The sequence below is a fragment of the Podarcis filfolensis genome, assembly GCF_964270895.1.
Source record: "Podarcis filfolensis genome assembly, chromosome: 1".
Taxonomy (NCBI): Eukaryota; Metazoa; Chordata; class Lepidosauria; order Squamata; family Lacertidae; genus Podarcis; species Podarcis filfolensis.
This window is the reverse complement of record NC_139604.1, coordinates 19738145-19882323: the sequence shown is the minus strand read 5'-3', so window position 1 is coordinate 19882323 and position 144179 is coordinate 19738145. Positions and strand designations below refer to the sequence as shown.

The following is a 144179-nucleotide window of genomic DNA, read 5'->3' as shown; positions in this document are numbered from 1 at the left end:
TGTGGAGGGTGGGAGAAATGATGGAACACTTCCAGTTCAAAGAATTCAGTGCTTTTCATTTATGCTGGAAATAATGTGAATGATGTAACCTTCACCTCCCAGTTGCAAAGTTATCAGGCAAGGCAGACATCACTAGATGCATCACATTTCTGACGTGAAAATGACTAGAAGGCTATTTCCTTCTATTTCTTTCCTCCTGAAAATTGTTCAAGATCTTATTGTAATATATTGGGGCGGGGAGCCTGCATAATGTTGCAGGCGACAAAGAACTCGGCTAGAACCTCTCTGAGAGATTATTGCTATTCTGTCTTTGTGCTGATTGAAATCCAGGATGTTTATATCCAAGCCATTACGAGACACTGGCAAATACCTTTCTGCCCCACTGGAAATGTAATCTTTCTATTGAACATTTTACCCTGGTGAATTTTGTCTGCAATAGGAATGGGCAGTTTTGCATTTGAATCAAATAAGGTCACTGCTTTGCATAAATTGATGTGGAATATACTCTGCTTGCCTTTAGATGAAATTGATCCGTTGTTGGGTTGAACAGAATACATGGCAGTAAATATTTGGACATAATTAGGTTCCTTTTAAGTCTTGGTGAATGCAGAGTAACAGTGAGATGCCCAGCGTCTCTAGGTTGGTTTAGGTATAAAACCCAGATAGTTTCAGTATAGTAATGCTTTCAGAAATGGTCCTGTTATCGCTTAATATTAAATCCACATTGTTGAATATACAGTTACAATGGTGTAATCCTTTGTATCTGAAATAAAATCAAGAGTTTTTGCCAGTGGGTACTTCCAAACAACAATGAAAAGCCATTTTTTTCTGCTAACACTATAATAGTGCTAACTCTATTCAGCAGTGATTGTGCATGTATTTAGTTTTAATTCTAAGGAAAAGGAAATTCTCTGGAAGAGATGAGAATCTTTCTCTAACCCCCACAGCACACACCTATCGCCTACCATGGTTTTTAAAAAACCCTGCTGTAATTCACGGTTTCTTCCTGCATGGCACCTCAGCAACTGTTTTATGGCTATAGTTGAAAGAGGGAGGGAAAGAAATCCCACTTGCTGCTGCCTATGCACTACTCAGGGTGGTTTACAGCAGTTTAAAAATTACGGTGTTGTAAAATACAATTAAACTACAGTGGTACCTCAGGTTAAGTACTTAATTCGTTCCGGAGCTCCGTGCTTAACCTGAAACTGTTCTTAACCTGAAGCACCACTTTAGCTAATGGGGCCTCCTGCTGCTGCCGCGCCGCCGGAGCATGATTTCTGTTCTCATCCTGAAGCAAAGTTCTTAACCTGAAGCACAATTTCTGGGTTGGCGGAGTCTGTAACCTGAAGCGTATGTAACCTGAGGTACCACTGTATATTTAAATACAGTGGGTGGGATTCAGCTAACTAGTCCCGCTAGTGGAAGACCACGCAAGGAATTCTGCTAGTGCAACAGGGCTTTCCCCCTCTCTCCCTGTTACGATAATGAAGCAATGCTGCTGCAAAGTCCTAGCTTGAAAAGTAAACATGATGGGAATGTTGGGACTGTCCGTGGGAAAAAGAGGGACAGTCAATTCACAATGCGAAGCACCGGAATTAGCTCAGAGTGAAATATGAGCTCTTCCGTTTATTCCTGTCCGGGATGTACAGGAAGTGTTTGTCACAACACTGCTGGAGTTTGGAGAGAGCAGTCATGTTTTTTGTAACGCTGCAAAGACAGAAATAAAAGCATGTAAATACGTTTCTGTCTATCTCTTTCCCCTGCCTGGGGGGGCAGGAAAGAGGGGTGTGTTCGGCTTCCGGAGGCGGCGCCAACGGCAATGGCGGTCTCCTTCTAGCTCGGAGGGAGAAGCTCCGCGGAAATCAGGTCTGTCCGCTACGGCGAAGCGGAGACCCTTGTGAAAACCACAGGCAGGAGAAGCCTGTGACCGTGGGACTCGGCGGGCACCTGTAGCGCCCCCCGGACTAGCGAAGGGACCCCGTAAGGGGCTCCGGAGCGCAACGGGAGTTTGGCGCGGTGCTGAGAGTCGATCGCTTTTTCCGTGGGGTGAAGCCGCACAGCTGTTGCCAGAGAGCGCTGACCTTTGTGACAATTCGGCTGCTAAACAACTACCCGTGAGTAGGTGAAGTTTAAGAACTGGGACTTAAAGGAGGAAAAAAAGGATTAATTCGGCACTGAAGCGGGAAGGTGTAAACAGGAAGTCCGCCTTTCCGTTTTCTGTACACAGTTCAAAGCAAAGACTCTTTAAGCTAAAGACCTAGAGAGCGGTGTTATAAAAGCTCCAAATCCGAACATCAAAGTAAAAGAACTCCCCCCCCCCAGGCTGGTGGAGAGGGGAGGGGGAGAGGGAAAAGTGACTTTTTTACTTCTGGAAAAAATAGAGACAATTATCTAACTCCTGGGAACGGACTGCCAGGTCCACTAGAATTGTGGCACTGAGAGTCGCACTATTTATAGACAATGTAACTTTTTAATGGTTAACTCTGCAAAGGAGATACTTGTTGAAGGTCTTCTCTGGACTTGAAACTGTTGCTTGTTTTCCTGAGGGGGACTTAGGAAAGTTGGAAAAGATTATTTATTGTAACTTTAATGACTGCTACAGTGTCCCCCTAGAGGAACATTGAAACTGCACACCCAGCTGGGGGATTTTTCCATTCTTTACTTTGGGGATTTTCCACGGTAAGACTTGACCGTGGGATCGACCTTGATTCATAGACAAAAGTGTGATGACTGATAGGACAACAAGATCGGGCAAGGCTAGAGTGCAGCAGCCCAGCACAGTTTCCCAGCAACGTAGATCATCTGTTCCCGGCCCTCCTGTGACACAGGGGGAAGACTTTGCACAAGCTGGGTCAAAAGGAATGGCTTCAGAAGGGGATTTTACTTCTGTGTTAAATAAAATTTATGAAAAATTGGAAGGCCTAAGCAAACAAGTTACGGAACAATCAACTAAAATAGACAGGAATACTGCCAGCATTAATAATCTGGGACAGAAGGTGAATTCCAATACAGAATCTATTGAAAAATTGCTGGAAGAATCTGCGTCTAATCGAAAAATAGCCGAGGAAGCAAAAGAAAAAGCAGTGGCTGTAGAGGAAGAAATAAAACCTATGCGCAAACAGATTGGGGACCATCAGTCACTTCTGTCTATGATTGAACTGAGGGAGAAACAGACCAATCTGAGGATTAGGGCAGTACCGGAATCTGAAAAAGATAACCTAAGTGACTACCTTACGCAGGAATTTGGAAAATTTTGGAATTTGGAGGTGGAGAAAGACTTTAAGATAGTAAGTGCGTTCAGACTTGGAAGAGGAGGGAGAAAAAACAGGGTGAGAGACTGTTTGGTTACCCTCCGAACGAAAGAAGAGAGAGATAAAATACTGAGTGCGCACTTCCAGAAGACTTTGGAGATCAACGATTCGAGAGTGGAGATTTTTAAGGATATACCGAAACATCTATTGGATCTTAGAACCAACTATGGAGATCTGGTGGCCCTACTGAGAAGAAACAGAATTGTTTTTAGGTGGGAATTCCCCCAGGGACTATCTTTTACCTTTAAAGGGGAAAAGTTCAAAATAAGATCAGTGGAAGATAAGGGAAAATTTTTGAGAGACCACAAAGAAGACCTGCAAAAAGAAGTACTAGAAGAGCTAAGAGCTTTAAGATCAGGAGTACTAGACATAGTACCACCACCTTTGGGACTGGACAAACTAAAAAAGGCGATACCACCGTCAGAACAAGAAGAACTTTTGGGAGCAGTTGGAGGAGAATAGAATAACCACACCATGTCTCTGCAATTATTAAGTTGGAACATTAATGGATTTAATTCCCCGGAGAAGAGGAAGAAAGTCTTTCATTTATTGAAAAAGGAACAATTGGACTTAATTTGTTTACAGGAAACTCATGTGATAAGGCTTCACAGGAAAGTACTGATTAATAAAAGATTGGGTCAAGAGTTTATTTCATCGGACAAGGTTAAAAAGAGAGGAGTTGTTATTTATGCCAAAGAGAGCCTATCACCGAAATTTGTTTTTAAAGATGAGCAAGGAAGATTTGTGGCAATTGAGATTCAATCACAAGGAGAAAAATTTTTGATTGTAGGAGTTTATGCACCAAATGAGGGGAAATCTGAATTCTTCAAGAAATTGCATGAGACATTGCTTGACTATATGGACTACAACATTATTATGATGGGAGATATGAATGGAGTGGTATCTACAAATATGGACAAGTCGCAGAGACAGGTTGTAACTAAAGATGGCAGACTACCAAAAACTTTTTTTGAACTGACTGACAATATGGACTTGATTGACATTTGGAGAACTAAGAACCCCCTTGGAAGAGAGGGAACATTCTTCTCTGAAGCCAAAATGACATGGACAAGAATTGACCAAATATGGATAACTAGAGGACTGGCACCTAAGACTCGAAAAGTGGAAATTTGCCCAAAAACTTGCTTCGACCATAATGCGGTGAAGATGGAGATGAAACTAACACCAATCGGTTCCTTCAGATGGAGGATGAATGACACCTTATTTAGAGATCAAGAGGTTACCAAGAAGGCCCAAAAAATCTTGAGAGATTATTTTGAGATAAATTTGAATACCACGGTTGAAAAAAGAGTAATCTGGGACGCAAGCAAAGCGGTCATGAGAGGGTTTCTGATTCAACAGAACGCAATAAAGAAGAGAATCCAAAATGAGAAAAAAGATAAAATCTTGGAAAAAATGAAAGAAGGAGAGAAGAAATTAAGAGCGAAACCAAAGTCGCAAGAGATTCTGAGAGAAATAAAGTTATATCAAGTACAATATATGAAAATGATAAATCAGGAAGTAGAATGGAAAATTAAGCAAATGAGACAAAAGACATTTGAATCGGCTAATAAATGCGGGAAACTGCTAGCTTGGCAGATGAAAAAAAGACAAAAATTAAACACTATCACAAATCTGGATGTGGAAGGAAAGAACATACAGAATCCATTGGAGATTAGAAAGTGCTTCCAGAGATATTTTAAACAACTATATACACAAGGGCCACAGAAAGAGACTGATTTAGACCAATTTTTAAGAACAAATGGATTACAAAAAATCTTTCAAGAAAATAAGATAATGTTGAATTACAAAATTACAGAACAGGAGGTAGAAGGTGCCATTCAGAACATGCAGTTGGGTAAATCTCCAGGGCCGGATGGTCTAACCTCCAAATACAATAGATCTTTGAAAGACTGGTTAATTCAGCCACTAAAGGAGGTCTGTAATGAAATTTTGGAGGGGAAAAAGGCGCCAGAGTCGTGGAAGGAAGTTTACATTACACTTATACCGAAAACTGAATCTGAAAAGACACAACTCAAGAACTACTGCCCCATATCCCTGCTTAATGTGGATTACAAAATTTTTGCTGATATCTTGGCTAATAGATTAAAAAAGGTTATTAGTTGAAGAGATACATAAAGATCAAGCCGGCTTTCTCCCAGGTAGACATCTGTCTGACAATACGAGGAATATAATTAACATTTTGGAGAAGCTGCAAGTGAACATCAATACCAAAGCAGTTTTAATTTTTATAGATGCGGCAAAAGCTTTTGATAATATTTATTGGAATTTTATGAAGAAAAATCTTCAGGGAATGGGGGTGGGCCAAGGGTTTGAAAATGGTATAAGTGCAATTTACTCAGAACAAAAGGCTAAGTTAATAGTCAATAATGTGATGACAGAGGAATTTAAGATAGAGAAAGGGACATGACAAGGCTGCCCAATTTCCCCATTGCTTTTTATTTCGGTTCTGGAGGTTTTGCTGAATATGATTAGAAGTGACCGTCTGATTAAAGGTATTCAGGTTGGAGCCAAACAATACAAATTGAAAGCTTTTGCAGATGACCTAGTTTTGACGTTACAGGAGCCAGAATCTAGTACGAAAAGAGTATTAGAACTGATTCAAGAATTTGGTCATGTGGCAGGATTTAAGCTGAACAAGTCAAAAACTAAAGTGCTTGAGAAAATTTTTACACCAATTGAGAAAGAGAGGTTTCAGAAGGAGACAGGTTTAACATTAGTTAAGAAAGTAAAATATTTGGGGGTTAATATGACTGCTAAGAATTTAAATTTATTTAAAGATAACTATGAGAAATGTTGAATAGAAGTGAAAAAAGATTTGGAAATATGGTCAAATTTGAAGCTTTCCTTGTTGGGTCGAATTGCAGCTATAAAGATGAATGTATTGCCAAAAATGTTATTTTTGTTTCAATCATTGCAAATATTGGACAAGATGGACTGTTTCAAGAAGTGGCAGAGAGACATTTCCAGATTTGTCTGGCAGGGCAAGAAGCCTAGAATAAAATTTAAAATATTAACTGACGCAAAGGAAAGAGGTGGATTTGCCCTGCCAGACCTTAAACTTTACTATGAATCAGCAGTATTCTGCTGGTTGAAAGATTGGCTGCTTCTTGAGAACACAGACATTTTGGACCTAGAAGGTTTTAACAACGTTTTTGGATGGCATGCATATTTGTGGTACGACAAGGTTAAAGCACATAAAGCATTTAAAAACCATATTGTCAGGAAAGCATTGTTCAATGTCTGGATAAGATACAAAGATTTACTGGAAAATAAAACCCCAAGGTGGTTGTTACCAATGGAAGCGAAGGCTCAGAAAAAGCTCAATATGGAGGCCAAATGGCCGAAATATTGGGAAATATTGGAACAAGAAGGAGACAAATTGAAATTGCAGAGTTTTGAGAAATTAAAAGATAAAGTGCGAGACTGGCTTCATTATTATCAAATAAGAGAGGCCTATAATTTGGACAAAAAAATTGGCTTCCAGGTGGAAAAATCAAAATAGGAAACCGAACTGTTAGATCCCAAAACTAAGATACTTTCAAGAATGTATAACTTGCTGTTAAAATGGAATATGCAGGATGAAACGGTTAAATCTGTTATGATCAAATGGGCACAAGATATTGGTCACAACATTATGTTTGCTGACTGGGAACAGTTGTGGACCACCGGTATGAAATTTACGGCATGTAATGCCTTAAGAGAGAATATTATGAAAATGATATACAGGTGGTACATGACACCAGTCAAGCTTGCAAAAATATATCATTTGCCCGATAATAAATGTTGGAAATGTAAAGAAAATGAAGGTACATTCTTTCACCTTTGGTGGACGTGCCCAAAGACTAAGGCTTTCTGGGAGATGATATATAATGAAATGAAAAAGGTATTTAAATATACCTTCCTGAAGAAACCAGAGGCCTTTCTCCTGGGCATAGTCGGCCAATTGGTGCCAAAGAAGGATAGAACTTTCTTTATGTATGCAACAACAGCAGCAAGAATACTTATTGCAAAGTATTGGAAGACACAAGAGTTACCCACCCTGGAAGAGTGGCAGATGAAGGTGATGGACTATATGGAATTGGCAGAAATGACTGGCAGAATCCGAGACCTGGGAGAAGAGTTGGTGGAAGAAGACTGGAAGAAATTTAAAGACTATCTGCAGAAACACTGTAAAATTAATTAATGTTAAAATAATGTTGGATTGAAAATAAGTGGCATTAGCAACAAAGTTAATAAGAATATGCAAAAATGAATTGATAATGGATGAAAATATAGAGTTATAATATGTTAAGATATAGAGTTAAGATAAACGAAAGAGGGTAAGGATTTGCTGATTTGATTATTTAAATGGGAATACAAAAAGGGGAGGTGTGAGGAGGCCAAGGAAACAAGCTAATGAGTTTAAAGTTACAAATAACAGATTTGTTTTTAATTCGTTTTTATCTATTTGTTTTTTGTATTTTGTATTTTTATTCTTCTTTTTTCTTTTTTATGTAATTTTGTATGTTCTCTTTTTTTATCTTTTTCTTTCTATATGACTTTTTTCTATTTTGTAAACTTATGTTTTTGTAAAATCTCAATAAATATCTTTTAAAAAAAGGAAAGAGGGGCGTGTTCTTCTCACGTTTGAGAAGAATCGCCGATCGAGACCTTGCCTGCGCTTGCTGGGGAATGCAGCCAGGGAGGTCAACAGGGAATCAAGCCGGGTGCCTGGGACTGCTGCCAGCTTCTCCTGAGAAGGGCTTGAATTTCCCAACACCCATGTACCCCTATGCCCCCCCAATTGGCTCTGGTGTGTGTGTCGGAATAATCCCCAGAACAACCCACAGGGAGAGGGGGGTTCCATTTGGCAAGCTGAAAAGCTTTGAGCAGCAAATATGTCCTTGTTTTGCATATTGTAAGAGAGGATACTTCAATGAACCCAAACTTTCCTTTGGTCTTTCAACCCCCGTCTTCTTCCTGATAGAAGAGTGAGGTTTTATTTGAAGTATGTGCGGATAGGACTGCAATCTTCATATAGTAAATATATGTAGGGAAGTGATATTTTGACTATATAGCTACAGTCAAATCAGCTAATGCACAAGAGCATTCAGCAAGATTAAATAAAAACCGCAAACAGCATATGGAAAGGTATCTAAGTAAGTAAACATCAAACAAGAGATTATTCTTCTTTGTGAGGAATCCGTTCCAGCAAAAAATTGAACCAGGGCCCTTGGCATCTCGAATCAGTAGGGCTCCCTGTTGAGCTAAAAGAAAATTGGTGGCTCTGGCAGTAGCAGGAATACTTGACACTTTGGCAAGCATGTTTATAATCTCTGATATAGTTCTTTCATCAAAGGCCTCGCTTCAATCCACTTTTCACTGGGTTTTTCAGCTCACATGCCAGATCCTGTGAGCTCCTGCTACTGAGTTTGTTTTTTATTAAGCTGGCGCCAAATTTTCATTCTCAAAACTTTCTGAGTGGAGAGTTTTGGTGGATATGAGGCTTTTAACGAGTAACCTCTAAGGAGGACTTCCCTCACATCCCTGCAGTTTGAAGTAGTTCCCAACTCTTGCTTCTCCATCTATTATTCCTTTTGAAATATACTCGGAGTCGAGAGTGGATTTCATGCTCTTTATTCAGCTCATAGTGGTGTGGAAGAATGGAAGTTCCCCCAGAATGTCTGCTTTATATACATTATTTACACAATGGCCCCATGTGATTGGCTAATTCCGGGGTTCTCCTGTAGGCCAATCAGGTTGTGGATACCCTTCCACTTGGAGCTGGATTGGGTGGCTCCTGTGAACCAATCAAACTGCTGCATTTTGGATCCTATTGTTCTAGGACCAATCAGACTGCTGCATTCTGAATCCTATTGTTCTAGGACCAATCAGACTGCTGCCTTTTGGATCCTATTCAACTCAGTACATAACACCTTTGCTGCCATTTTTCTCACCTGGCCTTTCTGATTTGTGTATTCCTAGCAAATCCACCATTGCACGCGGAACGCAAGGATGTCACAATACTGCATAACCAATCACAATTGGTTATGCTGTCATGGGAGGGAAATGAAACCACATTGCCTTTAGGGAAATGGAGGGAATACATTCCTGTTTCAAGGCAGTCGCAACAACACTCCCTGTTCTCTTGTACTGAAATGAAACTGCCTTGATGGGACCTGAGTCTGTTTGACCATCTCACTGTCCAACTCAGGCTCACATGCCTCTTCGGTTGGAGGGGCAAACATGCTATCCTGAAGTGGGGCGATAGAGGCCTCATTTGATGTTCCCACCTTAGCTGGGACATCTGGAAGTAGCTGGGAAGAAGGGTTGCCATACATCCAGAATTTCCCAGACATAGCCAGAATACTGCAGTTGGAAGCAATGTCCAGGCGGAAATCGCTAAAAATGTCTGGGGAAATCCGGATGTATTCAGTGTCGCTTTGGGTGATTGTCCTTAAAAGTAGCTCCAAAATGTTAATTTTTAAGGAAGTCTTTTAATCACATTGGCCTGAGATTCTTTGGGGCTTTATATACTAATAGTTCCAAGCTGAATCCCAGAATGTTCAGATTACCACTGGGTTTTGGATGTTTGCTTTGTTTCCACCCCAGCCAATTTCCCTCACAACACAGTACAGCTGCATGGTACCATCATTCTCTGTGATGAAAGCTCCTCCTGTTGTAATTTTGGCTGCTTTTATTGTGTGGCTGCTTTTAGAAATCTACTTGTGGAGCTTTCTTTATACAGGACAGCCTCTTAACTTGTGTCCGGCACCTTTTCCATCTTCCTCTCCTGGCATATCCTGCCAAGATTTCCCCAGGTCTTCTTCTTCTTCTTCTTCTTCTTCTTCTTCTTCTTCTTCTTCTTCTTCTTCTTCTTCTTCTTCTTCTTCTTCTTCTCTCCATCTTCTTAAATTCAGTGGGGCTTATTTCATAGTAAGTACACCAGGCTTGGTTGAATGTAGCTTGCTGATAATTTAAATGTAAGCCATCACCAATATTTCATTTTCAATCCAAACTGATTTGCTTAAATAAGCAATCACGGCCCAAACATTTGCTTCTCATCGAGTGAGGCTGATCTGTTGTAATCTAATTACTGTGTCAGAAAACTGACAAGCAATTTAACCAACAATGAAAATACACTGTAAATAACACACATATGGAATGCATCCAGGATGTTTGATATCAGATCAGTAATTCATACTACATAAACCGCATCTTAACAAATAATATTTGAAAATGAGTGGTTTCGACGTGGTAATAGTAACAGCCTGATGGCGAGGACCTGTTCCACTAGCATGTATGTGCCAGGACAGATTGTGTTGGCCATTGCAAATTGAAAATGTAGTCACTATTTCACTAGTTTTACAGAAAATGGACTCTCCAAATAAAGCCAATATACAAATATTCCTGCACAATTATTTAGGTTTAGGGTTACATATTAGACCTTTGTATGCATTACTTGCATAGAAGGGACGCGGGTGGCCCTGTGGGTAAAACCTCAGCGCCTAGGACTTGCCGATCGCATGGTCAGTGGTTCGAATCTCTGTAGCGGGGTGCGCTCCCGTCGTTCGGTCCCAGCGCCTGCCAACCTAGCAGTTCGAAAGCACCCCCAGGTGCAAGTAGATAAATAGGGACCGCTTACCAGCGGGAAGGTAAACGGCGTTCCGTGCGCTGCGCTGGCTCGCCAGATGCAGCTTGTCACGCTGACCACGTGACCCGGAAGTGTCTGCGGACAGCGCTGGCTCCCGGCCTATAGAGTGAGATGAGCGCACAACCCTAGAGTCTGGCAAGACTGGCCCGTACGGGCAGGGGTACCTTTACCTTTACCTTTTTATGCATTACTTGCATGTAGGGAGTAAATATGTAGGGTGAGGAGTGGGGCTGGTGCTTTTGGTCCAGTCCCCAATTTCATGTATTTTTCTCTCACCATCTGCACATTGCGCTTGGTTGCATGAGAAGAAAGGTACCTTCCAGCTTAATCAGATACCGCAGTCATACACACTTTATTGGGGTTGCCATCTTTTGAAAAGTTGTGCTGAGGTGTTGTGTTTTTGTTGTTGTTTTTACAACGTTGTTGAGCTTTTTTTTTAATGGCAAATTCGCCAAGAAAAAGAAAACGTTTTTGAGCTATTTTTCAGGAAAATCGGCAAAAACAATATGGCCGACATGGGTTGACATTTTTTGTGTGTGTGGATTTCCACCTGGACACTGATTCCGTGTATGTCCGGGAAATTCCAAATCTACGGCAACCCTAGTTTTCTTTTCTTTTCACGCAGCAGCGTACATCAAGTGGTTCGTGGAAGAAAAATATGCAGGGCAGAGTCTGAATACCAGTTGCAGGGAATCACAAAGGGGAGGGTGCTGTTGCCCCAATATCCTGCATGTTCTTCTGTTTTTATGTTCTACAAGCATGACCCTTCTCAGTCTGCTCAAAAGCTCTGGAGCCAACTGAGGATTCCCAGGTAAGATCCTCCCTCTATTGTGTGGGCAGATAGTCCCTCCCCCTACCTGGCCTGGTCACCTTGGCAACGCTTCCCCAGGCGGGATTGGGCAAGTGACTGAGGTAGGCGGAGACCTTCAGGTATCCCACCTGGGGGAAGGTGAAGCCAAGCCTGTGCTAATGGGGCCGCATAGGGTCCAAGGGCTACACGCAACCACGCAAAGGGCGCCCCCCATTTAATGTGGGGAGCGGTCATTATGTTCTACAAGTATGACCCTACTCAGTCTGCTCAAAAAGGGCCTCTCTTGTACGTGTATATAATAGAGGGGAGGGGGAATAAGAACAGCAGTGCAGCTAGAGATGGACCTCTCCCACAGATCAGGCCTCCCCAAATAACCACTCAGAGAGTGGCAGATGATGATTGGAGCACGGCAGACAGGTCTCCGGACCTGGGCCAGCATGGAAGCGATGCCACGGGACAGTCTAGATCACAAACACATAGCTCCTAAAACTCTTTTTTATTATTTCTTTAGCCCTCAGACTTCTTTTTTAGCAGTTTACAGTGGTACCTCAGGTTAAGTATTTAATTCGTTCCGGAGGTCTGTTCTTAACCTGAAACTGTTCTTAACCTGAAGCACCACTTTAGCTAATGGGGACTCCTGCTGCTGCTGCTGCACCGCCGGAGCCCGATTTCTGTTCTTATCCTGAAGCAAAGTTCTTAACCTGAAGCACTATTTCAGGGTTAGCGGAGTGTGTAACCTGAAGCGTATGTAACCTGAAGCATGTGTAACCCGAGGTACCACTGTACTGTAACTCCTGAAACGCATTCCATTCTGCACATGGATAACTCCGGTGGTTAGCTGTAGTTACTGGTTAGCTAGCTCCTCACTCACTTGTTGATTTTTTTTATGGCCGCATTACACCCATGGACCTGAGGCTTTCCCCCACCCTAGACCATATTCCCTGCCCCACACCAGCTCATTGCCCACCCTAACTGGCTTAATTGTGCTCCCTCCACTATTCTTCCAGCAGTCGTGGTTGGTTGTCATAACCCGAATTCACCATTCCTACTTCATCAATCTACTTTCCTTCTGTGGTGGCTATGGAAGAAGTGAAGATGCTTCTTCAGCGGCCATAGCAAGAGTCAGTCAGGCTGGCAAAGTAGTGACAAAGTGTTTTGCTTTGGCAGCCTTCTTGCCTAACATGAGAGAGCCCCTTTCTCACTATGCAGGATGAAAATGAAGTGAGGTTTGTGTGTGTTTATGAGGTTTATGAGGAGAGTCTGCAAAGCATGCTATGGCATGACTCATTTGCATCATATTGTGCTGGTGGGTGAATTCTGTCACCCTGCAGTGTGGACAGCAATAGGTAAAGGGACCCCTGACCATTAGGCCCAGTCGTGACCGACCCTGAGGTTGCAGCGCTCGTCTTGCTTTACTGGCCGAGGGAGCCGGCGTACAGCTTCCGGGTCATGTGGCCAGCATGACTAAGCCACTTCTGGCGAACCAGAGCAGCTCACAGAAACGCCATTTACCTTCCCGCCAGAGCGGTACCTATTTATCTACTTGCACTTTGACATGCTTTCGAACTGCTAGGTTGGCAGGAGCAGGGACCGAGCAATGAGAGCTCACTCCGTCACAGGGATTCGAACCGCCGACCTTTTGATCGGCAAGCCCTAGGCTCTGTGGTTTAACTCACAGCACCACCCGCGTCCCTATGTGGACAGGAATAGCCAGAGCATATTTCATGTATGCCATCATGTGTATGAGACATTTCCCCTACAAGTCAAGGGACAACGGGCCTTGCGAGTGGATTATGCAAGGGGAACATCTTAAATTGGTCAGACAAATCTCTTTCTAAACTACATGAATAGATAGAATCTGCAGGTCCCTTATATGCGTGTGTTAAATGTAACTTATTTCACGCATTCCAATTTAAGAGCACATTCTTTGATATGCTAATGTGGATTTGAAAGTGTCATAACTTCCCTTTTAATAATACGTTCCGTGATAGTGATGCAAACTGTAATTATATATCATGGGCTCAAGCCTAGCATCTACTTATATGTGTGTCAAGTGCATTTATTTCTAAATATATAATTGTGTCAAGTACTTAGAATAGTAGGCAAAAATAAGGGGGAAAGCAAGGGGAAATCTCCTAAGGCAAACTGCGATCTACTCCTACTATTAACAAACTGGCAGGGATCTACCCACTGGATTGACCAAAGTTGTTGATCAGTGGTTAGCCCCGCGATTGACCAGAGTAGATTGCTGTTATGTACTGAGTTGAATAGGATCCAAAATGCAGCAGTCTGATTGGTCCTAGAACAATAGGATCCAAAATGCAGCAATCTGATTGGTCCTAGAACAATAGGATCCAAAATGCAGCAGTCTGATTGGTCTGCAGGAGCCACCCAATCCAGCTCCAGATGGAAGTGAATCCACAACCTGTTTGGCCTACAGGAGAGTTCTGGAATTAGCCAATCATGTGCAGCCCATTGTGTAAATAATGTATATAAAGCAGATACTTTGGGGAAACTTTCATTCCTCCTCACCACTATGAACTGAATAAAGAGCATGAAATCCACTCTCGACTCCAAGTATATTTCAGTTGCGATCGACCAGTTGGACATGCCTGCCCTAAGGCGTATGAGAATGCAAGGAAAACCCCAGGAAAGAACATCTGGACTAGAGAGTTTGATGATGAAATGGCATGCAATATAATAGCTTTTAAAGAGGGGGGCATTGCAATGACCTCAGTGGGGTGAATGAAGAGGTTGCAGAGAATTACAGCCATCGACTGCATTCAGACATCACAGATCATGGGCGTAGCCAGGATTTATTTTAGGGGGGCAGGCTTTATGATGGGGGGGCAGAACCAAGTTATCTGCAGTGCAATTGGTCAGTTAATTAAGAATCCACCCCATTTATTTATTTATTTATTTATTATTAATGTTGCAATACATATATGAAATCTTTACATACATTACTTTTCTGTGGCGATCACACAGGGTCCCTGGACGTTTCACCGTCTGTTGATCCCTGTGCCACCACTTTATTTCTCGCTGCCACCACCCAGGCCCTACCTGGTACAATACTGAGTCCAGTCAGGGTTAAATTGGAACATAAACTTCTGTTTATTTATTGCAGTTTAACAAGCGTGTGGTTTCATAAACAGTATCGGTCCATTACAATCATGGGGTGCCTATCCAGTCCTATAACTTCTGCTAAATCACTCACTAAACCACCTCTCAGAATTTTTACTTGTGTTCTTGACTCAGCTTATTTTGCTACACTAACTCAACCTACCTACAGAATACGTTATATTCATAAATTCACATTTTCACATTTCATTATGTACCAACATTTATCCATTTCTTATTTCTTGCCCTGTGTCTTCCCTCCACCCATGCGTGACTTCCTTGTTATTATTTTGTTAAGAATTTTTATTAATTTTATTAATTTACTTGACTGGGGGGGCAGCTAAGCCCATGTCACAAGCCATAGTTTATCATGACAAAAATGAGCCTGGGGTTGTGCTCATCAGACATGATGAGGCGTTTACATGTTTTTGCTTCCTCCACTTTTGATTAATCTCAGTTTAGCGTGGCATCTGAACCCTAGACCTGGACTTTTTGCTTGCGCTCTGGACACTGTCTGTTTCCCCTGCAGTCCTACAGAACTTGACTGCGGGGAAACGTCTCTTGAGCTAGATGGATGAAAAGGGTGAAAGAGTATTCGGAAATGATATATAATGAATTGGGTAAAAATATTTTAAAAGTATCTTTCAAAAAAATCAAAGTCTTTTTTGTTGGGGATAATTCAGAGGGAAATTCCCAGGTGTCAAAAAATATTATTTATGTATGCTACTATGGCGGCCCATGTTTCGTTAGCCCAAAAATCGAAAACGCGCTGTTATGTACTGAAGTTCTCACCCTGGGCCAGCAGGGGGATACTGTAGATAGTTCAGGTTCACATATGCAAATAAGGGATCAAAATTGAAGTTCAGTGATTGGATAGTTACAGAAAATGGTTACTGTTGCGTTGTAGTGGAGCTCTATATAAGCAGGCTGGCTGAACCCTTCAGTTCAGTTCTGTTCTGGCCTGTGAATAAACAAGAGCTGTTTGAAGAATCGCTGTGTCATCTGATATGTTCACCCACAACTTAAAACGAGCGAGGTCCCAACCAAAGAAGAATGGCAACTTTAACAGATGGAATACGCGCAGCTTGAAGATTTAACATATAGAACAAGAGAACAAGAAGAAAGTGTGTTTAAAGAAGACTGGAAAATGTTTCCTGAATATATAGGTGAAAATAGTGTTCATTTAAAAATGCTGGTAGCATTAAGATAAATTCAACAGTGTAAATAAGTTTTGATGGATGTAATAATGGAACACTGAACGGTGTAAAATAGGCAGGGATGTATGGTATGAAAAATGAACCAAGGAAAAGAGAAGAAGGGAAGTCATTGGTTTAAGGTTGTTTAAATGAGTATTTTGAAATGGAAATGATAAAATTTAATAAAAATTATATATATATGGGATGCGGGTGGCACTGTGGGTTAAACCACAGAGCCTAGGACCTGCTGATCAGAAGGTCGGCGGTTCGAATCCCCACAATGGGGTGAGTTCCCGTTGCTCGGTTCCTGCTCCTGTCAACCTAGCAGTTTGAAAGCATGTCAAAGTGCAAGTAGATAAATAGGTACCGCTCTGGCAGGAAGGTAAACGGCGTTTCCGTGTGCTGCTCTGGTTCGCCAGAAGCGGCTTAGTCATGCTGGCCACATGACCCGGAAGCTCCCTTGGCCAATAAAGCGAGATGAGCACCGCAACTCCAGAGTCGGCCACGACTGGACCTAATGGTCAGGGGTCCCTTCACATAAATATATGATGGTTTGATTAAATATAGGGCAGATTCCTATGTACCTATGATTTTGCGACTCCAAGGGTTTTTGATGGGGGCAGGCATCTCTCCCCCAGCCATTTCCAAGGATGCAGACTCTCCTTTCTTCCAAAGCAACTTCATCGACAGAACAATTGCTCCATTAGCTTGCATAGGAGAAAAGAAGAGGCTGGGAGTGGACAAGGAGAGAGTCTCGTCCCTTTTGCAAGGATGCTTGAGGTAACAGGGTCCTTGCTGTTGGCGGTTGCATTCCAGCCCTACTCATCACTTGGGATCCAACCTATTATTTCCTCCTGTGCACGTTAATGGAGATCTCTCACACTATTAACTTGCATTAACTGTATTCAGACATGTGCAGGCATGTAGTTGAGTAAAAAAAAAAGGGGGGGTGACTGTTCCACCAACTTCCACCTTGTATGATATATAGTAAATGTAAAGGACCTCTGGACAGTTAAGTCTAGTCAAAGGCGACTATGGGGTTGCGGCGCTCATCTTGCTTTCAGGCTGAGGGAGCCGGCGTACAGCTTCCAGGTTATGTGGCCAGAAGGACTAAACTGCTTCTGGCACAACGGAACAGAATGGCGAAAACCAGAGAGCACGGAAACGCCATTTACCTGCCCGCCACAGTGGTACCTATTTATGTACTTGCACTGGCGTGCTTTCGAACTGCTAGGTTGGCTGGAGCTGGGACAGAGCAATGGGAGCATAGCTGTCAACTTTTCCCTTTTCTTGCGAGGAATCCTATTTGGAATAAAGGAATTTCCCTTAAAAAAAAAGGGAAACGTTGACAGCTATGAATGGGAGCGCTCTCCATCATGGGGATTCGAACTGCCGACCTTCCGATCGGCAGGCCCAAGTGGCTCAGTGGTTTAGACCACAGTGCCACCCGTGTCCTGTGCTGGCAACATAGGACTATATGGCGCTACATATGGGGATCACTCTATCTTCTCAGTGTCATCTGCTATCAGGAAGTTCTGGGTTCCCCATCCCTTACTTTGTGTGATAGAGAAAGGTGAGGGCCTAAGACACTCTTTTTATTACACTTAGCAGAGTCATGTATCCCATAATGGTATTATAAAGAAGAGAGATTCAGGAGTGTATTGCATACTTGCCAGTACAGCGACACCTCCCAAATGAAAAAGGCTTCAGTATGTGGAATGTAGCCAGAGCACTACATTCTCCCGAGACAACTAGCAAAGACAGGGTTAACTACTTTTGACAAACTCCGCTGAAAAATACTGGCATGAGACTTGCAAGCAGCTACAAGGAAACGTAAACATAAGCTGAAGATGATGAAAACTAATTAGCTAAGTCTTCTGGAATCAAATCTTAACATGATGTGATTATATATCAAGAGGAAAAACACAATGTTTAGACTGCATGTAATTTCAGTAATATGGTAATGAAGCACAGTGCATAATTTCTGACCCAACTAATCCCGCAGGCTTTTGAAATTTCTGTTTTTGACAACAAATCATTGGTAGCGTTCCAGCAGTCGGTGACAATATTGTAATGGATACCAAGAGACCAGTTAAGTATTGAAATGTGAATGAAAATCTCCAGCATTTGTTAAATAGAAAACAAAAACACTCCGGTTTCTGCCAGCCTGGAGAAATTGCAAGCAGGCTGGCAGTTTCAAAGCTCCCAAGATCAGAGACTCTGAATGCTAGTTGATATGGATCATGAGCAGGAGAGGGCTATTCTGGTCCTATCCTGCTTCTGGGCTTCCCAAAGGAAGCCAGTTGAACACTGGAGAAGAAGTTGCCTCTTGAACTAGTGAAGTTTTCCTGAGCACAATTCAAAATGTTTTTGCTGACCTTTAAAGCCCTAAATGGCTTTGGCCCAGTATACCTGAAGGAGCATCTCCACCCCCATCATTCAGCCCTCAACACTGAGGTCCAGCTCCTAGGGCCTTCTGGTGGTTCCCTCACTGCGAGAAGTGAGGTTACAGGGAACCAGGCAGAGGGCCTTCTTGGTAGAGGCGCCCACCCTGTGGAACGCCCTCCATCAGATGTCAAGGAAATAAACAACTATCTGACTTTTAGAAGACATCTGAAGGCAGCCCTATTTAGGGAAGTTTTTAATGTTTGGTGGTTTATTGCTTTTTTATTAATATTCTGTTGGGGCCACCCAGAGAGGCTGCGGAAACCCAGCCATATGGGTGGGGTATAAATAATAATAATAATAATAATAATAATAATAATAATAATAATAATTCATTGTTCAAACTAATTGTATTGACACAGAACACCTACATGCAAAATATTGTTTTTGAACATTAGGAAGACGTGTGAAAATAAGTACAGGGGAGATATTTTACATCCCATTGGCTTATCTGCTACATTTGCAAAACAAGTGAATAAAATGCTTTAAAACCTGGGGAATAAAGACCTTCAGGAACAAGAATAAAACAAAGTTCTGAGACCCTAGTGGACTTAAGTGGAAAGAGGAAATGATTAGCCATATTTAGATATTTGAAGTCACCTAGATGAAGGAGCAGATCTGTATGCTCGGGGGGTGGGGGGTAGGACCCAAACTAATTGGTTGAAATGATAAGAAAGGGGATTTTGACAACTCTACCATCTGCAGTTTTGCAAGGTAGCATCTCGAAAATCCCAGACAAAACAGGTCGAATCCATCACACATGTCTTATTTTATTGCCCATTTTATGCAAAAAAATATATTATAAATATTTGGTTCCCTCATTGAAGGAGGGGATTTATCACACTGACTCTTTCAGGGTGTCTTATCTGCTGAACAATTGTAGTAATGTAATGACGTTGTGGAGAATGTGGCAAGATTTTTGAGTGGCACCATGAAATTATATCACCATCGGTCCTAAGAGCCATTTTTGTATCTCACGATGTCTGGACAGTTTTATCTTAAAGTATCTCCTACTATGTTTTGTTAACTGTGTTGTGTTCTGATCCATGTATAAGATGGACATTTTTATGCAATAAAGGAGATTGATTGATTGATTGATTGATCGACCGACCGACTACACATAGGAACATCAGAAGCCGCCTTATATCTTCTTCTTCTTTGGCGATCACTCGTAGCCGAGTAAGATTGTCTTCCATAAACACAGTTTTAACAGTGAGTCCGTAAGTGGCTGTGGAGGCCAATTCTGGATCCACACGTCCTTCCACAGTGGGGACATACTTTTCCGGGCGGGAGTTGATCACAGTGAGGGTCTGCCAAAGTGCCTTCCTCTTAGCTCATTTCTCCCTTTCATCCTGAGTTTGCGCTTCTTCAGTAAAGGCTGTTCTCCAATTGGAGCACTCGCAGACCAGTGTTTCCCAATTATCTGTGCTTACACTGCATTTTTAAAGATTTGCCTTGAGAGCGCCTTTAAACCTCTTTTGTCGTCCACCGGCATTTCACTTTCCATTCTTAAGTTAGGAATAGAGTAGTTGCTTTGGAAGACGATAATCAGGCATCTGAAGCACATGGACAGTGCAGTGAAGTTGATGCTGAAGAATCATTGCTTCAAAACTGTCCAGCTAGCTGAGCACTGGTCCAGCTAGCTCAACGCAGCCTACACTGGCTGGCAGTGGACATTGGCGGAGCTTCATGCTCCGGCACTGGGGGGGTGGGTGGGCGGAGAGCAGGCGGGGCTGGTGCGCATCCTGGGGGCGTGACGCGCCACCTTCAGGGATGTGATGCGGGTCCTGGGGGCATGGCACGCCACATACGGGGGCGTGGCGCCCAGCACGGGCTTCCTCCGCCAGTGGCAGTGGTCCTCCTGGGGAGTTTAAGACAGGGAGTTCCTCTCAGTCCTACCTGGAGGTTCCAGGGATTGAATCTTCTACATGCTCTGCCACTGACATGCAGACCTTCCCCTAAACATAAGTGTTGTGACGTGGGGTTTGTGATTTCAGCTCTCTTGACATAATATGCTGGAGACAGTTCTGTAGTAACGCTTCTTTATTACAGCAAACAAGACTGAGAACTGAGGAGGGGAGAGCTACATTTATAGGGACAGGGAACTAGCTAGAAAGGATACATTTTGGAGGGAACAATATCAGGCAATCACACTCCTGCCTTTTGGAGGAAACCAATAAGACAGAGGATCCAAATACAGCAGCTTAAATGAACCAATAGTAGCTGTACCCTCTGGAACCAAAAGGCAGTTACTTTACCCTAATGCAAATACAGACAATAATAATACAGATATAAAATCCTTTGACTCAATACACAACAATAAGGACGAACGTCCTGAGAGTAAAGACCATTTGGGCAGTGAAACAGACTCCCTTGCGAGGTAGTAGACTCTCATTCATTTGAAGTTTCTTAAGCATAGGTTCATCATCATGACCATCTCTCAGCAATGCAGTGGATTTCTTGCACCAGGAGCGGAGGTGGACTAGATAACATTTGTAGGTAAAAGGTAAAGCCCCCCTGGACGGTTAAGTCCAGTCAAAGGCAACTACAGTGGTACTTCGGGTTAGAGACGCTTCAGGTTACAGACTCTGCTAACCCAGAAATAGTACCTCGGGTTAAGAACTTTGCTTCAGGATGAGAACAGAAATTGCGCGGCGGCAGCACGGCAGCAGCAGGAGGCCCCATTAGCTAAAGTGGTACCTCAGGTTAAGATCAGTTGCCGGTTAAGAACGAATTAAGTTCTTAACCCGAGGTACCACTGTACAGTGTTACCTCGGTTTACGAACTTAATCCATTCCGGCAGTCCGTTCTTAAACTGAAACAGTTCTTAAACCGAGGCACACTTTCCCTAATGAGGCCTCCTTCCACCATTCAGATTCCATTCGTAGACCAAGGTAAAGTTCTAAAACCGGGACACTACTTCCAGTTTTGCAGAGTTGTTAAACCAAATAGTTCTTAAACAGGACTGTTCTTAAATCGAGGTACCACTGTATGGGGTTGCGACGCTCATCTCGCTTTCAGGCCGAGGGAGCCGGCGTTTGTCCACAGACAGCTTTCTGGGTCATGTAGCCAGCATGACAAAACCACTTCTGGCACAACGGAACACCTTGACGGAAACCAGAGCTTGAGGAAACACTGTTTACCTTCCCGCCGCAGCAGTACCTATTTATCTACTTGCACTGGTGTAATTTCAAACTGCTAGGTTGGCAGGAGCTGGGACAGAACAACGGGAGCTCACCCCATTGTGGGGATTCGAACCACTGACCTTCTGATTGGCAAGCCCAAGAGGCTCAGTTGTTTAGACCACAGCGCCACCCTTCCAACTGTATGAGTCTATTACTTGACTACAAAGTCATAATTAAATATAAGATCATGTGCTGAAACTCAAGTTCTACTGCATGCCCTGCGATTTCATCACTGAAGTCAGATGCTCCAGATCTACATTTTAAAATAAAATCTTTAAACTAATAATTACCCCACTTCGACACTGACCTGTAAGTTTTCCCTTGTCTTATTTAAGAGAATATAAGTACTTCTCCAGAGTGGCTTAGTTTAATTTGTATGATAATGATTGCTGCAAAATAGGTATCAAATGCAGACCTTACGCCATCTGTAATTAATGGCTTCACGACATGCTTTAACATAAAGGTGAAGTTTAAGAGTCTCGTATCTTACCTTGACCTATTTTGGGCAGGTTTGGAAGCAGGTAATTTGGGGGCCAAATGAATGTATCTCTTATAGCCCTGATGTAGCAAGAGGAATCCATAGCTGGAAGCAGGCTCAACCAGGCAGAACTTTCTCTGGATGTGGAATTTTGTGCACACATTTACACCCCTATTCGAAGAGGAGAATGGGGGGGACTGGATTCAAGCAACAGCCTTGCTCAGTGGTTGCAGTGCTGCTGTTACAATTGGCACTGCCCACAGAAATACAGCTGCAGCCTGCCCAAATGGAAAATGTGCAAAATCCTTATTATTCTCGATTAACTGTCAAAATGCATGCGTCCTAAATTTCTGTGTACTACAGAGATATGCACTCCATCTCTGTGCCCTTGGAATACAATGACACCCCTTTGGATGGCCCCCCCAGACCCGTACAGAGCTTGTTAGAGGCCTGGGGCAGAAGTCTTGTTCAAATAAAGTTCTAAACTCAAAACTGCATAAGTCTGGCAGGTCCTTGATGTGCCCTCCAGCCAACCTAGCCCTCTGAGGCCAGGGTACCTGGCTGCCCAACCCCAGCATGGTCCTGGGTGCCCTTATTAATGAGGCCTTGGTTATCCAGTGTCAAGGGTACAGGGGAGGTTTTGCTCCTGTTGCAGCACTGCATTTAAAGCCCTTCACGGCCTAGGACCCTTGTACCTACGGGACCGCCTCTCCTGGTATGCCCCACAGAGGACCTTAAGGTCCATAAATAGCAACACCCTAAAGGTCCCGGGCCCTAAGGAGGTTAGATTAGCCTCAACCAGAGCCAGGGCCTTTTCAACACTGGCTCTGGCCTGGTGGAACGCTCTGTCTCATGAGACCAGGGCCCTGCGGGATCTGATTTCTTTCCGCAGGGCCTATAAGACAGAGTTGTTCCACCTGGCCTTTGGCTTAGAATCAATTTGATTCCCTCACCCTCTTTCTTTTTTCCTTTCTCCTCCTGTGAAGAGGCTGCATCTTAATGTTTCAATGGTGTATTTTAATCTTGTTTTTTAAATTGTATTTTAATCAACTTGTTTTTATTATTGGTTGTTAGCCGTAGAGCGCATTGCTTGTTAGCGTAGAGTGCATTGCAGTAGTCCAAGTGGGAGATAACTAGAGCATGCACCACTCTGGCGAGACAGTCCACGGGCAGGTAGGGTCTCAGCCTTCGTACCAGATGGAGATGGCAGACAGCTGCCCTAGACACAGAATTTTGCCACTCTAGGCACTGTGGGTTAAACCACAGAGCCTAGGACTTGCTGATCAGAAGGTTGGCGGTTCGAATCCCCGTGACAGCGTGAGCTCCCGTTGCTCGGTCCCTGCTCCTGCCAACCTAGCAGTTCGAAAGCACGTCAAAGTGCAAGTAGATAAATAGGTACCGCTCCAGCGGGAAGGTAAACGGTGTTTCCGTGCGCTGCTCTGGTTCGCCAGAAGCGGCTTAGTCATGCTGGCCACATGACCCGAAGCTCTACACCGGCTCCCTCGGCCAATAAAGCGAGATGAGCGCCGCAAACCCAGAGTCGTCCGTGACTGGACCTAATGGTCAGGGGTCCCTTTACGTTTAGGATGTGCCCAGGTGCTTTAGGTTTGGGATATGGTCTCCCAGTTACTTGATAGTCTACACACTTTCTCTTCCCAGTCTCTCTCCCCCTGCCCCCCATCTCCTTCCCCACCTTGCCCCTTTCTGGAGCATTTCGCTCATTTGGTTCTGCCCTCTTCCTGCAAGGTTTCCTCCAGGTTCCAGACTTCTTTTGTCTGCCAGGTGTTGGCAACCCTGTGGCATCAGCAGGTGTCTAGTCCTGCTTTCGGATGCTGCTGACCCAGCGACCCTAATTGTCATCCCTGCCCATAATCTGGTGTCACCGTTTGTGTGAAGAATACAAAGGACGCTAGAGAGAACCATTTCCTTCTATTTGCAGATCTGAAATGGAGCAACTTCAAATGAAGAGATGGCTTTTTTTCCCCCCAGAGGCACCGGCTTTGCTGAAACCAATTATCAAGGGCACTCTATTCTCAAGAGTATCTAAGTGTTTTCAGTGAATAAGGGCCCCTTTTATCTCTTAAGGAGTTAAAAAAATAAATAAATGGAACACTTTTGAGAGCGATTGTTTGGGGGTTTTCGTCTTCCGCGGCTGCCTGTTGCTCTCATAAGAAACTTCCTGCTGATTTGACTTCTCCTTCTGCTGTGAGACGGTTGCCAGGATTTACATGATTGCCAAAAGGAACAACTGGATTGAGAATAAAGAATAATAAGAGCTTTTCCCCCAGGGAGAGAATAAAAGCAAAGGGGGGAGAGAGAGGTGGCTAAACTATACTATCTTCCTATTCAATTACTTTATTCAGCCTCTATTTTGGATTCTACTGCATCTAATAAAAGCCAGAATAGCCTGTTGGCCTGGAATGGAAGGCTGAGATTAACTAGGGAACAATTTCAATTTCAGCAGAAACCCATTTGTAAAAGCGGCTGTTCTGTTCTGCAAGCATGTTGCTTTTGACTTAAAAGCTGACCAGGTTGTAAGGCATAGGGGCCATTACAGTTTTGTACATTAAGTTTTGCGTTTGGGGGGGGGTAGCGGCAGAGGGGACAAATATGAAAAATGTAAAGGAAGATCTGTGTCAACATCATGGCTACCACTTCTCTGGTTTTTTTAATGTGTTATAACATTTTAGGGTGCACACACATAGCAGACACACACTCTGCAGAAAACCAAACCTTCACCCTTCAAAATTTAGGAAATATTCCCCAATGCATGATGCCTTTTGGGTGGGTCTTTGGCTAAGCAGTAAAGCAATTTCAAGTCTTAAAAAGTTCTTGCACAGCTTTGTTCTTGGTCTCTCACCGGCTTGCAAGTGGGGGTGGGGAGACGACTCTGCTGCAACAGAAAAATAAAGATCTTCCTTGCTTATGCCGGATCTTGCCTCCATCCATTCCTCTCTGACCAAACATGAACTTAGGGCACACCGAGGCCCTTGGGGAGTTGGGCTGCATAAGCAAACCCCAAATTTTTCTAGAACATACTGGTATGTTTCCGTCACTAAAACGGTGTGCTTAAATGCTAGTATTTTTGTACATGGTGCTTGCAACTGTTTAAACCCTTTTAAAATATGTCCAATTTTTTTTTGCATTGTAGATAGTTGGTAGCAGAGGGGTTTTTTTTCTGGGGGTACGCAGGAGTACACATACCCCCTAAACATTTTGTGAATCTAAGTTTGGCCTCATTGAGGAGCAGTATTTCAATATGAGTAAGAAAAAGAGAGGACCCCTAAACATTTTTTAAGAAAAAAGCACTGGCTGGTAGTATTTCAATTTGTATTTAGCATAAAAGCTCTATGGAGCTAAATAAAGGTAAAGGTACCCCTGACCATTAGGTCTAGTCGCGGACGACTCTGGGGTTGCGGCCCTCGTCTCGCTTTATTGGCCGAGGGAGCCGGCGTACAGCTTCCGGGTCATGTGGCCAGCATGACTAAGCCACTTCTGGCGAAACCAGAGCAGCGTATGGAAACGCTGTTTACCTTCCCGCTGGAGCGGTACCTATTTATCTACTTACACTTTGACGTGCTTTTGAACTGCTAGGTGGGCAGGAGCTGGGACCAAGCAATGGGAGCTCACCCCGTTGTGGGGATTCGAACCGCCAACCTTCTGATCAGCAAGCCCTAGGCTCAGTGGAATAGAAGACCCCATAATGATTGTCTGTTGGCAACGTAGGACTGTATGGCGCTACATATGGGAATCGCTTTATTTTCTCAAAACAAAAAAAAAATTTTCCTTCCAGTAGCACCTTAAAGACCAACTAAGTTAGTTCTTGGTATGAGCTTTCGTGTGCATGCACACTTCTTCAGATACCAGTATCTGAATACCAGTATTCAGTATCAGATACCAGTATTCTTCAGATTGGTATCTGAAGAAGTGTGCATGCACACGAAAGCTCATACCAAGAACTAACTTAGTTGGTCTTTAAGGTGCTACTGGAAGGAAAAAAAATTATTTTCTCAGTGTCATTTGCTATCAGGAAGCTCTGGGTTTGTATGTAGTTTTGCAACCAAATTTGTATTCCCATAGCTCAATCAGAGATAAAAGGTTGGTAAATCAGGTAGCGTCAGAAATGACAGGTAAAGGAATTGCACGAAAGCAGTATCCAGGAAGCTACTTCTAATGGGACGTGTTGACTAAATCTACACATTTTTAGCCGATCAACATAAACACAAGAACGATCTTTGAACTGTAAGATGCATCACTGTCCGTCTGGCAATCACAGATTCAGAGAACTGGAAATTGCTGACAAGCAACTTTGGTGATGCTTGCCATCTAGTGGATGCTGCTCATATATATGCACACGTAATGAAAATAGTATTTTATATATAAATTACAGTTAATATTAAATGACAATGGACTGCTGCCTAGACAAGCAGAAAAAAGTGAGTCTGGGTAATAAGACTTAAGCACAGAGCTTAAGTCCAGTTGGGACAGGTATTAGAGATAATGTGATCCCAGAAGTCTCTACACTAGTGCCCAATGTATTATTTCATTTAGTTGAAATGAACTTTGTACATTCTTGCTGCTTGAATAACCTGCTTGGGCACCTTTGTTTAATGATTGGATTGTTGCCTATTATCTTGTAGAAATATTAAGAGAGAGGATGGAAAAACAATTTATATTCACTGTCACAATTCAGTTGGATATGGTTTACCTTTCATCTTTGCCTTTTTCAACCTGTCCTCCCTTCAACCTGCCGTTTCCTCTTAGCTCAGTGTTTTCTAATCAGTATCTGCCAACATGGCTAGATATTTGTTCAGCTACATTTAATGTGCTTTATTCCTGCCTCCGGGAATTAAAGAAAAAAAGACCTTTAAGGCAGTGTTTTTCAACGTTTTTGGGGAAAGGCACACTTGTTTCATGAAAAAAATCACGAGGCACACCACCATTAGAAAATGTTAAAAAATTTAACTCTGTGCCTATATTGACTATATATAAAGTAATTCTCTTGAATAGGAATCAAATAAACACAAATAAAGTATTTTATAATTACTTTATTATGAAATAGTAAGTAAACAGAAATATGAAAAATTATAAAATACTTTATTTTTAAATCTTTCGAATTTTTCAATTTTCCCCACGGCACACCAGGCAACATCTCGTGGCACACTAGTGTGCCATGGAACAGTGGTTGAAAAACACTGCTTTAAGGGGCTTGAAGGGAAGGGATTTGGTCAAGCTTGTTGTTGGTAGCTGTCTGTCTCAAGAGACTTCCAGGGATGAAGTCAAACCACAGCAGCGAAGCCTGGGCAGTGCGTATGTGTCAGGGACTGTGCTGAGGAGGGCTGCACTGAGAAGGAATGGTGGGAGCCACCCCCTCCCCCTGATCCTGATCCTGAATCTCCCCAAGAGCAGTGAGACAGAATAGATTTGGAACAGTGGTTTGCCGAGGGGCATAGTTCAGAAGGCAGAAGCTAGGAAATACTGGATGGGGAACAGCTAGGAGAAGAAACCTGGGAGACAGAGGGTTAACAGATTCACAGTCGTTGGACAGCATTTCTCCACCCTTCCCAAGGTCGAGGAGAGCTCATTAAGTGGCAGAACAGAAAGCGTAGAGGGTACAAGCTCAGATTACAAGACATAGGAGTGATGTAAATTAATAGGGATGGGGGGTGTAAGCCTTAATTGGGAGCACCGCCATTTCTAGGAGACTTGTTATTTGTTTTCTCTCTGTGGTTATTAAGGATTCTAACTGGTAAGACGTTCCTTTCGTTTGATCCTTTGTTTACTGCTGCACTGCCGCAGGGGAAGAAGCCAATTCCTTGCAGCCTGGCAGCATGGAGGTCCTGGGCTGCCCATACAAAAAGACCCCCCTCTCAGCCTCACTGATGTGGTCCAAAGGAAAGCAGAGCAATACGTTTGGCACCAGCTTGGCTGCAGGAGTTGCCGCCGGAAGGAGGCATCCAACCGTCTTAGGGGCTCCACTCTGGATTTGTGTAGGATATATTCCTTAGCCTTTTCTTCTCCTGAAGATATCCTGCAAGGTAGCAGAGATTTAGGACCAGAGTTTTCCTTCTCCTACATGGGCTACCTTCCCAGGTGGACGAGTCCCATCTGGGGCATCCTACAGAACAGAATGGCCAAGGTAGTAGGTAGGAAAGATGAGCAAAACTCAGGTGCTTTCCACTGCAGCAAAGAGACTATTGGATACAGCCCATTTTGTCCAACCATACACATACTGCTAGTGATTCTAGCCAGTGTATTGGGCTTTACCAACATAGATTTCTTTCCTTTGTGTCATACTTATTCCTTAAAATGGACCATAAATAGAAGGACATTATCTGCTGCTAAGCTACCAGAAATTGCTAACAGCAGGGGCCAACGCAAAAAACAAAAACAAAACACTTTCATTAAATATTTAGCAAGCGCTGGTGTTGCAGTGGGAATTCAAAAAATTGAACTGATGTTCTCCATATTGAAATTTGGCTATTACACCAGGTTAACATTCTGCTTTTTGTAGTGTATAGTGTGATCCGTAATGGTTATTACCCTAATCTTACTTCATTTTGGTTGGTAGGAAGCACAAATTCATCTTTTGACCATCTGGAAGATTAAATATACTCAGTGCAAAATAAACCCCATTTCTCTGGTAATATATAATCCCCGGTTAATTTCTGCTATATTACAAAGACTTACAGTAGCATTTTAACCTGTTCGAATTGCGACTGAGAAGATAAATACAGGGAACTGGTGGAAAACAGCATGTTTAATAACTTTTCTACTGACAGTTTAATTATGTTTGTGTGGTGTACAGATGCCAAATGCTGCTGCTGGAATGAAAATCTGTACTGCTTGCTCACTGCAGAGTTGAATTGTTGTATTTCTTTTTCTTTTTATTTATTGCTGTGTGATGGCGAACATTCATTTCAGTGTATGGAAATAATCCAGAATGCGGATCGCAGACAAGGTAGAGCGTTGCAGGAAAAGTAATCAATAAGAAAACTATTACACAGTACAGCATCCCCAAAGCCTCACTTTGCTCTCTTATGCTGAAAAGCAAGCTAATGAGTTCTTCAGCTGATAAGAGGATCATAACATTGGTGCATTGCCTTTCATAGTTCATTCTCATTAATTACAAAACAACACTCAAAGATGTTCGAAGTTAATGTTAAGCTTTGGCACACAGATCTTGGGGCTGGGGTGCATAGCCCAATGAAAACTTTGACCCAGTGTTCAATTACAGTGAGGGGAGTCTAATTCCACGTTGGAGATCATTAGGAAGTTGCCAATATCAGAATGCAGTTATATAAGTTATATACATATAAAGCATGGGACACGGGTGGCGCTGTGGGTTAAACTACAGAGCCAATCAGAAGGTTGGTGGTTCGAATCCCCGCGACGGGGTGAGCTCCCGTTGTTCGGTCCCTGCTCCTGCCAAGCTAGCAGTTCGAAAGCACACCAGTGCAAGTAGATAAATAGGCAGGGAGGTAAATGGTGTTTCCGTGCGCTGTTCTGGTTTGCCAGAAGCGGCTTAGTCATGCTGGCCACATGACCCGGAAGCTGTACGCCAGCTCCCTCGGCCAATAAAGTGAGATGAGCACTGCAACCTGTCGGCCATGACTGGACCTAATGGTCAGGGGTCCCTTTACCATATAAAGCATGGGTCGGCAAATTAAGGTCCGTGGGCTGGATCAGGCCCAATTGCCCTCTGGATCCGACCCACAGATAGTCCTGGAATCGCTGCTTGGATTGGCGTGATCGTTCGGGCTGCACCATTTTTTCCCCAATTTTTTTTTGGGGGGGCGCCTTCCCCCACACACACCATGGCAGCACCTCCTCCCTCCTGGCTTCTCCCTGCCCTGTGGAGGAAGGGAGCTGGGCTTTGATTGGTGCTAGCCAATCTGAAACCTCGCCACCCGCCCACCAGCCTCTCCATCCATGGCTGCGCTATGGGCATCGTGTTGCGGGGCTTCGGCTGGAGCTTGGCGCGCCTGCTGGCCCTGCGCCTGGCGCCCAGGAAAGCTGGCCTGGAAAGGAGAGGCGCCGCCACCACCGCTGGCTCCCAACACTGGCAGAGCGATGGAGGAGGTAGGAAATCATGGGGAGGGGAGGGGCTGGGGTGAGAAGACACCCCCTCCGCCACGCGCGTGTTTGCATGCCGTCTGGCTTGCCACAAGGTCTGAAGGGTAGTGAACAGGCTCCCTCCTTTAAAAGTTTGCTGACCGTGATATAAAGGAAGGAGTCTTGGAGGAGCTATGAAAGATGAATTGACCTATGTGGCTTAAGGTCAGGGCTCTCCACTACAGTCAAACCTCGGTTGCTGGAACACAATCCGTTCTGGAACCCCGTTCGGCTTCCGAAATGTTCGACAACCGAAGTGCAGCTTCTGATTGGTTGCAAGAGCTTCCTGCACTCAAGCGGAACCCGTGTCAGACGTTTGGCTTCCGAAAAGCTTTCGAAAACCAGAGCATTTACTTCTGGGTTTTTGGCGTTCGGGAGCTGAAACATTCCAAAATGGAGCCGTTTGGGAACCGAGGTTTGACTGTATTTGCTTAAGTTCTACACTACCTCAGGGATTTATTTATTTTAAAAAAAAAACATGTTTAGACTTATTTTCCATATTACAAAAACAATGAAAGAACCAATTTTCCAACCACCAGCAACAAATCAATTATCCTGGTATTTGTACAGATGTGTCATATGTACTGTAAATAAATACCTAAGGGGATTTTGAAGCACCTGCGTGCCTCTAGATATCCACCACCTCTATCTACCCTGTCTTAGCAGCTGGCGGACCCTAAAGGCATGCAATGAACATCTTACATACCGTATTTTTTGCTCTATAAGACTCACTTTTTCCCTCCTAAAAAGTAAGGGGTAATGTCTGTGCGTCTTATGGAGCGAATGCAGGCTGCGCAGCTATCCCAGAAGCCAGAACAGCAAGAGGGATAGCTGCGCAGCGATCCCTCTTGCTGTTCTGGCTTCTGGGATTCAGAATATTTTTTTTCCGTTTTCCTCCTCCAAAAACTAGGTGCGTCTTATGGTCTGGTGTGTCTTAATAGAGCGAGAAATACGGTAATTGAGCCATAGTTTACCTGCTGCTATTTACTGGGGCTCTCTATGGGTCAAGAGTGCGGGCATCCCCATGCCTCTCCAGCCCAAGCAATCTCAGAGAGGGAGGCAGGTACAGAAAGCTGTCCTACTTCAAACTCTGCCTTCGGACATTGTGTCCAGAAGGAATACGCCAGCTGAGCTATTCAATCGGGATTTAGCGTTTGCAGTCCTTACATCCATTTGCTTGAGTGCTTATGTACTTTGTGCAGAGGTAGCTCTGAGGGATATCAAAGCAAGCTTCCCCTCGTCATCACCCAAGAACCTGCAAAAAAAACAAAAAAAACCTCCATCTCCTCAGAGTATTGCGAAAGAATGATGTCAATCAACATTTGATGATCTCCTTCACAATAGAAAGTGTCCTTTCAAACTGCATCACGGTGTGGCACGCTGGTTTGACATCAACTGATAGGAAGTGCCTACAGAGGGTGGTGAATACAGCACAAATATTATGGGCTGTCCCGTGAATCCGCTGGATGACATAGCGGAAGAATGTTACCTCAGGAAAGTAAGGAAAATTCTCAGGGATGATTCACACCCTGGCCGGCACTTTCTTGATCTCCTGCGCTCGGGCAGAAGATATAGAAGCATGATTAGTCGCATCAACAGGGTAAAGAACAGCTTCTATATGTGGGCTGTTAGGCTCCTGAATGAAAAGATAACAACAGGGCAATTGACTTTCGGGTTTGGTGGGTGTGCATCAGTAAACGAGGGGAATTAAGACTAAGAGAGCTGAGTGGGGGGTGCTTGTGTAATCTCACTGTATGCAAGTTGTACAAGTGACAATAAAGTATTTCAAATTCCAAATACAGCAGTATGGGCATCACTTTGGGCTGCGTGTCTGACTGAATCCAGCACTCTTTCTCTCTTGCCCTGCTTCCCTGTGGCATTAGAGCCAAAAGCAGTCACCAATTGGCAATATGAACTTATGGCTCCCAAGCCTAGATAATAATAATAATATTTTATTTATATCCCGCCCTCCCCAGCCAAAGCCGGGCTCAGAGCGGCTAACAACAGTAAAACAATACAGCATTCTAAAAATCATTGTAAAATCAGTTCATATCAAATTAATGGCAACCACTGGGCTAGAGTTCTGTGAGGATTGCCAAAGGAGGGGGTCAGACTATGCCTTGGCCAAAGGCCTGGTGGAACAGCTCTGTCTTGTAGGCCCTGTGGAAAGATGTCAAGTCCCGCAGGGCCCTAGTCTCTTGTGACAGAGCGTTCCACCAGAAAAAGCCCTGGCTCTGGTTGAGGCCAGCCTAACCTCCCTGTGGCCCGGGACCTCCAAGATGTTTTTGTCTGAAGACTGTATGGTCCTCCATGGGACCACATGTTTGCTTTTTCACAGCCCACCAATCACTGTGCTGGTTGGAGTGTTGATGCACCTGTGGAAATCTATTTCTGGATGTGGACTGGTTTTGAAATAGGTGCCTGTTGCCATATTCCACTAGCGGAACGGGACAAACAAGCAAGCCTGTTGCAGAAGATTTTCAAGAGAAATCTTTGGAAATAAACATGTAAGAAAGATGAACCTCACACCGCCACCCCCCAGGCAGCATGGAGGATGATTTAGAAAGCTTTTCATTTCCGTTTTAGTCTACCACAGTTTGCCTGTGGTTACCGCTAATTGTTTTGAACAAACCAGCTTCAAACCACGGTTTGAACTGCTGTTAACTGACCATAGTGTTAACAGCAACTGGTCACAGTAGGTGCCAGGACCAACTGTAGCTAACAAAAAATAAAAGTAAAAGCCCCAGTTACTTTTCCTATTGTGTGGAAGGAGCATAGTGTGCGTGCCGGAGACCTGCTGTAGTTCATACACATCACACCAAGCCATGTTACTTGCATGCTATATTTAAAAGCTGCATCAAATATAGCTTGGCGATCCATACCCCCAACATAATGGGACTACATAATACACTGAACATAAGACTTCATAACTTTTATTGCAATATAAAAAAAGGAACGTAACAAAACATTTGCCCCCCTTTTGCTCTGCAAAATAAGCTCTGCAAATGGAATATATTCAAATGGATTTTTTTAAAAACATCTTTGGTAATTAGGAAATTACAAAATATTTCCGTTTCCTTCTATAAAGAGCCGGGTTATCATTACCAATATACACTGCTTATTCTTATTTACAATACCCTATGTATCTTCTTAAATATACTTAATGAGAAGCATACCTTCAGCTACTGATTTTATGAAATAAGGCAGCCATTGATACAATATTGCAGCCATATATGTTTTTCAAAATAACGAGGGCTAGCATAATACAACTTTCAACATTTTTTGACACTGCCAGGGCCAGAGCTTACCAAACTATTGCACAGCTCGCTGAACAGCCATGAGATGGTATTAGGTTGGCCACAAACACCACACCGAACATTAACAGACTGATCTGTTCAGGAAGCTCACTTTTCAAAAGTTGATGATATGGAAGCTCATCATGATAGATGTCCTGGGCTTACATATAAGGCAGGAGAACCAAAGGAAATGAGTGTGTGTGAGAGAAAGAATATGGCCACACCCTCTGTCACGTGACACCCAACCACTGTCACATGCCATGGGGGCAAAGGGATTGTTTATGTATGCTAAGACTTCTCTCAGGCTCGCTTCCCATTGCGTTGCATTGCTTCCCCCAGTAGCCCTGGTCAGAAGATTGGCATGCACGTATCCAGCTTAGCTTCCGATCAGCTCTGTTCATTCACAGACAAGTGCTGATTTTCATTAGAATTCAGTAGAACAGGGTAGTATAAAGTACAGTATAAAAGCCTTTTCTTTACACACTGAAAACCAGCCTGTTTCAGTTTTGAGCCAGAGAATTTTTATAACAAAGAGACACAAACAGCAGATTTGGCCCTGAAGGTCCAGATGCAGTTTTCTGTAAAATCACGTCAGCGGATACAGCGGTACCTCTGGTTGCGAATGGGATCTGTTCCGGAGCCCCGTTCGCAACCTGATCAGGAGACAACCCGCCCCTGTGGGTCACGAATCGCCACTTCTGCGCATGCACGTGACGTCATTTTGAGCGCCTGCGCATGCACGAGCGGCGAAACCCAGAAGTAACCCGTTCCGTTACTTCTGGGTCGCCGCAGGACGCAACCTGAAAAGATTTAACCCGAAGCGTCTTTAACCCGAGGTATGACTGTACTGACAATTTACAACATATATGTACAACAGTCAACAAGCTTCCATAGATTTCCGGTTATATCCCAAGGCCCTAAGAAATCATTCCAGAATCACTACTTCTTTTGGGAAAATCTCAGCATAGTGCTTTCAGAATTGAAGCTAGCCCGAGATCTTAAAAACAACTGCTGAATATACTGCTTAGCATTACCTAGAGTCAAGCTGGCTTCCTTACATTTTACAAAATTATGTAACATTCCCCAATGTGTCCACGATAAAGGTTCCGGTTTCAATTCCAAGGCGTTTTCTTTGTAACCTCCTTCCCTCCCTGGATCTCTTAGAAACTGCAGCTCTTTTAAAGAAGACGCTTTAACAAATGATGCAACTAGAAATAGCAGCCAGCTCCTTAAATAAATAGCATTATGGTTTGTTTATTTGAATGAGGGTACCTTATCGTCAGATTGCCATTTGGCATATAAATGGGAAGTAGTGACTCGTCTGTGTGCTGTGCCAAATGAATTTATTCTGGAGAATTAGAATATGGACTGTAATAATGTGACCGTGGCGAGGGCTTTGTTTTTTTGTAAAGTTACAAAGTGCAGGCTGTAAACTAAAGGTAAAACGCTTTTACATAAAGTTTTCCTATAGCGAAAAGTGTGCAAAGAATGCCATCATTCTTCTTACAGTTATTGAACATTTCTACCAGTGCCTTTAAGAGGTCAATATTCCAAAGTGTTTTGAAGAGGACTGCTTTAGGATGCAATCCACCAACCTCTTAAGGAAACATCCTTCCACTTATATTGGATTTTTGTCCCACTGGAGTCACAGAAACAACGGGACCATTTTAATCCAAACACGGTGGCTGAGCAACCTGTATCAATTTCACACTGTTGTGCAGAAACACTCTTGGTAGCTGTGCTTGATGGACTATGCCCTCCAATACTGTTAGGGTGCCAATTATGTGGTTTCACGTGAGATGAAGTGTGCAATGTAAAAATAAAAACAAAACCTAAACACCAAAGCTTGTGTGAAATCAAGGGATGGAGGAGTTAGATGTTGCCATGCCAGTTGTGTAAGATAACCTAGAATGGCACAAACAGAACTGTGATTGCACTTCTGAGACTATGAGGGCTGATATGAGCAACACTCATAGGAAGATTGTAATCATTTTGGCAAATCTTTATGCAATGTCTGCCCCCCAAAACCTTTCCTCTCTTTCAATACCTGTGCTATTTTTCTCCTAACTGGTTTATAGCCATTTTTCTGGAGACCCTTCCGTTACAAGCACCCTAACCTTTTATTTGTTTTAGTGATAACATTGTCATGGCGATGGTTTTAGGATCTGCTCACCCCCAAAATATGGGAAGGAATGGAGCACCACACTGGCAAGCTGCTCCTCAAAGAGATTTGCCAGCAGCTCAAGACAACAGGCCTTGTACCAGCGGAAAACTGACACGCTTCATTCCAGCCCCATGTCGATGAAAAGTTACATTCAGAACAACTGACCAATAAACACGAGTTCTTCTAGAATCAAAGTCCTTGCCGCCTCGTCATCAATGAATATCCCCATAGCACTAAGCAAGCAATATATATTGTGTTGTTGCACAGCTAAAGAGGCGAGGGAGAAAAATAGCCCTTTTGGTATTGAGAGATGTACGGCTGTAGCATCCAAAACCTTCACATGGTTGACCTCTGACCAGCTTCGTCCAGTTTCAGGTTGCGTTTCCTGGCTGCCTCGCTGTTGAACTCCACGTCAGACTTCTCCGCGTTGCTGCAGTCCGTCATAGTCGATCCCTCATTGTCAAGCGTTCCTCCGTTTCGGTGGGAGATTTTCAAATCTGGCTCCTGTGGGCGCTTCCAGTGGGGCCTTGTTGCCATCCACAAAACAACAGCACCAAAGACCAAGATCAGAACACCAAGAACGTTGACAAAGGTGGCCTCTGGGGGAGAATCTTTATATTGATATCCAGGGCTCGGTCTGGAAAAAGAAAGCTGTTATAAGAGCAGCGCTCGAGACCAAACAAGAAAAACACCAATAACTTTTTTAATTTACGGCGACGTAAATAAAAAATACTTACAAAGCAAAAATAAGTTTTTCTGTGAATCCCATGAGGGCTGTCGCAATCACCGTTCCGAAGATTAGAAGGCCAAAATAAGCATGAATTGGCATCAGGGTTGCCCGAAGAGAACCGGGAGCAAAGGGAAGCAGGAAGACAGCAGCACCTAGAACAAGCTACACAGAAAGAGCAAGTTATTTTACTGGTATATGTTGTTTAAACACAAACACAAGGACTAAAATAACTACTGCACCAGAATGGGAAATGATGTACCTCACTTATGCCTCACTCCCCCCCCCCCGAAATTCTGACTGTGAAAAGTTGAAAGCGTGGCTTAAATTTGTGACATTACAAAAATTGGCTTTTACAATATCGCTGCTGAAACAGACATACGGTAAAACGGAACGGGTGTGAGTGCCTGCAGAATTTTAAGCAAGTGGCTTATATTAGGGCATGGGTAGGCAAACTCAGGCCCGGGGGCCGGATCCGGCCCAATAACCTTCTCAATCCAGCCCGCGGACAGTCCAGGAATCAGCATGTTTTTCCATGAGTGTGTGTCCTTTTATTTAAAATGCATCTCTTGGTTATTTGTGGGGCCTGCCTGGTGTTTTTACATGAGGAGAATGTGTGCTTTTTTTGAAAATGCATCTCTGGGTTATTTGTGGGGCATAGGAATTCATTCATCCCCCCCCCCAAAAAAAAACCAGTCCACCCCCCAAGGTCTGAGGGACAGTGGACCGGCCCCCTGCTGAAAAAGTTTGCTGACCCCTGTATTAGGGCATTGTCTTTCTCTCTCCCCCCCCCTTTAATTTTAAAGGTGCGGCTTATATTTGGATCAATACAGTAATTGTAAAACTGAAAACTAAAAAAAAAAATTTTTAAGGAAAAGGATTGAAGCAGCCATGATGTATTCTCTCGGAGCGCAACCAGTCACATGTTCAATATAAGTCCCGGTTTGGCTTAGCCTTCCATGCTAACTCAGCCAAGGAGTCCTGGGGCGCTTTAAAGAATATCCAATTAATTGCGGCATAAATTTCCGTAGGCCAGAGCCTACTGAGATGCATAAACTGTCAAACACACATGCAATACAGACAGAAGCCAAGAGGAGGATGCTGTTAAAACGTGGAGCCAGAAGTCCAAGCGACGCAAGGCAGAGTTATGCCCTCTTCCCTTGAAGAGCAGAAAAGCAAACGAGAACCAGGTTTATGAATCGCCTTTCATATATATTTTGACAATATTTACAATCATGCAATAGAAACACACACAGCTAAAAGTAGATTTAAACACAATACAAACCATCATCCAAGCAAGAGAGAGACCCAATTCCCAAGCCGGCCAAAAAAGCATGTTTGTTTCTTTAAAAAAACCAAACATTTAAGTTGTTTCTGGAAATTGCTGGTAGTGGAGACCTGCTGTATCTCAACAAGCCTGCTGCTCCACAAATGGGCAGGCAAAAATAGGGGTATTAATTATAACTATTATTTATTATTTATACTCCACCCACCTGGCTGGGTTTCCCCAGCCACTCTGGATGCCTCCCAGCAGAATATTAAAAACACTCTAAAACATCAAACATTAAAAACTTCCCTAAACAGGGCCGCCTTCAGATGTCTTCTAAAAGTCAGGTAGTTGTTTATTTCCTTGACAACTGATGTAAAGGACGATAGGGAAGAAATATTTAATGTAGTTTTCTTAGCTGTACTTTTATGTGGAAGGCACTGAAAACCTCTAGACCAGTGACCATATCCAGAAACAGATTTAACTTATCTAAATAGTGATTAAAGAAAGGCGAAAGTAATGCTTAAGCTCATTAAAACTATATCGTTTAAAACCAGAGCTCTTAACTTGTTGGCAAAATATCGCCATCATGTATGGAGCTAAAGTTGCATATTTCTGAAAATGCTACATGTTCACTTTAAATGCTCATCACCTTACACAACAGAGAAGATGAGGTCATTTCAAGATATTAAAGAAAACAAAAACATATTTATATATTTTTTTAAAGGTAGGGATAAGGATTGTCTGCCTAAGAACCAACTGCTCTGTTGCTTATTATTCTGATACGTTGTTTGGCAAGCATGAAATGAGGGCATGTTATTTGTCGATGGGTTACTTCGCTCGTCCCAGCTGTCTTGAAACGTCTCCCTAAGCAAATAAACGAAGCCCTCGTCAGCTAAAATCCAAGCCGGCGCATTCCTAGTGTGCACCTCCAAACCAAAGAGCCGGCCGCAACACAAGCAAGCTGGGCACTCATCCATGGAGCTGACAGACCAGTTTTGAGTGGGCACGAAGAGCGAGCGCTTTCATCTTCAAAGTAGGTCCCACCACGCAGGTGCTCTGGCGAACAACGTGGGGGGAAAACCACACAAAACGGTGCTACTCGCTGTGTTGCATTCACTCTGTGGATTAGGCTGAGACCCTACCTGCCCGCAGACTGTCTCACCAGAGTGGTGCATGCTCTAGTTATCTCTTGCTTGGACTACTGCAATGCGTTCTATGTGGGGCTACCTTTGAAGGTGACCTGGAAACTACAACTAATCGAGAATGCGGCAGCTAGACTGGTGACTGGGAGCGGCCACCGAGACCATGTAACACCGGTCCTGAAAGACCTACACTGGCTCCCAGTACGTTTCCAAGCACAATTCAAAGTGTTGGTGCTGACCTTTAAAGCTCTAAACAGCCTCAGTCCAGTATACCTGAAGGAGTGTCTCCACCTCCATCGTTCTGCCCGGACACTGAGGTCCAGCGCCGAGGGCCTTCTGGCGGTTCCCTCGCTGCAAAAAGCCAAGTTACAGAGAACCAGGCAGAGGGCCTTCTCGGTAGTGGCACCCGCCCTGTGGAACGCCCTCCCACCAGATGTCAAAGAGAAAAATAACCACCAAACTTTTAGAAGACATCTGAAAGCAGCCCTGTTTAGGGAAGCTTTTAATGTTTAATAGGTTATTGTATTTTAGTGTTTTGTTGGAAGCCGCCCAGAGTGGCTGGGGAAACCCAGCCAGATGGGCGGGGTATAAATAATAAATTATTATTATTATTATTATTATTATTATTATTATTATTATTATTATTATTATCATCATCATCATCCTGCCTTTCTCCCAGAACCAGGACTCAAGGCGGCTTACAAAAATTAAAGCAAACATGAATAAAATGCAGAAAGCTAACAACATATATAAAAGCTGATGCTTAAAAAGGATTTAAAATATAGCAAAGTTAAACGGATATAAAAACAAACCCATTAAAATACGGATAAAAACAGCACAGCACTCTTAAAAGCCCCTTCCTTAAAAGCAGCCAGTTCCCAATACCCTGCAGAAATAAAACAGTCTTCACCTGCAGGTGGAAGGAAAAGGAGCCAGTCTTAAGAAGGGAGTTCCAAAGGATGAGGAAACGCAGTGCTGCTGAGCTCTTATCTTCTGTGAACAGCGGTGTCAGGCAACTTTACCAGAAATCCTAATAGCCGGAATTGATTCAGGCCCCATCGATATTTGAGGCTTACTTCAGAATCTCAGTGGCTATCTTGTGTCCAGGCCCCCACTGCTTTTTAAGCTCCTACCGTTGGGTTTCCCTTCTCACCTTTCAAGTGTTCCTGAAGAATTTCTATTATATGGGAGCTTTAGAATAAGGGTGGGGGTCCTCTGGTAGATCGGCAGGGCATCCAAAGGGCATCTCCTATTATCCCTGAAAATGCTGGCCGAGGCTGAAGGAATCTGTATCCCAACACCGACTAGAGGGCCACAGGCTCCCTGTTCCTGCTGCAGAGCTTCACACTGAATCTAACATTTCTCTTCCTTCGTCTACCATTTTAAAGAACCATTCTGTTATGTACTGGGTTGAATAGTATCCAAAATGCAGCAGTCTGATTGGTCCTAGAACAATAGGATCCAGAATGCAGCAGTCTGATTGGTCCTAGAACAATAGGATCCAGAATGCAGCAGTCTGATTGGTCCTAGAACAATAGGATCCAGAATGCAGCAGTCTGATTGGTCCACAGGAGCCACGCAATCCAGCTCCAGGTAAGTGAATCCGCAACCTGATTGGCCTACAGGAGAGTCCCGGAATTAGCCAATCTCGTGGGGCCCATTGTGTAAATAATGTATATAAAGCAGACATTCTGGGGGAACTTCCATTGCTCCTCACCACTATGAGCTGAATAAAGAGCATGAAATCCACCCTCGACTCAGAGTATATTTCACATTCTAAACCACCTCAGGTACGGTCTTTTATGAAATACACCTAGTGTCATCCATTATGAGGTGGAGGAAGGGGAAACTTTTTGAACCCAGGGCAGATTTTTACTTTTGAAAGGCAAAGGAATCGCGAACGTTTGAACAGGAACCCACACAATGACTTTGCATAAAATCTATTTTTACCCTGCATACAGAATGCTGTTTCCTCTTTAGCATGGTGGCTTAGTACTTGGAAATCATTTTGATGCCCCCCCTCCCCCGAAAAGACTAAAATGGATAGATTTTTTTATCTTGTTTTTCCTATTCAATGGCATCCTGTGGTGTCAATTCCAAGATGCTGGCAAACTATTTCTTTCTCCCACCCCCCCAGCCCAGGTGTTGCTTGATTACCAGGGGAAAAGCATTCTTTTTTAAAAAAAAAAAAGTGCTTGAAATGAATGAATTTGTATACTGAGAATCTAGCCTGCGTAAAGAAAACTTGCACATTTTTACACAATCTATTCTGCTCACAATGAACACATGGAGTTTGGCTTACCTGCCTGCAAACTGTTGCATTTTTGTGGTAAATACAAAGTGCCCAATTAAAGCGATTCAAACAGAGGCCGTGCGGCTGTGCAAACATACTCTTAATAAAGATAAGACAGAACAACTTATTCCACCTCTTTAAGTGCCGTTTATAAACGGTGTCTAACCTGCAGAGCATAACAAATGACAGCAGTCAGCCCGATCCAACTGTGTAGACTGTACATGTTGGGAATACTCTTGGCATTGTGGAAATCCCAAACAGCCACCAGAGCAATAACTGCAAGCACCAGAGCGATGGTATTTAACCCAGCATGGATTAATTTCATCAGGAATTTGCTGCATTTCCAGGTCCACGGTAACCGGTACACAATGATTGCTAGAGGTGGAGAAAGAAAAGGAAGAGTTCAGAATTTTTTAGAAAACTATTTTCTCTCCCCAGAACGTTAAAGGCCATTCTTGTGTTATTCAAATTGTACCTATCAGCTTTTGAGGATTTAGCTAGGGACGCCTGGCTCAAGACGTCACTCCCTCTTCGAAAGCCAAAAACTTGCTCGCTACTGCAGCAGCCAGAATACTTGTGGCCCAAAAATGGAAATTACAGGAGACCCCAACGATAATAGAATGGCAGGCCAAATTTTTTGAGTACACAGAATTAGCTAAAATGACATATAGAATTCGAGGCCAAAAAGGTACAAAGTTCGAAGAAGAGTGGGGTAAATTTGTGGTATATATAAGAAATAACTGTAGAAGTTTAAAAACTACGGCAGGGTTAGCATAAATCCTGTGATGTGTATAGAAGGTCCATAAGAATCTACAAGAGAAGATATGTTTTAAGAAAACCGACGCAGGGAAGGAAGGAAGTCGCGGCGGCGTGAAGATACGCAATGTAAATAAGATGACGCAAAATGTTGATTGCAAAAGATTGTTTTATTTGTTGTTTGTGGAAAATTTAATAAAAAAGCATTAAAAAAAAAGAAAGCCAAAAACTTGCTCAAGAGGAGTACCAGATTTTCATGTGGCACAGTATGAGATTCCTGTGATGCTTCCCGCTAAATAAGCCATGTTATGCAGCAATGGAACATGCCAAGCTGAGACGTCACTTCTCCTTAACTTTGGCCCATTCCTTCCATGATGCCACTAACTCTTTAAACTCCAAAAATGAGGAATTCCCTGATCATTGGGCCACACTGGCCGAGGCTGAAAGAAGCTGGGCGTCCAGCAATATCTGAGAAGCTACCCATCCCTGCTTTATACCTCTGACGGCAACACCTCTGCTGGGAAACTACTTCTTTTTTTTTTTTAAAAAAAAAAAAAGCTGTTTTTCCCTACCATCTTCCCTCAGGACATTTCTCCCAAACATGCATTTGCACCTAGTTTACCAGAGCAGTTGTTAATAATTCCCCCCACATGATTCTGAACGTTGCCAAGGTGAGTCGATTTATATACATGATGGCTTACATCAAATTTCCTCAGAAACCTTATTTTGATTAGTTTCTCTTGTTTCCCTGTGCATTAGATAATAAATAAATAAATAAATAAATAAATAAATAAATAAATAAATAAAAATTATTTATAACCCACCCATCTGGCAGTGTTTCCCCAACCACTCTGGGCGGCTTCCAACAAAATATTAAAATACAATGGTCTGTTAAACATTAAAAGCTTCCCTAAACAGGGCTGCCTTCAGATGTCTCCTAAAAGTCTGGTAGTTGTTTATTTCCTTGACATCTGGTGGGAAGGCGTTCCACAGGGCGGGCGCCACTACCGAGAAGGCCTGCTTCCCTGTAACTTGGCTTCTTGCAGTGAGGGAACCATCAGAAGGCCCTCAGCGCTGGACCTCAGTGTCCGGGCTGAACGATGGGGATGGAGACGCTCCTTCAGGTATACTGAAGATATTAAACAGCACATGGACCTATTTGCAGAAACAACTTGTTCCCTTTGCTTGTCCCTTCTTTTTCCGGGGTTCTAGGCTAGCTTCCCTTCCCCTATTCTTAAATTTCACGTTTGCACAACTTGAGGCAGGGATTACAGATGTCTGCATATACGCCTTTGCCCTGCCACATGATTTCCACCCTCCTCCCCAGGGATGTGCTATAATCATGAAGCAGATTACATCTGTATCAGCATGGCTAATGCTGACCAGATTCCCCCAGAGCCAGAATTTGCATGCCAAAGGCTGATTTCAAAGGCAATCTTGCTTGTTGACAATGTAGACCAAAGCACAAGAAAAGGAAACAGTACATAAACCCAACACTCCTGTTCTCCTAACCATGGTTTGGAGATCAGGAATGTTGCATCTGCATCAAACCGATGCAGATTGTTGTGTCTGCATCATGCAGGGTGGGGTGGGGTATGGTTTTCATTCAATTGTTTCAGCAGTGTTGCTCTTCAACCCCACATCCTATGGTCAGAATTGCTGGACAGGTCGATGCCTTACAGAAGCACTTTCCAAACTGCGTGTCACGACGCGTTGGTGTGTCGGCTGCAGTGTGTAGCACTAATAATAATAATAATAATAATAATAATAATAATAATAATAATAATATATTTATACCCTGCCCATCTGGCTGGGTTTCCCCAGCCACTGTGGGCAGCTCCCAACAAAATATTAAAAACACGATAAAACATTAAAATCTTCCCTAAACAGGGCTGCCTTCAGATTTCTTCCAGCTCCTCCCAGGGCTGGAAAGGCGTTAGTGCAACCTCCGGTTTGCTAGTAAAACTGAATTACAGTGGTACCTCTGGTTACGTACTTAATTTGTTCCGGAGGTCCGTTCTTAACCTGAAACTGTTCTTAACCTGAAGCACCACTTTAGCTAATGGGGCTTCCTGCTGCCACTGCGCCACCAAAGCATGATTTTTGTTCTCATCCTGAAGCAAAGTTCTTAACCCGAGGTACTATTTCTGGGTTAGCGGAGTCTGTAACCTGAAGCGTCAGTAACCTGAAGCGTATGTAACCCGAGGTACCACTGTACTGTGTCGTGAAATGATGCATGTCTAAAAAGTGTGTGCTCAGCATGAAAAGTTGAGAAAGCTCTGCCTTACAGGTTTAGGGCTGATCCCAGGTCCCAGTCATTCAGGCCAGTCAGTTGTTTGATTCAGCTCACAGGTCCTTTGGGGACAGATCCACAGTCCCCAAGCATATTAAAGCATAGTCATAGAATCAAAGAATTGTAGAGTTGGAAGAGATCACAAGGATCCTCTAGTCCAACTCCCTGCAATGCATCTTTTGCCCAATGTAAGGGCTCAAACCCTCAACTCTGAGATTCAGTTTTTCATGCTCTACCGACTGACTGAGCTACTCAATGCATATTGAAAGCACATGTGTTCCCCCAAATAATTCTGGATACTGTCGTTTGTTAAAGGTGTTGGAAATAGCGCTGTGAGGGGGAACCTACAGTTCCTGGAATTTTGGGGGTGAAGACATGCTTCAAATGTGCATAAAAAATGATTTAAATGTGTAGTGTGGATCGTCAAACTAGCAATTGGCTAGCAGTGTGGTAAAGACAAAAAAAACCCCTAACCTTCCTACAACTTTATTATCTATAGTTCCTTGGAGGCAGATGCAACTGAGATTTCCTGAAGTGGCATGTCAGTGTAGAAAGACTAAACCCAATCCATTTTCCCCACTCTTCTCCAGTCACCTGGCCAGGAAAAAGCCAGTTCAGGAAGAAGGGGTGAACACAGCAGTTGCTTGCTATGAACAACATCACCTTTAAGGCTCTATAGCCTTATAAAACATTCTAATTTATGTACAGTGCATGCCAAGGTCTACACATCCACTATATAAGTCATAAAGAAAACTCTGTTCCTAAATGGAATGTCCTGGAACTGGAACCAATGTATATTTCCCTATGCTATAGGAAGCACAATATTGACATTTGAAGACGTCGTCTTTTCAAGTTAACTGTACACAACCTTTCTGCAATTTCACAGCTTTTTCTTCCCCCCCCTCCAAGGAGTTGAAGAAAAGCACATTCAGACTGGAAATATGGTAGCCTTGTTTTCAACAGGTTGAGGGGAAGAGCACCAGTTTAAACACAGAAGAACAAAGAAAGTTCAGCTATTAAGTGCTTACATGCAGCTTCTCGTAGGAATGTTTGTATGCCAACAAGTCCTGTTGAGTCCAATGGGGCTTAATAAGCCTTTGGCAAGCAGGCACAGAGATGCTTAAAAAGTGTATCATAATTTTATTTGGGGGCAGGAAGAAGGCTGCACACAATTCTGTCCACGTAGCTCCCCCCCCCCTTTCTTAGAAGCATTTTGGCTTCCTCTAATAAGAGCGTCAAATGCTAATAAAAACCTAGTCCTGTGACAGATCACATTCTTTTGTTCCTGGCACATCCACTTACAAACCACACAAATGGATTTGCACGTTGCAATTTTACGAGCACACGTATAATATTTTATATGCGTTCGTAAAAAGCTACGTTGTGTGAGCTGTTCCGCATTACTGTGCGTCTAACGCGACAGGTAATTCAGGTGAATGCAACTGCTAAAGCTGAAGAATAATGTGACCTAACTGCAGCAAGCTGGCTGAACTGAAAACAGACTGCTGCCAAAGAATGCACATAGTTAAGTTCTTTCATTTTCCGCATACCCTTCTGCTTTTCTATAACTCAATACTCCCTTTGTCTTCCCGCATTCTTGATAGGCATTCTTAGTCTTCTCAGGCTGTGCAAAGAGTTCTCTCCCTTTACGTTAAGTATTTACTCCGCTTCCGTCACCCTGTCCTCTCATACTGAAGTTATACCTTCTTTATGTCGCATCTTGTCAGTTTGCTTACCAAACTGCCCTCTGCACCTCAACACCATTTTATAGGGACATGGGTGGCACTGTGGGTTAAACCACAGAGCCTAGGACTTGCCGATCAGAAGGTCGGCGGTTTGAATCCCCGCAACGGGGTGAGCTCCCGTTGCTCGGTCCCAGCTCCTGCCAACCTAGCAGTTCGAAAGCACGTCAAAGTGCAAGTAGATAAATAGGTACCACTCCGGCGGGAAGGTAAACGGCGTTTCTGTGCACTGCTCTGGTTCGCCAGAAGTGGCTTAGTCATGCTGGCCACATGACCCGGAAGCTGTACGCTGGCTCCCTCGGGCAGTAAAGTGAGATGAGCGCCGCAACCCCAGAGTCGTCCGTGACTGGGCCTAATGGTCAGGGGTCCCTTTACCTTTACCATGCAGCAATGGGTACCCAAGTAAGAAATTTTAAATCAACATTAGGAAGCCAAGTGTTGCTCCCTTAAAAAGTGGGGGACCAAAATAAAACGCAGTTGAGAAAAAAGAACTAACCATGAATAAGATTATTGTACTTCTTAATATCATCTCTGCTCCTCATCTTACTTGCCACTTCCCTCTCAGCATCAATAGGGGGGTGGGAAAATCTTGGCTTTCCAAATGTTGCTGGATTACAAATCACATCATCTCTCACCAATGACCATGTTGGCTACAGCTGATGGGAACTCTAGTCTAACAAGCTCTAGAGAACCACAAGTTCCCCCACCCCTGTTCTAAATAGTATACTGACATAGGGACGCAGGTGGCGCTATGGTCTAAACCACTGAGCCTCTTGGGCTTGCCAATCAGAAGGTCGGCGGTTCGAATCCCTGTGACGGAGTGAGCTCCTATTGCTCTGTCCCTGCTCCTGCCAACCTAGCAGCTCGAAAGCACACCAGTGCAAGTAGATAAGTAGGTACCGCTGCGGCGGGAAGATAAACAGCGTTTCCGCAAGCTCTGGTTTCTGTCACGGTGTTCCGTTGCGCCAGAAGCAGTTTAGTCCTGCTGGCTACATGATTCAGAAAGCTGTCTGTGGACAAATGCCAGCTCCCTCGGCCTGAAAGCGAGATGAGCGCCACAACCCCAGTCACCTTTGACTGGACCTAACCATCCAGGGGTCCTTTACCTTAGTATACTGACATGCTGCACCATAACATACAGTTTTAAGCTTAAGGTTGTAATTCTATACTGGAAAATGTCAGAAGGAAAATGAACTGATATAGATATACATATACGCAAAATTTTATATGTAACTGTGTATTTTTGTAATATTTTGTTTAAGTTGTTTGATGTTGCTTCAGTTCTCTGTACATCGCTTAAAATATTTTTAATATATTACGTGGTATAGAAATTAAATAAACAATCAACCAAACTCACTGAACTCAGTGGGACTTCTGTACAGGACTGAACTGTAGATGTCTTCTTTTTCCAATTTTCTATCATAACAAATACCGTTGTTTTTAAAGTCGAATTGTAATATTGTCTTTATTCCCAGCTTTAGTGCCTCTTATTACCGGATGCTATGAAAACTAATTGCTTTGAGAATTATGCGAAACCAACCCAGCACTTTAACTGCACTTACAGTGCAATACCATATACAGTGGTACCTCGGCTGTCGAATGTAATCCATTCCAGAAAACCGTTCGAGTTCTGAAACGTTTGACAACCCAGGTGCAAAGGGCGGTTCGCAAAGTAAATGGAGAAAATGGGGGGGGGGGTTGGAAATGCAGCTGAAGCTGTTCAACTTCCGAGGCGCGTTTGAAAATGGAAGTATTTACTTCCTGGTTTTTGGCATTTGAAAACCAAAACGTTTGGCTAGGGCCATCTTTAGCAGATGCGGTGCCGGATGCAAATATCCGCCCAGCACCCCCAAATTACCATGGATAGTGTTGGGGTGGCCGTAGCTGCACACTGCCAACCATCCAGGGGGGCCCGCAACTCTCCCCCATGCCGCAGAGGCTTGGGAGTGAAGTTCCGCCCCTCCCAAGCCTCCTCGGGAGGCGAGTAATCCCCGTAGAGGCTTGGGAGGTAAGCTGTGTGCCTGCCAGCCTTATGGCGGGTGGGCAGGGAAAGGGGAGGCCGCCGGCAAAGCCGCGCAGCTCCCCCACTTGCCGGGGTGCCCCTGAGAGGCCGGCGCCCTGGCGCAACGAAGCACTAAGCCCCATGGGAAAGACGGCTCTGTGTTTGGCTTCCGAGACGCTCGAAAACCGAGGTACTACTGTTCACGTCTATTCAAAAGTCTCCGTGTTTTCAATGGAGCATATTCCAAGGTAACTGTATAAAACTTTGTAGGACTGCAGCCTTAGTCAAAACAGAAGCCATTGTTAACTATTACTGCCTCCAACTGTTATTGAGAGCATAATAATCAAGACTAGTGGCCGCAGATGGCCTTCCACTGCAATCCTTGCAAGCATGCTGGATTGCGGAATGCGTCGGTCAAGGCTCGAGTGTGTTAATTTTCTACCAACTGCACAATGCTCCCAAGGCAGCTATTATCATCTACAGCATTGGGCTAAAATCTTAAAACAAATCTACTCAGATTAAGTCTCTGGGTATACATGTACCAGTTTCCCACCTTAAAGGTTCATGACATTATTTTTCTTGCTCATGCACGATCCAGCTCAGTCATGGTGGATAAAATCCCGCCCCCCCCACAAATTTACAACACGATGAAACAACTTAAGCAAAATCAAATCAATCCCCAAATGAAAAGAAAAATAAGGAGGCTCAAACATTCCAGTTTTCAGTTCACATCAAGTGAGTCAAACATCGGTAAACAGGAAGCACAGATAATGTTAAGCCTTCCTGGCTTGACGGAATCCAGATGTGGTTGTGACCCTGGCACAAAAAATGCAGTCATGGGAGGGAGTGGGGGCTAGAAGGCTTCTTCTTCTTCTTTGCTGCATGTTGTATAAGAAACTGATTGTGTAATTAAATAAGTGGACTACGCCTCAGAAGAATGCATTTTTGGAGCACACTGCTGGATCACATTTACTCAGAAATAAGTCAAGTATGTTTTGCAATGCACAGTTCTCTGGACAATGAATGCGTTCTGCATTCTCCCTAACCCCCCCCGGGGGGGGGGAGATCCAAGAATTCAGCAACATGGAATACTTAAAGAGCCCTGCGCTCTGGGACTGATCTGTGTGTTAACAATTCTGGTTCCGTGCAACAGAGCCGGCTTTCAAGAGCTTCAACTTGTTGCAGAAAAAGCAGAAGTAGTGGCAGCTGCGATCTTAATTTTGCTTAAGAAATTTAGGCTGCAATCCTGGCCAACTGAACGCAGCAAAACTGAAAAGTTATAAAACATTGCTTTCTGCAGCCCCAAGCAATCCGCATTCAGTTCAATGGAACTTCTTCTTCTTTGGTTTACTCCCAAGTCGCCACGCAGTCTTAGCGAGTGCACACTCCCCCCCCCCCCATTTTTAACATATTCACTGAAAACGCAAGTTCGTCTTTTCTCTTATTTTTGTCAATTTCCCGCCCCGTCCTCCATGGAGTTTTCGATTCTCCCCTTCTGCTGAACTTTACCTTCTTCTGTTTATTAAATTATAACCTCTATAATCGAATCCCTTCTGTTGTTCATAGCTCAAATCCTGCTCGCGAGTTCATCGTACTCCTAATAGTCCAAAACAAGGGCATCCATTCTTCCATAAAACACTCATCGTCAGAGGTGATCTCTGTTGGAAGCCGCCCAGAGCGGCTGGGGCAACCCAGTCAGATGGGTGGGGTACAAAAAACAACACTATTGCTGTTGTTGCTATTTGTCATCGCTCTTGATTTTGCTGTTAATTTCACCAGTTCTGCATAGCCATAGCCATCTGACTTATCCATTCTTCTTTCCTGGGAAGTTCTTCCTTGCCCAAAAAAGAACCCTAGCTGTTGTCGCTACACACCTAAACAACTTTCAATGCTTTCTAACCAGCCGCAGAAGTTTGGGGCAGCTGAGATGCAAGCAGCCCCGTTTCTCTCCATGTATAATTTTTATTAAATTTTCTGTTTTACAACTTAGAATGCTCATTTAGACATCCTTGAAATATCCGTGACTTCCCTTCTTCTCTTTCCGTGGTTCCTTTTCCGTATCATAAATCCCTGCGTATTTTACTAAACCATTCAGTATTCCATTCTTACATCCGTCCAAACTTCTTTTATACTGTTGACTTTATCTCAACGCTGCCAACGTTTTCAAGGGTGCACAATTCCCCCCACCACATATTCAAATAAACACTTTCCAAATAAGTTTAGAGAAGCACCCCCTCCCGCTTTCTCGACCCCCCCCACGCAGATTCGAGCCCCTTTTCTCCCCGCGCTTTCCCACCCCCTCGATGCTTCTCCAAGAAGCGCGCAAAGCTCTGCCTGCGGGCACCGCGCCGCTTGCGCGCTTTTACGCACCGATCCCTTGCACGAAGACGAAGCCCGTGATGAGGAGCACCGGGTGCCAGTTGAACTCGGCGTTCCCCCCGTCCCAGGCGAGCCCCTCGCGATAGTGCAGGACCCAGACGAGGGCGAAGACGACGGAGCAGAAGCCCAGCAGCAGCGCCGACGCCAGCAGCGCCAGAAAACACCAGTAGCCCTCCATCTTTCCCCCCGACGCCGTTACGCAGCACCGCGGGCTTCTTATAGACCCAAACAAACGCCACAGACGGGGCGGAGCTGCGCCGAGGCAGCTCCAGGCAGGCAGGCAGGAAAGGCAGGCGGGAACTCCTGATTTCCTCCCCCTGGAGGCGAAGCGGGAGAAGCGTAATGCCTCCCGGGAGGATGGCGGAGGGGGGAGTCTGTCCCCCCCGGGGCTTTTTCTCCGCCCCCCTCGGGCAATCCGCTAACCCCAGTGGTCAAACTTGTGGAAACAATTTAGGAGAAGTTGTGTTCCTTTTATTTTCTTTTTTTAAAAGAATCTTTACAATTGAACATCAATTGAGAATAATTTTTCAGAACAGCTCAATATTACTTGCTTTCAGAAACGCTTGCCCCCATTCCCCCCCCTCAAAAAATGCTTCAAAGCCGTGGTTACCAACCTGGGGCACGCACACGCCCCACAAAGGGAGGCAATTTGATTTGGGGGGGGGGCGATTCGAGAATGAGTTATTAAGAGTGATTTTTTTTTTGTTTACTTCCTCCACTGAATAGGAGTTCACTCTTTGAATAATAAGAATTATATGTCACGGGGGGGGGGGGGCACCAGGATTTTAGAGATGTTTAAGTGGGACATGGCCAAAAAAGTTTGGGAACCACTGCTTTACAGCGCCTAAGACACTGTTGATAAAACAGTTTCCAAATCTTCATCAGTCCCGTATTATAGATCTTCCATAATAAGCTGGTTTTGTGGATCATAGCTCAATCCCGAACAGCTCAATCTGAGATTGAAAACTCTTGCTTTTTTCTTTTCAGATCTTGTAAATTCCTTTCATCCATACAAAGCATATAATCAAATGTTAGGAAATCATCTTGTATAACCTGTGGTGCTTTATAGCCCATCTGAATGACATGATTTCTTAGACAACTTAAAGCCCTTGCATCTGGGCAGCGTCCCACATTCCAGTCAGAAACAGCACCGCTGCCTATCACCCACTTGTTTTCAATGTTTTCCTCGGCCACAAGTTTCCTCAAAATGCCTTAGGCTATGGAGAGTGGCAAATGTTCCCCAGGCAAACGAATAGTTTGCTTCCCTGGCCGCCATCTTCTCTCTTTCAGGAACCGCCAACCGAAAAGTTGTGTTTCTGAGGTTTGGTGGCTCATAACATCAGAATCAGGTCATACCATGAAACCATAAGATACATCATTGGAAAGATCCTTTAACTCAGAATATAATGCAACAAACTGTGTTATGTTCATTCTGTCAAAAGTTGCAGCCAAATAAAATGAGTTATACACAGAAACCATGATGAAGCATGGATTTCTGTTAGGGGCAACAGGCTTTTGTTGAGGGGGCAGAATCTCAGTTAAGTATTTTTTATTGATGGGGGGGGGGCAACTAAATAGGAAGGAAATTATTTGTGCCAGGTTTGAGGCTGATACAATGTGGGATCTTTGAAGAGGATGTGGTCATGGATTTACCGGCTGGAACATGATGCAAGTGTGCTCTTCTCTTCTGCTGCTCACAGTCCACCTGTGACTTCCTCCTCAGTGCCGGCCCACCCATAAGGCAAGGCAAGGCGACTGCCTCAGGCAGCAGGATCCACAGGGAAGCAGATCCCCCCGTCAATCTTTGTCCCTTGTTCCTGATGTAGACCTTCCCCCACCCTTTCTTCCCTAGCAGGGAGGGAGGTCCCATTTTGGGGTCTGCCTCAGGTGGCAAAATATCTTGGACCAGCCCTGTTCCTATTCCACCCGCCCTGCGTAACTTGGGTGGCAGAATGGCCCTGCCGGCGGCATGCGCCACTTGTTTATCTGAGGTGTTTTGCTGGCCTCGCCCCAAAACAGCTCAGCAACTGTGTCTGGATTTTTATTTCTTGAAATATGGCAACCCTAGGCTATGTGTGTGTGTGTTTTAATGTGTCAAATGCAGAGAGAGAGTCTGTAAAAAGCTTTATTCCACTCTGTTCGTGAAGACAGTGGTGATACTTTTACAACCCTGCTGTAATGAGACCATGCTAAAATGATGACATTAAAAAAAAAAAGGCGCTACAGTGCATTAGACTGTGCGTCACCATTAATAATTTATCACTTGTGCTTCCAGGATCACCATCAATGCATGTAGCACATTAATTCGCACGTTTAACAATCTTGTCTTTTCTCTGCCCGTTATTGAAAGAATCATAATACATCACTTTTAACTAATAGCTTCAGACAAATGCCGTTTAAATACTATTGAACAGAAAACAATGCTCTATCCAAGTATCGATTTGATATAAATAAGAGCGCTGAAACAAGCACCCATTATGCTTGTTGGGTCTGGGTCCAGTGTCAATTTTAAGATTCACCATCCCATGAACTGTCAGGCAAACATGTCCAGGTTGAAATGAGGCAAGGAAAAAACATTATTAATGAGAGAAAGCTTGGCAATGTGGAATTCTCTTAGCATAAATATTGCTCCTCCTAAAACCGATGAATAATATTGTAAACACACACAGGAGTGAGACTTTTGTTGCTGCTAGTGATTGAATTATATCTGGATTTCAATGAGAGGCATCTTCTAAAATTGAAATTGAAATACTTTATTGTCACTTGTACAACTTGTATACAGTGAGATTACATGAGCACCCCCCACTCAGCTCTCTTAGTCTTAATTCCCCTTGTTTACTGACGCACACCCACCAAACCCAAAATTCAGTTGCCCTGTTGTTATCTTTTCATTCAGCAGCCTAACAGCCCACACATAGAAGCTGTTCTTTATATAAAGAATAAAGTATAAAGTATTTCTAAGAAGAGGTTCTTCTATAAGACCTTGGAAAGCATGAATTATCCTCCTTGTTTACCCCGTCACAGTGAGTCCAGGAAAAAAAGAAACCGAAGTAGTACAGTGGTACCTCGGTTTAAGTACTTAATTCGTTCCGGAGGTCCATTCTTAACCTGAAACTGTTCTTACCCTGAAGCACCACTTTAGCTAATGGGGCCTCCCACTGCTGTTTAGTCATGCTGGCTACATGACCCAGAAAGCTGTCTGTGGACAAATGCCGGCTCCCTCGGCCTGAAAGCAAGATGAGCGCCGCAACCCCATACAGTGGTACCTCGGTTTAAGAACAGTCCTGTTTAAGAATGATTCAGTTTAAGAACTCTGCAAAACTGGAAGCAGTGTCCCAGTTTGCGAACTTTACCTTGGTCTAAGAATGGAATCCGAATGGTGGAAGGGCGCTGGCAGCAGGAGGCCTCATTAGGGAAAGTGCGCCTCAGTTTAAGAATAATTTCGGTTTAAGAACGGACTACTGGAATGGATTAAGTTCGTAAACTGGGGTAACACTGTACCTCGAGTTAAGAACTTAATTCGTTCTGGAGGTCCGTTCCTAACCTGAAACTGAGCTTAACCTGAGGTACCACTTTAGCTAATGGGGCCTCCCGCTGCTGTCGTGCTGTCGCGGTCGTGCAATTTCTGTTCTCATCCTGAAGCAAAGTTCTTAACCCAAGGTGCTATTTCTGGGTTAGCGGAGTCTGTAACCTGAAGTGTATGTAAACTGAGGTACCACTGTAAAGCTTTTCTACTCTTATGTTCAGAATATGCTCATTCGCCTGTGAATCAACCTTTCCACTATATTTATCTTAAAATACCTCCTAAAAAAACACCTTTCAGAAAAACATTTTTCTGACCCACATTTTCTGCCTTCTCTCCATCTGACCCACAGAAGCTGTCAAGAGCTGGCATAAGTGGGCACCTGCCACAGCCCACTGGTGTTTCCTAAATTTGGGTCTCTCCAGATGTTTTTGGACTACATCTCCCATAATCCCTAGCTAGCAGGACCCCAGCGGTCAGGGATCATGGGAATTTTATGTAGAGGAGGAAAGGAGAGGGGGCTATTCTTCTGCTGTTTTGTTTTACTTATTTATTTGTTTTTATCCCATATTTTATTCTGTGAACCGTCTTGAGATCTTAGGATGAAGGGTGGTACATAAATCTAATCAAACAAACAAACTCTTAACTTCCTGCTTTCAAGTCCTGAGACTTCCTGCTTCAAAAATGTCCCTACGGTCAATTCCTGAACAGAGATTAAATCGGTGGCAGGGCAGTGAACCTCCTTTCTCTATTTACTGCAGATGTCATTCTGCGCTTATGCACATTTTCAAAAGCATGATTTCCTCAATTCTTCCCTAAGCCAAGATTTCACTTTAATGCTGAGAAAGCTGTCTTCCCACAGGGATCGTATGGAAGCTTTTAGTATTTCTCCATTCCTCTCGTATTACTTAACTGTTGAGCAGACCGAATTAATTCGGAGAGTATGATTTCCCAAGTCATATCTCATTAGCATTGGCTTGGTGGGAAGGTAAATGTATCCCATTCGTGACAGCCACTACAGAAATACTCAAACCTATAGTCTCAGAGGCCGCCTGTGGCTTGATAAACAACTAGTATCTGACTTTTAGAAGACATCTGAAGGCAACCCTGTTTAGGGAAGTTTTTGATGTTTTATAGTGTTTTTAATATTCTGTTGGGAGCCACCCAGAGTGGCTGGGTAAACCCAGCCAGATGGGCGGGGTATAAATAATAAATCATCATTATTATTACAGTTAAACCTCGATTGTCAGATTTAATCCATTCCAGAAGACTGTTCGACTTCCAAAACGTTCGACAACCAAGGATCAAAGGGCGGTCTGCAAAGTCAATGGAGGAAAAAGAAAAAAACTCCCCAGAAGCTGTTTGGCTTCCGAAAAATGTTCGAAAACCAGAGCATTTACTTCCAGGTTTTTGGCATTCGGGAGCCAAAACGTTCCAAAACGGAGCCATTCAGGAACCAAGGTTTGACTGTATTATGTTATTATTATTGATAAAAAGGGACCCCTGACCATTTGGTCCAGTTGCGGACGACTCTGGGGTTGCGGTGCTCATCTCACTTTGTTGGCCGAGGGAGCCGGCATACAGCTTCCGAGTCATGTGGCCAGCATGACGAAGCCGCTTCTGGCGAACCAGAGCAGCGCATGGAAATGCCGTTTACCTTCCCGCCGGAGTGGTACCTATTTATCTACTTGCACTTCTTTCAATTTCAGGTGTATGCGTGCAGATTAGTAATGATATATTTTCACCATCGAGTGGCCAGGATATCTGATGAAAATGCGGAGGTGGGAAGAATGGAGAACGTTTTGTAAATCTAAAGCAAATGCTTGACTTTTGATAATATGCCGTAAGAATAAAAGAAACGACGACTCAACATATGAATTTCCAGTTTCATTTTAAAGACAGTCCCCCTCAGACCTTGCCCTGAGTGGAATTTGGGAAATGTTTTGGCTAAAAAGGAAAGCTCTAAAAGGAAGTTTGCACCAAGCCAGTGCAAACATATCTGAGAATGAAAACATACGATCTTGCCAAATTCAGGACAAACAATAGTATGCAACAGCCAAGTTGACTCTTTGGGGTCATTAGCCTCTGATATCCAGTCCACCGCTAGATAGGGATGGAAAGATCTGTCAATTTCAGTTCTCACAGCTCCTCATTTCCCCAATATTAAACTCGGCTCTCCATATTTCTACAGCAGTTTGTGATTAAAAAACAAAAATCCTCATGAAGGTTCTTCAGCATTTTAGTGCAATTTCTCCTGATAAAATTATTTTTCTATGCAGTTCTGACATGTACACACTTTTGCAAGCAATCTAATTTCAATATAGCATTTTTGTATGTTTTCAAGAATATGTTAACGCACAGGTTCCTGACGTATATGCGGTTGTTGCTTTTGTAAACGCTGGCTGGTTGGAGAACGGCGTTTAAAAACCTTGGCAAGCATGAATTTCGAACGATGGTTGTGTTTTGGCTCTCATACTGTTTCAGAACTGGATCGGTTCGGCTTTGAACCCGAACTGAACTGAATCTCTTCTCCTATCCCTATTGCTGTAAAACTGTTATGAAGTTTTAATTACAGGGGCCCTGGCCCAATTATATGTGCGTCTAGAAGCAGACTGCTGCACACTCTGTTAACACCACTTACAAGTCCCGCTTCGTAACTTTACTGAGATACCGTATTGGCCTGAATATAAGCCGCACCCAAATATAAGCCACGCCTTTAAAATTGGAAAAGAAAATTGGAAAGAAAAAATACCTGAATATAAGCTGTTTCCATCCTCGCTGCTCCTGGCTGCATACTGGGAGGGGGAGCTGGGCTGTGTTGCCGACTGTCGTGGTCCAGTCTACAGGCGATCGAAGTCCCGGCTGAGGACGTCGGGACCAGGGGCAAGATGGCGGGGTGGGAGCAGGAACGAGAGTCCAGAAGCCAAGGGTCCGAGGGTCAGGAAGCAGGGAGTCATGAAGTCAAGGGTCCAAGGGTCGAGAAGCAAGGAGTCAAGAAGCCGAGGTCCGAGGATCAGGAAGCAAGAAGCCAAACACAGCAAGGAAGGAAACGAGTTGCTGTGGCAAAGAGCCGAAGGGAAATGCTGACCTTATATCCGTTCCCGGCTCTTGCCACCAGGTGCAGCGAGTTACCAAGCAGCCTCACCTGTGTGGCTGCGCCTTGCCTCTTCAGAACAAACTTAGGAAGGCCCCAGTCCTGCGAAGCCCTACTGGTCCCAGGGCCTGGCTCCTGCCCACACTCCTGACACTGACGGACTTTTTCCTTCCTCGCTCTCTCCCTTCCCGGCCTTGGGGGAGGGGATGGGGGACTACATGCGGGGTGGGCGCCGCTTTGCCGTGCTCCTGACGCTGTTTGTCCTGCAATCCTGGCTGAAAACCTAAGGTTGCGAATATAAGCCACACTAAACTTTTCACGGTCGGAATTTGGGGGGAAGTGAGGCTTATATTCAGGCCAATAAGGTAATTGGCGATAAGTCAATCATCTGTTTGAGGGAAGAGCTCAGTAGCTCAGTCCAGCCCCTGCTCTCCCTTCACATTACAGTCATACCTTGGGTTGAATGTGCTTCGGGTTGAGCACGTTCGAGTTGTGTTCCGCGGCAACCCGGAAGTAACGGAGTGCGTTACTTCCGGCTTTCGCCGCTCACGCATGTGCAGATGCTCAAAATGAAGTCAAGCGCATGCGCTGAAGCGGCAAAACGCAAACCGTGCACACGCTTGTTATGTTCACTTCAGGATGTGAACGGGGCTCCAGAACGGATCCCGTTCGCATCCTGAGGTACCACTATACTGATAGGACTATGTCATCCAGCATTTGCTCATGAATGCTCTAGCATTAGGTCAACTGAGCATGAACTTGCTCTCTACAGTCTCTACTGTTTTATGGAATCTGAAGATGGCTGTACTGCAATTCTATTTGTGGTCTCACTTAAAGAAGATAAACATTTTAAAGAAAACAGATAAATGAAGGAGCGTCTCTACCTCCATCGTCCAGCCCGGATACTGAGGTCCAGCTCCGAGGGCCTTCTGGTGGTTCCCTCACCACGAGACATGAAGCTACACCGAACCAGGCAGAGGGCCTTCTCGGTAGTGGCACCCACCCTGTGGAACACCCTCCCATCAGATTTTTAGAAGACATCTGGAGGCAGCCCTGTTCAGGGAAGTTTTTAATGGTTGATGTTTTATTGTGTTTTTCAAATTTTGTCGGGAATCGCCCCAAGTGGCTGGGGCAACCCAGTCAGATGGGCGGCATATAAATAATAAAATTATTATTACAAATGTGGTTTGAGCTATTGAAAGTCTGTGTGTCATAGAAACTAGTCCATCAAAAGGTATCCTGCTCTTCTGCCTCCTGAAAACATTGCAAATAAACGCAATTTGCATTTCATTACATGTAAGAAAACTTCAAAATAAATATGTAGTGGGAATAAATATGTAGTGTAATATTTTTTTTCATTACAAAAGGATGTATATTTACACAGAGGAAGCTGAGCAACAACTATTAACCAGCTCAAAGAGGTTTACAAACCTTCGGTGCAAAGTCTCTAAAATGGCTAGAACTACAAAAAAACCTCAAAAGTTTTCCCCATTTTTTCACAAAACAGTCGCTCTCCTTTCCCCTTCTTTATGTCTTCATCTTCCTTAGAACTACTGCAGGTCATTTGGTAAACGTAACAGCTGTAGATCCTGCTGGGCTTCTGTTCTATGTGCACAACTATATTTCTGTCAAAGTAAACTTCATGGCTGTATGTCTGCATGGAGAGAACAAAGAAAACAGTAATTTTCATTTCAGGTAGGCAGGGTGGGGAAGGTACTCCTATGACACACAGGGCTTTGCGGTGAACAACACCTCAGATATGACATCCCTCTGCAGCAAGCAAGTTATAACATGAAGCTTGGACTAAGCAGTGAATATAAGCTCTACTCCAGAGTAATGGGGAACCCATGGCTCCCCAGATGTTGTCGGAGAACTCCTTCCATCATCCCAGACCATTGGCCATGGCAGGGGCTGATTGGGACTTGGGGATTAGGTGGAGCCTCAGCTGCATAGCTGTCAACTTACAGATTTGAAAATAAGGGACCAGCAGCCTCCAGAATAAGGGATCAGCAGCCAAAATAAGGGATTTTAGTCAACCAGCAGCCAAACGAAGCCTCAAGCGGTGGTTCCCACAGCGCAGCAACCCAGCAAAGGGGATGCAGCAAGGAAAACCACCGTCACCTCTCCGCTGGGAAGCGCTGAGCAAAGGCGAGTCCCCAGGCAACGCGGCCGATTTGATTGGCACAAGGCATGGAAGCTCCACCCCCCAGTCGTTCTTAGACTCCTTATCGGGTGAGCAACGCAGCCAAGCAACACAGTTGGAGCCTCCCTCCTCCCTGGCCGGCAGGGAGGGAGAGAGAGGAGCTGCTTCCTTTGAAACCTGGGAAATTTAAGGGACATCATCAATAAGGGCCAGCAGCGGGACACGGCGCTGGGATAAGGGACTTTCCCGTCAAATAAGGGACAGTTGACAGCTATGCTCAGCTGGCAGGGCAGGGAGGAGAGAATGAGAGGCAGGAAAGCAGAGACAGAGGGAGGAGTCTGCTCCTCCTGTGACGCAACAGAACTGGCAGCTGCTGAAGGCAAAAAGTGGTTGGATGGAGGCTGCAGCCCGTTGGGGGCGTTTTGTTCAATCCACCAGCAAAGCGCTCATTGTCAACAGGTAAAGGACCCCTGGGCGGTTAAGTCCAGTCAAAGGCGACTGGGGTTGCGGCGCTCATCTCGCTTTCAGGCCGAGGGAGCCGGCATTTGTCCACAGGCAGCTTTCTGGGTCATGTGGCCAGCATGACTAAACTGCTTCTGGCGCAACGGACACCGTGAGGGAAACCAGAGCGCACGGAAACACCATTTACATTCCCGCCGCAGAGGTACCTGTTTATCTACTTGCACTGGCATGCTTTCAAACTGCTAGGTTGGCAGGAGCTGGGACAGAGCAATGGGAGCTCACCCCATCGCGGGGATTCGAACTGCGACCTTCCGATCAGCGAGCCCAAGAGCAGGGGTCAGCAAACCTTTTCAGCAGGGGGCCGGTCCACTGTCCCTCAGACCTTGTGGGGGGTCAGACTATTTTTTTTTTTTTTGGTGTGGGGGAAATGAACAAATTCCTATGCCCCACAAATAACCCAGAGATGCATTTTAAATAAAAGGGCACATTCTACTCATGTAAAAACACCCAGTCTGTGGGCTGGATTTAGAAGGCGATTGGGCCGGATCCAGTCCCCAGGGCTGTAGTTTGCCTACCCATGCTTAAGAGGCTCAGTGGTTTAGGCCACAGCGCCACCCACGTCCCAGGAATAGCTAGAGGAGCAAATCAACCTTCCTGCCCCCAATCAGCCCTCTGGGTCTTTATGGAACAGTGGGGCAACTGTCACATTAGCAGCCATGCCCAACAGGAGATGGGGCAGGTGGTGGGAGGGGCGGCAAATTACTGCACCAGATCCAGCAATCGGGTCCACATCGGGCGCAGTGCCATCACTACAGCAGGGATGCTGTGAGTGGCACTTCCACCTGCTGGCCTGCTTGGAAGGGGGAATTCTGGCAGAAATTGACCAGAAGTTGGCCAGCAGAGTAGGGCTGCGGTTGGATTTTTCTACTGCACTCAGAAGCGTATAATATTGAGCACGTATATCAACTATTTTTTTGGAACATCACTGATGCATACTTGATAAATCATATTTTTTCTTTTTCTTTTCTTTTTTTTTTACCAATGCAAATTCTATAAATCTTAAGTCACAGGCAAGCAATAATGCCAGCTAGTAAGAGTGCACACATTTTTCCAGGTGACTTTTATATGCCCTCTTGGGTTTCCCAAACTTTGGATCTCCAGCTGTTTTTGGACTACAGTTCCTATCATCCCTGACCACTGGTCCTAAAAGATAGAGATGATGGGAGTTGTAGTCCAAAAACAGCTGGAGACCCACGTTGGGGGGGGGGGGACTACTCTAGCCAGATCTCAGAGAATCCCAGCCTTCACTTCCTTCTTAAATAAAAAAGTACTGTATTTTTCGCTCTATAGGACATACCTTTTCCCCTCCAAAAATTAAGGGGAAATGTGTGTGCGTCTTATGGAGCGAATGCAGGCTCCTTGGCTTCAGCAATGGCAACGCGAAGCCTCCGAAATGCAGAGGGAGCGCTCCCTCCGTGCTCAGGAGGCTTCACGCTGCTTTCGCTGAAGCCTGGAGAGCAAGAGAGGGGTCGGTGTGTACTGATCCCTCTTGCTCTCCTGGCTTTGCTTCGCTGGAGAGGTGCTGCGCAGCTTTCGCTCTCTGTGCAGTGCCCCTTCAGCGAAGCGGGAGGAGAAATGGAAGGGGCTCGGTTTCTCCTGCGGCTTCGCTGAAGGGGCGCTGCGCAGAGAGGGGGAGAATTTTTTTTCCCTGTTCTCAAAATATTGTTGTCTCTAGGTAAACCTGAAAACTAAAACACCAAGTATTGCTGATGGAGCCTTCGTAACAGTGATGAACAAGTTACTCAACCCCAATATTAGAGAAGGTTCAGTGTTTTATGTTGTACTGTTCAGTGTTTTATAGAGCTGACCTTTAAAGCCCTAAATGGCCTCAGTCCAGTATATCTGAAGGAGCATTTCCACCCCCAACGTTCTACCCAGACACTGAGGTCCAGCTCCGAGGGCCTTCTGGCGGTTCCCTCACTGCGGGAAGCCAAGTTACAGGGAACCAGGCAGAGGGCCTTCTCGGTAGTGGCGCCCGCCCTGTGGAACGCCCTCCCACCAGATGTCAAAGAGAACAACAACTACCAGACTTTTAGACGACATCTGAAGGCAGCCCTGTTTAGGGAAGCTTTTAATGTTTGATGCATTACTGTATTTTAATATTGTGTTGGAAGCCGCCCAGAGTGGCTGGGGAAACCTAGCCAGATGGGCGGGGTATAAATAAATAATAACAATAATAACATAGAAAAGAAAATAACATAGTCTTATACACGGAAAAGTATGGTACGTTAAGTGGGATTATACTCACCACATCCCAAGATTCCGCAAACGGAATGCTCTTAAGTCGAGTCCCATACTCGTTGCAGTGGAAGTCGAGGTGGGCGGCCCCATCTGCTCCTATCTGAGTAACTGCCACAACGGACAGTAAATTCAGTTCATCTTCATAGTCCACAATTTTGAAAGTCTTATTAAAAACAGGAGCTCGGGTTACTCAGAAAGTTAAGTTGTTTAGCCACAGTTTTTAAAAACATCTCCTAGCTATTGCGCGGGTAAAAACAAACAGACGGAAGACAGGGAACCAGGCAGAGGGCCTTCTCGGTAGTGGCGCCCGCCCTGTGGAACGCCCTCCCACCAGATGTCAAAGAGAACAACAACTACCAGACTTTTAGAAGACATCTGAAGGCAGCCCTGATTAGGGAAGCTTTTAATGTTTGCTTTATTACGGTATTTTTTAAAAAAATTGGAAACCGCCCAGAGTGGCTGGGGAAACCCAGCCAGATGGGCGGGGTATGTATAAATACATACATACATACATACATACATAAATAATATTATTATTATCATTATCATTATCATCATCATCATCATTATTAGAGAAACGGCTGTAATCTATAAATGGTCCTGTCAACAATTGCTGCCTCTTGCTTTCCAGCCATTTGAGTTTTTGATACTTTTCACTTGGAGCCTCTAGAAGCATGATCTCTCTGTGTGTCTTAGTTGCAGTGCAGTCCCCAAATCCAGGAAAATATTTTAAAGTGTTTCACGGTGAAACGGGCCCAATTCAAAGTGCTGGTTTTGACCTATAAAGCCTTAAACGGCTCAGGTCCGCAATACCTCAAGGACTGCATCTTCCCATATGAACCTACCCAGACCCTGAGATCCTCTTCTGAGGCCCTTCTTCGTGTGCCTCCTCTTCGAGAGGTCCGGAGGGTGGCAACACGAGAACGGGGCCTTCTCTGCAATGGCTCCCCGTCTGTGGAATGCTCTCCCCAGGGAAGTTTGCCTGGCGCTTTCATTACACACCTTTAGGTGCCAGGCAGAAATGTCTCCTTTTTAACCAGGACTTTGGTTGATTTGATTGACATCCTATGCCCTTTTAAAATGTGGTTTTTGGGGGAGGGGTTATTGGGTGGTTGTTTTTATTCCGATTATATATTTTGTGGTTTTATATTTTGATTTTGTTCTGTGAACCGCCCTGAGACCTCTGGGTCTAGGGCGGTAGATAAATCCAATAAACAATAATAATGGTAATAATTTAAACCATAAAACCCAACAGCAGGCATACAATGGGTAAAATTCCGCCTGCTTGCGTGTTTTCTCTCTCTTTCTAAATTTGGTAACTGAATATAAATGAACTACAGGTTTTAAAGGCCATGGAGGAACCCTTGCCATGTTTTTCACCCAGACGGTATTCATTTCCATGGAAACAAGGCTGCAGATAGTTTCCAGAAGCGGAGGAATTAGAATTCTTGTGGCTGTGTCATCTCAGCTCCAGTTCCTGATGGGAGGGTGAAAAATGGGTTCCAAAAATAGTTTCTAATGATGCTGGGGGCACACTGTTCAGATCTGTAGTGTTTTGCCTAGGTTGTTTACCGTCCTTTTCCATGAACCGTAGGCTTGCAAATAGCAGAAAATCGGTCGCAGGCATTGCAGTCAAACCGGACAGTCAGATAACCAAAATGCTCACCGGCCAATTAGATTCCCTGTACATTTCTCAATATCTAGGACAGTGCTAGCCTGACATTTCTAAAGCATAGCCTAACATTTCGCTCGACTAGTATGCCCCATGTGTCATCCCTCCCCTGCGAACAGGGAACACAAAAAGCTGTATTTTTAGCGGAAAGTTAGTTTCCCAGGTGTGTGCTGGCAGATTCCTAGCTCACCAGTGGTGGACTAGAAAACAAAGAGATCAAAATGGAGGGAAAGCAAAAGCAAAAGGAATTGGTATACAGTGGTACCTCGGGTTACAGACACTTCAGGTTACATACTCTGCTAACCCAGAAATATTGCTTCAGGTTAAGAACTTTGCTTCAGGATAAGAACAGAAATTGGGCTCTGGCGGCGCGGCGGCCGCAGGAGGCCCCATTAGCTAAAGTGGTGCTTCAGGTTAAGAATAGTTTCAGGTTAAGAACGGACCTTCAGAACGAATTAAGTACTTAACCCGAGGTACCACTGTATAGCAGAGTTCCTGTCATTCCCGGCTTGAACTCAGATACATTTGACAACATTTAAATTAGCAGGGTGTGTGTGTGCGCGCGTGTGTGGTTGTACACACGAGTAAGTTATATTTTATATGCACACACAAACGTTTGCATAAAACTATGCTGTACTCAGAGAAGACCCACTGAAATCAATGCACCTAAATCAGTTATGCCCATTGACCTCAATGGTTCTACTCTGAGCAGACCTAGCATCAGATACAACACAAGTTCTACAAAGCCAAAGAGGCTCATTTCACGAGCTGCCTTATTCAAGACGACAGAATTTTTTGTTACCTCTTGCCCAGGGTCATCATCCAATAGTGTCATACGTTTCTTCACAACTCGGCCAGACGCTGTTACCGTTACAGAGTTCTTAACCTTTGAGATTAAAATATGGAGACAGGAGAGAGAGAGAGAGAGAAATGAGACAAATAGTAAAATTAAGGACAACGCTAACTGAAGTTTTCATTTACTTTTTTGTTTGTTAAATATGGATTTTCAGCAGGTTTCTACTTAAGGACAGGTTGGTTAAAGTTTCAAAACGATTTGAAAAATGCGCACTGCATCTAGAAAAAACACAGACACCGTCTTCTTGGGCGTCTTTGCTGAAAAGATTTAAAGGATAATTACCAAGCATTCAGGAGAATAATGAAGTCAACAGTACATTCTCAACCGCTACAGCAAAAATACAGACTAATAGTCACTGCACTCCAGAGAAGCAGCTTTTAAGCTTGCTGGGTATTTATTTATAGCACAGAAAAGCTAGATAAAGATTCTTTACTGTTGTTTATTCAAAACCACATTCAAAATACTGTTTGAGCTGTTTCTCATCCTCCCTTTATTAGCTATGTTATTTCTCTCTCATAACTATGTCCTAGCTCATTAAAAACAATACAATTCAATGTCACAGTAAACAACATTTAATGGTTTGTTGTGAATGTGCCGATCTAAGCTGTTTGTTTCCTCCCTGCTTAGCATTATGTCTGAACCAGGGATTAAGATTTGTTCCACAGAATCATACAAGTTAGAAGGGATCCTAAGGGACATCTAGTCTAACCCCCTGCATACAGCAATCACGGCTCAAGAATCCCTGACAGAGGGCTATCGAAGCTCTCTATAAAAACCTCAAATGAATCCACTACTTTCTGAGGTAGTCTGCCCATTTTGCTCCAAACAAACCATGTTCAGGAAACCAAGAACAAACCTTGGCTACAGGCTGTGGTTTGCTAGGAGTGAAACAAACCATAATCCCTGTTTTCGGACAGGATGGTAAGCCAGTTATCGTGTCCCATCCCCCTCCCACCAACGCACACGGAGAGTAGAGCTAAGATGATGCAAATTGCTTATGGCTTACTGCAACACGCAACACAGACGTTCAAACAGAGAAGCGGACACGGAGCAATGGATCCAAACTACAAGAAAGAAGATTCCACCTCAACATTAGGAAGAACTTCCTGACAGTAAGAGCTGTTCGACAGTGGAATTTGCTGCCAAGGAGTGTGGTGGAGTCTCCTTCTTTGGAGGTCTTTAAGCAGAGGCTTGACAACCATATGTCAGGAGTGCTCTGATGGTGTTTCCTGCTTGGCAGGGGGTTGGACTCGATGGCCCTTGTGGTCTCTTCCAACTCTATGATTCTATGTCGCTGACTGCTCAGTGTTTAGATCTGAGCACCTCTCACGTGGGGACTGTGGTTTGGTAATTAATGTTTCTGCAACATCTCACAGCTCTTCCCCCATTCCTGCTATAGATCAGGAGGTAAATAGCGTACAGGAAGCAAGAGCCATGGAAATCCAGGTTCTAAGCATGAGTGAGGAACCTGTGGCCTGTCATATGTTGCTGGGCTCCTGATCCAATCTTCTCTGACCACTGAACATGGAGGGCTAGGGCTGATGAGAGTGCCCAAACTAGAAAACATTTCTTCTTTTTAAATAGCTTAAAAACCCTGTTTGAATACCCTGCCTTCACGTTTCCAAGCTTTGCTCTACAACCACGAGGAGTGGAAGCCTGTATGTTTCCAAAACAAAATCTAGTTCTTAGAAAATAAACAATACAGTAGTACCTCTGAAAACGAATGGAATCCGTTCGACTTCCAAAACGTTTGGAAACCAAGGCACGGCTTCCGATTGGCTGCAGGAAGCTCCTGCAGCCAATCGGAAGCCACAGAAGACGTTCGGGTTCCAAAGAACGTTCGCAAACCAGAACACTCACTTCCGGGTTTGCGACGTTCTGGAGCCAAAACGTTCGACTCGCAAAGCGTTTGGGATCCAAGGTACGACTGTAATAACAATAGTTATTTTTAGCTCAGAGACTAAACCATTTAGCAACTTACACACAAGAGGCAAATCCCATCTTTCTCTGATGTTAGCAACGTTTTCTTGATAGGCTTTGACAGCACGCATTTTCTCCTCAAGGAGGATTTTCGAATGTAGCACCGCTATAATTTCAAAGCTGCCTGACCCCTTATCTGAAAAAGCTGCCCTATATGTCGGTTTGTGAGCTGCACCTAAACTTCAGGTCTTCAGATGCAAGTCATGAATAACTCATGGTGAGTTTCTAGGTCTTTTCAATGGTACGTTTTTGTGATCTGCTTCCATGCAACAACTTTCAGGTGCAATGGAAACATTTTAAAGCCACACATCCCTAAACAGTTAACAGCTTCAACATAGGACCAAGCCTGCCTCTTGCTACACAATGGCCACAAGGGACTGATTCACACTCATGAATCTTCATCAACTAATAACCATCCATGCATCCAGCTCAAAGTTGTCTCCACTGAAAGGTACTGACACAGGTGAACAGAGAAGTTTTGACTGTGAATGAGTGAGGAAGCTGCATGTGTGAACCAGCCCTAAATGAGAGTTAATTTCTCCCCATCTGAGCTAGAGCTGAAATGAGAAGAATGGTCTCTACAATATACAAATTGCACAAATAAAAGTTTAACAACAACAACAACAACAACAACAGCAATAACAACAACAATCCAGGTTTGTTGTTATATTCTCACATTATTTCTCCTGTTGGCCTGTATGACAAAGTCTTCCATAACTTCCTGCTGTTCTGCGTTATTTTCAGATTCCTTCAGCTTCAAAACTCTGGTTGAGAAAAATGAAACCAAGAGAGTCACGTTCACAGGAAGGTGTAACGGGGAAATAAAACACTGATTTCACAGCCACTACGCATTCTGAGATGGAGCGATGGAGTCAGGAACCAGCACATTTTTAATAAGCACATATATGGCATCTCTTGGGTGGTGGAATCAGAACCTGCCATATGTCAGACCATACAATGCTGCTTCTTGTGTTTCTGTGTGTAATGGTGGTATCAAAGGGCATGATCCAGGACTCTGTTGCATACATGCGAGTGCACACGCAGGTAAAACATTTCTACTTTAATTCTTTCGTTCTGAGAAACCAGAAATTAATCACCTCTGAAAATATAAACTGGAAGATCTAGCTATGGGGTATTGCTATAAATTCATGTTGGGTGATTCAAGATCATGATAAACAATGAACCTCCAATAAAGATGATAAACAGGATGCCTCCAATAAGCTTGAAGGCAACAAGCCACCATCGATACATGCCTCAAGCATGTAGTATCCACGTATATACTGCCTCTGAACATATAGGTTCCATTTAGCTATCACGGCTATGAATTTGCCTAACCCTTTCCCAAACACATCTATAAGGACACGGAAACCTTGGCCAATCAGACGTTCAGCTTGGACAGCTAAAGGTAAAAAGGTAAAGGACCCCTGGATGGTTAAGTCCAGTCAAAGGCGACTATGGGGTTGTGGCGCTCATCTTGCTTTCAGGCTGAGGGAGCCGGTGTTTGTCTGCAGACAGCTTTCCGGGTCATGTGGCCAGCATAACTAAACCACTTCTGGCACAACGGGACACCATTACGGAAACCAGAGCGCACGGAAACGCTGTTTACCTTCCCGCCAGAGCGGTACGTATTTATCTACTCACACTGGTGTGCTTTCGAACTGCTAGGTTGGCAGGAGCTGAGACAGAGCAACGGGAGCTCACCCCGTCATGGGGATTCAAACCGCCGACCTTCTGATCGGCAAGCCAAGAGGCTCAGTGGTTTAGACCACAGCACCACCTGCGAGCTTGGACAGTGAATCCCTCAATGAAGACTAAAGAACGACGGAGTCACAGGTAGGCACAGGCTACTTTCACAGCAAGACTTACTTAATCAAACTTGGTCCCACATGCAGCACTCTTCCAGACGTGTCTGGGTGGAAAGATACCCAGTCAGGTTCCAACGAGGAACATTCCATATCCTGGATACCGTTCTTTGCCTGGAATGGTGAAACAAAACATGTAAGTTATCTCGAACAAACACAGAAGAGACTCCTCTATCTAATGTACACTGAGAAGTTATAACACGCAATTGTATTCTGATCTTCCTAGAAGGAAGTATGGGGTGTTGTTCAATTTTAGGCATTTTAACATTGGTTTCCACAGTCCAAATTTGCCCCACTTCTCACAGAATGTTGTTCAATATCTCATGCCAGAATACAACCCATTTGGCCAACCTCGCAGTTCTGTTTTCAACCCATATTGACCACTAAGAAATCTATTCCTGGGGGTGGGGGCACAAAGAGTGTAAAATTTGAAATAAAACATGCAATTTTCCATCTAATTTATTACAAGGGTACTTTACCAAAGTAATTTAAAAAATGGATGAGCTACGACAGGTATGAGCCCTTCAGATTTTGATGCCAAAGCAATTAGACTGAAACACAATTTAATGCTTGCCCGTATAAATTGCCTACTAACTGGATACGACACATTCCCTGAATATTTATTTTTTATTTTTTTTAAAAAAATCAGAGGTGGGGAACCTGTGGCCCTCCAGATATTGTCATGCTCCATATCGCATCAGCCCATAGCTGTCAACGTTTCCCTTCTTTAAAGGGAAATTCCCTTATTCCGAATAGGATTCCTCGCAAGGAAAGGGAAAAGTTGACAGCTATGCATCAGCCCCAACAAGCACAGAGCTGCAATGTAAGTTGCAGTACAAAGTGGGCACCACGTTGGGAAAAGCTGCTTTAAATACTGAACCCACTATTTTCACCCTGCTGCCTCCAAATATTACTGTAAGGTTGCAAGCAAGATGGGCAGAAGATGCACATCTTTGCAACAGGAAAACAGCCGCTCAAAAGTATGTGGCATGCGTCTTGCTCACATCCTGGGATCTTATCCCTAGATTTTGTATTCATGTCTGTGCTTAATCCAACAATACAAGGATGTTTCCTTATATAGTAGTACCTCGGGTTACATACGCTTCAGGTTACAGACTCTGCTAACCCAGAAATAGTACCTCGGGTTAAGAACTTTGCTTCAGGATGAGAACAGAAATCATATTCCAGCAGCGCAGTGGCCAGTGGTGTAGCATGGGTTGTCAGCACCTGGGGCAAGGCAAGTAATTTGCGCCCCCTAACCCGTGGATTTGCGCCCCCTAACCCATGGATTTGCCCTAATCCCAGATGTTGCGCCCGGTGCGGCCCGCACCCCCTGCACCCCCCACGCTACGCCACTGGCGGTGGCAGCGGGAGGCCCCATTAGCTAAAGTTAACCTCAGGTTAAGAACCGTTTCAGGTTAAGAACGGACCTCCAGAATGAATCACAGTACTTTTCGCTCTATAAGACGCACCAGGCCATAAGACGCACCTAGTTTTTGGAGGAGGAAAACAAGAAAAAATAATATTCTGAATCTCAGAAGCCAGAACAACAAGAGGGATCACTGTGCAGCGATCCCTCTTGCTGTTCTGGCTTCTGGGATAGCTGCACAGCCTGTATTCGCTCCATAAGACGCACACACATTTCCCCTTACTTTTTGGGAGGGAAAAAGTGAGTCCTATAGAGCAAAAATATGGTAAGTACTTAACCCGAGGTACCACTGTATACAAACACAAAACAGGGCAACCTAATGTTGAACGTGATTCTACATACGTGACTCTATCTTGAAATGGGGCAATCAGGCAAACACAAGTGAAAAATGAGAAATGAATTATGGAAACATAGAATTGTAGAGCTGGAACGGAATTATCTAGTCCAGCCCCTTGCAATCCAGGAATCTGCGACCTTGAGATTAAAAGTCTCATGCTCTACCGACTGAGCTATCAGGAAATAATGCTGAATGGTTATCTTCCTATTTTACACACCCACGATTTTCTGATTGATATGTGACACTTGAACAGATTTACCAAAGTGTGGTCTTTCAATGAACAAATGTGGAAGATTCCTCTCTGTTTTTTCTTGTTAGGGGTGATGATGTAATGCCAAGGGTATCCTCCAATTTCAAATGTGTTCTCCAGGGAAGACACTTCAAAAAGCAGATCTGGGGTACCTGCAAATGTTAACATGAACAGCTTCACAATTCCATTTGTTCTTCGGTAAAGCTTTAAAGATCGCACACACAAGAGTTTACGGCCACTAAACACCGAAAGTTTATAGTGCAACAATGATTATGCAGAACCCTGCAACCTTGCATTCAATTAGCAGTACACAAAACAGACACCTGGACAATATACCGCATTTTTCGTTCTATAGGACACACTTTCCCCCCTCCAAAAATTGAGGGGAAATGTGCTTGCGTCCTTTGGAGCAAATGCAGGCTCCTTGGCTTCAGTGAAAGCAACGCGAAGCCTTTGGAGCGCAGAGGGAGCACTCCCTCCGCGCTCCAAAGGCTTCGCGTTGCTTTCGCTGAAGCCCGGAGAGCGAGAGGCATCAGTGTGCACCGACCCCTCTCGCTCTCCAGGCTTCAGGGATAGCCGCACGCAGCCCCTCCGGTAGGAAGAGGCTACACGGGGCTAGGGCTTCCTCTTTAGCCCCGCGCACCCTCTCCCGGCAGGAGAGAGGAAGCCAAAACAGCGAGCGGGATCCATCCCGCTGGCTGCCTTGGCTTGTGCCATAGCCGCGCGCAACCCCTCTGGAAGGGAGAGGTTGTGCGCAGCCTGTACGCTGCTCTTTGGGGCTGGGGGGGGGGGGAAATAAGATTTTTTTTCTTGATTCCCCCCCCTAAAAACTAGGTGCGCCCTATGGTCCAGTGCGCCCTATGGAGCGAAAAATACGGTAATAAAGGCCACAAGAAATCACATTTCCCCTTTACGGATTGTGTTTATTTTATTAATTTGTGAATCGCCTTTCACGTGTGTCTCAGGGCAATTCACTAGTATATAAATAGTCAAAAACAGTTTACAAAACAGTACAAAATAACCACTAAGGATAGGTTGCCGGAACAAAAATACCTTCAATTGTTTCCACAAAGTACACGTTAGGTGACTGCCAACTCTCATAAGACGTGCTGAAAGCCCAGTAGCTCAGAGCTACTGTGGAGTGGGCTTCTAGTATTTTAGGAACTTCAAGGAAGAAGTCTCCCGGACAATGCAGTGACCTATTTCATACATAAGGGATAATGTGGTCTCCTAAGTAACCTGGTCCTGAGCTGCACAGCGCCTTGTATGTCAGCACCAAAACCTTGAAGATTGCCTGGTAACGGATTGGTTGCAAGCAATATGCTGGCGGGAGTTTGCTCCCCAAAGCAGCCTAGCTGCACTCAGAACCCATGTGGAGGACATTGCAGTTATCCAATCTTGCATAGACAGTAGTGTTCAAGCTAGTGCCCGATCCAGGAATGGACATTAACTGTCTTACCAGCTGAAGCTGTTACAGTGCATTGTACGTTGCAAATTGCGCAGTACAGTCATACCTTGGTTTTCGAATAGCTTCGTTCTCGAATGTTTTGGCTCTGCAACGCCGCAAACCTGGGAATGACCGTTCTGGTTTGCAAACTGTTTTTGGAAGCTGAATGTCTGACGGGGCTTCCGATTGGCTGCAGGAGCTTCCTGCAGCCAATCAGAAGCCGCGCTTTGGTTTCTGAATGTTTTGGAAGTCAACCAGACTTCCAGAACGGATTCCATTTGACTTCCAAGGTACGACTGTACTAGGTTTTATGCTCTCCAAAGCCACAGGGGACAGGATAACAGTCCAAAGCGAGAGAGAGAGAGAGAGAGAGAGAGAGAGAGAGAGAGAGAGAAAGAAAGAAAGGCTGCAATCCTATATATCCTTTCCTGGGAGTAAGCCCAAACTAATGCAGTGGTGCTTACTTCTGAGGAGACACGCAAAGGACTGCATTAACAGTATTAATACAAATTCTAAAACAATTACTATACCAATGCACATAAAAGCAGCAGTTTCTGGCAGCGCTAGGGTTTTTTCTAAAACATGAAACTGACCACTTGTGGTAATGAAACTATAACCCTGTAGAAATACCTGTTATTTTAATATTGCAGGGAAGGCCAAAGGGGTATTTTCCCACAATCCCACCTCTGCCGTTCCAGTACTTTTGTCCCAGATCCACCTGGCACACTGTGAACTAAAAGAAAACAAAAGAAACCTGCTTAATTCTTTTGACACATGATTGTTATGTACCATAAAGAAGGCTGATCACCAAAGAATTGATGCTTTTGAATTACGGTGCTGGAGGAGACTCTTGAGAGTCCCATGGACTGCAAGAAGAACAAACCTATCCATTCTGAAGGAAATCAGCCCTGAGTGCTCACTGGAAGGACAGATGGCGAAGCTGAGGCTCCAATACTTTGGCCACCTCATGAGAAGAGAAGACTCCCTGGAAAAGACCCCGATGTTGGGAAAGATGGAGGGCACAAGGAGAAGGGGATGACAGAGGACGAGATGGCTGGATAGTGTTCTCGAAACTATCAGCATGAGTTTGACCAAACTACGGGAGGCAGTGGAAGACAAGAGTGCCTGGCGTGCTCTGGTCCATGGGGTCACAAAGAGTCGGACATGACTAAGCAACTAAACAACAACAACAAATGATTGTTCTATTCTAAAGAAAGTTGCTGCACTGTTTTCTCATCGAATGAAGTTTTAAGTCTGCTTGTTTTTAAGCTATTCCTTGTTTCTAAATCTGAGCTTCAACATTTATCTCTGGAAGCATACGCAAATGAAAACGGAGCGAGAACCTGAAGCCTAGAAGGGCCTCTCTGTTTGGTCCTCAGAACTCTCCCAGGCCTTGCCCCTCACTGGCCCTTCCTTTGCACCCACAGCGTTCTTGCCTGGCTGGAATGTGATCTTGAACTCTTGATGCGTCTCGCTTGCCTGAATCAGGGCAGTCCAACTTTTCAGACCATGTGGGCCATACAGTGGTACCTCGGGTTAAGTACTTAATTCGTTCCGGAGGTCCGTACTTAACCTGAAACTGTTTTTAACCTGAAGCACCACTTTAGTTAATGGGGCCTCCTGCTGCTGCCGCGCCACCGGAGCACAATTTCTGTTCTCATCCTGAAGCAAAGTTCTTAACCTGAAGCACTATTTCTGGGTTAGCGGAGTCTGTAACCTAAAGCGTATGTAACCTAAAGCGTATGTAACCTGAGGGACCACTGTACTTTGGCAGGGAACCCACAAGATGCACACTGCCTTGTTGGACAGGGGCAGAGGTGAGCAAGGCCAAAATTTGACACCCCACCTCCCCACCCTTTGTGCTGCCTTCCCAAAGCTGTGTAAGGGAGGCCCTGGCCTTTGGGAAGGAGTTGCAGGGCTCTGGTAGGGTCCTAGAGCCCTTCCACCTCCTTCCCAATGCAGGGAAAGCACTAACTAGGCTTTGGGAAGTAGGCAGAAGGACTCTAGGACACTGTCAGTGCCCTCACACCTCCTTCCCCAAGCCCAGTGCCTCACTTACCTGGCTTGGGGAAGGCTGGGGGGTGGAGAGAGTCAAATGTTGCCTCGAGGGCCACATGCAGGCCTTGAGCTGTGCGTTGGACCACCCTAGTCTGGATGAAGGACCATTCTAGTCTGGCTGGTTTTGCCTCAGGGTCCTGTCTACCTACCAGCATGAGGAAGTTTGCTCACAGAAGGGAATGTGGCCGGCCAAATTTCTGAGGCACTGCAAAATGTTATGGCTAGGATGATACTGCTCGCTCGCTTTTTGTTTTTTTTAAATATACAAACATACAATTCATACAATCCTTAAAAATGTTCAAACACACCTACACTCAATCCCACAGATAATTCCTTTTCCCATCACCATCCACCACCCTTCACCTCACCTTTGTGTTAGACTTCCAATCTACTCAATTGCAATTTCTTTCCATTTCTATTACTTTTTTTCACACACCTTTAACCTAATTTCATGCTTCTTTTTCTATTACACATTGTTATCCATCTTATTTAGTATTCCAGTATTTAAAACGGAACTTGTTTATTCTAATAGGAGTTCTGATTTTTCAATATGGTTTTGCAAGTATCCTTTAAACACCTTCCAGTCCCTGTCTATCTTCTCTTTTGAGATCCTTCCAATTTCTCCCCTTGTTTTGGATATATTGTAGTACTCCTATAATTTGGCAATGCACATTCGTGAAGCGTTCCATTTTTATTTTTGCTCGCTCGCTTTTTGGAACAATGGACTTCTCCAGCCAGGTGCCCTGCAAATGCCCCGTTGAACACCAAATGCCATTAGCCACAAGACTAGTTGTCGGGGATGCCAGATGCTGAACACCAGCAATCTCTGAAGGGCATTCGGGTGGGAAAGTCCGATCTGGGGAGGCACATCTCTGCCACCCACAAAAAATAAGCTGACCTCATTTTGCTTCCATTGTTGTTCTTTTCCCATACGCTTCTTTTGGAGTTCCATGGAGAGCAAATTCCCCCTCTCTGTATGATTCAGGAACCAAGTTTATGCTGATGTGCAATAGGGGATATTTGTTACTGACTCATATCAATGCCTTTTTAACCTTTGCTTCACCCCTCCGTCTGCTGCTTCTCCCCAACCTTAAGCATGTAAGCTACGTTACTCTAAAACAACTTCTGCATCGACAGCGCTGTACTGATTCTGTTCGTGGTCCTTTACCTGCTCAGTGATAGCCTGGAAGCTGTACAGCCTGACAAGGCCAGAGCTGTGTGTCACAACCAGCATGTTATGAGACAACGTGGCGTCTGTCATGCTGTTTCCAAAGATCTGGGTTGAGAGGAAAGAAAATAAATGAAGAGATCAGTAGAGGCCTCCTACACTTGACAAAAATCACTAGCATTGGTTAGAAACTAGGACCTGGAGCCATACAGCGCGGTATATACCGTACTTTTCTGTGTATAAGACTAGGTTTTTTTTACTAAAAAATAATGTTTTTAGTAAAGGGGGGTAGTCTTATAAATGGGGGCAATCGCCCCCATTTTCTTAATTTTGAGTCCCCAAAAATAGGGGGCGTGTTATACAAGGGGAAATACAGTAAATTTAACAACAACAACAACAACAATGGCTTCTCAGGCTTTCTAAAACTAGCAATTTGTACTGATTGATGGCTTTACTTTCTGAGAACACTTGAAAAGAGGCCAGCTAACCCCTAGGATATTGGGACGCGGGTGGCGCTGTGGGTTAAACCACAGAGCCTAGGACTTGCCGATCAGAAGGTTGGCAGTTCGAATCCCCGCAACAGGGTTAGCTCCCGTTGCTCAGTCCCTGCTCCTGCCAACCTAGCAGTTCGAAAGCACGTCAAAGTGCAAGTAGATAAATAGGTACCGCTCCGGCGGTTCCATGCGCTGCTCTGGTTCGCCAGAAACGGATTAGTCATGCTGGCCACATGACCCGGAAGCTGTATGCTGGCTCCCTCGGCCAATAAAGCGAGATGAGTGCCGCAACCCCAGAGTCAGTTACGACTGGACCTAATGGTCAGGGGTCCCTTTACCCTTTACCTAACCCCTAGGATAGCAGACTTACTTTTTTGTCAAGTTCTAGCATCCCGATGAACGAAAGCGGAAGAACTCTGAACACGGCAAGGAAGAAAAGCACAGACTGTTGGCTGCCAGCCTAGGAAAGAACATTCTGGAAACAGTTATCACACTTCAGCTTGGGCATGATAGGACAGGGGTAGATACGAATTATTGTTATCTTCTTCCTCAAGCACATATAAAGGTATGCACTTATGATGGTAGAATCTCTCAGGAGAGAGCAACATGGCTACCACTCTGAAAACAGATGCACTAGGGGTGTGGATCGGCTTTCTGTACTTCCCGAATTAAGAGGTGAGTGGGGTGATCTGGATAAGATTGCCCAAGTTGGATTGAGCCATTAACAAGCAGTGTTAGAAACCGATATGAAAGCTAGGAGCTAAAGGGCACCATAAACCTAGGTTATGGGCTCAACAACAGAATGGCTAGGTGCACAAGGATTCAAAGCTGAAAATGAAAGAACTGCAGCTAAAATATTAGGTTCATTTTTCACATGGTCTAGTCCTTCCCCTGCCCACCCCCTTAATATTATTAAGAGGGTCTCTTCTCCAGTCTTCAGAGAGTGGCTGGAAGTGCGGAGGCAGAAAAAGCTCTTCCTTTCCTCCCACTCTGCAGCTTTAATCTGAAATCTTAGGCGCAGTACTGCGCCCAGAGCTCAGAAACGGCTAAAGAAATTCCTTGTCACAAAACGTGCCTGGAACAATGGGAGCTTCGAACGCTGTTCACAAGGCATCTCGAGTCAGATCAGGGACTCCCAAAATTCTGAGATACTTTATAGACTCAGAAGCCCCAAGTATCCTTGTCCTTTAAAGACACAGTAATCCCATAAGCAAAATCAGGGAGAAACAGTTCCTGAAGTTTCCTATATAGCGTGACATGAGAAGCAGCCCAAAAGGTCTCCTTTTGAAAGCAAATTCTTTCCAGCCAACGTACCTGCCGTGCGGCCGCAGGGAGCTTCAGCTGAGCTGACTTGACAACCATGACCTCTTGAGGAACATCCCAACTTAGATATCTAGCGGTAAAAGGTAAACGGACCAAATAAAAGGTAAACGGACCAAAACAAAATGCCAACGGTCCTACTCTCAACCAAAATGAAATGCCATTTATTTTCTGGGAAAGTGAACTGCTTTGTTTTCAACGTCCTTTAGAATATGGGGCCCGTGGCAAATCCCTCACTGAGATGCTTTAAATACTTCACTCTCTCAGGACCTTCCTTCTACCAACAGTGGACAGTGGCGCTCTGCTTGACCTCTGATGGGTTGTGTTTGTCAGGAGCTCAGCCTACACTCAAGTAGGACCCTGGCAGAGACACATGCCCAACTGGCATGTACCCTCCCTCCTGGTCGATCGTTCGGGAGCTTTAAAAGCTTTCTTCTGCCTGAACATCACAGTGACCGATGCCAACAGACATCGGAACACTTAGGGATCCGCAGAGTCTGCGCAGTTCGCATGACAGACCTCAGCAACTCAGCATTTTGGCTACTCTACTTTATTTACAGGGACGCGGGTGGCGCTGTGGGTTAAACCACAGAGCCTAGGGCTTGCAGATCAGACTGCTGGGACTGCTGTTGGAGGACCACATTCCCTTGTGATACTAGCAAGTGGGATCAAAAGGTCTCTTGTAGCTACATCCCTTTCCTTTTTGCTCAGTTCTATAATATTGCGCAGGGGCGCGGGTGGCGCTGTGGGTTAAACCACAGAGCCTAGGACTTGCCGATCAGAAGGACGGCGGTTCGAATCCCCGCGACGGGGTAAGCTCCCGTTGCTCAGTCCCTGCTCCTGCCAACCTAGCAGTTTGAAAGCATGTCAAAGTGCAAGTAGATAAAGAGGTACAACTCCAGCGGGAAGGTAAACGGCGTTTCCGTGCGCTGCTCTGGTTCACCAGAAGTGGCTTAGTCATGCTGGCCACATGACCCGGAAGCTGTACGCTGGCTCCCTTGGCCAATAAAGCGAGATGAGCGCCGCAGCCCCAGAGTCGGTCACGACTGGACCTAATGGTCAGGGGTCCCTTTACCTTTACTTTATTTACATATAAGCACACACGGAGCACTGCAACATGGCTCCCTCTCTCTCTAGCATCAGACAGCAAAGAGAAAAAGAACAAAGGACAATAGTCCCACTTCACGGAACACAGTAACACAAACATCCTGTCTCTGTCACTTCCCACTCTGTGGAGTCAAAACACATACTGTCATGTGATAGACAAAAATCCCATGACTGCAATCACGGAGCAGGAATTCTAACAGTGTTGCTGCGGTGCAAACACAGCAGAGGAGCCAACCTGAGGTTCATGCCTTTCCACCACACTGACCTCGCCACCTCCTCACCCCTCCTGGAAGGCAGCAGCTGACTAGAGGCCGGGTGAGAGCTGCCACCCCATCAAGCCATGTCCTGCTGCCCTTTTCCCATTCTGGAACTGCCAAGAAAAAGGACTGACCTACTTGGACAAAGGGAAGTAAGCAATGGCAGTCACTGTTAAACAACACCTATTATTTAAGAGGCTCTGTTGGTAATAAGCAAACCGTGAAGAAGCGGAAGCATTCTCTCCCCAGTAAGAAAGCGATATTAAAATCATTTTGGAATCAATCTTCCTGGGACCCAAGCAGCTATCACCTCTTCCAGCTTCCACGAAAAGGCTGTGATTAAGGCAAAGGCCGGTCATAATCTGATAAAGGTTGGTGCTTCCGTCCTGAGTGCATGACTCAGAAATACAGACAATTATCAATTCCAGGGAGAGGCACTTTTGAGTTGGGAGGGAAATTTGGCTTTCTTTGCATTTCAGTAAGAAACTAGCTAATCTGCACTAACCTGCAAATCGAAAGGCAGCCAACTTCTGAAATTCGCATCTCCAGAATGTACAAATGCAGTTCTCCAACCAAATAATACGTAAAGATTTGCATTATATCAGGGGCAAATATGTGTTAAAGTGCATATATTAGCAAAAATAACAGACAAAAAAAAGTACGCAAGGGAAGACTGCTTACAAAAACGCATCATAACAAGCATGATTTTGTATGCAGTTCTGTATATTAGTCAAATCTACAGCAAACAAATTGTCTTTTTAATGAGAAATTCATATTAAAACGCTGGCAAATTTTCATGGGATTTTTCTTTTTAATGCAAATTGCTGCAGAAATGCGGAGAACTAAATTTAAAGCTGGAAAATGATATACCAAGAGGTATATTTATCCATTCCTACTTTGTACTTTGTACTTTGGATTGTGCTGAAGTGAAGTCCTGCTGAGTTCAATGGCTCTTACTCTTAAGTGGCTCTTAAGTGGACACAGGATAGTGGCCTAGAGTAGTAAGCCCCACTAGGAGGGACTTGCTTTCAAGTAAGCATTCATAGGATTTCACTCTGTGCTTAGAAGTAACCCTCAAACAATCTTATACTAAAGCCTACCTTCTTTACCTGAATTTGCAGTGGGAAGTAAGGTACACTTTTTCAAGTATTTCTCCCGTACTTGCAGAAAGGCGAAAGAGCCAGTTGTTTGCTGTCAGAACCAACAAGGAAGGTTTGTAGTCTGATGGAGTCGGCAGCACTTCACCCTGTGTTAAGAAATAGAGAATGTTCCTATGTTGTGTATTTTTGTGTTTTTATATTGTAAACCGCCCTGTGATCCTCGGAGGAAGGGTGGTATAGAAATTAAATCATGATTAAGAATAGTAATGATAATACAGTGGTACCTCGGGCTACATACACTTCAGGTTACATACGCTTCAGGTTACAGACTCCGCTAACCCAGAAATAGTGCTTCAGGTTAAGAACTTTGCTTCAGGATAAGAACAGAAATCGTGCTCCTGCAGCGCGGCGGCAGCAGGAGGCCCCATTAGCTAAAGTGGTGCTTTAGGTTAAGAACAGTTTCAGGTTAAGAACGGACCTCCAGAACGAATTAAGTACTTAACCTGAGGTACCACTGTAACTACAACCACGGGCAGCTCTCCCCCCATCTCTTTGTTGGAGTCTCAGCTCCTTATCTGTGAAGTGATTCTCAACCGCGACAATGGGTTCACGTCCCAACCCCAAATAGTGAACCTGTGTGAATACCAGAAGAAGAAGAAGAAGAAGAAGAAGAAGAAGAGGAGGAGGAGTTTGGACTTGATATCCTGCCTTTCATTCCCTTTAAGGAGTCTCAAAGCGGCTAACATTCTCCTTTCCCATCCTCCCCCACAACAAACACTCTGTGCGGTGAGTGGGGCTGAGAGACTTCAGAGAAGTGTAACTAGCCCAAGGTCACCCAGCAGCTGCATGTGGAGGAGCGGGGAAGCGAACCTGGTTCACCAGATTACGAGTCCACTGCTCTTAACCACTACACCACGCTGGCTCTCCTACGGAGAAAATGCGAAGCGCTGAACTTAAGGCACCTCTGAACATTTGCTCTACACAATTTGTAGACTTGGTTCACCTCTGATAGGGATCCCAATGGGCTGTGCAATGTGTCCCTGTGGACAGAACACACAAGCAACACATTACACTCCACTTCTGGACTTGTAACATATGAGCCCCTTCATCCTCCAGCTGTTATGCGAATGGATATTTTGCCATCCTTTCAATCAGTGTTTGAAACTCCCCTTGTTCCTGGCGCATTTTGCGACAGGGAATTTCAGTAGCGCGAGCAGTTTCTGAGCTCTGGGCGCAGTACTGCGCCTAAGATTTCAGATTAAAACTGCAGAGTGGGAGGAAAGGAAGAGCTTTTTCTGCCTCCCCACTTCCAGCTACTCTATGAAGACTGGAGAAGAGACCCTCTTAAGGATATTAGGGGGGTGGGGAGGGCAAGGAATAAAGGTAAAGGTAAAGGGACCCCTGACCATTAGGTCCAGTCGTGACCGACTCTGGGGTTGCGGCGCTCATCTCGCTTTATTGGCCGAGGGAGCCGGCGTACAGCTTCCGGGTCATGTGGCCAGCATGACTAAGCCACTTCTGGCGAACCAGAGCAGCTCACGGAAACGCCGTTTACCTTCCCGCTGGAGCGGTACCTATTTATCTACTTGCACTTTGACGTGCTTTCGGAACCTCCGACCTTCTGATCAGCAAGTCCGAGGCTCTGTGGTTTAACCCACAGCGCCACCCGCGGGCAAGGAACAGACCTTGTGAAAAATGAACCTAATATTTTAGATGCAGTTCATTCATTTTCAGCTTTGTATCCTTGTTATAAAAAAGTGCGCCTAGACATTCCATTGTTGCGCCCATAACCTAGGTTTAAGGTGCCTTTTAGCTCCTAGCTTTCATATCTCTGTTTCTAACACTGTTTCCAATATGGAATAACGCAACAACAACATAGCATAACACAAGCACTTGCTAGTTACAGCAGCCTCAGGTGTGGATTTTCAGAACGTGCACCCTATTATGACTTGCAAACCCACCAGCTGCTTGCTTTAAAACATTTCTTATACAGTGTATTGAGGCTTCACAATCTTGTAAGGAAACTTACAAAATGATGGGTTTTGTCCACACCCATAGCATATTTGAACCTGATTACCGGAAGATGACTGTACACATCTAAATGCCTGAACAGACAGGAGCTGCCCACACTTTAAAAGATGCCGATTACTTTAGTCCCAAAAGGCAGCTCCCCAAAGATTATTTCATATGTTGGTCTTCTAGTTAAAAGGAAAGAAGGAAGGAAAATAATAATATGCTAAGGATGACACAAGGGAGTCTGGTTCTTGTTTTTCTCAGCAAAGTTGTTTCGTTGGAAAAAAAAAAGAAATCTTACCACTGGGCATTCCAATAACAAAGCATCTTCTATTTTTTCCGATCTAGGCCGCCTTGGCATTTGATAAATTATCCTCGGCTCCGGTGTGGTGCTGAGAAAGCGAGGGAGGAATTAGAGTATATTATTTTCCATGATTCAAAAAGTATTTTTAGCTATTATTATAAATAACAATCAAGACTTTATACACACCGTACATATAAGTGCATGGCGCCCACGCCCCCAGAATCCTGGAAACTATGGTTCACCCCTTAGGGTAAAGGTAAAAGGACCCCTGACCATTAGGTCCAGTCGTGGCCGACTCTGGGGTTGCGGCGCTCATCTCGCTTTATTGGCCGAGGGAGCCGGCGTTTCTCTGCAGACAGTTTTTCCGGGTCATGTGGCCAGCATGACTAAGCCGCTTCTGGCGAACCAGAGCAATGCACGGAAACACCGTTTACCTTCCCGCCAGAGTGGTACCTATTTATCTACTAGCACTTTGACATGCTTTCAAACTGCTAGGTTGACAGAAGCAGGGACCGAGCAACGGGAGCTCACCCCGTCACAGGGATTCGAACCGCCGACCTTCTGATCGGCAGGTCACAGGCTCTGTGGTTTAACCCACAACGCCACCTGCATCCCAGTTCATCCCTTACAGAGCTACAATTCCTAGCACCCTTAGCAAAGAATACGTCCTTCCTCTCCTCTCTTCTTCATTCCCTTTTCCCTCCTATTGCCAGACGAGGCAGGGGCCTGGGACTGCCTCTGGCAAAAGCTCTCCTGTTCTTGCCTGTCATCTCTGAGGTGCAAAGGCACCATCAGGGCAAGACTTCTGGGAAGATGTCCATGCCTCACTCAGAAACATGAGCCCGGATGGTCCTCAAAAACCCAGTTGGGCTGGCTTACTGCACTTTGAAGTAATGCACATTACCATCTAAGGAGCTCCTCTCTGTTAGAATTCCTGCTCCATGGTTGCAGTCATGGGATTGTTGTCTTTCACATGACGGTATATGTTTTGACTCCACAGAGTGGGAAGTGAAGGAGACAGGATGTTTGTGTTACTGTGTTCCATGAAGTGGGACTATTGTCCTTTGTTTTTTCCTCTTTGCTGTCTGATGCTAGAGAGAGAGGGAGCCATGTTGCAGTGCTCTGTGTGTGTTTATATGCAAATGAAGTAGATTAGCCAAGATGCTGAGTCACGCGAGATGCTCAAACTCTGCAGATCCCTAAGTGTGCCGGTGTCGGTTGGCATGGGTCGCTGTGATGTACATGCAGAAGAAAGCTTTTGAAGCTCCCGAACAAAAGACCAGGAGGGAGAGAATATGCCAGTCGGGCATGTTTTTCTGCCAGGGTCCTACTCGAGTGTAGGCTGAACCCCCTAACACTCTGCAGGAAGATCATTAAGTTCAGGGCCTAAAATGAACAATGGTTCAGTTGCACCAATGTCAAGGAGAGGTGCATGTATGTTGCGACATATGGCTGCTGTGAACTTCTATCTGATCACTTCTATCTTCCCCGAATACCATAACCAAGATTATTTGATTTCTGTTGAATGCTGCAAATAGATGCTGCAAATGCAATGGTAGGGCAGTCTACAACTTAAAAACAACAACTAAGACAGTCACCCACAGGCGCCTTATCCCCCTTGAGGTCTGGCTGTGGCATGCAGAAAATGTCTGAGGCCTTCTTTTCTCCCCTTAACAGTAAGGTAAAAGGTAAAGGACCCCTGGATGGTTAAGTCCAGTCAAAGGCGACTATGGGGTTGCGGCGCTCATCTCGCTTTCAGGACAAGGGAGCCGGCGTTCATGCACAGACAGCTTCTTGGGCCATGTGGCCAGCATGGCTAAACCGCTTCTGGTGCAACAGGACACTGTGACGGAAACCAGAGCGCACAGAAACGCCGTTTACCTTCCCACTATAGCAGTACCTATTTATCTACTTGCACTGGTGTGCTTTCGCCGCCTGTATGCATACAGCTGTGTGCAGGCACGTGTATTCATGCAGTTATTTAAAAATCCATATGCTTAGGATTTCTAAACAACCACGTGCATTTCTTTTAACATAAATCCTCTCCCGTTTGAAAAACAATTTTGACCTCGGATGTGAATGCAAAAATAAAGAGGTCTTATTTATTATATTTATTTGTCACTTACAAACAAAAAAATCTTTTGTCTTAAAGTGACTTACACACACATACACAAATGCATGTATATAAGATGGGTATGTGTGTGCACGCGCCCACGTGTGTGTGTATATACAGTGGACGCTCGGGTTGCGAACGTGATCCGTGTGGGATGCATGTCCGCAACCCGCAGTGGCACATCTGCACATGCGCGAGTTGCAATTGGGTGCTTCTGCGCACGCGCAAAGTGCAATTTAGCGCTTCTGCGCATGCGCCGAAACCCGGAAGTAACCCGTTCCGGTATTTCCAGGTTTCGACGGTCTGCAACCCAAAAAAACGCAACCTGAAGTGTCTGTAACCTGAGGCATGACTATGTGTGTGTGTGTATACACACACACACAGTGGTACCTCGGGTTACATACGCTTCAGGTTACATACGCTTCAGGTTACAGACTCCGCTAACCCAGAAATAGTGCTTCAGGTTAAGAACAGTTTCAGGTTAAGAACGGACCTCCGGAACGAATTAAGTGCTTAACCCGAGGTACCACTGTGTGTGTGTGTGTGTGTGTGTGTATATATATATATATATATATATATATATATATAGCAAGCCATGGCACACTAGGGATTTGAACTTTGTTCTCCCCACTTCTAGTTCAAGGTTCAATACTCTAACCACTGCACCACGTTGTCTCCCCAAAAATACTGTAGTTCTTAAAATGAGATATTCCGTGCCACATTGCAATCCTCCATTTTACAAATATTTATGCAGGAGATAGCATCGCAAGATGGAGGAGAAAAATCACTTCTAAATGTATGTTTTTTAAATAAAATACCTGCTCACACAGCACCGATAGTTGTCGAAATAAATCCTCCCACTTTGATAAGCAATTGGAGATGTGGAATGTGTTGTCCAAACGTTCCTGAATGTTGTACTTTCCTGAAATAAATCACAGTGATCTGTTATAAAAAATGTGGTTTAAGAAATATACCTGAAATGGCCCTATATTAATCATTTGTATTCATTTTGTAGTGAATGCAAAGCCTGTTTTCCGTATTAGGCTAAAGGATCCTAGGAAAGGAACTCTAGCAAACTGGTTTGTTTTTTAATGATTATATACTATTGTAAAAGATCAGGAAAACAGGGATTTTGTGAATAAAAACACATTTTTGCATGTAAGAAAGAACATTATACTTCCTTGGTTTAATAAAATGTAATCTGTGCATGGCATTATTACATTTTTTGTATCAATTAAACACATTTCCACAGTTTACATTTCCACTGGCTTCCATTACAGATACAATGCCTGTACAACAGGAATCTGAGGTCTATGGCTGCAATCATGTGCCTATGTGTGGGCATGCATAGGTTTCAGTAATGTCTTAATTAAGGTGAAAAGAAAACATAAATTAAGAAGTAGAAGTAGCATTTCTACATTACAAATATTTTGGGCTGAGGTGATAAAGCTGGCAGCCCTTTTCCATCTTCAATTACAAAGTCTTAACTATAGAATCCTAAAAGTTTCTACAATTTCTCATAGTCTATCAGTTACCCTGAGTGATTAACCCCTGAACTGACCTTAGTCAACAACTTCTAGCAAGATAGGGGGCTTTGATTTCATAACTAAGGAGGATAAATTATATTGGATTATACAGCATGGTTTTTGTTTTGTTTTTTTAAAGTTGATTTTCTTTCTTGGTCACCCTGAGTGGAGCACAGGCATCTGTAGGTCAGGATCTTTATTTTTTTTAATAGACAATATAAACATTCAGGAGTAAGCCCAATGAACAAATATGGGACTTACTTCTGAGTCGATACTTATTGGATTTCACCAATGATAGAACCAAAAGAGTCAGTAATACTGTGCGTGAAACTCATTGATCTTCTATGTATCAAATTAAAGGTAAAGGGACCCCTGACAATTAGGTCCAGTCATGACCGACTGTGGGGTTGTGGCGCTCATCTCGCTTTATTGGCCGAGGGAGCCAGCGTACAGCTTCTGGGTCATGTGGCCAGCATGACTAAGCCGCTTCTGGCGAACCAGAGCAGCTCACGGAAACGCCGTTTGCCTTCCCACCTTCCTACTTGCACTTTAACATGCTTTTGAACTGCTAGGTTGGCAGAAGCAGGGACCGAGCAACAGGAGCTCACCCCGTCGTGGGGATTCGAACCGCTGACCTTCTGATCGGCAAGTCCTAGGCTCTGTGGTTTAACCCATAGCGCCACCCGCGTCCCGTGTATCAAATTAAAGTCCCCTTAATCTTGCCTGCATTAACAATCCCTGAAAATTCACCCCGTTAGTACTGCTTCACACACTACAAATTTTCTACATGAGAAACCTATCAGGGATTATCACAATTTATGATTGACATATGGGTTTCGTTTCTACACAGAAGTACTTTCTTCACAAGATGTAACGAATTCAGCTGCAACACAGGGCTAATGGGTTTTCAGTACCTATTTACCTGGCATACCAGCTTCCTCAGAATCCCCATGTTTTTTCTATAGACCACACCAGCATCTTTTGTGTGAAATCCCTGTGACCGTCTGGTGAGTGCAAAGCAAATATTTCGATTTTCGAATGCGTCAGCGGAGGGTAATCTGCTTGTGGCAGATAAGGCAGACAAACTGGAAAGCATGTTGGTGGAACATCAAACTTCCACTTGCTTCCACCCAAGTAGTCTAAACAAAATGGGGGAGGGAGAAAAAAGTTGTTCAGTTAGCCAAATATGGAAATAAACCACAGCAAAAACTAAAACTCATCTGTACAATTCTATGTGCTAGATTTGCAGTTTGGAAAAAGGGGGCAAGGCTCCTGCACCTTTATAAGTTGCCTGGAATAAATAATAATAATAATAATAATAATAATAATAATAATAATAATAATAATTTATACCCCACCCTCCCCAGCCAAGGCCGGGCTCAGGGCGGCTAACAAGCAATAATAAAAACAAGTTGACTGAATACAACTTAAAAACAATATTAAAATACAACAATTAAAATATTGAAACAATATTTTAATTTTAATCAATTTTCATCATCATCATTTATTATTTATACCCCGCCCATCTGGCTGGGTTTTCCCAGTCACTCTAGGCGGCTCCCAACAGAAGATTAAAAACACTCATGAGCATAACTGGGAGGAGCAGCTGCCCCCCATCAAGCAAATAAATAAAAATACTTAATTAACTGACCAATCGCGTAGCTCGGTTCTCCCCCCCCCAAACATAAATCCTGGCTACGCCCATGAGAGCCCCATCCTATTTCCCCGATCACCCTACTATGGACACCCATGCATAAACAGCCATGTAATCCTATTCAGGGGTCAGCAAACTTTTTCAGCAGGGGGCCGGTCCACTGTCCCTCAGACCTTGTGGGGGCCAGACTATTTTTTTTTTGGGGGGGGGAATATGAACGAATTCCTATGCCCCACAAATAACCTAGAGATGCATTTTAAGTAAACGGACACATTCTACTCATGTAAAAACACACTGATTCCCAGACCGTCCGCGGGCCGGGTTGGTAAGGCTATTGGGTTAGATCCAGCCCCCAGGTCTTAGTTTGCTACCCATGTCCTATATACATCTCTACCCAAAGTCCCACCAGATTTTCAAGCGTGGATAGAATTACAGCCTTAGGGTGTCAAGCCCGTGCAAATTTACTCACAGGCCAGTCCCACTGTGTTCAATGGGGCTTTCTTTCTTTACCTTGGGATAAACCCCACGGAACTTAAAAGAGGCTTCCTTCTAAATCAAACATGCTCAGCATTGCAAACTGGCAGCGTGCATAGGGTCCCAGTTCCCTCAGTCAGGAAGACACGTAGGAGTCAACAGCTCCTTCAAAAACTCCGGAAATGCATGGGAATCTATTTCCTGTTCCAGACAGTTCACACTAGGGTTACCAGACGTCCCCGGTTCCCGGGGACAGTCCCCGGATTTGCAAATCTGTCCCTGGACAAATTCCATCCCCGGAATGTCCTCAGATTTACAAAGCTGTCCCCGGGAAACATGGCAGCGGCAGTCTCACCATCCCCACTACTGACTCCCTGTTGCTAGGTAAAGGTAAAGGGACCCCTGACCATTAGGTCCAGTCGCGGACGACTCTGGGATTGTGGCGCTCATCTTGCTTTACTGGCCGAGGGAGCCGGCGTACATCTTCCGGGTCATGTGGCCAGCATGACTAAGCCGCTTCTGGCGAATCAAAGCAGTGCATGGAAATGCCGTTTACCTTCCCGCCAGAGTGGTACCTATTTATCTACTTGCACTTTGATGTGCTTTCTAACTGCTAGGTTGGCAGGAGCTGGGACCGAGCAACAGGAACCCACCCCATCGCAGGGATTCGAACCGCCAACCTTCTGATCGGCAAGTCCTAGGCTCTGTGCCACCCGCGACCCTCCCTGTTGCTACTCATCTTCCAAAAAAACAAACAAAAGAAGGGTTCATTGAAAAAAACCTGGTAACCATAGTTTACACTTGTCTGCCCATCACCAGTGATTGCAATGCGAGCTCACGTGGCATTTCGCCCCCGACACTTCTCTCTCCGTACATTCCCGGGATAGAGAAGGGAAGGGGGACATCTTTTAAATCCCCGACTTGAGGCGATCGCTGAGGGACCCGGTTTACGGTTCTGAAGGTGCAATCCTCGCGCGCAAACTTACTTGGGAGTCAAGACTCACTGGAACGCATTGGGGCTTCTCGGCGAATGCAAGCAAAGGGGGTCAGGGATGTAACCGCAGGCGCTGGATCTCTATGTGATCGGCGTGGAATATGCCGCCCGACAACCGTCCAGATCAAGATCCGCCCAGCAGGAACTTACTCGGGAGTAAGCCCGATGGCACACAAGGCGGGGCTTAGTGATCGACTCAACAGGCACAGGACTCCATTGCAAACCTTCCAAGCGGGAAAAGCTGCCGTTTCGCACAAAGCAACTTTAAAGCGATATATAGATATAGAATATAGCCTCTTTTTATGCCTTCGCGCGCCTCCGACTACCCAGCGCGCGCGCGCGCGCGCAGAACAACAACAAACCTCTCAGGACCGGCGCAGGAGTTAAAACCGCGCGCCTCCAAAACCGGGCCTGTTTCTTCGGCAGGGACGCTTTCGTTTCCCCGTCTCCGCCTCTTCGCAATGCACGGCGGGAAACGTAGTTCCTCCCGCCATCAACTACCTCCGAGGCGAGCGGAGCGCGAGAGTCTCGGGGACTACGGCTCCCGAAACCCTCTGCGCGCGCAAGTGCGGGAGGCCGCGCGCTGGTTCGGGTTTCCCCGGCTTAACCGGCTGCTGGTTTGCAGCGCGGGAGCGGAGGCTTGAGAAGGTTGCACGAAGGAGCCGTGCAAGCGTTTAGGGCAGCACCTTGCATCATTATCATTATTAATACCCACGCACTGCACATTTCTGCTTATTTTTTTTGGAATACCATTACATTTGATAACTGTTAACGACTGGACGCGAGGAAGCACGTGGATAAGGATGTCCGAAAAGTGTTTTGGTTTGTTTTTGTTTTTTGGCACTGCATGGCATATAGCGCCCTGAAGGTGAGTTCTTTTCTCCTCGTAGGAATCAAGGTTACATTAGATATTACCTGCTTTCAAAAAACCGTTTTGGTTAAAACTGCTGACCCGGCAGAGAAAACCCCCCCATTAAAACCCTAAAATTAAATGCCCGAATGTCTTAGGTTAGTCGAGCTAAGAGAGCAGTCCTAACCCCGCGTCTGGTGGACTATTGAAAAAGATGACATGGACTATTGAAAAAGATGCAGTAGAAAAGGTTTAATATAGGACCTACGGAGGGGAAGGTGGGAAGTCCCGAAATTCGGAGGAATATTTAATTGTGGATGTGTATGGTTGTATTGTTATAATTCTATATTTGTAAAATCAAATAAAAATGAATTTCAAAAAGAAAAGGAAAATTGACAATACTGGCGTCAGCGTTTGCAGTGCGTGAAAGATACGTTAAATAGAAGCATCTGGGTTTACTTCTGCAGATCCAAGGAAAGCTACTTGAGATTGAAAGGCTCCCACGTGTGCTCGCTTCCTTAGGAGTAAGAGACTCAATGAGTGGAGCCTGCTTCTGGGCTACATCTTGAACTTTCTTAACATGCCAAGAGGGATATGGGAGTCTCTGTGGTTCAGTGGAAACGCTAGTTGAGAAATGGTGGTGGAGGCCCTGTGCCTGATGTGAGGAACTTCTGCCAAGCTTGGTATGTCTAAGTCAGTTGTGGGAACCTTTGTCTGTGGGTCCCCAGATGATGTTGGACTACAACTCCCATCATCCCTGAGCTCTGGCCTTGCTAGCTAGGGGTGATGGGAGTTGTAGTTCAACAACATCTGGGGACCCACAGGTTGAGAAAGGCTCCTCCAGGTGGTTGCTGAACTACAACTCCCATGCCCCCCCAGCAGGTGTAGTCAGTGGCAAGGGATGATGGGAATTGTAGTTCAGCAAAAATATCTGGCGGGACAAAAGTTGTTCTCACATGGTCTAATGAGTGAATGCCTTTATCTGTGGCACTGGATCTTGAAAATGTTTAGAAACTTCAGCTGGGTCAGAATGCAACAATTAGATTTTTAAGCTGGATTTGCATCTCTCTCTGATTCTTCTGAGTCTGTGCTGCTTTCTAGTTTGTTTCCTGGTTCAGTGCAAGGTTCTGATTATAAAGTCCTAAACTCTTGGAACCTGGGTATCTGAAAGGCTCTGTTACTATATTCTAGAGACATCAAGGAAGTCTGCCTTATCAGCCAGGAAAGCATGCGCCGTCTAGGGCTGCTTCCCAAAGGTGCACAGAGCACATCAGGTGGCAGCACACATGGCTTTTCCCTCAGGAAAGTGTTAGATGAGAGGAGTGGAGCTCTTGACTACACTTTTTGGCTTTGCCTGTAAGGCCACCGAATAACGGTGATTTCTAGTTAGGTTGCAAACAGCCCTTCCCCCTGCCTTTGCTTTAAAAATGATGCCGTAATGAAATTCAAAGAAGGAAACTATCACCAAAACAGTGGTGTTTTTGGTGCCATGAAATATTTGAGTGCTATTAGCTATATAGGGTTGACATGCTACACTAAGGTTACCAGATTTTTTTCAAAGAATCCGGGGACACTTTTTTTAAAAAAAGAGAAAAAAGTTATTTTAGTTTTTTTAAAAAAATTAAGAAGTAATATCTTCTCGTCTGTGGTCTCCTCTCTTGCATGGCCTTCCTCTGGGCCCTGGGCTGCTCTCTTGGAGTGCTAGCTGCTGTGGAGTACGCTCAGGCCTGGGCTCAGCCACGTGTCCTTGCATTTCTGGTGCTCTCCTACCTCTCCTTCTCAGTAGCAGCGGCAGTGGCGCAGCAAGGTCGGAGCTCCCCTTTTCCCCCTCCTTCCTCTTTCTTTTCCTTCTTCTTCTTCTCTCCTCCTTCTCCCTGCATCGGCTCCAGGGTTTTCCTGGCCCTGGAATGCTGCTGGGCAGGTGGTCTGGTGCTCTCGCTCCCGGCTCGATTTGGGTCTCAGGATGTGTGTGTCATTGGTTCCCCCAGTTGATGTGCTGGGCGTCCCCGGTCCCCCCTCGACAGTGGCAGCGGCAGTCTCAGCAGCCAGGAGCCAGCCTGGTAGTGCAGTTGGCTCTGGCTGGCTTCAGGAGCTGCTCGCTGCTGTGGCGCCCGCCATTTTGCCTCGCCAGAAGTCCCCATATGATGTGTCTTGTGCCATTGAACCAATCATGCAACATTCATTCCCTACTAATAAAACTAGAACACTTAAATATAAATCTGTGGACATTAAATAAATATAAATCTGTGGACATTCCCGGGATGGATTTTTGTCCGGGACAAATTTGTAAATCCGGGGACGTCTGGTAAACTATATGCTACACCTCTCCCCAGAATAGTGAAGGTTTTGGAATCCTTTGAGGAGCAACTGAAAGTGATGGGGAATGTTTAGTTTGGAAAAGAGAAGATTAAGGAAGGGCTCGTATTGCATTGCAGTCAAATATCTAAACTGCTCTCATGTAAAAGATGGAGAAGACTTGTTCCCTGTTGCTCCAGGGGGCAAGACGACGGCCAGTAGGTGGAAACTGAAGGAAAGCACATCTTTGCTAAGCATTAGGTTAACATTCATTTTGGTAAGAGCTTTGGCTATGGAGCAGATGCCCTCAGGATGTACTTAGCTCTCCATCACTGGAAGCTACTTGTAATGGCTACTAGTCACAGTGACTGTATTCTACCTCCACTGTCAAAGGCACTTCTGAACGCCAGTTTTTGGGGATTGCTGGTGGGCAGAGTTCTGTTATGCTCAGGTTCTACTTATGGGTTTCCCACAGGCATCTGGTTCTCCACCGTGAGAAAGGGATGGAGTACTAGATGGGCCATTGGCCTAATTCAGCAGAGCTCTTCCTAGGTTCTTGTGTTAAGTATTTGAGCAGAGACCAGGCGATGCTGCAGTTGCAGATCTTGCGTTGAGCCTCTGAAACACCTTCCAACATGATGATTCTCAAAGGCTGTTCAAACTCGATGAATCTATGGCACACATAAAATAGGTATTGAAAATCTGTAATAAATTTAAAAGGCCACAAAAAAGACTAAAATTGTACCTCAATTGCTTGGGGGAAATAAATGGCATCAAAATGTCAATAAAGTAGGTGTCAGGCAAATCTTTCCTGGGAGTTTCTTCAGCAGTAGATTATTCAGGATGGTGCTATTGGGCCTACTATTAAAGGGCTACATGAGCATGTTTTGCAATATGTTGTTGAAAGTCAAGTGATCTGTCATTTCTTTAGCAATTAAGCTGTCCCATAGTAGGCTGGGCTGACACATTAAAAAGATTGTATGAGAGGCAGGTAGCAACAAACATTTTGTTCCAATGAGTCTGGCTTGAGTCAACAAGGTTCAAAGCAGTACGGATAATCTTGATTGCATTATTTGTACAACTCTGGCATAATTCGACTTTCCATTGATGTGCAAGATCAGGGTTTTTTGTTTTTGTTTTTTTAAAAACCAATTCACAGCCTTCCTTCAAATTTCAGTGAGACTGGTTACTCCTCCGTCTTTTGAAGTCTTCCGAAATGGCAGTGTTTTAACAATTATTAGATAACCATGTCTCATGTAAACTACAAGCCAGCAGAAAAATCTCTATTTCCCCCCTCTTATTTCTGCCAGATATTTTGACCATCTGTTTAATTATCTCCTCTGGGCTTGTTTCCATGTTAGTATATTTCCAGGCTGTTCCAAGTATTGCTCTTAGCAGGAATGCAACTTTTGTTGGACTTGAGTCTCCACGTATTTGAAGGCTCCACATACACATCAGGCAGCTTTGCTGCTAATTCCCCCACTGTCAGAGTTGCCACCTAACATGGTGGCACTGCCTTATTCTGGAATGGGTGGGGGACAGTGGAAAGTGGCAGAGGGGGGTAAAGTAAAGGTAAAGGGACCCCTGACCATTAGGTCCAGTCGTGACCGACTCTGGGGTTGCGGCGCTCATCTCGCTTTATTGGCCGAGGGAGCCGGCGTGCAGCTTCCGGGTCATGTGGCCAGCATGAGTAAGCCGCTTCTGGCGAACCAGAGCAGCGCACGGAAACGCCGTTTACCTTCCCGCTGGAGCGGTACCTATTTATCTACTTGCACTTTGACGTGCTTTTGAACTGCTAGGTTGGCAGGAGCAGGGACCGAGCAACGGGAGCTCACCCCGTCATGGGGATTCAAACCGCCGGCCTTCTGATCGGCAAGTCCTAAGCTCTGTGGTTTAACCCACAGCGCCACCCGCGTGCCTGTAGCAGAGGGGGGTAGGGAGAGACAAAAATCTGGCTCATGTTTGGAAGCCATTGGTGGCGGCACAGTAGAACGGAGGCTCTCAAAAGCTGGTTGCTCAGCACATCAGGGGTATGGTCTGCTCTACTGTTGGGTGCTAGTGGCTCCCCAGGGTCTAGGCTTGAAGTCTTCCCCTTAAGCTGAGATGCCAGAGATTGTTTGCAAAAGCTCCTGGTGGGACGGCAGACCCCCAGTATCTCCGAGCATCTCCCAGTAAGCACGTCTCTGGAATGGCATGTCCCTTCACTCCAGAGTGCCCCTCTGCGACACTTCTCATTTGAAAACTGCACACAAGTCTTCTGGCATCACACAGCAAGAAGATAGAGACATCCGTAGATCTAAACTACGTTTTATTCACAATATAGACAGAGAATCCATAATCACGTCTGTGTTCTCCAAACTCTGGCAGAAACAGAAAGCATACAGCAAAAGCGAAAGTACAGTGCAATAACATTCTCAGACGGAAGAGATAAGACAGTCTTCTGTTCCCACACTTTTCTCAGACATCTCATGTGATTTACACCAACTACACCAGCCAGCATCGGCTACATAAAATCCTGACAGAGATTGTGCCTGAGATCTTCTGCATACAAAAATGGTACTTACTCATTGAGTTCTGTCCCTTTTGCTTGGTTGCGTGTCAATAGGCCGCATGAAGAATTGGCATATTTGTAGACCAGTCAAGTATTTCTAAACAGGCCATGGTTATGATGAACTGACACTTCCCTGAAATTTCAGTGTTAGAAATTCAGTAATAATAATAATAATAATAATAATAATAATAATAATAATACTTTATTATTTGTACCCCGCCCATCTGGCTGGGTTTCCCCAGCCACTCTGGGCAGCATCCAACAAAGATTAAAAATACATCAAAATCTCACACATTACAAACTTCCCTGAACAGGGCTGCCTTCAGATGTTTTTTGAATGTCGTGTGGGGGTGGGGGTGCGCGCGCGCGCACACACACACACATATATATATATATATATATATATATATATATATATATATGTAATTATACATATGTGTGTGAGTATCTATCTATCTATCTATCTATCTATCTATCTATCTATATTCTAATCACCAAATGGCACCTTAAACCTGGGCTCAGGTCGCCACAATGGAATGTCTAGGCTCCGTCCCCCCTCTGGTGGAATATCATCATCATCACCACCACCATCTTCATCATTGCTATTATTATTAATTCCATTTCTATGCTGCTTTATATTTTAAAGAACAAATCTCATAGCAGTTTACAACACATAAAAACATCAAATAATGCAGAATAAAAATAATTCAAGCTGTAAGGAAAATATTTCAGATCCTTCTCTGAGTGATATTTTGCTTTCCCCAGTTGCCAAACTAGCATCCAGAGATCTCCATGTGGTCGCAATTGGACCCGCAGTAGTCGTGAAACGCGCCTGGCACACTGTGGTTGTAGGTAGTTGTTAGAAATGAAACTTGTTCATCAGGTACTGAGAGGGGAGGAGATTATCATGGTCACAGCACAGAGATTTTTGGTGGGAAGAGAGTCTCTAGATTTCCAGTTTCATGACATGCGAAAGCTCTGCCGACTTCTTAAGAGGCAACTTTGGTCGGACAGCACTAAGGAATGTAAGTTGTGGAAGTTTTATGGTAATGCTGTACATTATTTCAGGCACGTGCTTTCCAAGCACTGAGCCTTCTTTTGTTTCGTTTTTACAAATCCACGATATAATTTTGCAGGCTCTGTGTGTGCACGGATGCCATTTCCGCTGTGCCCACTTTGCTCGAGTGTATGGAACCAGAAAAAGAGCAGTGAAAGAAATTCTTTGAAGAAACTTAATCTTTGGAGTGGGAGAAGAAAAGTCAAGCAGAGGAACAACGCATTGCCACAGGAACAGAATGTTTCTCCAGCGATGAGTGTTTTGATATTATTATTTTTTTAAAGGTGCAACAATTGAAACATAACCCCCTCCCACTCCCCCCCCCCAACCTTCTTATTAAAGTAAACAAGCACAATAATCCGAATGCACAGTATGTCTCTTTGTCTCTGGCAAATGCTTAGTAATGCACATTTTGTTTCTTCCCAGGCAAATTTATCATTAGTCACTATTGTAACTAAGACATTTGTTATAGAAAGGCAATTAATTGCAGAGGCATGACTGGATCTCCATAAGGTCACTTAACGCTCCTGCGTCGTGCTGGTGGGGTAGAGGGAGGTGGGAAGCGGAAGTATTTTACCAGTCTTAGGGTCACACAGATCTATATCCAGTCAGGTTTTTAAAAATACAGTGGTACCTCGGGTTACAGACGCTTCAGGTTACAGACACCACTAACCCAGAAATAGTACCTCGGCTTCAGGATGAGAACAGGTGGCGGTGGCAGCGGGAGGCCCCATTAGCTAAAGTGGTACCTCAGGTTATGAACGGTTTCAGGTTAAGAACAGACCTCTGGAACGAATTAAGTTCTTAACCTGAGGTACCACTGTAAACATTGAGTTACATTTGGCAAAAAGCTTTGGTGTAATGCAGAAATCTGTGTGTATACTCCAGCTTTCTTCCATGGAGCTCAAAGTAGCATACATCCCCCCCCCCCCAAAATACATTATTCTCACAAGAATCAGGTGTGTATGAACCTGCTCTCCTAAGCACTAACTATTATACGCCGTTTTATTAAAAATTGTTGATAGGAGTGCAGAGATGGTTATTGGCTACCTATTGTGTTTGTATTTTAAAAATCATTGGGCACCAAAGGTAGGATCTATCTGAATTCATATTCCAGAAACACAGGTATCATATTGAGTAATCATATTGTACCAGGCTTCCTCAACCTCGGCCCTCCAGATGTTTTGAGACTACAGTTCCCATCATCCCTGACCACTGGTCCTGCTAGCTGGGGATCATGGGAGTTGTAGGCCAAAAACATCTGGAGGGCCGAGGTTGAGGAAGCCTGTATAATTATACAATAAAGCAGTAGGTAAATTGTGCCAGAAACAGGAGCAAATGTACGATGAAACTAATGGAGCTTATGATTCAGGGTTTCTAATCCTGGGGGGCCACTTTGGTTAATTTTTTTTTGGGGGGGGAGGGTTGGTAAACCCAGTTTGAGTTGCATGGCTCAAATCCTTCTCTGATGCATCATTCATGGATATAACATTGGGCAGACCAAATTTCCATACACACTGCCCAGGCTTGCACCCTGAGGGGGTCACTTCAGTGCTGCTAATGCAGGAGTTTGCTTCCCCCCCCCCTACCCTGCAGGAGCACTCCATTGTGTCTCAATACCAGACGGACTCCACCCCACCAATGGTTAGGGGAAGTTTGTTGAAACATCACAGAACAATTGACCATAATCCTAGGAAAACACTGAAGGAGCGTCTCCACCTCCATCGTTCAGCCTGGGCAATGAGGTCCAGCGCCGAGGGCCTTCTGGCGGTTCCTTCGCTGCGAGAAGCCAAGTTACAGGGAACCAGGCAGAGGGCCTTCTCAGTAGTGGCGCCCGCCCTGTGGAACACCCTCCCACCAGATGTCAAAGAGAACAATAACTACCAAACTTTTAGAAGACATCTGAAGGCAGCCCTGTTTAGGGAATGTTTAATAGGTTATTGTATTTTAGTGTTTTGTTGGAAGCCGCCCAGAATGGCTGGGGAAACCCAGCCAGGTGGGTGGGGTATAAATAATAAATTATTATTATTATTATTATTTTATTATTATTATTATTATTATTATTATCACACAGGCTGAAGTCCAATGCCACCGTCACACTTGCAGAACGGCTTTTGAGCCACCCTCTACTGACATAAAGGGAGGCTATTTTTCTGCAATTCCCCTTTCCTCTTGTAGTCCTTCCCACCGCCCCGCCCCCCCGCACACCTCCCAATTTCTTCCATAGGATTTGAGAGCCCTCCAGAACAGCATGGAAGGTTGCTTTGGAGGCAGGAGTAGGAATAAGAAATGGGGAGTATATTCCCCATTCCCTCCTGTCTCCTTAACTTAACAGATGCCTTAACTGGATCAAAAGCATTTCTAGAAAAGAGGAGTAGCATTGGATTTTACCCATGGAGTAGTGCAAGTTAAAGGATTGCGGGTGGCGCTGTGGCCTAAACCACTGAGCCTCTTGGGCTTGCCAGCTGGAAAGTTGGCGGTTCAAATCCCCGCGACGGGGTGAGCTCCCATTGCTCCGTTCCAGCTCCTGCCAACCTAGCAGTTTGAAAGCACGTCAAAGTGCAAGTAGATAAATAGGTACCGCTCCAGCGGGAAGCTAAAGGACGTTTTTGTGCGCCCTGGTTTCCGTCACGGTGTCCCGTTGCGCCAGAAGCGATTTAGTCATGCTGGCCACATGACCCAGAAAGCTGTCTCTGGACAAATGCCATTTCTCTGGGCCTGAAAGCGAGATGAGTGCCGCACCCCATAGTTGCCTTTGACTGGATTTAACCGTCCAGGGGTCCTTTACCTTTTTTTACCTTTATCTAGTTAAGGTGAGAAAATTATCTATATTATTCCCATCTTGATCATGATATTGTCTGCTCCTGTTGCTCGGTCCCTGCTCCTGCAAACCTAGCAGTTTGAAAGCACGTCAAAGTGCAAGTAGATAAATAGGTACCTCTCTGGCGGGAAGGTAAACGGTGTTTCCGTGCGCTGCTCTGGTTCGCTAGAAGCGGCTTAGTCATGCTGGCCGGAAGCTGTACGCCAGCTCCCTCGGCCAATAAAGCAAGATGAGCGCCGCAGCCCCAGAGTCGGTCACGACTTGGACCTAACGGTCAGGGGTCCCTTTACCTTTACCTTTAATTGGGTTTTGTACATAGCTCCCGACGAAGGTGATTTCTCTGAAACACCATACAGTTGATTACCAGACGCTCTGGAGAGTCTCTTTTTGGATCCTGCCCCCCCCCCTCCGTTAGACATGTTGAGGTGCTCAACTGCCATTCTCAGGACACGGTTAAATTGTGAGAAATCACCCTTTAATGGAACTTAACCATTTTTTAAACTTTCTGTTTTTTTACTTGGGTTTTCCACCAGTATCTAGCTGCATGATGGAAAGAGAACAAACTCAAAACATGCATTAGCATTTCAGTGGTTAGCTCCTTCTAAACAACAACTGAAAAAGGAAAAGATAGAGAAAACCAACCTACATTTGTGTTGCCTTCTTAAGGTTAACTGAAATAATTAAGTTTGCAAGAAATCTATACTCCTGTTTAATTTTGCTTTCAGGGTGTTTTGCTGCTGCGCTGAAATGCTATTTGTTAAAAGATTCTTTGCTTCGCATCTGAAGACCAGCAAGATGCCCCATCGGTTCCAGAGTAACAAACGACCAGTTGCTCCCCTTGGGTCACGAGTTTTGTTGGATCCAGATAAAGTTTTTGATCACAACATGTGGTATGATTAATGCAATTTGCTACTGTGTTATTAGTTTGTCTTTTAAATATAGGTAGGGATTTATTTATTTATTTATTTATTTATTTTATTTTATTTTTTTGAGAATCTAAACACAGAGGCTGAATGCTTTCCTGCCATTCGGAGGCCAGAATCCATAGCCAGCAGAAGAGAGAAACCTTACATGCAAATGGAAAGTGTTTTAATCTTTGTCTGTTAATTTAGAGAGACAGACCAACTGATATCCAGTGGTCGGTCAGTGTTTTCAGAGATTAATTGGATACCTTTGATATCTCCCCTGCCCTCATATGTGATATATATCTGTTTACCAATTGCAGGAAATTTGAGTGGGCACTTCTTTCACCATCACAAGAATGGCTATCATCCATGTTCCATTAATTTTTAAAAATAGAACATGAAGTAGAGCCATGTTATGAAATAAATGATGGATGTACTAGTAGCAGGAGGTTGAAATTATTATTATTATTAATTGAATTTATATATACTGACCTACACCAGGAGGTCTCAGGGCGGTTCACAGAATAAAATCAAGATATAAAACCACAAAATACATAATAAAAATATACATAATAAAAATAGCCCCCCCCCCCCGGAAAAAAAAAACATATTTTAAAAGGGCATAGGATGTCAATCAGATCAACCAAAGCCCTGGTTAAAAAGGAACGTTTTTGCCTGGTGCCTAAAGGTGTATAATGAAGGTGCCAGGAGAACTTCCCTGGGGAAAGCATTCCACAGATGGGAGCCACTGCAGAGAAGGCCCCGTTCTCATGTTGCCACCCTCCGGACCTCTCAGGGAGGAGGCACATGAAGGAGGGCCTCAGAAGATGATCTTAGGGTCCGGGTAGGTTCATATGGGAAGAGGCGGTTCTTGAGGTATTGCAGTCCTGAGCCATATAAGGCTTTATAGGTCAAAACCAGCACTTTGAATTGGGCCTGGAATCTAGTTGGTAGCCAGCTGGACCAGGATCAGTGTAATATACTCAAACCGTCTTGCTCTGGTGAGCAACCTGGCCACTGAATTCTGCACTAGCTGAAGTTTCCGAACCGTGTCCGGAGGCAGCCCTACGTATAACCAGTGCTGGATTTACATATAAGCTGAACAAGCTATAGCTTAGGGCCCCACTCTCTTTGGCCCCCCCAAAAAAATTATGAATCTTTGTAAATTGTGTTTCTAAAGGATCCTTTGTTATTGCCAAATGCCAATGTGTTTGCATTATTGAGTTTGTTATGAATAAAAAAATCATTTTAAGTTGGAGCTTAATAACTATTTCACTATTAATATATTTCTTAATTGTACTTCACTATTAATATACTTCTTAATTGTATTTCAGTTCGACAATTACTTTGATAAAATAACATATTTTGTTATGTGCTAATGGCTTTAGATACCTATTAGGTCCATAAATTACCATATAGCATATATTCAACACAAAAGACAGCGACAATTTCTTGTTGACAAAGGACAACTGGACATATAAAGGGCCCCATTACCTGTTTAGGGAAACTTCTAATGTTTGATGTATTACTGTATTTTAATATTTTGTTGGAAGCCGCCCAGAGGGGCTGCGGAATCCCAGCCAGATGGGCGGGGTATAAATAATAAATTATTATTATTATTCAGTAGCTTAGGGCCTCATCAAACCTAAATCCGGCCCTCCCATTGCACTAATCTAACCTTGAGGTTACCAGAGCATAGACATCAGTAGTTAGGCTATCCCTGTCCAGATAGGGGCGTATCCATACCATAATAGGAGATGAGCCCTTACTTCCTTCTTCCTACCTTGTGGAAGACCTTGATGCTCTTGTTAGGTTGGGATGAGTGAAGCAAGTTGTATGGGACTCATTTCCCTACTTCCAGGCAAGCAGTTTGGCTCTGTGCTCCTTCTAAGTCAGGGATGGGCAGGTTGCAGACCTCCAGATACCGTCGGACTTCAACTCCCATCAGCCCCAGCTCTCACTTCCATGCATCACTGCTGGGAAAACCATAGCTTTAACTATACGGACCTTTGATGGCAAGGTGATGTCTCTGCTTTTTAAGATGCTGTCTAGGTTTGTCATTGCTTTTCTCCCAAGAAGCAGGCGTCTTTTAATTTCGTGGCTGCTGTCACCATCTGCAGTAATCATGGAGCCCAAGAAAGTAAAATCTCTCACTGCCTCCATTTCTTCCCTTTCTATTTGCCAGGAGGTGATGGGCCCAGTGGCCATGATCTCCGTTTTTTTGATGTTGAGCTTCAGACCATATTTTGCGCTCTCCTCTTTCACCCTCATTAAAAGGTTCTTTAATTCCTCCTCACTTTCTGCCATCAAGGTTGTGTCATCTGCATATCTGAGGTTGTTGATATTTCTTACTTGCTTCTGTGGCATGCCTTAGGACCTAGCCATTAAGTCATCAGCCCCTTTTGAATTTTTGGCACTGAAATTCCTAGGGAATAGTTCGCGTTGCTCAGCGTTTTTCCACTCTTGTTTTGGCGCAATACTGTGGTGTGGCCGCGGCTCCAATCCTTTACTGAGGCCTGGCTAACATTAGAACACCATTATTTGACATAGGGAGATTTAAATCTTTATCCCACTCAAATCCATCTGTTGCGCTCTATAATTAAAAGCTCCCTGCAGCTCACCTCTGGTTGCTGCTTTGGGTTGTGTTTAGTGGTCTGGCAACACATGGGAGCAATTACAAGTATTTCTTCAGAAACAAAACCAGCTGCAACATTCCTCTATCGGATTACCCACACCTTTACTAAGTATATTTCTGTACTTATCTGTATGTCATGCTTTGACTCGCCGGGCGACCATGTTTTGATAACTACAAATCTGTGGTGGAATGGCAGCCGCATAGCACAGCTGGCACATGACATGCAACGTGTGTCATTTTAGGAGATAATGAGCCCTTATTACACGGGAATCAAACGGCACAGACCCTATCACGAGCGCACGGGCTTGCGTTTTGGAGAGATGGCATGTTTGCGAAAGGACAAACTTTCCGCTGGCGCTCGCTCCAGAAGGCTGCGGAATGTCCTATAACGAAAAGGCGACACACACCACAGAGGCATTCGAATGCTGCCGTGGACCGTGAGGAGAGGGCAGTACAAGGAGTTTGTCAGCGCAGAGCCTTCTGGAATGCTCCACAAAGCAAAAGAATGGAGCATAAGAATGGCAGGAGCTCCAGAGGGCATCAAGGCCTACTTTAAAGACCTGGGAGAGTGAAGCGGGGGGTGAGGTGGAGAGAAGCTAATGGAATCTGGGATATACAATGCATTTGATTACATGTGGTGCTTAAGGGGAGAAAAGAAAAGAAAAGACTCTGTAAGCTTTTAAAAATAAAAGGCATCCTTTCCCCCCCTCCCCTTGCAATTCCCCCCCTCCCCCTTGCAGGGACCACATGAAGTGGTCACAGGAAGAAGAAGAAACAGCCAAGGAAAAAGCCGCAGAGAATTCACTCATCAGAGTCCAACCAGAGCTGCAAGGTAAAATACCCTAATAACAATTAAAACTGCAACACACCCACCCTTTTGTTTATGCGCTAATTCTTAGCATCACCATCTCCTTCTTTTCCTATGCGCTGTACAGTCATACCTTGGAAGTCGAATGGAATCCATTCCAGAAGTCAGTTCAGCTTCCAAAACGTTTGGAAGCCCAAGCACGGCTTCCGATTGGCTGCAGGAAGCTCCTGCAGCCAATCAGAAGCCGCGCCGGACATTCGGCTTCTGAAAATAGTTCAGAAACTGGAACACTCACTTCCGGGTTTCGATCGTTTGGGAGCTGATTTGTTCAGGAGCCAGAGTGTTCGAGATCCAAGGTGCAACTGTGTTGACCATGACATATTAACGTTCCCTCCTGGCTCACGAAATATTGACATCTAACTCTGCTCTGACCTCCGAGGCACATCTGATGTTACTTTCCCGCTTTCTACAGCTGGTTGACCTTCAGGGTGATAACAGCATGTACATGGTCGATACATGAATTTAATGTCAGTGTTCGGTTTTCTAAAAGATCTGTCAATGTATCTTTTCCCAGAATTAATAAACCTCAGCTTGATATGGGAATCTGTAGATCTGAAATGAACCCGTTTAATTATTTTTCCAACAAAAAAAACTTGATCCTCTCTTCAGGCAATTTTTGCAGGACAGTTCGCCTAGTCATGCTGTTTTTTGGGGGTAACCACAGTAGTGAAATCTAGGTTAATGGGAAACAGGCAGAAATACCATGTGGTGCAGTCCTCTTTGGTGTCTCTGTGCATGTTAGGCAGATGAGCTTTTAGGAAGACCTCCAGAGTTTGACAAGCTGGGAAGGAAAAACATGTGCAAGTTATTGAGACTGTGTTTATTTAAAATCCCTGTATGTTTTTAACCTGTGTTTCAGGCAAAATGTGATTTGAAGGAGCAGCTTACAACAATTTTAAAAATCATCCCACAAAGTACTGGTTTAAAATGCAAGAGTAATAGTAGTAGTAGTAGTTATTAAACTTCCTCCCACTGGTTGTGTGTTTGCCCCCTGTGCTGATGTCTTTTCAACATTGGTGGAAGATGTTGCTAAATTTGGCCTTCAAGGTACTGTTGAGATGGTTGGCCTGTTTGTTGTGAATCATGTACTTCTGGAATTATGTGGAAGATTTGAGAGTTTTGATAACGTTATGGTTTTAATGTGAACTATTTTAATATAATTCTTGTATACTACTCTGGAGGTGAAAAATTAGTGGTGTGTGCATATGCAAACGTGTTTTTCTTGCTTCCCCTGTTCCACGATGTTCGGGAAGAAGGCACCTCATCATTACGTCATGGTCTGGTGAAGCCATGCCGGAAGTTATGAAGGAGGAGGTGGCAGAGACAATTCAACACGTGGCTGCTGTTTTCTGATTATGCCCATAGTTGTAAACACTGAAATGCTCTTGCCCCTGCTATTCAGACGAGGTAGTAGTCTGGCTGATCAAGAATATTTGTTTCAAGTCATTAAAAGTCTGAGGGCGGCCTTGTTTATCTAATATGTGAACTGGGAATACTTGGAAAACCCCCACACATTTTCACTTGGACGTATCCAAGTATTTCATCATTCCATAAAAGATGGAAAAATCTGTATGAGTGGTTGTCACCAGAGGTATGTGCATGGTCCGTTGATAAGCTCAAATGTGAGGCTACACACTTGCTGCCCTTTGCAAATGGAGGGGGAAATCTTAGGCCAGAAATAGATGTCCTGAATTTGATTAGTCTTGTAGTCATTTGCTCACACAGCCTCTTCAGATGTTGCCCAGGAGCAGACAAGAGTGCCCACCTGACCTCCCATCAGTCTTGTTGTCCCTGCTTAATGGAAAGTATAAGAAGAAGGGCAAGGCAGTGGCGAGGTTTTGTTGTTTAGTAGTGTCTGACTCTTCGTGACCCCGTGGACCAGAGCACGCCAGGCACTCCTGTCTTCCACTGCCTCCCGCAGTTTGGTCAAACTCATGTTGGCAGCTTCGAGAACACTGTCCAACCATCTCGTCCTCTGTCGTCCCCTTCTCCTTGTGCCCCCCATCTTTCCCAACATCAGGGGCTTTTCCAGGGAGTCTTCTCTTCTCATGCGGTGGTCTCATGAGTATTGGAGCCTCAGCTTCAGGATCTGACCTTCCAGTGAGCACTCAGGGCTGATTTCCTTAAGAATGGATAGGTTTGATCTTCTTGCAGTCCATGGGACTCTCAAAAGTCTCCTCCAGCACCATAATTCAAAAGCATCAATTCTTCGGCGATTAGCCTTCTTTATGGTCCAGCTCTCACTTCCATACATCACTACTGGGAAAACCATAGCTTTAACTATACGGACCTTTGTTGGCAAGGTGATGTCTCTGCTTTTTAAGATGCTGTCTAGGTTTGTCATTGCTTTTCTCCCAAGAAGCAGGCGTCTTTTAATTTTGTGACTGCTGTCACCTTCTGCAGTGATCATGGAGCCCAAGAGAGTAAAATCTCCCACTGCCTCCATTTCTTCCCCGGTGGCCATGATCTTAGTTTTTGGTTTTAGTGGTGAGGTTGGTGCAGGGCAAATGCAGTACCAGGATGACCCCGGGAAGTCACACATTTCAGTGCATTCCCTGACTGCATTGTGTGGTGTACTTGTGCATTTCCCCTCATGGATCCTTGACACCATGCTGTAGCCACTCCTTGAGAGCCAACCGGTATCACTTTGGCTGATGTTTGCATTTACCTGGAGACCTGGAACGAAAGGTTCTTGCAAGGATGAATAAGGGCTGTGATGCGTTGCTTTGCATTGCAAAACTGCCACAGCCGCGGTGAATCTTGCTGCTTCTCTTCATTGTGGAAAACCCTGTTTTGTGTTTCTCTCTCTCTCTCTCTGTGTGTGTGTATATATATATATATATATATATATATATATATATATATATGCGCATTCATCCTTTCTCTCCATTTCCACCTGGCCAATGAAGTTCCTCTAGGTCTTCAGAGTTTACTCTTCGTATAATCTTTTTGGCTTCAATTCTGAAATAAGTGCAGACTTGCAAATTTGCCTCGTTTGACATTCTTCCTACTCTTTTAAAGATTAATTGAAGCTTGGTTAGCATTCGCTGGAAATTAAATAAGTAGAGTGCAGGCAGTAGCTTATGGCTGAGATATATTGGACTCAGGAAGTCATTCTTTCTCTTATGAATGCCTGCATGCTTAAAATGGGACTAGGTGAGCATTGCCAATAAGGCTTCCTCTCAAAGCTTCATCTTCTTACTGCATGTGGCAGCACATTTTGACCTATTTATTGTTAACAATGAGCCGAGCTGAAACTAATGAGTAGGTTATTTTAGGTCATTGGAAATCACTGTAAAGAAGAAGAAGAAGAAGAAGAAGAAGCAGCAATAAATAAAAGGCAGTGTTCCTCCAACATACTGCAGCATTGCCAAAAAGGATCATTGTGAAGGACCTTGGTACAAAAAAGAAGAGCGAGAATGAATAAACTGATAGACTTTTGAGCACTTTCTCTGCTTATTAACATGGTCAGCTGCTTTTCAAGCATGCTTATTAGGCAAAGAGGAGGCTATTGCGTCTAAAAGGAAGAAGAAGAATGTAGTGTTTGTTTAGCGGCTTTACACGCTGCTCTGTTCTGATTTCCTCTCTTTTGAAGGATGCTGCAAAAAGGCAACATCCTGAAACAATGCCAAGCGAATAGCAACCGAAAGCCGGCAGCCATGTCTGATCAGCAGCGCTTCCAGATGGGTGTTAATTGTGGGATTGTTATTCCTCGCTAGAGACGGCCAATCCGTCCGACTCTTGTTTCTCCCAGTTTTTCATTTTTCCACTCTTCAGTTTGCCACACTTCCACATCAGTTTGCCATTAAAAAAAAGTTCTCATAAAAAAATTAACATTTGCATTTTTGTGTGAGTTGCTCCCAATACACACACGTTTATATGCAATTTTACCTTATACATTTTTTTTTTTTGCAAAGCAATTTCGCCTAATGTAATGCATTGTTGTATGTTAGTTTCTTCAGTACAGTCATGTTATGTTTGCTTCACGTTATGTTCTTTCAGGTTACGTCCCACGGCGACCCAGAAGTACCGGAAAGGGTTCGCCACTCGTGCATGAGCAGAAGTGCTAAATCGCACTTCACGCATGTGCACAAGCACCAAATCGCGTTGCTCACCTGTGCAGATACGGCGCTTCAGGTTGAGCTCTTTTCATGTTGCGAAGGGGCCTCTGGAATGGCATGTCCCTTCACTCCAGAGTGCCCATATGCGACATTTCTCATATGAAAAGTGCACACAAGTCTTCTGGCATCACACAGCAAGAAGATAGAGACATCCGTAGATCTAAACTACGTTTTATTCACAATATAGACAGAGAATCCATAATCACGTCTGTGTTCTCCAAACTCTGGCAGAAACAGAAAGCATACAGCAAAAGTGAAAGTACAGTGCAATAACATTCTCAGACGGAAAAGATAAGACAGTCTTCCGTTCCCACACTCTTCTCAGACATCTCATGTGATTTACACCAACCACACCAGCCAGCATCGGCTACATAAAATCCTAACAGGTAGGAGCGGTGAGGGAAGACATAAGTGCTATTTTTCTAGAAAAAGAGGTGCCGGAACTCACCATGAATATGTCCCTTGTTCTTTTACAATGGCAATGACACCCACCTGAGAGGTGCCGGAACTGAGTTCCAGCTGTAAAACCCCCCTGGGGAAGACTTACATCAGGAGCAAGGAGGGAAGAAAGATTGACATCAAGATTGGCTGCCCCAGTGGACCCAGCCGCCTGAGGTAGTTGCCTCACCTGGCCTCATAGGTGGGGCTGCCCTCAGGGTGAATACAAATCAGTGCTTGGAAAAAAAATGAATTGGATTTTTAAAATTTAAATTAGATTTTTTAAAACTTAAATCAGATTTTTACATTTTAAATGATTTTTTAAATTTAAATTAGATTTTTTAAAACTTAAATCAGTTTTTTACATTTTAAATGATTTTTTAAATTTAAATCAGATTTTTAAAATTTAAATTGGATTTATAAAATAAACGGCTTTTGGAGGAAAAAACTTTCTAAACAGTTTTGTGTTTACCAAAGACTATTCATCAGGAAATAAGGATTTAAGTTTATCATGTGTGCTAAAACGCAGTGTAAGTTTTTTTTAATCACATCAGTTAACAAACATGGCTACATATGCTATAATGTTATTGTTTTAGTTAAATAAATTGTTTATATTGTTATTAAGGAAAGGATTATTTTTCTCCTTCCAATAAAGTATAGCGGAAGAGTTGCCCAAATATAAACAGTTAGCTTATTAAACCTCGCAATAACTTCATAATTCTCTCGCAATGCATTTCTAATAGTATAACCAAACCAGCAATTTTTGATATAACTGTAAAAGCTACTCTGAAAATTTCTTATTCCAAAAATGAAACCTTCATCTGGTTGCAAATATTAAGATTATACCAGCAAGAATGAGTCTTTCTGTAAAAAATATGATTTAAATCAAGTCTTACTGACTAGTGATTTAAATTGATTTCATATAATTCAACTCCACCCTGGCTGCCATGGGTCAGGTGCTTGTTTTACATGCAGAAGGTCTCTGTTCAGTCCCCAGCATCAGTCCCCAGGTCTTGAGAAAGATTGCATCTGAATCCCCTGGAGAGCCACTTCCACCTCCAGACCAGCAGTGGTGGACCTTGGATTCCATCAGCTACCGTCAATGTGGTTAATGGTCAGGGACAAAAGAACTGTAGTACAGCATCTTCTGGAGGGTCGCAGGGAGTGAGGTGGCCTTTCCCGAAAGAATTTGAATTGACATGCTTTGCCCCACATCCCTGGCTGCAGGTTCCCCATCTCTGATTCAGACAGTGCTGAGTTATATGGACCAGTGGTCTGGCTTGATATACAACCAAAACATAAGGAATAATTATTACAGTCGTACCTTGGAAGTCGAATCCGTTCCGGAAGTCCATTCGACTTCCAAAACGTTCGGAAGCAAAAGCCGTCCTCCGATTGGCTGCAGGAAGCTCCTGCAGCCAATCAGAAGCTGCGTAGGCCACATCGGACGTTTGGGTTCCAAAGAATGTCAGCAAACCGGAACACTCACTTTTGCAGCGTTTGGGATCCAAAACATTCGACTTGCAAGGCATTCGGATTCCAAGGTACGACTGTGCTTCCATTTAAGTTCATTAAGCAGTCCTTTTGAATTCTCTTTCTTGGGGAACTGGGATTATTAATTAATAAACTGCCAGCATTTGTATCTCCCCTTCCTGTAAGAGTGTGTTGATGGCTGGAAAACATGTGCATAAAATATATGAACTCTCGTGAGTTCATGGTTCATAGGACCAGTCTTGCATAACTTGATTATTAAATCTGTTTGAAACAGCACTGGTTTTCCATTCTAACCAATTTCAGTCCTGTTCCAAAGATGCACATCTATTCTGAAAGGGATAGCGGCGGTGCTATTTCCTCCGCTTTTCATGGAAAAATAAATAAATAAATAAATAAATAAATAAATAAATAAATATTTATACCCCGCCCATCTGGCTGGGCTTCCCCAGCCACTCTGGGCGGCTTCCAACAAAATATTAAAATACAGTGGTACCTCACATTACATACGCTTCAGGTTACATACGCTTCAGTTTACACACTCCGCTAACCCAGAAATAGTGCTTCAGGTTAAGAACTTTGCTTCAGGATAAGAACAGAAATCGGGCTCCGGTGGCGCAGCAGCAGCAGTAGGCCCCATTAGCTATAGTAGTGCTTCAGGTTAAGAACAGTTTCAGGTTAAGAACGGACCTCCGGAACGAATTAAGTACTTAACCCGAGGTACCACTGTACCGTAATACATCAAACATTAAAAGCTTCCCTAAACAGGGCTGCCTTCAGATGTCTTCTAAAAGTCTGGTAGTTGTTGTTCTCTTTGACATCTGGTGGGAGGGCGTTCCACAGGGAGGGCGCCACTACTGAGAAGGCCCTCTGCCTGGTTCCCTGTAACTTGGCTTCTCACAGTGAGGGAACCGCCAGAAGGCCCTTGGCGCTGGACCTCAGTGTCCGGGTAGAACGATGTGGGTGGAGACGCTCCTTCAGATATACTGGATGCTTCCCTTGTATTCTGTCCACTACAAAGAAAAGGGAGAGGTGTGGGAATCATGTTGGTGAGAACTCAAGTTATGGGATCCAGAATACTTTGGCATCTCTTCTGTTTTGTCTTCTAGCAATGCTTATTCGTGGATTTAGTGAAAATACGGCTTTGGGTCAAAATTCACCTATTTACATGTAGAACGTTCACACGTGTTTTAATCTTCGTTTAGCTTATTGTTGATTTTAATTATCTTTTATATGCTGTTTTTAACTGTCTTCGATAATTTTGATGTTTTGGTTTTTGTAAACCATTTAGAAGTTTTATTGCAATTGAACAGTGTGTAAATTTTGTTGACTAAACAAACTTGACTAAGGCTATGTTGATTTTTCAAAATCCTATTGATCTGTAACCTTGATGCAAATCATTTATTGCAGGAAACTCAAATTAGCTGCTGTCCTTATACCAGTGCAGGTCTTAGTAATATTCAAGTTGCCTACCATCATTTGAAATCTCCATCCTTACCTTTCATTATCAGTAATTTTTAGTTTTAATTATCACCACCACTACTCGTTTATGCCAGCGATTCTTTATGCTTATGGTTTCTTGGTTTCTTTTTGGTTTTGGTTTTAAATCTAGCAAAGTATGAGAGAGAAGCCAGTAGATATTGGAATGAATTTTACAAGATCCACAAGAACCATTTTTTCAAAGATCGCAAGTGGTTGTTCGTGGAATTTCCAGAAATTCTCCCAGAAGGAAAATCTGACCTTTGTAGAAAAGTGGCTACAGAAAACTCGAGATGTACTGGTTTCCTTGAAGACAACCATCTTTGTGAGGATAATTCTGCTGCAAAAGTTTCTTCCGTTTTGAGCGCGTGTTATGATAACTCCGCAGCTGATGAGCAAATTGTCAAGAGCACTGGAAAACAATTTCCTGGCGCTGGTGCTGCTTACCGAATATTAGAGGTACGGTGGACCTTTCTATTCTGTGTCCAACACCATATTCCCCTGGGGTTTTTGATGCTTATGCAGAAGTGCAAAAGTTGGATTGATCCTGAGACTTGTACTCTGCCTTGTTTTGGCAATCCTCCTTTCCCCTTCAGCCCAACCCATAGAGCAAGGCCTCCTGATCATTGGGAGAGGCTTATTTTGGGGGCGGTGGGGTCAACCTATGCTTTTCCTTCTACCCTCTTCCACATGTGTTTCTGTGGATCCAACCCATATGCAGCCTTGTGAATAGTTACCTCTTTCTTAACTCACCTGCTGTGAGTTAAGGCAGAGGGCCTTCTCAGTGGTGGCACCCGCCCTGTGGAACGCCCTCCCACCAGATTTCAAGGAAATAAACAACTATCTGACTTTTAGAAGACATCTGAAGGCAGCCCTGTTTAGGGAAATTTTTAAGGTTTGATGTTTTATCGTGCTTTTAATATTCTGTTGGGAGCAGCCCAGAGTGGCTGGAGTGGCCCGGCCAGATGGGCGGGATATAAGTAATAAATTATTGTTGTTGTTGTTGTTAATAATTATGATGATGATATTAAAATTTCATTGGTTTTTTAAACCTCTCGGGTTTCCCATACAGTATTGTTTTGAATAAGTCCTTGGGATCTGATAGGTAGCACAATCTTACTCATTTATAAAATGTTTAGGCGGTTTAAAATAGTAAAAAAAAAATAAATGAATGGTTTACCATAGGAATGCAGTAACTGCAAAAAGGCAAGCAACATTCAACCAAATTGTGCCTTAAAAACTGAATAAAAACAAGATGGAAACTTGGGGGTGGGGGTGGAGTTCAATATTGCGCTAAGGCAGTCGTTCCTCCAGGGCAAGCATTTGGTCTTGCCAGAAGAATGATCCCCCTTCTCGCTGCCCCCCCCCCCCCACGAACAACCATATATGACAAACAAAACTGAGCAGTCTACAAAACAAAGTCTGGGAAAACTTCAGTCAGCTTAAAGTTTTTAAGAAGCATTTAAAGGCAATTGCTCAAGTTTCTTTAAATATGGCTTCTCTTCTAACTTATTTCATGATACTCTGTTGAGGCTAGGAGCTGGTTGCAGCTTTTCTATATCCCTTTGCACGCATAGCCACTCTAATGCATTTTAAGAGAGAGAGAAAATGCCAGCTGCATTTTGGAACAAATCGATATTTTGTGTGTGGCTACCAGAGTAAAGTAATTTCTTGGTGCATCAAACAAGATGAAGCCCTTCCTTGTGAAAAAAGGAGGACACACAGAGAACTATTCCCTGAAGATATTTTAAAGTTTAATTCTTAGTCTGTTCTCGCCCTGCCCCCCTAAATGTTGGAAAATATTTTTTTTTATAAATGTGATCAGCTTAATATTTTGCTTTTGTCTTTACTACCAGGTTGGCTGTGGTGCTGGTAACAGTGTTTTCCCTATTTTGGAAGTGATTCGGTAAGCTAAAAAGATAAAAAGTTACATGCTACAGTAATGAGGAGGGAACAGCTGCTTTGCCGAAACTCCTACTAATAATTTTCACTATTGTTCAAGAATGAGGAACCTCTGGTCCTCCCAATGTTTTTTGCCCCAGAACTCCTATCTATCATCCTTGACCTTTGATCATGCTGGCCGGCTCTGATGAGTGCTGTTTTTATTATAATTTATTAAATTGGTATACTGCCCTTCATCCGAGGATCACAACGCACTTCACAACATAAAAATACAATATGAGAACACAAAGTACATAATAAGAAACCAAAAAAACCCCAATAACCCTGTGGCGATCACACAGGGTCCCCGGACGTTTCACCGTCTGTTGATCCCTGTGCCACCACTTTATTTCTCGCTGCCACCACCCAGGCCCTACCTGGAACAATACTGAGTCCAGTCAGGGTTAAATTGGAATATAAACTTCTGTTTATTTATTGCAGTTTAACAAGCGTGTGGTTTCATAAACGGTATCGGTCAATTACAATCATGGGGTGCCTATCCAGTCCTGTAACTTCCACTACCTGCTCTCACTCACTAAACCACCTCCCAGATATTTACTTGTCTTCCTAGTTCCTAACTGTTCCTGACTCAGCTTATTTCACTACACTAACTCACCCTACCCGCAGACTCTATCCCAATCCACTCCCACTCCAACAAACCACCCAACTCCCAACAAACTCCTCCTTCGCCCCTCCCAGAGCTGGTTTTATAGTCCCTCTGACTCCACCCCCCTGGGTTCTGATTGGGTAACCTGTTTAACTATTTCACCTCCAGCACGCTCATATGTTAACGTCACAAACCCCCCTCCAAAAAACAAACAAACCACGTTTAAAAGGCCATATAATATTTAATCATTCCAAGGCCTGGTTATAGAGAAACGTTTACACCTGGCCCTTAAAGATATGCAATGAAGGCATCAGGCAAGCCTCCTCGAGGAGAGCGTTCCACAAATGGGGAGCCACCACAGAAAAGGCCCGTCCTTGTGTTGCCACCCTCCGGACCTCCAGTGGCTTCCCACAACATCTGGAGGGCCACAGGTTACTCATCCCTGCTATAGGTGATGATAGCATGAGATGTTCCATTGGGTACGAAGTTTCGTTGGCCTTCATAGGTCCGAAACTGTACATTGGTACCTTGGGTTACGGACGCTTCAGGTTACAGACTCCTCTAACCCAGAAATAGTACCTCTGGTTAAGAACTTTGCTTCCGGATGAGAACAGAAATCACGCAGCGGCAGCGGGAGGCCCCATTAGCTAAAGTGGTGCTTCAGGTTAAGAACAGTTTCAGGTTAAGAACGGACCTCCAGAACGAATTAGGTTCTTAACCCGAGATACTACTGTACCATGAATTGGACTCCAAATGAATCAGATGTCGGCACAGGCAAGAAACAACCAGTGTAATGTGTTCATAATTTGTAAAATCTGCATGCGCGGAAAATCTCTTGGTCAGCAGTATTTCCAGCTATTTGTGGTTGTTCCATTGTAGCTATGCTTCAGAGTAATCAGTGAAAATTAAAGTTGTGATTGACATTGCTGCTGGTTCTTAAGAACAAAGCAGATCCAAAAAAATTTTCCCCTTTATTTCAGCTCTTCCTAAAGTGAAACACTGCACTGTACTGGCAATTGATCTTGGTACAGTCGTACCTTGCATGTTTGACTTACAAAACGTTTGGAAACCAAAGCGTGGCTTCTGATTGGCTGCAGGAAGCTCCTGCAACCAATCGGAAGCTGCGGAAGCCCCATTGGACATTCGGCTTCCAAAAGAACGTTAGAAAACTGGACCACTCACTTCTGGGTTTTGATTGTTCAGGAGCCAAGGCGTTTGAGATCCAAGGTACAACTGTACTGGGGAATGCTGCCTTATGTCCTTGGTGTCTGATAATCTTAAATACACAAGGGAGTTTGGAGCTGGCTCTGTAGCGGATGGAGGTGGGGGAAGAAGTTACCCCTGTATCGGAGCCAGCCTGCGTTTTTCATTCAGAAATTGAATAGAGACAGGTTGCGCTGGGACAGCTGTTGGAGGACCACATTCCCTTGTGATACTAGCAAGTGGGATCGAAAGGTCTCTTGTAGCTACATCCCTTTCCTTTTTGCTCAGTTCTATAATATTGCGCAGGGACGCAGGTGGCGCTGTGGGTTAAACCACAGAGTCTAGGACTTGCCGATCAGAAGGACGGCGGTTCGAATCCCCGCGACGGGGTGAGCTCCCGTTGCTCGGTCCCTGCTCCTGCCAACCTAGCAGTTCAAAAGCACGTCAAAGTGCAAGTAGATAAATAGGTACCACTCTGGCGGGAAGGTAAACGGCGTTTCCGTGCGCTGCTGTGGTTCACCAGAAGTGGCTTAGTCATGCTGGCCACATGACCCGGAAGCTGTACGCCGGCTCCCTTGGCCAATAAAGCGAGATGAGCGCCGCAACCCCAGAGTCGGTCACAACTGGACCTAATGGTCAGGGGTCCCTTTACCTTTTATAATATTGTGCAACGGCTACCAAATGCAGCTTCGTCACAGACAAAGCAATGGCCTAGTAGGGATGGAGTCCTGGAGAAGTAAGCGTTTCGCTCATTTCCCAACAAGACGTTTAACCACCTCCACCCTCAACTTTCCCGTTCGCTTCCCTCTGCCTTTGCCCTTTCCACGTCTCCCAAGAACTAGGTTTAGGTGATTTGATTATGCCTGCAGATGGATCCCCGGTGAAAATCGCTTCACAAAAGCAATTAGGGGGGCTGATATTTCCCTTGTTTCTTTCTCCAGCCACCATCCCAGAGTCTTTCTGTATTGCTGCGATTTTGCTTCAGAAGCGGTGGAGCTCATCAAGGTATTTAAAACGTGGCGATTCGTTTGCGAGAGCATCCTTTAATCCTTGGGTTCGCCAGCTAGTGAAATAGGCATCAGTACCGATATAGAGCTCAAAGACTGCAACAGCTTGGAATTATAGTTCCTTTTGCAATGAAGTAGTGCGTGTTGAACTTGTTCATACGTTCTCCTGCCTAGTGGGTGCTTCCAGATGATGCCCTAGAGAGGATTTGAGACCTTGGTACCTTGGTATCTGGCTTCCTCCCAGATATTATTCCATACTTGCATCATTCAAAATCAGAGGGCTTTCCCCATCTGCTTCGGCTGACTGTTGTGGTAGTGTGGAGCAGGGTCTTCTCAGGTGTGCTGCTAACCTCTAGATCAGGGGCAGGCAACCTAAGGCCCGGGGGCCGGATGCGGCCCAGTCGCCTTCTCAATCTGGCTTGCGGATGGTCCGGGAATCAGCATGTTTTTATCTTGAGTAAAATGTGCCCTTTTATTTAAAATGCATCTCTGGGTTATTTGTGGGGCCTGCCTGGTGTTTTTACATGAGTAGAATGTGTGCTTCTATTTAAAATGCATCTCTGGGTTATTTGTGGGGCAGAGGAATTCGTTCACTCCCCCCCCCCCAAAAAAAATAGTCTGGCCCACCACATGGTCTGAGGGACGGTGGACCGGCCTACGGCTGAAAAAGGTTGCTGACCCCTGCTCTAGAGATGGTTCCCCATCACCAAGGGGGGTCCATGGCACATACCTGCCAACTGTCTGGGACATCCCATTTTTGTGACTAGTGCGGCCCGGAAGATGCACGTCCAGGTTTTGGGCTGGTACCTGTTGGAGCGTATGGCAGCACCATTCACATAACGAAAATTTAAAAAATAGATTTTTTTAATTTCAACTGGATTTTTAAAATAAACTGCTTTTAGAGGAAAAGATAGTTTTCTGTTTAAGTTACATTATAATGCAAAGGCTATTCGTCAGGAAATAAGGGTTTGTTTTAAGTTTTTCATGTGTGCTAAAACTCAGTCTAAGTTTTTTATAAAAATAAAAATGTTTAACCACATCAGTTAACAAGCATGCTATAATGTTATTGTTTTAGTTGAACAAATTGTTTAAATTGTTGTTAAGGAAAGGATTATTTTACTCTTTCCGATAAAGTACAGCGGAAAAGTTGTCCAAATATAAACAGTTAACTTATTAAACCGCACAATAATTTCATAATTAACAGTCGATGTATTTCTAATAGTATAACCAAATCAGTAATTTTTGATATAACTGTTAAAACTACTCTGAAAATTTATTATTCCAAAAATGAATCCTTCATCTGGTTGTAAATATTAAGATTATACCACGAGATTATAACACGAGTGTTAGCGTCGGCCATGCAGGAGAGTGGTATTAAAAAAGCTCAGGGCAATCTTCCCCCATTTTCTAAATTTTTAGTCCCCCAAAATAGGGGGCGTCTTATACATGGGGGAGTGTTATACAGTGGATCTCGGGTTGCAAACGTGATCCGTACGGGATGCACGTTCGCAACCCGCAGCATTCGCAACCCGCAGCGGTGCATCTGCGCACACGCAGGTTGCGATTTAGCGCTTCTGCACATGCGCGACCGCCGGAACCCGGAAGTAACCCATTCCGGTACTTCCGGTTTTCCGCGCGTCCGTAACCCGAAAAAACACAACCTGCAGCATCTGTAACCCTAGGTATGACTGTACACGGAACAGTGTGGTAATTTGGTGAGAGCTTTATATCTGGTTTTTGTATAAACTGGTCCTTAGAAATAGGGTGGGTTGTTTTCTTTTCCTTTTCCGAAATCTGAATTGCTGAGGAGGAGGGATTTTGAGGGGAGCGTTTCTGTGTCACAGGAAAGAGATTCTAAGTAGTTTGAGAGTCTCTCTGTTTGTTCTTTCGGATTGGGGGGGACTTGTTAACAGTCGCATCCACTCATCGATTCCTCCCGGTGTTTTGCCTTTGTTCACGACGTGTGTGATGATGCCTCGCCCTACCCTTTCCCAGATGGCAGCCTGGATGTCATTCTCCTCATCTTTGTGCTGTCTTCCGTTCACCCTGACAGGTAAATGAAGGCTGGAAAAGGTGGGGGACAGAGCCAAACACAGTAAATGTCTCTCTTCATCTGGAGTGGCTTTCAGGGCTATCTTTAGAGAGAGGGTGAATGTATTACTGAAGAGTCCTCTGGTTCACTTGCACGCTGGGCATTTAAAATCCCAATTCTCTCCCGTTCACAGCGAGAGCCGGTCGAAAGAGCGCTTCGCTAATGAGCCTCCTTGTCTCCCTCAGAAGAGGCTTCTTTGGCAAAATGAATGCCTATTAAAGATGGCGGCTCTTTCCAAAATATTACAGATGACTTCTTCTTTTCCCCTTGAAAAAAAAAATTGAAATGAAACCGACGAAATCCAAATGGCCACCTTCATGCACCAAAGATATTCCCAGCTTTGTTCTCCAAACAGCTGAGCTTTCTGATTTGCTTTCAGAGAAAATCGCATTTCCCTCATTTCTTCCTGTTTGTTCGGGAGGCAAGCGGGTGATGAGTCATAGGCAAAAGAATACTTTGCCAAGCCCGGGTGGGGAAAGGGAAGAAATATCTCTTCCCTGTACCTTTTGCTAACTCTTAAGCCGCAAAGCTTCAGGTTTTCTGTGCAAATTTCCACCATTAGCCTGTGTAGATCTTCCTGTTTTGTTCCCCCACCGTCAGGTAATCTGATGAAGGTTGCTGTGATTAATATCCCTCAATTCTAATACTGCAAAAGGCTGTATTTAAGTGTTTTGTTTTATTTATTTTCCAATTTTTTTATTAGTTTTCCAGATTTATAACAAACAAATAGAAAAAAGAAAATCAAAAAACAAACCAACAAACATTTATCCTGATTGTAATAATTCCACTTTTGATAACATTGTTAGGTGAACAGTGTGTAACAATGTATTTAAGTGTTTTAAATAAACATGTATGTTCCACTAAAATCAGTGAAACTGGTTGCCGAATAAGTATGCCAAAATTAGGTCCGAGCTGCAGTTTGTATCCTAAAATCACTGTTGTTCTTTCTCTCGCCACTTACCTTATCATAGTATTATCCTAATTCCAAAGGTTAAAGCACTAAAAGATAGCTGTTTGTTCTAATTTCCTAAATATTTAAATAAATTCCCCCGAACAAGCGCCTGTTAATAAAAAATACTGATCTCGGTTTGGGGTGGGGGTGAGGAAGAGACAAATAATTTTTTTAGCGGGCAACGTGCAAAAGGCCACGAAGGTTCTTCTCATGTGCGAACCTTCATTCAGCATTTAAATTATCACCTGATTAGTTTTTAGGGCACTTACAGCCTGTCATTATTTTATGGGTGGGGTTCAGTCACGCCCTGGCAAATTCAGGTTGTGGAATTCAAAATGCTTTGGTTCTCTTGAGTTCACCCCAGATTGAACTTTCTATGATAAGGAAAGTGGAAGGAAATTACATTCTGAAGTGTGGAGTGACAATTGCTGGACACAATGTCCTGTAATCTCCCCACAAACTTTGTGCAAACGAATCAAGAGGAATGCTTTTTTTTTTTTAAAGGGTTTATTGAGTTTTCAAAAACAACATCATCAGACCCTCCAAGTGTCCCTATTTTCCAGGGACAGCCCCGGATTTAGAGAAGCCGTACAGGTTTCTGATTTGATCCTGGAATGGCCCATTTTTCCTTAGGATGTCCCTAGGTTTCATCGGAGAAATGTTAAGAGGGTATGGGGTTATGCAACCGCCGAGCCAAGGAGATAAGTAACTATACAATCTTTAGAAGACATTTGAAGGCAGCCCTGTATAGGGAAGTTTTTAAATGTTTAATGTTTTGTTACGTTTTTATATATGTTGGAAGCTGCCCAGAGTGGCTGGTCAGATGGGCGGAGTATTATTATTATTATTAGCAGATTATTATTATTAATATTAATATTACTACTACTACTACTATGGGATAAGATGTCCTTATTTTCATCGAAGAAATGTTGAGGGTATACAACGTGCAAACAAGACAAACAAACAAAAAAGAACAAAAACTTTGCGGGTCACGTTATTGGAATTAAAATAAAATAAGCAGAAGTAGGTTTTGTAGATATATCAAAATAAAATTATATAAAGGCACCTTTAGGAAGGAAAAGCTATATATTAATAAGGCAGCCTTGCCACTTAGAGGTATGTCTTGTCAGGGGCAAGCTAGTGTTTTGTGTTTTTGAATTACACCCTGATGGTGTGTGTGTGTGTGTGGCTGGCTATTCTATTTTCACAGGATCCAAGGAGTTATAAACAGGCTGGCCAGATTATTGAAACCTGGAGGAATGATTCTCTTTCGGGACTACGGAAGATACGACGCTTCTCAGCTTCGTTTCAAAAAAGGTGCTTCTCAAAGAGACAGTTGCTTTGTTTGTCTACTTGTTGTGAGTCCTCAGTAGGGATACAGTAATCTAGCCTTCCTTATCTCCTATTAGGCCGCTGCTTGTCGGAGAACTTCTACGTAAGAGGCGACGGCACCAGAGCTTATTTCTTCACAAAAGGTATTTGGGCCAGCACCATGGTTGAGCAGTGTCAGTTTACCTCAAAGGGATAACCTCTCCTCATGGATTGCTTCCAAGCCCCACTTTGCTTTAGGAACGCTTGCTGGTTCAGGACAAAGGGCAAAACCTTATTCTCCAATGAGATCAGGGCTGTGTTCATGCCATACATTTAAAGCACACACATCATTCCAAAGAATCCTGGGAACTCTCATTTGGGAATTATAGCTCTGTGAGGGTGTCAATCACAAGTCCCAGAATTTTTTTTAGGGGAAGCCATGTGCTTAAATGTATGGCGTGTATGCAGACTCAGTTAAATTAGGCTCAATAAAATAAAATAATCGATTATAGGTGGGTGGATTTCGGTTGAACATGAGGAGAAAGCTCAGCCAAATGTGGGCTGTTTGTGGAAACCTTTTCCTCACAACAGCTCAGGTGGGATCCTGAAAGCCAGTTGATAATTTGCACTTAAAATGTTGTATTATTGCATGAACCATTTTGAGAGAAACACTATATATAATAATGGGATTCTTCCAGTAGGATACAACTATTGCATTCAAAATAACGGTTTGGGAGGAGAGTAGAAGTTGCAGCGCAGCACATTGTTGAGAGCAGTATTTTAATTCCATGTGGTGGTTTGTCCGGTTGTGCTGGGGGGGTGTTACAGCAGTGTGGCGCACACACTGTGGGGCACACACGGATGTCTGCATCGACAGGGGAAGAGGCTTCAACTTGGCACGAGATCCCTTTTCTTTCTGTGGAGTCCTGTCCTAGGCCCCTGTCTGTCATGCTTAATTAACTCTGAATTAGCTGGCGTTTCGGCGTGTGTGTGCTTTTAAATCAGTCCCACAGAGGTCTTTCTCTTCTGGATTATGAGATGTGACCAAACTCACATTTGCTTCCCATAATATTTTCTATTAACTGTGAAAGCTTTGGGAGGGGAGAGGAGAACGGGCGCCGGCAAAGAGGGCTTTCAACTTTGGTGTGACTGATGAGTTTTCGTACACCACCGGGCATGAGATTCTGTAATGAAATTCATGTGGCGCCGTGAAATGCGTCTCCTTTCCCCCGCCTTGTAGGGTTAGTGTCCGCTGCTTGGCTTTCAGAACAGCAAGAAAGAGGGAGTGTGTTCCATCCCTGACATACTCTTAACTAGGGCTGGGCAATATCTGGCTTTCAAGATCGTGATGTATCAGCTGAGGAGCTGGCGATACGTCACGGCTTCCCAGTTGCCAGTAGCAGCGCAGGCAGGCAGATACGAGTGAGGTGTGCTATGTATACCTGAAGGCCCAGTATCCCTGAAGGAGCATCTCCACCCCCAATGTTCAGCACGGACACTGAGGTCCAGCGCTGAGAGCCTTCTGGTGGTTCCCTCACTGCGAGAAGTGAGGTTACAGGGAACCAGGCAGTGGGCCTTCTCGGGAGTGGCGCCTGCCCTGTGAAATGCTCTCCCATCAGATGTCAAGAAAATAAACAACTATCTGACTTTTAGAAGACATCTAAAAGCAGCCCTGTTTAGGGAAGTTTTTAAGGTTTGGTGTTTCTTCATGTTTTAAATATTCTGTTGGGAGCCACCCAGAGTGGCTGGGGAAACCTAGCCAGATGGGTGGGATATAAATTTATTATTATTATTATTATTATTATTACTATTATTATTACTATTATTATTACTATTATTGTTGTTGTTGTTATGCTGGTGAAAGGCACTGAGCCATGATATATCCCAGCTTCCTTTTGGGTGAAACTCACCAGAAATGGTGAAACTCACCAGAAAAATAAGAAATCAAGTTAACAAACTTTTTATTTAAAAAATGGAAATTATCTACTGAATATTTGCAGACAATCTGTAAACAGAAAAGAATATTGGCAGGATTATTGTAATAACCTGCAGTTTTATATGAGTATACATTTAAAGTAGATGAATTAATGATTAAGTTAATTTGGTATACAGTCGTACCTTGGTTTTGGAACAGCTCAGTTCTCAAACGTTTTGGTTCCCAAATGCCGGAGTGACTGTTCTGATTTACAAACGATTTTTGCTTCTGACGGGGCTTCCGCGGCTTCAGATTGGCTGCAGGAGCTACCTGCAGCAAATCAGAAGCCGTGCTTTGGTTTCCAAACGTTTCAGAAGTCATATGGACTTCCAGAACGGATTCCGTTCGACTTCCATGGTACGACTGTATACGGAAAATATAAAAAATAAATTTAAGGAACCACAGGAAAAGGGGAAGTCGTGTTTTGAAATGTTAAAATGACTGTAAAATTATTGAAATGTCTAACACTGAAAATCATAAATAAAAATTAAAAAAAGAAATATATATCGCCAGCTCAAAATGTCTGAAACAGGTATCGCGGTTTGAATCTCATACCGGTTCCAGACAGTTAATTGTAATATCAACCAGGTCTACTCTTTTTTTATATGTATACATTTTTATTGATTTTTTAACATATCATTTTCAACAGTCATTTAACATAACTTCTTATCTTATACAACATTTTAGACTTCCGTCAACGACCTCTGATGATTTTCCATTCTTTATCACTTATTCTGCATTTCTTAAATTCTCTATTACTCTTAATTATCATTAACTAATAATTCCCCTCATAGTCTTTCTTGCAATATTTCATATAATCCTCCTTACAGACCCTCTTGCAGTCCTACTAGCGTAATCTGTTCATTACAGTTGCTTTTCAAATAGTTCATATATTTACTCCAGTCTTCTAAGAATCTCTGGTCCTGCAGGTTTTGAATCCTTCCTGTTAATTTATCTAATTCTGCATAGTCCATTAATTTCGTCCGCCATTCTTCTTTCGTCGGTAATTCTTCTTGCTCCCATTTTTGTGCCCAACCAGGTCTACTCTTCACTTAAACTGAATAACTATCATATAGCTGGGAGGATAGAAATGGTTGCTTCAAGCTAGTCCTCTTGAATTAGGAATTTCAGAGCTTGCCAGGTAGCCTGAGTAGGTACCGCTTCCTGCTTTGTGAGAGATCAAATCCAGGAAGTGGCATGCTCTTCTAGGCGGAACTAGACATCTTTGACTACCTTGTGGCTTGCATACCTGACAAGGCCATGCTCTAATGCAAACATTTGCCTGCAAACCCTTTCACTGGCGTTTGTGCGCAGTTGAAGCTGTGGCTGCCGCAGATAAGGCACGTGACGGCACTGCCCTCCCTCCCAGCCTGTTGCCCTCCAGGGGGTGCCCTCAGAAGCTAGGGTCGCAGTCCCAGGAGGTATAAGCCTCTTAGCGTAACGCTCACTTAAGGGGAGCAGGGTTGGAGGTGCAGTGCAGCGCAGCCCAAGGTCAAGCACAGATAACCAGTCCAGGTCCAAAACACGACCCAGAGATGAGGTCAGGCGACAGACGGTTCAGGCAAGGTACAACACAGCAACAAGGGAGCTCTCGAATCAGAAGCAGGCATGCTGTACAAGGAGCCAGGGGGACGGTGTTGTTTCTAGGCCTGGGCCATGTATCAATACATCATCCTAGACCGGTTTGAGGGCCAGAGCAAGATATTGCCTTCCCCTGAAGGTATATCACAGGTGGGGCTTGCCTTACCTTCTCTGGCTGCCTAATTCCTCCCTGTGCCAGCCACTGCTGGAGGAGGAAGCTGCCTCTGAGGCGGTTTGGCTTCCCCCCAGTGCTGAATGATGCTCCTTTTCAGCATCACGATGTATTGCTATATCGTGATGTTTAGCTGGTGATACATCACAATGTTGAAAAGTTGGTATCACCTAGTGTGATGTTAACATATGAGAGTGCTGGAGGTGAAATAGTTAAAGAGGTTACCCAATCAGAACCCGGGGGGTGGAGTCAGAGGGACTATAAAACCAGCTCTGGGAGGGGCGAAGAGGAGTTGTTTGTTGGGAGTTGGGTGGTTGGTTGGAGTGGGAGTGAATTGGGATAGAGTCTGTGGGTAGGTTGAGTTAGTGTAGCGAAATAAGCTGAGTCAGGAACAGTTAGGAACTAGGAAGGCAAGTAAAAATCTGAGAGGTGGTTTAGTGAGTGAGAGCAGGGAGCGGAAGTTATAGGTCTGGATAGGCACCCCATGATTGTAATTGACCGATACCGTTTATGAAACCACACGCTTGTTAAACTGCAATAAATAAACAGAAGTTTATGTTCCAATTTAACCCTGACTGGACTCAGTATTTTACCGGGTAAGGCCTGGGTGGTGGCAGCGAGAAATAAAGTGGTGACACAGGGATCAATAGATGGTGAAATGTCCAGGGACCCTGTGTGATCGCCACACCCAGCCCTAGTTGTTTCCAGCCACTTGGAAAGCTCACAAAGGATCATGATAATGGATAAAGGATGATGATGATTATGATGGTGATGATGATGATTTTTACAGTGGTACCTCGGGTTAAGAACTTAATTCTTTCTGGAGGTCCGTTCTTAACCTGAAACTGTTCTTAACCTGAGGTACCACTTTAGCTAATGGGGCCTCCTGCTGCCGCTGCGCCACCGCTGCACGATTTCTGTTCTCATCCTGAAGCAAAGTTCTTAACCTGAGGTAATATTTCTGGGTTAGCGGAGTCTGTAATCTGAAGCAAATGTAACCTGAAGCGTATGTAACCCGAGGTACCACTGTACTTGCTACTTATAACCCGGCCATTTGGCTGGGCCTCCCCAGCCACTCTGGGCGCCTCCCAACAGAATATTAAAAACACGATAAAACATCAAACATTAAAAAAATTCCCTAAACAGGGCTGCCTTCAGATGTCATCTAAAAATCAGATAGTTGCTTATTTCCTTGACATCTAATGGGAGGGCGTTCCACAGGGTGGGCGCCACTATCGAGAAGGCCCTCTGCCTGCTTCCCTGTGACCTCTGTATACTCTGGAAACCTAGACCCCAAGCTTCTGAAAGTAAAGGAACTTTGGCAGGTGCTCGCTCAAATGCTACAACATGACTCTGGGCCTGTAGACGCACATTTGGCGTGGACCTGCCGTTTTCCATGCCAGAATTGTCAAGGACTGAAGAGTGTCTCCTGCTCTTCCTTTGGCTGCTGGGTGTGTGAAATGACAACGAAACAAGGAACCAGGCCGAGGGCCTTCTCGGTAGTGGCGCCCGCCCTGTGGAACACCCTCCCACTGGATGTCAAGCAGCCATGTTTAGGGAAGCTTTTAATGCTTGATGTTTTATCACTTTATTATTATTATTATTATTATTATTATTATTATTATTATTATTCTGTTGGGAGCCGCCCAGAGTGGCTGGGAAAACTCAGCCAGATGGGTGGGGTATAAGTAATAAATTGTTATTATTATTAACGAAAAGTTGATCCGCTGCAGCACAAGACATGGAACGTAAGGAAATCCTGCAGTGCCAGGAGATCCTGAGGGTGCAGTTTTACTCCTGCTGTAATCCGTGACTTTGTTAGCAGCATCCTACATAGATCTTTATTATTATTATTATTATTATTATTATTATTATTATTTTATTTTATTTTATTTTATTTTATTTTATTTTATTTTATTTATTATTATTATTATTATGGGAGGGACGCGGGTGGCGCTATGGGTAAAACCTCAGCGCCTAGGACTTGCCGATCGCATGGTCGGTGGTTCGAATCCCCGCGGCGGGGTGAGCTCCCGTCGTTCAGTCCCAGCTCCTGCCCACCTAGCAGTTCGAAAGCACCCTTAAGTGCAAGTAGATAAATAGGTACCGTTTTATAGCGGGAAGGTAAACGGCGTTTCCGTGTGCTGCTCTGGTGCCGGTTCGCCAGAGCAGCTTCGTCACGCTGGCCACGTGACCCGGAAGTGTCTGCGGACAGCGCTGGCTCCCAGCCTCTAGAGTGAGATGAGCGCACAACCCTAGAGTCTGTCAAGACTGGCCCGTACGGGCAGGGGTACCTTTACCTTTACCTATTATTATTATTATTGCACTGTTTTAAATGAGTGTAACTAGGCTATTTATTTTACAAAACACAGGTGAAATACACAGCATTTTCTCTTCTGCGGGCTTAACCGAAGTGCAGAACCTGCTCGATCGACGACTGCAAGTAAATAGGAAGAAGAAGGTGAAGATCCATCGGGTCTGGATTCAAGGCAAGTTCCAAAAACAAGGGGAGCTGACTCAAGAGTAGGCAAGAAAATGCTGCAGGTAAACACAGCTCTTAGCCTGAGAAGACATTTCCCCTCAAACGTCCTGAAAAACCAGGAACGCATTTGAGCAGAAACACTTTATTTACCATTTCCGCATATGTTGGTGTGAATTGGACACAACCCAGAAGTGCGTGTGTGTTTGTGACTTGCCTCTTGCACGCTCATTGGGAAGGAATTTCTACATTGCAGAGGCTAGTTAAGCCTCGTAGTCCCTTCCAACTCTACACAATTCTGTGATTCTATGAATGAAACTATTTCGGCTACTTTTGTGTTCCGTTCATTGGTAGAAAGCAATTGCTTTTTAATTACTGTCCCCACCAGGATATTCAAAAGATCGCTGGAGGGCCAAAGGTTTGGGTCAGGATTTTGACAGTGAAGGTGGGGTGGGGAAAGCTGAAGACTAAAAGTGGAGAAAAAGAGATCAAAGGGAAAATGAAACTAAAAGAAGGGAAGGAGGAAGTGGAGGAGACCAAAACAATTACGGGAAAGAGAAAGTTGAGCTGAGCTCTCCTGCCCTTTGGATTGGCCAACAGGTTGGTAGGAGGTAAGTAAGAGCATTATTGTGGGAAGAAGAAAGCAAAACCCTAACCCCACCCCTTCCCACAAATACATTTAAACAGATAAAGGAAGTTAATCAGCCGAAGGCCAGGTTGAAGACGAATGTTTTGCCTGGTGCCTTAAAGGTGTATAATGAAGGCATCTGGCAATCCTTCCCAGGGAGAGCATTTGACAAATGGGAAGCCACTGCAGTGAAGGCCCCGTTCTCATGTTGCCACCCTCTGGACACAAAGGCACACAAAGAAGAGCCTCAGAAGATGAACTCAGGGTCTGGGTAGGTTCCTATGGGAAGAGGCAGTCCTTGAGGTATTTCAGTCCTGAGATGCTTAAGGCTTTATAGGACAAAACCAGCCCTTTGAATTGAGCCCAGAAACTAATTGGCAGCCAGTGCAGTTGGGCCGTTTGCAAGGTTGACACACGTGGTTAAACATCCTGAAAGAAAGGAAAGGACGTTTGAGGTTGTTGGGTTTTTTTTTTAGCAAACTGGAATTGGTTTGTGAGCTTTTAGAACACCTGTTTTAATAAAAGCTTTTTTTTTACACTTGTTTGGTGAGCTATATGAAGCATAAGGTGAATGGATATAATAGTATGAACTGTACATGCATATGGAACAATGTATCTGGTATGCAATCCTTTGGAATTAATAAAAAAACAGAAAATGTTGTAGTGTGTTAATTACTGTTTATGCAACGCCATTCGCATGGTACTTTGACAGTAACAAAAAAATAGGTCTCTGCTCTAAGGGGAGAAGAAAAGGCGGAAGTGGGGATCATTTACTCGATTCCCATACGTGCCCTTGGACAGAGCTATGAGAGATCTCATCTGTACCCTCTATCTCTGCTTTTAAAAATGCCATGGAAGTGTTACGTGGTTATGTAACTGTGTCTTGGTGAGCTTTCATTATTTGGCTGCACTTGGAAAATTAGTCATCAGCCTGTACTAAGCATTCAGCATTTTATAGCCCTGCAGAAAAGTTGCCGACTGCTGTATAATGTTGAGCTTTTTACTCGCCCCTAGCCATTCCACAGTGGCGAACGGAGGATGAAAGATATGAGACCTAGGAAATGTCACACGTCTCAAACTGAAGGGTTCCTTCAGTTCATGGCAGGATCCTGGAGAAGTTCCTCACTTGAGGAAGAGGGGGGATTTTTGCCAGTTCCTCCTACCTCCAGATCCCAGCACTACCTCTTGTGTTGTCCCAGATGGTACCCTGGTCCTCCATAACAGCTTTTTTGCGGGGAGTGGGGCGGAAAGAGCACAATGATCTGCAGGAGGAATTGGCAAAGATCACCTCTCTGCTCCTTTCCCTGAGAGCAAGATTGGATCCAGTTGAATGAGTCCATGGTTCAGGCTAATTTTTTAACGTTAGACACCCATGTTTGAAATCTTGCAGCACTATCCTCGTCTACTCAGAAGTTAAATCCTGTTGAATTCAGTGGGGTTTACTCTCAGGTAAGTGACGTTAGGCGTGCAGCCTTGGAGTGCTGGATTACACTCATATTCCTTCATATTCAACTGTTTTTATTACTGCCGGGAGTTTTCTGCTGTACTGTTCCGCTTAATGTCCATAGCTAATAGAAATTGTCTTGAGCGTTTTTGAGGAGTAGACCCAAAATGCTAGTTGTATTATGTAGCTGTCGTCTTAACCGCTGAATCATAAGTGAAGACATACATCCTGTGTGGTTTTCTCGCATTTGATTGGCTATGTATAGTCTCGTTTCATGGAAACTGACAGCATGAACTGAGGAACACGGCAATGTTGTGTGTTCTATACACATTCAGAGAAAGCAAGTTTACAGTCGTATTAATAGTTTAAAGTAGGAATGTGGAACCTGAAGATGCTGTTTGGACTTCCAGCTCCTCACCGGAGGATCGGGCGTGATGGGAATTGTAGACTGCGTACCCAGTAAATATGTGGTTAGTGTAACACACTGAAGCAGGCATTCTTTTTGGAGGAAATGGGGTTTAACTCCAGCCATGATTGAAGGAAACTGCTTCCTTCATAGATCTTGAAGCTAATATCTGGACAAACATGGACTTCCACCAGTTCAGTGTGCTCAGTGAATGCAAAATACTTAAACGTGAGACATCGCTTCTTGACTTTTAGGAGGGACCTACAGATATTTCTTAAAACACCGATTTGTACTCTGCGTATCCACAAAATCTTTCAGTGCTGTCATTCTTGCCAAGAAAGAATGATTGGCATGAACATATGATTTTAACCCTTGAAACGGAATGTTTTGTGTAAAATGTTTCTATTAATATCAAAATTAACACTGGATTTTTAAAGATGGGAGGGGATCCTATCTGAACATTGAGTTCTTTGTGTCTTAATGATAAAACTAAGATAACGGAGAATTTTGGATACAGTCAGCACCCCATTTTTTCCAGCTGTATCTTGGGGGAAAATTCAGATGCTCAAATAAAAGGGAGTGTTGTTGTAGGGGGTGCACAAGAGGACTTGGACTATTGAAGATTCTGTTCTGCAATTCTATACAAGTTATTATACAAAACTACCATTGTCTTATGTAATCGTACAGAGGTCTAGTTTGCAGCACTGCAAGATTCCTGGGGTTACAGCCAGGTTTGTTGATGGTCTAAAGTGTAGAACAACTGGAAAAAAAACAGGTTTCCCTTGTAATTTATTTCCTTTCCTTTCTGTAGCTTAACTTTTAATCAGCAAAGGGACTTTGGGTCAGTCAAAACTGAAGAACTGAAGCCATGGCTGGGTATAACCCAGGCTTGACTTTACATAGAAATAAGCCAGTGGTAGTTTTGTATCCCAGATAAACAAGCCATACTTGTTAATAATGTGTGAACACAAATTAGTAGATTGAAAAGGACACCATGCTACCGCTTTCAAAGTGTGAAATTGTGTTTATTTTTAAACTAGAGTGCTCTCTTTCTTTCTCTCTCACACACATAGAGGGAGGAAAGCAAGTCGCACAAGCAACATTGAATTTATAAGAGTTTGACAGAAATCAATAGGTGTTTTTTGCAGGAGCCCCTTCTTAAAACTTTGGTTTTTATTCTACCTCTGCTAGCTTTAAGGGGAAATAGGAGCAGTTCCAAAACAAAAAAGGCAGCCATGATGAACAGCATTGCAGCATGTTTTAAAGACTAAAAAACAAACAGCTAGTTGACTTACCTAGAGAAAGACTATTGGATGCTGTAAATATTTGTTTTGCTTTGAAACAATGAAATGTAAGGCAGCCTCTTGTGAAAAGGAATTGGTCCAAAGGCTTTAGAACAGATTCTGATCTGATTTAGGCCATTTGAAACCTACAGTGCAGTGAAAAGCAGGGGCAAACCCCCAGTATTCCTTAGATCAAAACGGCAAGCACTGTGTCTTTTATTTTAAAACACGCCTCTATCTTAATATGTTGTTTAAGGAGGAAAGTGGAGTTCTGTCACTGATGGAAAGTTACATTTTTAAATCGATACCCTTCCTGTGCAAATTTGCCACATCTTAATCGAGCCTGGGAGAGAGGTGCTGGCGGCCTTGTTTATAAATTTGACAGGATGAAGTGAGATGAAAATGGTTCTTGTTAACCATTGAGGGAAATAAGGTTTCAGAGGCAGCCCCATGTATGTGTTGCACTAATATAACCCAGAAGTTACCAGAGCACAGATAACACTTATATTTTCAGGAAGCATGTAATTAAGATGTGGAGCCATGGACCTAGTTAATGAAGTAATGGACACCAGCCAGTTGGCGCCAGAGACACTTGCACAATCGCTCTCCATGCAGCAAAACCAGGGAAGGAAGCTTGCCAACAACTTAAGTACTTGTGGGGCATCAAGCAAATGTAGGGATTTATAGTGGCTGATCAGTCCAATGTGGACCAACATGTATATTTGAGGGGGTTCCACACCCTCTGAAGCAGTGGATACGTAGTGTTAAGTTGTGGGTGAACATATTAGACGACACGGCAATTCTTCAAACAGCTCTTGTTTATTCACAGGCCAGAACAGAACTGAACTGAACGGTTCAGCCAGCCTGCTTCTAGAGAGCTCCAGTACAACGTAACTGTAACAACTTTCTGTAACTATCCAATCACTGAACGTCACTTTCGATTCCTTATTTGCATATGTGGACCTGAATAAAAACTATCTACATTATCCTCCTGCTGGCCCAGGGTGAGAACTTCAGTACATAACACATAGCTTGGGAGTACAGTGGTACCTTGGTTTACGAACTTAATCCATTCCAGAAGTCCGTTCTTAAACCAAAACTGTTCTTAAACCAAGGCGCGCTTTCCCTAATGAGGCGGTGCCCTTCCACCGTTCGGATTCCGTTCTTGCGGAGTTTGTAAACCAAACCATTCTTAAACCGGACTGTTCTTAAACCGAGGTACCACTGTACTTCTAAATCTACTTTTGTCATTTGAGGCTCAGAGTGCCTTCCATCAGCCTTGGCTGGTGGCCCAGCTGCTGCACCCCTATCTGGACAGGGATACCCTAATTTCTGTTATCTGTAATTTCTGGGTTAGATTAGTGCAACACATACATGGGGCTGCCTCGGAAACTTCAGCTAGTGTGGAATTGGGCTGCCCGGTTGCTCACTGGGGCAAGGCGGTTTGAGCATATAACACCAATCCTGGCTCCAATTTGTGAATCTCATCTGGCCTATAAAAACTGAGGTTGCTGAACAGACTCTTGGGCCAGAGTGCTGTTGGCAGGGACGTTGTTGCTGTTGGTTTTCTGTATCTTTAGTTTAGATCTTCTTGTGGTTTTTGTGGAGATTGTCCAACTCAGTTGTGTAATTTTTAATGTTTATGACAACTTTTGTTATGTTGTAGTTAATGTGTTTTTTCATGTTGCAAGCTGCCTTGAGCATGCTTTGAACTATGGAAAGGTGGCACACAAATAAAATTATGTATGCATGTAACAACAACAACAATTCCTGTTCTCATCCTGAGGTAAAGTTCTTAACCTGAGGTACTATTTCTGGGTTAGCGGAGTCTGTAACCTGAAGCGTCTGTAACCCAAGGTACCACTGTAGATAAATTCTTTATACATCATATAAACACAACTCTTTTCACATTATCTAATTGAGTAGAATCAATTAAGGACCAACCTTTAGAACAGGAAATACAAATAGATCAGTTCTTATATACCGTATTTTTTGCTCTGTAAGACTCACGTTTTCCCTCCTAAAAAGTAAGGGGAAATGTGTGTGCGTCTTATGGCGTGAATGCAGGCTGCGCAGCTATCCCAGAAGCCAGAACAGCAAGAGGGATTGCTGCTTTCACTGCGCAGCGATCCCTCTTGCTGTTCTGGCTTCTGAGATTCAGAATATTTTTTTTCTTGTTTTCCTCCTCCAAAAACTAGATGCGTCTTATGGTCTGGTGCGTCTTATAGAGTGAAAAATACGGCACTTAATGTCGAAATAGAAGCTTTTGTGTTCCACGTATGTCTTAGCGAATACAAGTGTCAAATGTAACAACTTTAAGGAGCAGTACTTGCAAAAGATGAACTTTTCTTTGTAATGTTCCACATCTGCCTTTGCAAAGTATGGTTGTTGTATACAGCTGCTGTATGCAGGTATCAGACGAAGGATACGAAAGATCTTAACATGTGCCTTTGCGAAATATAGTTGTTGTATGCCGGTGTCAGACGAAAGAGTTCTCTGTTCCTATAGGCAGTCAGGGGACCAATCCTGTACATGCCTACTCAGAAGTAAGTCCCCTTGAGTTCAATGAGCTTTACTACCATGGAAGCAGGTACAGGTTTGCAGCCACAGTCGCACACTCGCCCCCCCCCCTGTTGCAGTACATTGCTTCACAAAAGAATCTGCCATGGAGATCCCTGTATATTAAAAATCACTGGGTAAAAATGTACCCCCATATAAAATGCATCAAAGAACAGGATGGATTAAGGAATGGCATGGATCGTGGCCAAGTTGTGTGTACGCTGCTTCACAAACCAGCAGTGGGTTGCAGAGTAAACAGAAGTGTGTAAACAGCCTACAAAGTGGGCAATAAATCTCATATTTTCCGTCTTCCTTGGCGATACATCACAAATTACTCTTCTTTGATGATGCACTTCATCAGCCAGTTAAGCAGTGCAGTTAATGAATGGTGGTTATATAAGAATGAGGCAGTTTATTCAGTTAGGACCGACGCTCCCAGAGGGGAATTCTCTGTCCTGCTTGCTTCAAAACAAAAACACAGCATTTTCTTACTACGGTGGTAAAATTAAATCGGCAGTAGCAACTCGGTTACAATCTATGTCGTAATCTTCCCTGCTTATAGTTGCATGGAATACCCGTGGGTGCGTGGTGTAGCTTGAATTCATATTTTCTGCTTAGAAGCTGATCTGCATTCATTGTGCACAGCTGAATTGTCATTAATGAACTGTGTGGGGACAAGTGGAGTTATGTAATATGATAACTTTCGTCTTTAGCTGCATGCATGAATGTTTAGCTGCTCATCGTGTAGGACAAAGAAGCGGTCATTGGTGGTATCAGTGCACACGACACATTAGAAAGGGCAAGAGGTCCGCATTCCTGATGAGTCTACAGTCTAAAATCACATCATTATAGCAACTGGGACATAGCAAATGAAGCTGCATTGATGGTGAACTTTATAACTCCCAAAACATAAAAAATAGCACTATTTCCAAACATCTGTTTGTCTTCCATTATGCATGTATACATAATTGGTTGATTTGACCACTGAGGTAATGTTCAATATTTTGAATAAATATGCGTATTTTGTACTTGAGTGTAAATCATTCTGGCTATATTAAAAGGGGAGTTAATTATTTTGGTATCTTCTAGTAGTTCATGCAGGTATCCAAACATGACATTCTCCTGGTAAACCTATACATTCTTCAAGATGTTTCAAAATCGAAAGGCAAGTACTACAAGATTATAATATCTGAACAATTCCAAAACACGCCAACTATATCTGGCTGCATACATGTTTAATATATATTATATTGTATATTTTTCAGTTCCCCAAATGTAGATGATTTAATGTATTAGGTATACAACAGTGACTGAATCAGGGAAATTTTAAAACATGTGGTATTATAGTATAACATACACTAAAACATATATGCAAATTGATAAGAGTTCATATATTTTGGAGTTGTCCAAACATTCAGATCAGTGAGATTTACTCCCATGTAAGTGTGTAAGCATGTCGGATACACTATATGGAAGCTTGATTTTACTGTTAATTAAAAATGGTCTCACATATCATATTCCATGTGCAGCAGGATTCTTTACAGATTTCATTTAAGGGGGAACAAGTGGTTAATGTGCACACTACAATATTATTTGTTTCCTTCTAAACCCTCTGCAAAACCCAACTTTTTTGTGATACCTCTGACACCACTTCCGAATTTCCATAACTAGTGCTGGCCCAAGACATCATCCTACTTGAAGAAAAGCCCTAATGCCACGCCCACCGACTCCCAGTGCCAGGGTTAATATTTACAAATTATTTTCACTCCCGTTACTGCCTCCATCTTTGCTCTCATCATGGTGCTGCCGGAAGCATCTCTCTGCTTTCCTTAACTGAGGCTGCGTATGTACCATATGTTTAAAGCACTTCCTTCACAAAAGACCGTATAACACCGGTTCTAAAGGATCTTCACTGGCTCCCAGTACGTCTCCGAGCACAATTCAAAAAGTGTTGGTGCTGAGCTTTAAAGCCTTAAACGGCTTCAGCCCAGTATACCTGAAGGAGCGTCTCCACCCCCATCGCTCAGCCTGAGGTCCAGCTCCAAGGGCCTTCTGGCGGTTCCCTCGCCGCGAGAAGTGAGGTTACAGGGAATTAGGCAGAGGGCCTTCTCGGTGGTGGCGCCTGCCCTGTGGAACACCCTCCCATCAGATGTCAAGGAAATAAACAACTGACAATTAGAAGACATTTGAAGGCTGCCCTATTTAGGGAGTTTTTAATGTTTGATATTTTACTATGTTTTATATATGCTGTAAGTCGCCGAGAGTGGCTGGGGAAACCTAGCCAGATGGATGGGAGATAAATAATAAAATTATTATTATTAATCCTGGGAACTGCAGTTTGTTAAGGGTGCTGGGGATTATAGCTGTGTGAATGGGAAATTATAGCTCCCAGAATTCTTTTTGTGTATGCTCTAACTGAACATGTAACTAAGATATTTATATGATCTTCCCCCATCTACCCCTTTCCTGCCTCTGATGTGTCCCCTTCTCTTTCTATTTCTTGTAATGTCTAGGAGGCAAGGACCCATCCTCTCATTTATTTATTTTTATGAAGCACCGTGTACATGGCTTTATGGATTGATATAAATCGCCTGTAACAAACATGGCACTGTATAGCAACCTCTAGAGATAAGCAAAAACTGCCAGTTTTGATCTGTAATTAATTTTAATTTAAGATTCATTTTCCAGATGACACCAGTCGCCTAAAAAAACAAAAGAAAAGAAAAAAAACCGGAGTTTGACTTAATTGCAGCTTTGGGTTGTTAAGTCCACACCGATCATGTCATCAGTGCAGATCAGGCCCTCGGTGCCTTATAAGCAGGTGGGGGCCTGTACAATCTGACTCAAGCTCTGTAGTGGCAGACAGAGTGAAGCTCTTGTGTGCTCCCAAGAACCACTAGAAAGTAAAATAAATAAATAGTAATTGGTGATGTACAGTGGTACCTCGGGTTACATACACTTCAGGTTACAGTCGCTTCAGGTTACAGACTCCGCTAACCCAGAAATAGTACCTCGGGTTAAGAACTTTGCTTCAGGATGAGAACAGAAATCGTGCTCCGCTGGCGCGGCAGCAGCAGGAGGCCCCATTAGCTAAAGTGGTGCTTCAGGTTAAGAACAGTTTCAGGTTAAGAATGGACCTCCAGAACGAATTAAGTACTTAACCCGAGGTACCACTGTACTGGCCTTTCATTTCAGACTGCCTTCTCTCTCTCTCTCTCTCCCTCCCCCCCCCATCCTTTCTCTGATTATGAGACATCCCTGAAGAAAAGCACTTCACAGCTTGCAAAACTGCAGCTAATAAATGTCAGGAATAATATAGCAACAGCAGAACGGTATAAAAGTAGTCCCCCAAAACAGTATTCTTTCTATAGTCCCATTGATTAGAGCGCAAAAAGAAAAAAGAGAGAAAGCCTAAAAACTAATTTGATAGGAACTCAAACGGGGCCTGAATAATTAGCATTTAGAGAGACTGGTCCTTTCTGTTTAATTGGGTTTGCTGAATCCATTTTAGATGCTTGTGACTGCTGCATGGATTGAGCATCCGCAGTACTTCCCCCCCCCCCCCCAATGAAAGAGTAACCCTTGGAAACTAGTTGGCATGTAATACATTTCTGTTTCGTATAATAGGATAGTCGTGCAGGACTCTGAACTGAATGCTACACATTTTCTTAGTCATTCACTAGCGGCTGAAACGACTGCCTAGCCTGCCTGGGATATACCAGGCAGCTTTCGAAATTCTGTTGAGATATTAATATATTTCCAGTCACGATAAGAGAAGGAGGTCTGGCTTTGTTTGTTTGGCATTTAAAATACAAGAGCAGTTACAAATTCTGCAGCGAAATGAAGTGGGAGAAGCATCATTCATCTTGTGTTCATAAAGTAATTAAGGCACTTGCTCAGCAATTAATTTTTAACTAGGACCATCTTTAGAATCGAGGACTGAGTAAAGAGCCAGCAATATTGGCCTCACCTGCTGACCCACTCGGATGCAAATTCAGACTGTGGCAAAAAAAGGAGCTCTTTTAATTCCTTTCTCCGAAATGTGAAAAGCAACTGAGACTGTCTTCGTGTTGGTGCAGTCCAGAGCTGTAACTACACATTTCTTTAAAACCTGCCACTGTTTTCTCCCCCTCTCAATCTGTGAGGGAAAAATGATACACACACATACCTAGCCAAGGAGATAAGTAACTATACAACCTTTAACAGTACTGTTGTTGTTGTTGTTTAGTCGTTTGGTCGTGTCCGACTCTTCGTGACCCCATGGACCAAAGCACGCCAGGCACTCCTGTCTTCCACTGCTTCCCGCAGTTTGGTCAAACTCATGCTGGTAGCTTCGAGAACACTGTCCCACCATCTCGTCCTGTGTCCCCTTCTCCTTGTGCCCTCAATCTTTCCCAACATCAGGGTCTTTTCCAGGGAGTCTTCTCTTCTCATGAGGTGGCCAAAGTATTGGAGCCTCAGCTTCACGATCTGTCCTTCCAGTGAGCACTCAGGGTTGATTTCCTTCAGAATGGATAGGTTTGATCTTCTTGCAGTCCATGGGACTCTCAAGAGTCTCCTCCAGCACCAGAATTCAAAAGCATCAGTTCTTTGGCGATCAGCCTTCTTTGTGGTCCAGCTCTTATATATGTTGGAAGCCACACACCCAAAGTGTATGGGACAACCCAGTCAGATGGGTGGGGTTGATGATGATGATAGAAAAAGACTATTTTCATCAGAGAAATGTTGGAGGGTATGCAAAAGTGTAGACCCTACATGGCTTGAGGCCTTCCAGAAAATCTTCAACCTGCGGCTTCTAGATACTGTCGGACTACAAGTCTCATAATGCCTGGCCATTGACCACGCTGGTTGGGACGATGCGAGTTGTCCAACAACATCTGGAAGGCCAGTTAAGGCTTGTCTGGTGCCTTTGCTAATGCTTTTAGGCACCAGGCCAGATGAAGGTGTGTGGGTTTGTTTGGTTTTTTTGCATTTCCAGACTTTCAACTTCGGCTGTGATGTTTCTGGCGTTACCTTTTAAGGCTGTCAGCTGTTCTTTAATTATGTGTGTTTTATACCCTGCTGTAAACGGCCCTTAAAAATTTTAATGGAAGGGAAATAAAGATAACGAATTTGGGGGAGAATTCCATAATTCCCTTTGCATATGAAGTGCTTGCCTTTGCCTGTTTCAGCATGTTATGGGAAAGCCTAGAAATAGTACAGTGGAACTTTGGTTTTCGAGTGTCTCAGAAGCCAGACGTTTCGGTTTTCGAACCCCAAAAACCCAGAAGTAGTTGCTTCTGTTTTCAAACACGCCTTGGAAGTCAAACGGCTTCCGAGGCGCGTTTCTCAATTTTCTCCATTGACCGCCCATTGCGCCTCGGTTGTTGAACATTTCGGAAGTTGGGTGGTCTTCCGGAACGGATTACATTCGACACCCAAGGTTCCGCTGTACTCAATTTCTAGACAACAACTGGAGCCTGGTTGGAAGCATCACCCCATAATACCAGACTGGTGTGCCGACAAGTGTGTGACACGGCGGTAAAGGTAAAGGTAAAGGGACCCCTGACCATTAGGTCCAGTCGTGACCAACTCTGGGGTTGCGTCGCTCATCTCGCTTTATTGGCCGAGGGAGCCGGCGTACAGCTTCCTAGTCATGTGGCCAGCATGACTAAGCCGCTTCTGGAGAACCAGAGTAGCGCACAGAAATGCTGTTTGCCTTCCCGCCGGAGAGGTACCTATTTATCTACTTGCACTTTGACGTGCTTTCAAACTGCTAGGTGGGCAGGAGCAGGGACCGAGCAATGGGAGCTCACACCATCGCGGGGATTCGAACTGCCGACCTTCTGATCGGCAAGTCCTAGGCTCTGTGGTTCAACCCACAGCGCCACCCGCATCCCACGTGACACGGCGGTAAAGATGCATAAATCTGCCTGCATTAGTTAGGTGCGGAGAACAGGTTCATGTGATACGAGTGTTTTATTTGGACAGGGAGACAAGGGTTAAATCTCTGCTTAGCCCACTGTGACCTTAAGTCACTCACTATTTGGATCACAAACTTCACCTGCTGCCCAGTGATTGGGTTGTTTCGTACATAAAAGTGGGGACTAAAGTTAAGATAGAAAGGGCACCTGAGGTCCTAGGAACGGAACAGAGGATTCAAATGTGTAAATAATTTTTTTTTTAAATAACAAAAACTAGTTGTGTGTATGCCAGTGGTGGGAGGGGCAAAGCAGTTTAGCACCTCCTATCATACATGGTTTGCTCAGACTCAGCCTGGGAAGCCAAGCCTAGGAGAACAATCCGCCATAATGTTAGGCAGAGTAAGGCGGTCACCTCAGGCTGATGATTTTGGGTGTCGCAAAATGGCAGGAAAAAATTGTGGTTATAATGAACAACCATTTCGCACCAGCAACCATTTGTGGACCCAATTTATGGTCCACAGCAAACTACATCTGGGGATATTTGGCCCACAACAAAAACTGAGAGCTAGAAACCACGATAATTCTCCACACCTCAGATGTTTATCTGCTTAGTCCTTGATTCCTACTACTGCCCTCCCCCGTTTTTACTGACCTAACGATTTTGGCTATCTTTTCTGCTTCACAAGTAGAAACCTAATAGGAAGTTTAACACTTGATCTTAGAAATGATTCATCCTTTGTAAGGGGGTAGAAGGACAGATAAATTAGACAGCATTTGCATGCATGCACACACATATAAACACTTGATCATGTGCTAATGCTTTTGTCACGTTCCTATTTAGGATCGAGGCTGATCTATTTTTAAAACGATGCCTTTGTTATGTGACATATTGTTCTATTATAAAGTTGTACAATTAGCTTTTCCCCTCTACTTGCCCAGAGGAAGAATGTTGAGTCAATATGTGTACACTTCTCTCAGACAAAATGATTTCATGGTGCTTTGTGTTTGTTTTTTTCCAGTCTACCTCCTTATTTCCTTCCAGCTTTTCTGGCACTGCAGTCCTTTGTTCTGAGAATACTGTTATCCCCATATATTGCAGATTTGGACTGAGAGAAATAATGCCTTGTCTAGAGCCATCTAGTAATGTTTATGGATGAGAGGAAATATGGATTTCATCATTCTCACTAATACTACACTACACCACACCAGCTCTGGGCCATAATTTATACTGTGTAGATCTGTGTTATCTCTGGTGGTTTAGAGATGGCATTGGGTGGGAGCCACGGCAAGTCCTACTCAGATTAAACCCATTGAAATAGACATGGGTTATGTAGGTGCATTCATTTCAGTGGGTTTCCTGAAATTCTCTGAGAAGGATTAACTTTGGATACAAGCCATGGTTGTCAAGTTTGGCATTTGTTGCCAAGTCTATACTATGCACACCTTTTTAATCCATGTGCTTTTATCCCAGTGTAGTCTAGTTTTTAATACATGGCAAACTAAGTCCCTGGGGCCGGATCCGACCCAATCGCCTTCTAAATTCGGCCCACGAACGGTCCGGGAATCAGCATGTTTTTACATGAGTAGAATGTGTGCTTTTATTTAAAATGCATCTCTGGGTTATTTGTGGGGCATAGGAATTCATTCATTTTTTATTTTATTTTTCAAAATATAGTCCAGCCACGCACAAGGTCTGAGGGACAGTGGACCGGCCCCCTGCTGAAAAAGTTTGCTGACCCCTGTTTTAATATGACATTATTAAAACACAACAAACCCACAACAAACACTCTGTGAGGTGAGTGGGGCTGAGAGACTTCAGAGAAGTGTGACTAGCCGAAGGTCACCCAGCAGCTGCATGTGGAGGAGCGGAGACGCGAACCCGGTTCCCCAGATTACGAGACTACCACTCTTAACCACTACACCACACATAAGAAAGTATTTTGGAACAGTTATGCAAGAAGAGCCTGAACTAGTTATTAAACACGTAAAATCTTCAGAGATTTTTGCCAATGGAATAGCATGTAATTGGCATCATGAGAGCAAAATAATAAATATTATTTTCCCCAAGGGCTTCTTTGTACATTACTTCTTCAGATACGTAGATATTTTAACTAGTATAAGTAAAATATTTAAATTTTACAAAGAGATAAATACAGGACTATTTTTCTAGAAAAAGAGGTGTGGGAGCTCACCATGAATGCCTCTCTTGTTCTCTTATAATGGCAATGGTGCCCATCTGAGAGGTGCCAGAACTGAGTTCTGGTGAGTTCTGGCAGAAAAAAGCCCTGGATAAAAAGCTAAGGTAGACTTAACTAGTTTATGTAAAATGTATATTCTTGCATACCTAATGTGTTGGTTGTGGTCTTATGTTGAGTGGACACCAAGTAGCAAGTCTGTGTTGGGCACCGCATTGTGTGACAAGGCCCTGAACATGGTAGAAGTAATGTTTTATTTTTGAATTCTTCACATGATTTTACCCGCAAGACAGTTTTTTCTTCTTGGGCTTTTGTGATTCTTTCATCGTAGCACTGTTATTACACCTCAGGTGTTATTAACTCTTGACAGGTGTGTTTATGCGAACAAGGGCCAGAACACTTATTATCAATCCAGTTATTAGCTATTCCCTTCGGGGAGCATCTCTGCGCACAACGGGAACTGAAGTATTAATCGCCACCCATGGATGCAGAAAATAACTACAAGTAAGGATGTGATCAACAAGAAACAGGTGGGAAGTGCCGCCAGTATTCATTTACCTATGGATGTGTTAAGGTATGCACCACTGGCCATATAAGAAAACAACCTTAAACATTTAAGCAGTTGTACTGTGATAGGAATTTTGAGGTCTTAGATATATGGTAATGTTCATAACCGCACGTACATAGATCAGCACAGGAAGACCGACCTGAAGCCATTTTGATTCCTAAACTGAGCAAATGTTTTCTCTGCAAGGTCAAAGTGGAAAAGCCTCCCCATTGTCTTTTCCTTCACAAATCCTGTCTTAAGGGTATGTCTGTGTTAGAATAGGGTGTGAGCCTGTGACCTGGCCCAGGAACTAAGTACCGGTATTTATCACTACAAAAGAATGGCCAGGCTCCCAGGCAATCCAATCAAGTAACCTGCCAGACAGGAAATAAACAAGGACAAGAGAAAAACAACATTTAAATTTCTGTTTAGACCGCCTTTTCTGTGATGTAGGTATGATGTATCTGAGGGGTGGTCTTAGGTTACACCCCTTTGTGATGTATGTATGATGATTCTGGGGGTGGTCTTGATCTACAGGGTGGCAATTTCAAAAGTCTTTATAAGGTCTTGCACACCATTTTTCTGGGTCCTCCTCCTTTCCTGCATGTGAGGGGAGCACCCTGTTGCAACAGATCAATAAAGATCAAGCTTACTAGCTGCTTTGCTTCTCAATATTCTCTGGTTGGCCTCTGTTATTTTCTCCTACCAATAGGGAACCTATGTAAGGACTCTATATGGGCTCTTGGATACCCCATAAGGGAAAAGGGCAATTTTTGTTTACAACAGTATCTAATCCCCATTTTCTGAATCCACCACTTTGAACTAACTCTCTGCCCTCCAGTTTTTCTTTCCTTTTTTAAAAAAATTGTTTAGTTTTTTTCAGATTTTGAAATTTACAATTATCAAACAACCAACATAGAAAGAGAATTCTGGAGAATCTCCTGCACTTCCCTCCTCCCTTTGTGGGTCCTTACATTAACCTTTTCCTCCTGTATCTTGTCTATTAATCCAAAATCTATTAAATCTCCGTTATAACTAAAATCCAACATTAAACTACAAGTGTTATTCCAATCCTACTAATAAATTTAATTGTTTGCAATGGTTTTTAAGGTAAATTATATATTTTCCCCATTCCGTTTTTTCTTTCCTATGTAGCCATCGTTTGTTCATCTCTTGCTATCTACAATTCTTCACCTTTAAAGGGCAATCTTGTGCTGAATTTAGGGGGAAGGTGTCCAGTGTTGGCCCAAGACATGGTGCTTCCTTAAACGGACCCCAGACCCCCCCTCCCACTCCCATAAGAGGCTGCCTCATACTGAGCCAGACTATTGATCCATCTAGCTCAGTACTACAATGGTACCTCGTGTTACATACTGTCCCCCTTACGAATGCTGCGGGTTACGCCCTCCGCTAACCCGGAAGTAGATGCCCCTCGTTGTGACCTTTGCCCTGGGATGTGAGCGGAAGTCACGCTCCAGGGGTGCGGCAGCAACAAGAGGCGCCATTAGAGAAAGCGTGCCTCATGTTACGAGCGGTTTCCTGTTACGAACGGACCTCCGGAACAGATTAAGTGCGTAACACAAGGCCTCGGGTTAAGTACTTAATTCATTCCAGAGGTCCGTTCTTAACCTGAAACTGTTCTTAACCCGAAGCACCACTTTAGCTAATGGGCCTCCTGCTGCTGCCGCGCCACTGGAGCACGATTTCTGTTCTCATCCTGAAGCAAAGTTCTTAACCCGAGGTACTATTTCTGGGTTAGCGGAGTCTGTAACCTGAAGCGTATGTAACCTGAAGCGTATGTAACCCGAGGTACCACTGTACTGCAATGGACTGGTTGGATGCAGAGGAAGTGAACCCCCAGCGGAAGAAGGCTCTGAGCCCAGAAGTTGGTAGTGGGACAACGATGAGTGGTCAGAGGGAGAAGAGGGAGCCGACTGGGAGGAAGACCTTGTTGGGCATGATCTACTGGGAAGTGTTGATGTGGTCACTAGGCCTGAGTTTTTTTTTGTTTCTTTGAATAAAGAGTTAACTTCACTGGCACTGGGTGTTTAATGATGACCTGCTCCTGATTCCCAAGAGTCAGACTAGATGATCCTCAGGTTCCCTTCCAACTCTACAATTCTGTGATTCTATGTCTGAGCACTCTTTGTTGTTGCTGCTGCTCTGGAGCTTTCCCCGTGAAAAACCCGCTCTTTAAAGCTGAATCGGAGCAAGTGGCAATCTGCAGAAAACCCAAACTGACCTCAAAAAACAGAGCTCAGACACGGAGCTTTAAAATGAGGACCCGTGCTCAATGGGGAGCAAAAGGTAAGTATGGAGAAGTCCTGAGTTTTACCACGTCAAACTGTAGAGCATGCATCCCCAAACTCGGCCCTCCAGATGTTTTGGGACTACAACTCCCATCATCCCTAGCTAACAGGACCAGTAGTCAGGGATGATGGGAATTGTAGTCTCAAAACATCTGGAGGGCCGAGTTTGGGGATGCCTGCTATAGAGAATGGCAGTTACAAAACTGAACCATTCTCTATATACATAAAAAAAATTGTTTCACCTAAGTTCAGTATATTACCAAAGGTGATGAATTCTAGATACCAAGAGGTAGAAAATAATGATGATTTAGAAAGGAAGACTGGAAGACAAAGAACTGATTAAAGAGGAAGGATTCGGGGAAACTTGGTTGGAAGAATTTTAAGAAATCAAAAGCTATGCAGAAGCATAACCATGTGTCAAGGTAGTTATTTTTTCAGCTCTGTATAAATACTGTTTAAGCACTAAAGTTTCTAAGTGGTGTGCGACAAGATTTCAAAAAGCATACAGTGACTAAAATCAATTAAAATTAATTGCTGAAAGAGTAAACTTCCTTGCAATGTCTGCTGAAAATAGAAGGGTCTTTGTCAAGCACCTGCAGTTCAACAAGGAGAAGACCTGACTGATCACAGCCTGGAGGGAGTTTGATGGAATTAGGCCCACAGTACTGTATGCATGTGAGGGACACGGGTGGCGCTGTGGGTTAAACCACAGAGCCTAGGACTTGCCAATCAGAAGGTCGGCGGTTCGAATCCCCGCGATGGGGTGAGCTCCCGTTGCTCGGTTCCTGCTCCTGCCAACTTAGCAGTTCAAAAGGACCTCAAAGTGCAAGTAGATAAACAGGTACCACTCCGGCGGGAAGGTAAATGGAGTTTCCGTGCGCTGCTCTGGTTCACCAGAAGTGGTTTAGTCATGCTGGCCACATGACCTGGAAGCTGTACACCGGCTCCCTCGGCCAATAAAGCAAGATGAGCGCCGCAACCCCAGAGTCGGTCATGACTGGACCTAATGGTCAGGGGTCCCTTTACCTTTACCTTACTGTATGCATGACCTCTGATAGATGTGAGCTCCATACCTGAGCTATAGAAGATCACTTACAGAGTCTCCCTGGAGGGTGCATGGTGCATTTCTTAATGGAATAGGGCAGTATTTCCCAGTTATTATCATTTTTATAAATTTATTTATTTGGTTTTTCACATTTTTCACAGTCACATATCCAACATACAACATGGAAACAAGATTCCAAAGAATCTCCTGGACTTCCCTCCTCCCCTTTGTGGGTCCTACTGTTAATCATTTCCTCCTGCATCTTTATAATAATCCAAATCTTTTACCTCTCCATTGTGACCAAAATTCACCATTGAACTACTAGTGTTATTCCAATCCTACTAACGATTGTAACTGTTTACAATGGATTTTAAGATAAATCGTAATTTCCCCCCATTTCTTATTAAAATTTTGCTCTTCCTGATTTCTGATTCTTCCAGTCATTTTAGCCATTTCAGCATAATCCATCAACTTGATCTGCCATTCTTCTCTGGTAGGGACTTTATCTTCTATTTGTTTCCCAAACTGGGTCTCCAACTGTTTTGGGACTACAACTCCCATGATCCCTTGCTAGCAGGACCAGTGCTCAGGGATGATGGGAACTGTAGTTCAAAAACAGTTGGAGACCCAAGTTTGGAAAACACTGGACTAGGGACAGAAGGGCTCATACTTTGTCGGGGACGCGGGTGGTGCTGTGGTCTAAACCACT

At 44.1% G+C, this 144179-nt stretch overlaps 3 protein-coding genes and 1 long non-coding RNA gene across 6 annotated transcripts; 2 read left to right on the top strand and 2 right to left on the bottom strand.

The window, feature by feature from the left end:
- The first annotated feature begins 9060 nt into the window (after positions 1-9060).
- Positions 9061-24926, top strand: LOC310743593. Its single transcript, XR_014539111.1, has 3 exons — positions 9061-9545; positions 11594-11779; positions 24143-24926. It is a non-coding gene; the product is annotated as an uncharacterized lncRNA (long non-coding RNA).
- Positions 24927-33235: 8309 nt separating this feature from the next.
- Positions 33236-50829, bottom strand: CYBRD1 (cytochrome b reductase 1). The gene is made up of 4 exons (XM_083572701.1): positions 50374-50829; positions 41377-41585; positions 36516-36670; positions 33236-36415 (listed from the first exon to the last, which is right to left on the bottom strand). Exons 1-4 carry the CDS (start codon positions 50558-50560, stop codon positions 36115-36117), a joined length of 852 nt encoding a protein of 283 aa, XP_083428827.1. The 5' UTR covers positions 50561-50829; the 3' UTR covers positions 33236-36114.
- A 7226-nt stretch (positions 50830-58055) lies between these two features.
- On the bottom strand, positions 58056-88810 carry DCAF17 (DDB1 and CUL4 associated factor 17). Of its 3 annotated transcripts, none has more exons than XM_083630184.1 (15): positions 88683-88810; positions 86121-86337; positions 84491-84594; positions 81557-81647; positions 79252-79388; positions 76773-76851; positions 75829-75918; positions 74965-75072; positions 72369-72471; positions 70301-70443; positions 68280-68389; positions 67090-67177; positions 64380-64463; positions 61913-62068; positions 58056-58653 (listed from the first exon to the last, which is right to left on the bottom strand). In XM_083630184.1, exons 2-15 carry the CDS (start codon positions 86292-86294, stop codon positions 58462-58464), a joined length of 1659 nt encoding a protein of 552 aa, XP_083486310.1. In that variant the 5' UTR covers positions 86295-86337; positions 88683-88810; the 3' UTR covers positions 58056-58461. The 3 variants fall into 3 exon arrangements, with proteins under 3 accessions (XP_083486310.1, XP_083486311.1, XP_083486312.1); XM_083630185.1 differs by having other exon boundaries at positions 88313-88751; XM_083630186.1 differs by lacking the exons at positions 86121-86337; positions 88683-88810 and adding an exon at positions 88313-88674.
- A 121-nt stretch (positions 88811-88931) lies between these two features.
- On the top strand, positions 88932-126439 carry METTL8 (methyltransferase 8, tRNA N3-cytidine). The gene is made up of 11 exons (XM_083571626.1): positions 88932-89188; positions 95153-95357; positions 98620-98784; positions 102175-102266; positions 109965-110290; positions 111688-111737; positions 114524-114587; positions 116503-116642; positions 118844-118950; positions 119043-119108; positions 125045-126439. The coding sequence occupies exons 3-11, from the start codon at positions 98642-98644 to the stop codon at positions 125197-125199; spliced, it is 1143 nt and encodes a 380-aa protein (XP_083427752.1). The 5' UTR covers positions 88932-89188; positions 95153-95357; positions 98620-98641; the 3' UTR covers positions 125200-126439.
- Positions 126440-144179: the final 17740 nt, after the last annotated feature.

Coding starts and splice junctions, on each gene's coding strand:
- CYBRD1 (XM_083572701.1), bottom strand. CDS start 50,560: ATGGAGGGCTACTGGTGTTTTCTGGCGCTGCTGGCGTCGGCGCTGCTG. Junction 41,586..50,373: donor CGTCTTCGTGCAAGGGATCG/GTGCGTAAAAGC, acceptor CTCCACCTCTAG/CAATCATTGTGTACCGGTTA. Junction 36,416..36,515: donor GAAAAACTTATTTTTGCTTT/GTAAGTATTTTT, acceptor TTCTTTTTCCAG/ACCGAGCCCTGGATATCAAT.
- DCAF17 (XM_083630184.1), bottom strand. CDS start 86,294: ATGCTTTCCAGTTTGTCTGCCTTATCTGCCACAAGCAGATTACCCTCC. Junction 72,472..74,964: donor TCCAGGCTATCACTGAGCAG/GTAAAGGACCAC, acceptor GTTTTCTTTTAG/TTCACAGTGTGCCAGGTGGA. Junction 67,178..68,279: donor GTGGGACCAAGTTTGATTAA/GTAAGTCTTGCT, acceptor TTTCTCAACCAG/AGTTTTGAAGCTGAAGGAAT.
- METTL8 (XM_083571626.1), top strand. CDS start 98,642: ATGCTATTTGTTAAAAGATTCTTTGCTTCGCATCTGAAGACCAGCAAG. Junction 98,785..102,174: donor GTTTTTGATCACAACATGTG/GTATGATTAATG, acceptor TCCCCCTTGCAG/GGACCACATGAAGTGGTCAC. Junction 111,738..114,523: donor CCTATTTTGGAAGTGATTCG/GTAAGCTAAAAA, acceptor TTCTTTCTCCAG/CCACCATCCCAGAGTCTTTC.